The sequence below is a fragment of the Cupressus sempervirens genome, chromosome 2 (genome assembly GCF_028749045.1).
Source record: "Cupressus sempervirens isolate cs-2001-9-10 chromosome 2, ASM2874904v1, whole genome shotgun sequence".
NCBI lineage: Eukaryota > Viridiplantae > Streptophyta > Pinopsida > Cupressales > Cupressaceae > Cupressus > Cupressus sempervirens.
Window position 1 is genome coordinate 703,034,466 of NC_143119.1, and position 144,179 is coordinate 703,178,644.

General features: G+C 36.3%; 1 protein-coding gene and 1 long non-coding RNA gene across 7 annotated transcripts; one reads left to right on the forward strand and one right to left on the reverse strand.

Annotated features, from left to right (window-relative positions):
* Positions 1 to 10,865: 10,865 nt before the first annotated feature.
* On the forward strand, positions 10,866 to 99,989 carry LOC149575320 (putative receptor-like serine/threonine-protein kinase At5g57670). Of its 4 annotated transcripts, XR_016360150.1 has the most exons (13): positions 10,867 to 11,357; positions 12,675 to 12,784; positions 12,869 to 12,987; positions 15,102 to 15,241; positions 15,977 to 16,474; positions 16,613 to 16,867; positions 17,826 to 17,983; positions 18,794 to 18,873; positions 18,966 to 19,101; positions 69,513 to 69,662; positions 69,861 to 70,010; positions 70,566 to 70,686; positions 99,677 to 99,989. XR_016360150.1 is itself a non-coding variant. In XM_089815093.1 (12 exons), the coding sequence occupies exons 1-11, from the start codon at positions 11,237 to 11,239 to the stop codon at positions 70,005 to 70,007; spliced, it is 1,914 nt and encodes a 637-aa protein (XP_089671219.1). In that variant the 5' UTR covers positions 10,868 to 11,236; the 3' UTR covers positions 70,008 to 70,010; positions 99,677 to 99,989. The 4 variants fall into 4 exon arrangements, 2 of the variants coding, with proteins under 2 accessions (XP_089671219.1, XP_089671218.1); XM_089815093.1 differs by lacking the exon at positions 70,566 to 70,686 and having other exon boundaries at positions 10,868 to 11,357; XR_016360151.1 differs by lacking the exons at positions 70,566 to 70,686; positions 99,677 to 99,989 and having other exon boundaries at positions 10,866 to 11,357; positions 69,493 to 69,662; positions 69,861 to 70,384.
* LOC149575321 (uncharacterized) lies at positions 18,450 to 106,751 on the reverse strand. 3 transcript variants are annotated; one of them, XR_016360154.1, is made up of 5 exons: positions 106,240 to 106,751; positions 72,260 to 72,310; positions 71,602 to 72,146; positions 71,244 to 71,310; positions 18,450 to 19,154 (listed from the first exon to the last, which is right to left on the reverse strand). It is a non-coding gene; the product is annotated as an uncharacterized LOC149575321 (long non-coding RNA). The 3 variants fall into 3 exon arrangements; XR_016360153.1 differs by lacking the exon at positions 18,450 to 19,154 and adding an exon at positions 19,202 to 20,145; XR_016360152.1 differs by lacking the exon at positions 18,450 to 19,154 and having other exon boundaries at positions 71,078 to 71,310; positions 106,240 to 106,717.
* Positions 106,752 to 144,179: the final 37,428 nt, after the last annotated feature.

Sequence of the window (144,179 nt, forward strand, 5' to 3'; positions counted from 1 at the left end):
GTGCATGTTTTAGAAGTGCCACCAAACATACATCTAGAAGAATGTATATGCAAGAGACTGCACAACAGAAACAACTAGACAATATAGAGGATATTATGGGAGTGGCACTAGATAGAATCCAAGAAGGTGTTGTGGTAGGTACTATGACATTGGAATCACTTGAACGTGTCTTTGAGAATTTACAGTCCAAATATCGGGAGGACTAAAAGTTCTGCAATTTGTCATGTATTGCATCTGCATTTGCTTATAAGAGCATTTCAAGTATTGGCACAGTCTCCCTACGATGATCCCAAGAATCATTGCTTATAAGAGTGTTTCAGGGTTGGGAACCACTTCAACATCCTTTGCATGGTTTAGAGGTAATGTCATTGTGGCAGAGGCTTTTGCAAGGGAATGAGCCTTGTGATTATGGCATTTACACAGAAGCATAAATTTCTTCTTCAACTCCTTAAAATCAACTCTTCACTGAAGTTATTCTTCTAGCAATGAGAATAGCTGCTACAAATTCCTGAGAGTCAAAGGACCTTGAACCTATGCTACGCTTTCTAGAGACACGAGATAAGTTACTACCAACTTCAGTACTTCATAACATTTTGGATCATATAGTGATGCCCAAACTAACAGTAACAATAGATACTTGGGATCCTCCCAGGGAGACTATGCCAATACATGCACGGTTACATCCTTGGTTTCAATTGTTGGGCCAATCTATGGAGCTTGTGTATCCAACCATTGTGGAATATGTATGCAACAAGGGCAGAGCTAGGGCAAGGGCGCAAAGATCACAAGGGCATGGCATGACAACACAATCACAGACCTAGGACACGACCATTGGTTGACTCTAGACATTATTACAATACAATCAAGCTCATTTGATGCCATGGACAACAAAAAAATATTTTATTAAGTTTAAGATCTCATATAGGGAGGAAGATATTCAAAGTACCACGACAACAAAATACAAAGAAAGGGCAACATAACACGATAAGATGTGCATTATAAGAAAAATACCACAACAAAATGCAGAGAAAGGGCAAGAAAATATAGAGCAAGGGCATGACTAGGCAATCATAGATCTCCACACTCCACACTCCACACTCTTTTGTAACTTTTGTATACCCTTGTTTGGAGCTCTCCACGATCTTTCGCGCGTAGCTCTTCACAATCGATCAAAACAAATGCGGAATGATTTGTCATTATATATATATATATATATATATATATATATATATATATATATATATATATATATATATATATATATATATATATATATATATATATATATATATATATATTATACTCACGCGAACGTTGCAATTATGATGGCAACATCGGAATTGCGATGACATTGGGGACAATTGCAAAAAGAAGAATAAAATCACCACAAATTACATGGCCGTCGCAAATTGTTGTCACAATTTGACCCCAAACGTTGTAGTGGCACTATCTACCACCCCTAGACAAATGGTAAATGTAGTGCCTGCCCCTAGTTTACATTCAGTTATTATTGTCAAACTCTTTTAGGCCAATTTACGTTTATGCTTGATGATTAGTAGCAGTGTTTTCCAGATTATTGGATATTGTTTTCATACTCAATTGATTATATGATGAGACTACTTGGTACTAGTTACTTCATGTATGCATGATTATACCTTTATGATGATTATTTATAATGATTTCAGTTATTTGATGATGTTAGTTAGATGGATTATTTATATGTATTTTCTATGGATACTTATCCCATACTACATGTGTATGGTGTGTGTGTATGTTTTCTTTATGTGTGACGTTTCTGATGTGGTTAAGGGAGTTGTAGTCACCTGCTAGTCGAGATCTACGCGATGCACCACTTCCGACCATTGTTTGCTTAGTTTAGAATATATGTGTTTGTACATGCATGAATTTTATGCAGATTGCAGGTACCGGGTATCAACTTCCCTGAATTGCTAAGATGAGCGTACCCTATCGCAATATCTCAATGGTAAGAGCAGGGAGATAAATTATTGAGTCCAAATCCTAACCTTTAAATCAATTGTCCTAGAAAATTAGGACAAGTATCTAAGATGATTACCCTTCTGAATTTGTCATATGACGTAAATTTGTGACTATAACCCTTGACTTTGATCTTGTATGTGGTATTTTATGATGGGTTTTCATATTTCATCTTGGAGGTCTTTGGTGATTTTTCTGTTAATTAAGTCAAATTAAAAAATTAATTAATGATTTAATTTAATGGAAAATTATTAAGATAATTTCAACATTTAATTGTATTTAACTAATTGAAAAATCAATTAAATAAAAATAAAAAATTAAAGAGAAATTTATAGTATAATTTTAGAGCGTAATAATATTTATTTAATTTAATAATAATATATTTAGGAAATCATTTTTAAATAAATGCCAAATATTATTATTACTTAAGTTAATAAATATTTTATCAAAAAACACTTCGAAAATTAAATAAAGAGTGAAAGAGAAATTAATTTATTAAAAATATTTAAAATTGCATAAAGTGTGCATGAATATCCAAAAGTTAAAAAGATTATGATCAATGAGTCCCCTCGCGTAATCGCACAATTAGTACCCCGATTTTAGGAGAGAACTCCATATCAGAGATTGAGAGTTCTTTTCACAGGGACTGGAATTTTTCAGAGAGAAGGTTTTGAGAGAAGAGAATTCTCTCACAATCTTCGGGTGGTTACAAATTAGCATCAGAACCAGGTAGAGCCTCGTGTTTTATTCACCCAATGAATTACGTTTCTTCAAACTTCCTATCTTCATCGTGCTTGTTGAATTATTTTTCCAAATTTCATTGTGACGAACCTTTCAATATTCCATTTTGAATTTATTAGTATTCATATCGATTTCTTCTGTATATGTAAGGATTGGAAAATTAGTAAAACCCTCGTTCTATAGATTTAATAAAGGTTGTTAATTTAATAGGGAAGGGTTTTGAAAATAAATGAAAATTTTTAATTGAAAATTTGATTAGTTTTTCATATTTTCCCTATCAGAGTATTGTTAGTACTTATATATATATATATATATATATATATATATATATATATATATATATATATATATATATATATATATATATATATATATATATATATATATATATATATATATATATATATATATGGGTGGGATTGTTTTAAAAATAATTTATATTGAAATAAATAAATAATTTTTTTATAATATATGAATTAGGGAAGGAGGCGAGGCCACCAAACCCCCAACTCCCTTTCCCCCATCACGATGGTGGCCTTTTAAAAGAGTTGCACGATAGGCACTGCTGCCATGCCAGCAAAGGTACTACCGTGGCAATACTATGTTGTCACAACAGCAGAGCTATCGCGAAACTACCTGTGATTTATATTAATAGTCACAGGTGCGGTTTTAATGAAGGTTGTTTTTTTTCTTTTTCTAATTGTTATTAAAAAATTTATTTTAATGAAATTTTAATTATTAATTATTAATAATTTTAATAATTTTATTATTAATTATTAATAATTTTAATAATTTTATTATTAATTATTAATTAAGTAATGTTCAAATAAATTTTAATATAGTTTGTTATAAATAATTTTTAATTTAATATAATTAATTTTAGTTTAATTAAGTTACTAATTAATAATGAAATATTATTTAATAATATTTAAGTTATTATTTTTATATAATTATTTAATAATTTTGATTGGCAATAAAATCATAGTGATTTTTATTAATGGTCAATTATAATAATAATAATTTATTGAAGATAAATATTTTAAAATTATCTTATGATATTTAATTATGAACTTTAAAATTTCATAAGATAAGAGTAATTGTGCACTTTGTTCAAATACAAGAAATGGTTTAAACAGTAAGTGTTAAAATGTAAATCTTATGTACTCGAAAACTTACATTAAAACGAAAACTTGACCTTACTATTGACTCAAACTATGTGTTTTCAAAATGAAACCAAACTATGAAACTATATTGTTATCTATATGTTGTCTTATGTTTTGGGTTTGGGTTGACTAGGGTGTTGACCAATCTTAGGACGTTTACCAAAGGCTCGAGAGTTTTTTTTATGTGATATTATGATGATTTGATCTTGATTTTTTTAACTCAACCATGGTAATGTGTTCGGTATGCTTTATGATGAGTTTGGATCTATTGTTCATTATTGCTTTCAGTGTTCTTGTGTGATAACGAGATGAATGGTAAGACATATTTGACTTAACCTTTGAGTCTTTGATCGATTATTTTTGGGATGCTTTCCAGTTGCTTGTAAAGAACTGTTGTGTTATTGTGAGTTGTTTTTTGATGCTTTCCAATCACTTGTGTAAGACTGAGGTGAAAACTATGATTCTTTGATTTGTACTTTTATGAGCTTAGAGTAGGTTATCTATATGTAATGTCAGGAAGTGGCTTGCAATGGAGGTCGGAGCCCAAAGTGTCTGTCAGGGTAACCCATTTTAGGTTATTTAATAAGTGAAAACACTACACTAAATGAGAGTAAAATGAACCTAATAAGAATCTTTGTCTTTCCTCACCCATGCCTCAAGTGCTAGTACAAACTAGGATGTGAGTAGAGAGGATGTTTGGTTGCAACCATGCATCGTTAATATGCCCTGTCAGTACGAAAGGATATTAGTGCCGCATAAAGTCACTAGGGGGCCGGGGTCAAGTTAGATTGCCAAGGTAACTCTAGAGTCAATTCGTGCGATGACGATTGCCCGCTTGTATAGTAGATTCTATACGTGTATTTATTTGCCTTTGGGTTTAGATGTCAATTTATCTTGGAACCTTTGAGTTAGATTACTTTTAGGGTTTTCCTTGACCTAGATATTACTTTTGATTTTGGGATTGATATCATGTTTGGGACTTGAGACTATCTCCTCAATGCAGTGGGAGTGGACCTTTTTGGGTTACCATGAGGTCGAGTGGTAGTGCTTTTTACTTTTACCATTGAGATCCGTTTGTAGATGTCATGGTTGGAGTTCCTTGTTTTGCATTTCCTTTCATTCTATCTTTGTGTATTATGGTGGATGGTTGTATCTATTTGATGGATGATTTTACTTATTGTTGTGTATCTTGTTTCATGGATCCGAAAGGGATGATGTAATCTATTTTATAAATGTATATTCTTTCAGCCTTTCATACCCTGTGACATGTACAGTGGATGATTGTGCATTTCGAATTTATTGCCAAGTGGCATTCGGAACAAATGTATATTATTCAAACGAACTTGAACTTGTAGTTATTCTTTTATGTGGATGGGTTATTTATTGGACTTAGTATTATTTAAATTTTAGACGTGACTCAACGTCTTGGGATCCTTAAGGAATGTAATCTGTTATGTTTGCTTATGTATGATTGCATGTTATTGCTTCTGCTACTTTATGATTGTTGTTATATGTTCTCTTAAAAAAAAGTGTTTGGCAAACTTAATAAAACTTTAGGTTAGTTCTTTTGGATCCCTTAGAGGGGCGTTACAGTAAATTGGAGGTTCTCAATAAATGGGTGGAGGGATACCTTTGGAACTACATATTGGGGTAGAAAAAGACATGGGTTAGGTGGTTGTATATGAGCAAATATTGCTAGAACATGACCTAATGCATATCCATCCAGATGTCATCATTTATAAAATTATACAGATATAATGCACCTAGCTTTTAGATTTGTTTTTTAGTGATAGTAGAGTGCCTGATGTTAAGGAACTCTTGTAGGACAACCTAGATTCATGAGGGCCTTGAAGGAGAACATACAAAAAGCTCAAAACCAACACAAATAGTATGTTGATCAGCACAAGTTTGATTGGACGTTCATTTGAGCGGGTCAAGAAGCTTAAGCCACAGTATTATGGATCATTATGTGTCATCATAAATATCGGTGAGGTGGCATATGAGTTGGAATTACCAATTGACATCCAAAAACATAATGTATTCCATGTGTCTTGCCTTTAGACAATGATTGTACATAATGTGATACCTTTTGCAATACTACACCATCCTGATGAGGAGGGGGGAATGATTTTGGTCTCTTAAGGCTATTGTTGATACACCTGAGAAGAGATTAAGGATGATAGTTATCAGAGAATGTATGGTTAAGTGAAATAATTTTCCATTAGAGGATCTTGCATGGGAGTGTGAGCACATATTACAACACCTAGGATTGAAGTTGCTTGAAGACAAGAAATCTCTAGGGGGCAGAATGGAATGTTCCTTCCTTAGGTAGGTCAATTACCCTTGTATGCCAGGAGATTTTGTAGGGAACCCATTCAAGGGTTTATGGAGATATATTAGGGCTTTGTGATCTAATTTGATCAGTTTCGAACAATCTTGCAGATTTTAAAAGGAATCCTTATTTTTAGGGATTGACTTGAGTTGACTAGGATGCATAGGGAGACCTAGATCAATCTGGAGTCTTTTGGCATAGTTCCTAAGTTTTAAGAGAGATCCTAAATTTTAGGAGGATATTGTCAGTTAACTCATAAAGGTCAAATAACATAAGTGGACATGTGTCGTCAGACATAATGCATATTGGGGTCCAAATGGGTGATTTATGAATAAATTGGAAATAACTTAAATTATGTCCTAAGTTGGATATTAATAAAAGTTATTGTAATCACTTCATAATATATCATAATGGTAGGAGACTTGCAAGCGTAAGAGACCGTCTAGGGGTATGAATTTGCATATATCGTCTTGGTACTTTAATTTGCATCATGAAACTTGAAGTAATTTATTAGACCAAATTCATAAAGGGATAAGTTATTCACCTTAGTTGAAGATTTGTGATTCTAAAGTAAGAATTTATCTGAATAAGGGTACATAGTTGTACCACTCTAGGAATCATCATTTCAAACTCAACTTAGTTGTCGATAAAGGAAATATTTGATCATACTTGTTCAGGTGATTTGGGGCAGAAGAAGTCAATTACCAAGTTTATACAACTTAGCAATTAACAAATAATTTGACATTGAAAATTCCAACCATACAACACACCACAATCATTATGTTGATGGCATTTCATGGCATCAACATAATAGTATATTAGAACATCAAAACTTTTGCTCGATAACAACACATGGGCATTGGAGAATTATAAGTTGTTGAAACAAAATATTTTCGCACACAAATATCAAATTATTTTTCTAGTGTGAACTCATTTGCAATTTGGAAAAATAATAAAATTATATTTAAGTACATTAGATTTCCACAATCCATATTAGTTGATAATTTTCTCTTCTGGGATCGATTGTGTGATAGTTTTTAGTAGTAATGTTTCGAATCATACTACATGATCCATCATCAGAGCTCAAATCTTGATGCTATAAACTATCACACAATCGATTCCAGAAGAGAAAATTATCAAAATAATATTTTTTGGCAATTTTTGCATCAAGTTGTTTGTATTGGCCATCTTCAGAGTATGTTCGTTTCATTGCAATTATTTTATTTTATTTTATTAAAAAAATACAACAATCCCCATAGAAAATGGAAAAACACAAAAAAAATATTAAAAATAAATATAGTGAAATTCAATTCAAGGGTGTACACTACAATTGAGCAGCTCCTAAGACTTGACCCAAGTGTGACAGAGGACAAATTAATTATTAAGCCTCTACCATATTTGAACTTCAGCTTGGAAGCAACAAGGCATAGTTTGATGCTCCTTTAACAAGGTTAGATCGAAGAAATCACCTTCTTCATGGTTGGGGGTTTTAGATGATCACTATACAGTTCAGAAAGTACCCACGAATGTGGATGAGTCAAATAGCTCTGCTGATATTGATCTCACTTTGGCTAAGGATTCTGTTGTTGTTTCTGATAATTTGAATGTTGTCCCTATGATGGATTTGAATCATAATGTTGTTTTTGACTCGTCAACTCCTGTTGTTTATGTTGATTTGTTTGTTGTCCCTTTGGCAACTTTGGATTAGAATTTTGATGTTGTCCCTTTTTCTGCTGTTGACTCTGTCCAGAACACTCTTATAGGTGCTTCTCCTATTGCGGGTGTTTTGGGGGTTAGTGGGGATTGGCAAAAGGTTGTTGTGAAGGTGGAGGATGGTTGGACATCAGTTAAAGGAAAAAAAGGCAAATCCTTTAAACCTTCATTTGATATGTCTTTACGTTCTCAAAAGACTGGACCACAATGTAAATCTTGATGGTATGTAGCTTCTTGGGTTGTTTCTCCTCTTGTTGGGAACTTTGGTGTGTCCCTCTAGTTTGTCAAGTGGTTTTCCACAATTGTTTTAAGATCCTCATTGTTATATCTGTAAAAGGTTTTGGGTCCTTTCAAAACTTGTTTTTACATAATCAAAACAAGGTGTAGTTTGATGAGGTGATATTCAAGACTTTTAACTCCATTGTGATAACTTAAAGGAATAATGGGTTCCTTTATAGTACACCCTCCTAAAGCTAAAATTTGTTTGTCATTTCCCATTTTCTTCATGTTGGTAAGAACCGATTTTTTTGGTTTATGATCTTTACAAGCAAAGATTTCCCAAGAGTTATTAGATTTGTAGACTTTCTACAATTTTTCCTAGGATTACATCATTCCATGTCATTTGATGTCAAGGCAAGTATTCATTTATTTGCAAATTCTAAAAGATGGTCAAGGAAACACCTTGGTTGACACATGACAATGAGGCAACCTTATTAATTCTCATAGTTCATTCCAAACAATGGAGCTAGGTGTCATGACCACTTGTGTAATACACGTCCAAGGTCCTGTCTAAGAAAAAGAACCCCCATAAATAGTTGGGTGAACATCATGGCATTGCAAGAGTTGTTATCTCTACATGTTCAAAGCGTCTATCCTAACATATTGACATGCTCCTATGCAATTGTAAGGTCCTTTTCAATTTCAAACATCATAATGATATTTTGGTGTGCCTACATGTATTCATGGGGATGTAGAATATTTTTTGGTTGGGAATTAGTTCTAAATAAGGAAAGGGGGTTTTACTTTTGAAGGTTTTTGAATTTCAAAAGAAAGACTGTACTACTTTCAATATTATGTTAAGACTATGATTTGCTCAAACTTGATATTGTATAAAGTTCATGTAATTTTAAGACACAATTATGCTTGATTTTGAGTCATTCTAATATTAAGTTGATAATGAATATATCAAATTTCTATGTCAAGTGAGTAGTTATTGTTGTCTTAATCTTATAACTCTAGTTATGAAGTTTCTTAAATTGAATCACGTTTGAGACTTTCAATTAAAGAATAGTCGAATACTTTGAATTATACTATGTTTGTGTTGATACTAGGAGCAAATAGATGATCAAGGACTATAGAAGAATGTTAGCATTATCTTGTGAGCTTATATGAATCCACCCAAGGAATGATCTAAATATTGTGATATGCATCTAGTATCTTATTTCTTTGTTCTTATTCCAACAATGAAGGGATTGTAGCACACTATGCTCATTTGCAAGATAATGTTTCCATTCTAATTTATGTTATTAGATATGGACTTCTTAAACATCATTATTTATCAAAGTTCTTGCTGTGTTGCGTTAATATTAGATTTCAATTTAATATTTCTTTAGTTTCCCTAAACTAAGTACATGAAGAGTCGACCTCTCAATCTTGAAGATTGTTTAATGGTCTGCATTATGTCCCATAACTATTAAACTTCCCATAAGAATTGTTACTTTTATAAATTGGATAACATAGGATCAATAAAACATATGCATATTTTCTCAATCAATTATCAACAATGAGAAAACAAGGATGAATAGCAAGCCATAGAAGTAATGCATCATTAAATTGAAGGCATCATTATAATCCATATCCCATGTTTGTAGGATTTAAATGCTTGATGTTTGCATAAATCGGTTGAGATGAAATTGTAAATATGAATATCAACTTATAAATTGATCTCTTTGTATGGAGATTGTATGGCCAATTTTATAAAAGATTGTGTTGTTGAAATTCCTCCATGTACAAAAAGTTGATCACTATTAAAGCATTGCAATTCAAAGTGTTGTAACTCGTCTCAAGAAATATTTTGGGGGTGCTTAAAATTTGCTACACTTTCCTTACTAGGGTTTCCTATGGTATATCTTGAGTTGCCTATATTCCTCCCGGAGATTTATTTATTGCATGTTATTACTCTACTAAGATTGTCACATTTCTTTTGTATCTACGTTGTTTTCTTTAGACTTTAAATATGAAGTAATTGCATTTCCTTTCAAATAACTCTATTCAATGATTTAAAATACACATTTACGTACAAGTAAAAAACTTTTGATAAAATTATAGAAACGTTTGAAGACAAGGATAATTTTAAAATTGCTTTTTACTCTATATATAACCTACAGATAAAACAGGGGGATATCAAATAAATAACAATGATAAGGCAAGGCTTAACACATATATTCTTTACAATTAGTTTGCCATCTTTATTCATGATGAAATTAAGACTTCCTTGAGAGAGGAAATAACAATATTTGATCTCTGATGGGCTCTTTTTGAGCCATTCAACTTCACCAGTAGATCAAGGGCCTTTTGACAACACATTTTCACATGGAAACATATTGTTTAAATCGTTGTATAATTTGTAACAATTTATATCATTGGTAGATTAACACTCAATGTAGCTAAATAATATATATTTTTAAAGATAATAATTAAAATTTCCAACTTGAGTTCAGATCTTCGTGTTATATAATATCAGGCACCTGTGCATCTCATAGCAAAGCAGATAAGCTTTTTAAAAAGCTCCCAGATATGAAATAAAGGCTTGACTTGCCCATTACACAATTAACTATAATCACATACGAATTTAGATACACCCGGGACAACTACAATGATAGCAGTAAGGATTATAACCAATTGGTGGCTTTGCCATTGCTTTGACATAAAGAGAAATGATGGAGTTTTTATCATTCCACTCCACGCTTTGCTTCCATTTTCCGCGCCATATCAACAAATCCTCAAACTAAAAGATTCTCATTTTATCTAAAAGAATCAAATTGTCTCTTCACTTGAACTCGAAGTTGACGGAAAGGGAATGCTACAAAATTCCGGGTGCAATTATAAGCCAAAATTAGAATCACGAGATTGTGTTGCACTGAAATGTACGTTCCAGTGGCACTGTAATGAGATGGGTTATTTATTATGTCTTGGAGACAAATTTAGCGGTAGTGGGCGACTTCAAATTATGGCAGATTGTAATATTTGACAGGGGTTGGTAAAGAGAAGGAAAGGTTGTTTGAAATACAAGATGGAGAAAATAGTAGTGGGAATATCTATGTTGGAGGAAGAAGAAAGCAGAGAGCTGTTATCATGGGCTATCAATGTAGCGGCTCGACCAGGGGATACTGTGCTTGCTCTTCATGTCCTTGGTAAAATCCCACATTCTTTAATGAATTTAAAATATTGAGGTTTGGAATTCTTTAACGACTTGAAATATTGAGGTTTAGCATTCTTTAATGGCATACGCATGCATAGTTTATTTAAAGAGGATAAGATAAGGCAGACTACCAGTTTGAGTATGAAAAGTCAGAACAGGAAATCGGAGTAGGAAAAGAACATGGAATTAGTTTAAGAGAAGAAATCGTAGTAGGAAAAGAACATGGAATTAGTTATGAGATTTTAGGCCGTAGTTCCATAAGCCGTTGGTCTTGTGGAGGATATCATTAAAATCATTCATTCGTATCAGTGTTTTTAGATTCTGTAAGCAGATTTTAATTAAAATAGCTATTATTTCAGAAAATATGATCTGGGAAGCTTTTCAACTGTCCATATTGTAGTTGAAAGATAACTTCCAGAATCAATTGCATATGTTTTTCCTGGAATCAAATGTCTGTTGTTTTTTATTGATATTTTAGATTTTTTCTGCTCCGATGATACATAGATTGCTAATAAAACAATATAAATAGTTGATTCCAGAAACAAGCTTTCAAACATGATACTTTTAAAACATAAATTTGGGAATGAAATAAGCATTAATGTACCAATGCACCATAATTTACTACAATATCAAAACGATGGTAGCTTTACATGTCAAGTCTACAGAGAATTAAAGCTTGTCAACTCCTCAAGATTTACACGCCTAGATTATTTATTTGGTTGGATTCTATGAAATACAAGCCGATAACAGGCAAATGATCTGTGTATTGCACCCCTTAGTTCGATAGAGCATCTTTTGCATTTCCCGCCATACCCTCTATGTTTGAAATCACCATTACATCATTATGACTAGTGGTAGCAATATAATAGTGCATCAGAAACTACCCTGGGAAGCGCTAATATGTGATTTGCCCTGTTTAGTGTTACCCCTGCATTTGAAGACTCTACTTAGTACTATTGATTGCATTTGCTTACAATCAACAGCAATAAGTTTGTTTAGCTATCATTAACTTTCATCCTTACCAAATCCAGCTTGGATTTTTTTTTTCTCTATAGCCTGTCCATAGCTGTAGGAGGGTATATTACAACTATTTTACTCTGAATACTTTCAGACGATGTGTGACTTTGGAGATGGAGAACATGAATTTGCTACCACTCCAAGAATAATGGGTTTATTACAATAGACAGAACTCGGTCTATACAAAGTGCAATCTTCGCTATCATTTTTTGTGTACCTATCATAAGAGAAATCGTAGTTCGACATTATTTATGCGTTCCTTTCAGGACTGATTGTTTTAGCAAATGTGCAGTTCTGAAGGATGACAAGAAGCTTGACTCAACACAGAACAAGATAGACAGGGCAAATGCATTTACTATAAATTTGTTAGGGGTATTCACAGACCTCTGTCAGGCCAAACAGGTAAATAGCTAATCACCTTCTTTCTAAATTAAACTTTTTCACAGTATCACATTTACAGTTTTCCCTACGACAATTTGATGGCAGGTGAAGGTTGAAGCAAAGGTCCTGGTTCACTCTAGTGTGGAGAAAGGTTTGGTTGATGAGGCAGATGCTTTGAAGGCTTCGTTTCTCATTCTTGGAGCTGCAACAGATCAAACGAAGAGGTATACTTTGCATAAGACTTGACTAAAGTCCTCTCCTCTGTTTTTGGTTAAGTGTATTTGCAGTGAGTGTTCTCAACTGCCCAAACTAAGAGCATCTCGCAAAAACCAGAAGCTCAAAAAATGAGAATTGGGATAACAAAATAAAATCATTAAGGTGGATATTAACTTTGCTTGTAAGAATTGACTAGATTCCTCTCCTAGGTTTTTGGTTTTGTGTATTTTGCGTAATAGTGGGTCTATTGCAGTTTAATGTAGTAGTGGATCTTGCAGTTAGAGGAGGATGGTAAAGTGGGTGTTCTAAGCTACGCAAAGAGTCTTTCAAAAACGTGAGTATGGTAAAAAAATAAAAAGAATTGAGTTGCAGTGTCATAAAGTCTTTCAAATAAACATTAACTTTAAATGCAAACCAAGTCTCTAATCTATTTAATATTAAGCCATGTTCTACTGAGCTTCCAGAAAAGGGATGGTAGGGGACAGCAAGACAGGGATATTTTGGGGCCATTCTTTTGGGACGACAGGTAACGGTTGTTTAAAAATAGGGAAATATAGAGAAATTTCAAATATGCATATCATAACATTGATAAAGCATTTGTCATGGATACCCTAGCAGCTTGATAAATTTAGAAGGATTTGGAAATTATACAAACTTTCATTGCTAATGTGCATACATATTATATTCAAATTATAACAAAAATTTAACCTAAAAATATTTAATAATATTCACTGACCATAATCAACAGATGTAGATCTAAGACTCTAAAGCAAGTAGATTTGATGCCCTAACCTCCTTTTCTAACAGCTGTTCACTCTTGCAACTCTTCTCCTTTGCAATGTGAACATGATGTTTTTCCTTCATTTTTATTATTTTTTGCTTAGATCAGGGTTTGGTATTGTTTAATGTAGTTTGGGTGTACTTTTTGGGACAACCAGCCTTTTTTTTTCAAATAAAAATGTGTTTTTATTAAACTGGGCCTACCAAAAGTGGCCTAGGCCATAGGGGACAGCCAAGGGACACACCTAGCAGTCCCCCAGCCGTCCCCTTTGTCCTCAACCAATCTCATAGATGTCTTGGAAATGTTACTAGAATTCTGGACAAATTAGAGATGTGCACAGTACCTTAAAATACCATCCCCCTACTATCCCTGGTACAGGAACGGAGATAAAACAACACAGGGGCATCCCCGTGGAGCATAGATATTAAAAAGTTCCTCGTGAAACAAGTTGTTTCAACTTTCCACAACTATTATTGTGATTATTGCAAATCTAAATATGGTGATTACTCTGTTGTCAGGCAACATAATTTTTCCTGTACCCTTAGAAGTATTCAACAGATCAAATGAACAGGTATATGGTGGATTATGCCCTCTTTTTTTGGTTTTTGTATCCTTCTTAATTAACTCACAGTTAAGATGGTAAGTGAATGATGTAAGCTTCGCAAAGTAAAAGTGTCTCACATAAACCTGGTTCTAAATTATGTTAAATAAAATTGGATTGGAGACCAACACAAGAATCCTTCAGAACTTATAAGTGGGTAGTTTGTATCTTTAAAAGCAAGCTGAATAACTGAGCTTCTGTTTGTGTTTGATATGATGTATTTTTATTTTTTAAATCTTCATGAAATAAGCTGGTTTGGACAAAATTTATATTTTAACTATCACAAATCTATATTTGATGGTTAGATAGGGTCACCCTGTTGTCAGGTAACATAAGTTTTCTTAAATCCTTCGCAATGTTGTCCTCAATCACAACCTAATTTGCTACATTGATGCATTTGAAATTTGGACTAACTGTCAAGTCATCAAGTTTTCTCTTAATGTTGAATTGCCTGTTTTGTAATTTTTAAGTAATTTTACAATAAGCATTTAAACAGACATACAACTGCAGTAAAGTTAATAAAACTGATAAATAGCATGGTAAACTTGGATCAGACTGGTGAACTCAGTCTATAAGACTGGAATATTGACTTCATAGTTCATATCCCCATAAGAGCTGACATGAAATTTGGATTTTCTGTAGTATACAAACTCATACTTCTTATTGGATCTAAATGTTTGCTTCGATATAAAGCCCATCCAGTATTTTGCAATCGTTCAATAATAATTCTTGTTAAGCAGGCCTACACTTGGAGTGACAAAGTATTGCCTTCAGCATGCTCCAGCAAGATGTTCTGTGATTACAGTGAAAAGCAGAAGAATTCCAAACCAGACAGAAAACTTTCCAAGAATCTATGACAATTTAGATATTCTTGATGAGGGTATGTGAACTTTGCATCTTATTGTTGTCTCATTATATTTTTGCAGGTTATGTGGTGTTTTTGGATCTTTTGTTTTACATGTTCATTACTGATGTTCTGTAAGCATATTTATCAATACTTTTCATTCATTCTTATGCATGTCCTATTTATGATTTTTTTCTAGAAGCAGGCGATGACAAGAATTAGATTTTCCAATACTTCTTTTCATAAGCTGTAAACTATTGTGGTAGAATATAGTACATTGGAAACTAGTCATATATAACTTCAAATTTCATAGCTACTAAATGAAAATGACATAAGCAGGACCCTCTGTAGAATGCACTTTAAGTCCGTCATCATGTAGTAACAAAGTTTTAGAAGTGAGGAATAAAGGTTTAATTCTCAAGAGTCACTGTATTACATGGCTATATACTATATAGATATAGAAGCTGTGACTAATACAGATTAACGGATTGTTAATTATTGAATCATACTATTGAAAACACACTAGTAACTCTTAGAGTCATGTATAAAATACTAATGTGTTATAAGCCTCCAAACAAACGAAAAAGGTTGAAATTTCAGAGATGAAATTTACTAGAAAACCCATAATCTCTATATCCTAAATGATTGTCTGCTAGAAATGCATATACATACAAATATGTGTATGTGTGTGTGTGTGTGGAAGTGATGGCAAAATTTAATTCTTCAACCATTGATGGATTTGCATTCTCATTTGATTTATATTACTAGCAGGAATTCACAAGTTGAACCTCAAATGGCCTCACATGGATCTTAGCAAAACACTTGTGTCTCTACAGAAACGTCTTCTCTCAAAGATCGCTTCTGGAAACACAGAAGTCACATTTGCCCACAAAAGGTCTAACAATTTTCTCCAGTCAAAGGAAAAGATCTCACCAAAACAAGCTTCAGAACAGGAGCATGAGGTGTCCTCTCATTCAACATCCAAAACAAGCATTTTTCATCAAGCATCAGATTGTGATGAAGAATTTGTATCTGGATTGAATCAGCAGAATTGCTTGAACATTCTGAGGAATGTCAATTTGACGTTTCCACCACTTTTCCCTTCATCATTTGGCCGTCATTCAGTGAAGGACAATGAGAAATATAGCTCAGAAACCTATCATCCACATGGAAAAATGGGAAGAAGTGCCACACCTAGCATACCAAAACCATCCTGGAGGTGCTTTACATATGAAGAGATTGCTCTGGCAACCAACAATTTCAATCCTGGTACACCTGATGTGTAATACTTAATCTAACAACTTGAGAATCGTCATATTTGTAAATGGATTTCTTATTGTACAAATTCCAACACATTTCCAAATGTTTCATTGACAATTTATCATTCTGAAGCTCATTTTATGGCAGATAATATTGTTGGCAGAGGTGGGTATGCAGAGGTTTACAGAGGAGAACTCCAATATGGGCAGATGATAGCAGTGAAGAGATTGGCTAATGGAAGCACAGATGAGCAAAAGGAGAAAGATTTTCTCACAGAATTGGGTATAATTGGTCATGTCTGCCACCCAAATACTGCTTCATTAATTGGATGCTGCATTGAGAATGGCCTACATCTCATCTTTGACTTTTCGCCCTACGGCAGCTTGTCTTCTGCTTTGCATGGTAAGCTATAATGCATAATGAATTCTGTGTTTTTAGAATTTTGTTTGAGTCATTCCAATTTGAACAAAAGAAACCTTATTGTAGAATTATAATTTGTACACCGACCACATTGAGAAATGAAGCAGAACTTTAACTTAAAAGCTGTAGCCTGATTGTCTTGGGATAAACTGGCACCTATCATGCAATGTAATATTTTAACGCAATTTATGTGGTAGCTCCATAAAATTTTAAGAACTTTGTATTATCTCTCTAATGATAAAGCTAAAAAGTTATTGGTACTAAGCATATGTGCATATGCATAGGCATATATTTTTTCAAGACCATGCCTTCTCTACCAATCAAAAATGTGCAAGATCCAAGTATCAATTCCCAACAATATAATTTTCTCAGATAGCCGGTTTTCTTCTCTTTATAAATTGAAAATTGAAAATTTTCTTTTCTACTAAGATGAATTTCATTTAAAAAATCACAAATATGTTGAATTGCATGAACACAGCAGAGAATAAGAAGATATTTTATCCTGGTACCCTAGCCTATAACCTTGACTTTGAAATTCAAGCATTGAATTAATTTTTAACTCTCAGATGCAGACCTCAAAGGCTAGGCAAAAGTAACTTCTCATTTTTCCGTAAATTCCTTTCAAAAGCTCTTCTTATGTGCAACTTGAACAATTCACATTTCCTAACATTCTAGCACCTGATCTGCAATTGATTGGGAGCAAAGTTTCAGGATGTTGTCAAAAGACTTTAAAGCAGTTAATCTTAATACACAGCAATGACAATACAAAATTAAATTTGGTGGAGATGCAAAGGATAATATATGTTTAAAGTATACAATATAATTAGAGGTTCATCTTCGTATATTTTCTTTGCTGAAATATTTTTGTGTTCTGAATACTACCTTGGAATCTCGATATTGAAACAAGAGTATCAAGATTTCTAACTAAAAGTTTTATTAGGACCAAATACCCAACTTCTGGAGTGGCCAATCAGATACAAGGTGGCAATTGGCACAGCAAGAGGGCTTCATTATCTTCACAAATGCTGCCAGCGTCGGATCATTCACAGAGATATCAAGGCATCAAATGTTTTGCTTGGTCCAGATTTTGAGCCACAGGTATGCAAGCAGGGGCCTCAAATGCTGATAATATGATGCTTTTGCATGTAATGAACAATTCATGAGGGACTTTGTCAATACTCTGCTTGGCCCAGAATTTAAGCCACAGGTTAGCATGTCCATGTCATTAATGCTTGATAATATTTTGCTTCTGTGTAGGCTAAACATTTTACATGGACCTAGCTTTTTCAAAAGTTCACGATTTTGCTCCGATGGGTTTCAACCTTCAGAAATATTATTTCTCAAACTGCATCATTTTATCAATTTAGAGTTCCACAATTTCTTCTCATTTAGTTAGAAAACAGTACTTCTAAACGCTGAAACTCTGAAGATCAGATTTTGGCCTATTCTAAGGTTTGGAGCTCAAAATTGTCTGAAATGCACTCATAATAATTCCATTCTTCTACATAGATGTTGTATAGGTTGAGATGGCTATGCCATGATAAAATAGAAGTTTGACCGCATATTTGCAACCAGTTCCTATCTTGGCTCTCCAATATTTGCATTGCATAATGTAGCTGTTTTTAATGAATACATATTGTATCTAGTTGGAACAGAAACACTAATGCTCTTTCAGGACTGTCTAAATCAGACCAGTCACCAAATGGCATTACCATGTTTTGTTATAATAAAACGTTTTCTTGAAAGATAACTTTATCAATGTGAAATACGGTCTGGATTCTTACAAAATTTGTCTAAATGTTATTGATTGATCCAATCATTGTGAAAAGAATACAAATTTAGCATTTGCCAAACCACGTGAGATACTCTGTTTCTGTTTTCACATATTACCTGATTTGCCTGTTGCAGATATCAGACTTTGGACTGGCCAAATGGCTTCCAAGGCAATGGACACATCACTCTATAACACCAATTGAAGGAACTTTTGGGTAAATAATATGTATTGACATCTTTCAATTTTCTGGGTATGCAGTGTCACCAATTTTCCCATAAACTACTAAACCTAGATTATCTTATGCAGGTATTTGGCACCTGAGTATTTTCTGCATGGAATAGTTGACGAGAAAACAGATGTGTATGCCTTTGGAGTGCTCTTGTTAGAGATCATTACTGGCAGGAAGCCTTCTGATATCTCAGATCAGAACTTTGTATTCTGGGTAAGCACACCACAGCATGAAGAGATATTATCTGATAAACCCATGTAGGAGAACTACAAAAACAATGCTAAAAAATATAAATGCAATAGAAAGAAAATGATAGTACTCATAACATGCTTATTTAACTTATGAAAATCTTGCACAAAAAAATACTAGCAGAAGTAAAATCAGCTGTATTAACCCAACCGTTCACAATATAATATACTTCTTGCTCATGCCGAACCGTACTCCATGTGTAGCTATTTACAGGCACATCAGTATAGGAAACTGCAAAGCAGTATTTTAAAAACAATGGATATAAGCCATGGGCCAAAAACCTATAACAGCCCATTCTTTTCCAAATAATCCCCCAACCAGGCTACAGTCTGAGGGCCCACTGGATATGGTGGGTTATTGAACATGCAAATATAGAACAGATATCCAACAATTCGCCCATTTGTTGAGAACTTTATGTAAGAAACACATATACAAAAATCATATACAGTAATTCTAAGGCCAGATATCTCATTGATTTCCTACACCAAGAAAACTAAGTACTGATGGACTTCATCAATGAGTTTACAACATTCTCCACGGTATCAACATTCTCCATCAATACCTTTTTCTTGTTGACTCTTTAACCATGTCTCTAAAAGAAAGATATTGTACATCAATATGCAATACTCAAGCATGATAAATAGAGTTTTTTGCTAATCTAATTGTACTTTGACAATCACAACATACCTGCAAAACTTTATTTAAAACCAATATTTGAATGCCTCTCTAGTTATACAGCTTCCTTCCATTCATGAATGGCTGCCATGTTTCAATTTCAGGCATCTAACTGAAAGAAAGAAAACATTTAACCATTTGTAGATCGTCAGTTATCAATGTCTCTTGCCCGATCAACATCAACAAATCCTTGTGCATCTTATTTGTGTATCTCAAGTCTTCCTTCATAGCAGATTGCATAATCAAAAGTGCTATGCAAATATCTGAAGACCCTCTTTACTGTAGTCCTATGTTCTATCTATGGGTTTGACACGTATCTGCTCAAAACTCTCACTGTATGGACATTAATCAATTGATAGAGGAATACTCCTTAAGTAAGCAATTGCAAGAAACTCTTTCCTGACAGAAAGAATCAATAACTAAAGACAAAATATAAAGTACTTAGCTAACTAAACAATACCACATGCTATGCAAAAGAAACAGTGGTAACAAAATAACTCAATTGTTTACTAAAAACAATACTCCCTTATCGTCTTCACTCAAACTTTAACGATAATAATAGGATGTTTCCCACTCCAACTTAACCCTAATCCATGTACAAGTATTCATAAGCACTTACTAAAGGGAATTGCAAAGCAACAATATTACCGAACAATGCATTTAAGCCATGGGCCAAACAACATTTGCAATGGCCCCAAAATTTTCTCAGCGTGATCGTACTCCCTAGTCGAGGCACAATGCTAGATCCCACTTGGTATGGTAAGGTGAAAAACATATAAAATAAGCAACAACACCCAACACATTGAACAATCACATATGTTGCTGGATTAAAGCAACCTATGCAAAAAAACAGTCACAAATGCTTGTTTATAACTAAATTGGATTTGACAAAAGGGAAGTTTTAATTTGTATTAAGTTATCTATTAACACCTTCGAATAATTAGAAAATTTTCAGATGTGGTTGAAAGTGGTGATAACCACAATTGCTGTAAATGCTTTAGGATTTCCATGTTGCAGCTCCTTTTCTAATCAGCCAATAGCTATCCAAGATTGGCTCAAGTTCCACAATGACCAGTTCAACATAGGAAGGCCTAATTTTTGGCAACTTACATAATGAAGACTTCTTTAGTTGTAGATATTACATTAAAATTTAAGGTTGGGTTTTCTTCTTATAATGACTTGAGGGAGTCTACATCAATTGATATTAGCATAAGATTGATTTGTAGGGTTGAGGCTCCAATAACCCTTGCTTGTGGTAGATTAACTATTGTTGTTCATGCAATATGATCTGATGGGAAAGTGAATAGGAATTATGATCATTAAGGGAATTCTACTTCATTGGGTACCACAATGGGTAGGTTAAAGTTGTCTAAAAGTCTACTAAGAAGTTTGAGGCTATTAGTCGAAAATGACCTCAGTGATCATATTTCCACAATCCATAATTTAATTGGCATTGCTTCTATATTAGATTGCGTGAATTATGTATCTAAAACTCACAAAGTATAATCCAAAAGCAACAATAAAAAATGACCTCACTTGTTTCCTTGCTCTACGATTCTGCCATTGCTACCCTTAGGTTGATGTTTTGCAAGAAAAGCCAAAATATTCCAGTATGGGTTTAATATGCAAGTTTAATAATCTTTGGCCCAATTCACCATATTCCCATTCATAGACTTCTATGTTGTACAAGCCCTTTATTACACACAGGGCTTTTTGTTCTTTTTTGCACACTTGCGGATAATGGGGCAAGTGTTTTAGAGAAAGGTAAATGTTTTGACAAAAAGGTTGTTCTGCTTCTTATGCCTTGAAATTTGGCATTCAATCCTCTCACAAAATCCTTCTTAATGTTCCTTGTATGGGTTAGGTTTCTTTATCTTTTATTATAAATTAAGGTTTATTCATACTTTTAGGGGATCAAAATATCTAAGAACCCTCTTGGTTCTATTTCAATATATAGACCTATTGTGACCTTTTCACATCATCGCCTCATTGCAAATGGGACCGTCTTTTGTTAAAGCGTGTAGCTTCGGTCTGACAATAACTATGATATGCACAGTTGAAACCGATGATCATATTCACACACACACATATATATATTCTGAGATCATTTAAGGCATGATCGAAACTTATTTTGATTCCTTTGATATTTAGATCACTTTCGATCTATACTTTATATCGGGCTGCAGATCATAATGATTGGTAATACATTTTAGACTTGTGTTAAGTCTGTAACAAATCGGGCATGATTAGTTAACACCAAATAGGTGTGAGGATGAATGTTCATGTCTCCATTTGGAGAAATGATCATTTGCCCCCACATCCTTCCACATGATATGTATAATCTGCCCGAATAAACAAGGCATCAAAATCAATTAATGCAAGCACATCAAAGGATCGAAGTACATTACCAGTTCAAGAACATTATATTATCTCTATTATTTTTGTACTAACATATATAAATTCTAAAGAAAATCTATTCGTTGTCAACAGTGTTCATACCTGTAATAACATGATATGTATACTTAATCCGCCTGAATAAACAAGGCATAGAAATCAATTAGTGCAAGCACATCAAAGGATAGAAGTACATTGCAAGTTCAAGAACGTTATATTATCTCTGTTATTTCTATACTAACATATACGGATTCTACAACAAATCTATTCTTTGTCAACAGTGTTCATACCTGCAGTAAAATTGTGCATCAACAAGTCACGAATTTGAAATCTGGTAATAAACTTTACATGGTATCAGAGCCTTGTTAAGGAGAGATCTCATTAAGTTTAAGAGATCAGATTTCACATTAAATTGCAGTCTCTCATTTCTCTTCAAGATGACAAATGTGAGCATTTGAATCAGATAGAGAAAGTAAGAGTAAATAAGAAAAGTTGCCAAGGTGGAAAAATAATCACTGTTGCAAAGATCGCTGAGAAATACATGGATCATAACAGGCATGTCAGATCCCAACATCTGCCTCACAAGATTGTTATTTATAATGCTTGGTTTCTAGGCCAATGTGTGAGACATATGTATAGAATGTTTTCTTCTATATCCAAACTTGGGCTTTGGCGGAAGTAAAATAAGAGATGTCCTTTGGTCTTGGTGCACACATTGGAGCAATCAGATCAAAAGCACATTGCTTTGAATGTTGCACTAGTAATACTATAGTTTCAGTGTCTCATTAGAGGATATTGCAACCATAGAAAAGCAAGAAGTATCGACAAGCGCACAGGCCCATCTTCATCACTAAAGAATACCTCCTTTTCTAGAGCTGGTGATTTGCAAAATTAAGGTCGTACAAAAAGACAATGAGGATTGTGTAACAAGTGGATTTGACTGTAACAATCAATATAGCGAAAATATTAGTAGTTTTGTCTTCGCACTGAACTGCTTAAATTGCGGAAGATCAAACATTCTATATGATAAATATGAATCAATAAGTTGACTGATCCAATAAAATGGATTGAATTGGGGGTGACTACGATATCTCCCTATGCAAATGAAATATAGGTATTATGATTGCCCCATGTTGACAAGTAGAAGTCGAGGAAGATGTCTAAGTTGGCAATGACAACTGAAGGTTTAACACACGGTCCCCAGATCCCATAGTTATGGTGATTGGATTAAGTATCGATAAATGATGTGGAAGATAAGTACTATATGTGCGTCGATCAAGAGGAAGCCATGTGAAGTAGTTTGAACACCCCACAACCATTTTGTTGATTGGTTAACGCATATTATATGTCTAAATTTGCTTCTTCTACAAACTGATGTTTAACCGCGTCATGAAAAGGCCAAGATTTATCATTTTTGTTGATCCATAATTGAAGAGTAGCTCATCAGTATTGAAGGATCCTGAAGCGATTACCTTGAAATTCAACAAGCTTTGATGTCGCAGAAGATAAGGTCCATAGTACCTTGTGAAGCTATGTTGGTTGGCTTCCTATTTGAAATAAACAACATCTTCATGAGTCATAACTCTTGTTGGTGGGAATGGAAGGAAGTGTCTTCACTGTGGAGTTACACCATGTTCAAATCTATGACAACCTAGATAAACTAAGTGAACTGCCCCACATGAGTAGGAGCTCGGGATCTATTGGCCCTATGCACACCACTTGCTGGGAGCATTGTTATATGTATGCCGAAAAGGGTGATTGGGAGAGAGCCTCACTAAGAATCTCGGTTGTGGCAGTATGGCAATAGAAATCAAATCTGATCGCGTAAGATGCTTTATGTGTGCTGATTGAAATCCTCGTGCACTATGCGACAAGGATTTAGTTGCGTTGGAACAAAATAAGCAAGGTCGTAAAATCAAGATGTCTCTTGTTGATTCCAAAGTGAGATGTTCTCTGAAAGGAAATCATCTCCATGTTCAACATCGAGTCAAAGCGCTAAATATTCATGAAGGATGAAAATTGATTCATGCGTTATATTTCCGATATGGGCTCACCTTATGACAGGAAATATTTGAAACACAAGGACAAAAGCATATGGAATTCAGATTTCAGAGGGAGTCTGGCATCTTCTAAAAGCTCAAAATGTCGATGAACTCAAGCTTCAGAGGGAGCAAATGGGTTCAATCAACTTGTGACAATCTCGATCATAGTGATTGAGAGGGAGTTTTACTGTTGAAGGTGAAACACTTATGAGGTAAACTTGATTGATTATTATACTAATGAGATCATTTTAATGCCTTATGGGCCCTGTGTAAATCATGAGGAAGTGACGACTTCCAAATGATTATCACTTATATTTGTTGATGTTATTGGAAGATGACAATCTTACAATAACTTAATCTTCTATCATGATAGACATTGTGTGATGGCTGGAACAAATTAGGATAGATGATTTCTAGCATGGTGGATTCAGTTTCTTAAACATACCATGACCTTCTAAATTGTGATAGACATCGTATGATGGCTGAAACTGATCACATTAGATTATGCATGTTCCTATGTTAAGTACACATTACCTTTGAACAATTTTGAGTTATGGTGAATATCATGAGACATGATATTCTTGATCAGACCATATCTCTAATATCATATTGAGATGATATCTAAAACTGGGTATCACGTGTTACGTGATTCCTCATATCACAGTGATATGTAAAACTAGGTATCAAGTGTTAGGTGATTCCTCATATCACAGTGTTAGGTGATATGTAAACATAAGTATCACATGTTAGGTGATACAGAAAACTAGGTATCACGTGTTAGGTGATATGTAAAACTATCACCTGTTAGTTTATTCCTCGTATCACGGTGTTAGGTGATATGTAAAACTAGGTATTATATATTAGATGATACTTCATATCATGTGTTATGTGATCACAAAATATGTAATATGGATATACCATGATCCCTTATGGTGGATATCATGAGACTTGATATATGTGTACACACCATAACTGGAAAGACTATCATGAGACTTGATTTTCTTAAATATATCTAGATGATATTATTTTTAAATAAGGAGAGCTTATATATATGCACTTTGTATTCCCTAGCTAAGAGGGATTGTTAAAGCATGTAGCTTCGGTTTGACAATAACTGTGATATGCACAGTTGAAACCGATGATCATATATATATTCTGAGATCATTTAAGGCATGATCGAAACTTATTCTGATTCCTTTGATATTTAGATCACTATCGATCTATATTTTATATCGGGCTGCAGATCATTAAGATTGGTAATACATTTTAGACTTGTGTTAAGTTTGTAATAAATCGGGCATGATTAGTTAACACCAAATAGGTGTGAAGATGACTGTTCATGTCTCCATTCGAAGACATGACCATTCACCCCCACAACCTTCCACATGATATGTATACTTGACCCGCTTGAATAAACAAGGCATCGAAATCAATTAATGCAAGCACATCAAAGGATCGAAGTACATTACAAGTTCAAGAACATTATATTATCTCTATTATTTTTGTACTAACATATACAGATTCTAGAGCAAATCTATTCTTTGTCAACATGTTCATACTTGCAATAAAATTGTGCATCAGCAAGTCACGAATTTGAAATCTGGTGAAAAACTTTACACCCTCTTTTTGCTTGTAGTCATTAGGTTTCGGCAGTTGGGGTGATAATTCAAAGCTTTAAGAGATTGAGAACTGATTGAGAAATCATGTTGTCAGATCGTAAGAGATTGGAATGTTCAGATTGGGGTTTTGTCAGACCAAGTTGTAATGGGTTGGAGTAAAAATTCTAAGTGAATTTAAATTTTGGATAATCAAATAGTCCAATATATATTATAATAACATATTTTATGGATAAGGACCTTAAATTCCTAATAAAAATTTATTTTCCATACCTAAAATGTGAAAAATCCTAATAAAATCAAATTTTCTCGATAAAAAATGCATAAAATCAGGCTGGAAATATAAATTCCCCATTTAAAATTGATGAAAATCAGAATGGAAATTGAATTTCCCCACTTAAAATGATGAAAAGCTAGGTAGAGGTAGAATTTTCCCACTTAAAATGATGAAAATTCGGATGGAAGTAGAATTTCCCCATTTTAAAGAGAGATTGTGATGAAAAAAAACTATGTATTAGAATGAAGTGAAGAGTCCACATGCAGAGTGATTTTCCCCTTGAACTTCAATTTGTTTTAAGGCAATTACTTTGTTCAAATGGGTATGGATTTTCCCCTTTGTCACAATGAAGATGATTTTTCCCCTTTTTCAACACTTCGAAATTCTTTGAGCTCCAAAGTTAGGAAATCTATATGGAGTATGAAATTTCCCTTTGTCAAGATGGTGGTCAATTTCCCCCTTAAAGGCAACTAAAGTGAAAATTTGTGGAAAAATCAAGATAAATTGGCTCAGTATAGAATTGGAAATTTATACCTATGGGGATTGAATTTCCCCTCTTGGGACAAAGCAAAAGAAACAAGGATGAACCCTAATGATATTCAAGTTTCCACCTTGGCAGATGGTAAAGGGTGACTATAAAAAATAATGCAATCCTTTTTAAGGTTGATTTCCCTTACTGAAATACAATGGAAATTAATAAAATAAAGGGAAATAAATAAAATAATGTTTGCATGAGTTTCTAGGTGACTTGTTTGAATCCATCATTGCGTGGGTGTGTGAACCTCAAATTGAAAGCCATTTTGAAAGATCGTGCATTAGCAATGAGGGAATAAAGGAGGTGAAACCAAAAGCTAGAAGGCTAAAAAGAAATGACCCAGCTATAAGGAGGCTGAAAATTGATCTAAGGAAATGAGGCATCAACCATTGCCGTGAAATATATCTGACTGCTGATGTAAAATCTGAGATTTATCTTAGCCACCAAGGAAGAAATCTACAAGGTGGGATGACAAAAAGCAGGTGTTTTCAGATTTTACTTTTTAATCTAAAGATTTTCTCCATGAAGGCCGATTTTTGCAAATGTCCTTGGAAATTTTTCATTCTTTATACTGTATCAAATCTGATTGCAGAATCTGGGATTTCAACACCATTTAGTGGCATCGAAGAGCTGCAAGTGTGTGTGTGTTCAGAACAAAATCTGAACATTTCTCCATATGGGGCGATATTTTTGGTAAAATAATAGAAAAATACCTAAGTTGCCGGATCGGGTTCAGTTCCAAGATCGAAGTTTGAAAACCAGTTCGCAAGTTCGTCAAAATTTTGGAAAGGATTTTGGGTTTGTTTGGATTCGTTAGTACAAAAACATGTAAAAATTCTCTCTCTCTCTCTCTCTCTCTCTCTCTCTCTCTCTCTCTCTCTCTCTCTCTCTCTCTCTCTATATATATATATATATATATGAAGCATGAGTTAAAATTAGAATGTAGCATAGTAGCATAAACACATTTAAACAACAAAAACACCATAAATAGTTAAACTTGTAATCATAGTGATCATACCATCATATAGTTCAATCAACTTCAACATCAAAGATTCAAAACATTTGACAAAATACCCTGTTTGGAAACATAAAATGACAATGAGAGGCCACCAAAAGCAATTCATAACAACTTTTAGGGTTGTGGACTCCAAAAAAAGTTATATTTTTTGCCCAAAAAAGCACTTTCCAGCTGTCTGCAGGGCCCAATTCGCTGCGGGTTCGAACTTTTTGGTGCTAATTCGCTTGGGTTCGAACCCAATTTGAACCTGATCGAACCCACGGGGCAAAAACAATACCTTGGTCGAACCAAGTCCAAACCGGACCAGAACTGCAAACCGGTTTGAACTTTTCCTGGTGCGGAGGTGGGGAGGGAGAGGTACCCATGCAACTTAGAAATATACCATGCTCTTAAACCATTCCAAACTTGGATGTAGATTGATTGCAAATTTAAAGCTAATTTTTCGGACTGATTTGAGGTGTCAAAGGGACTGAAACTTGTGAGTTTTCAAACTCTCTAAAAATTTCACCTTGAGATTCGATGTTTTTTGAAAAAATCGGAGTTCATTCTTGTTGGTAAACAGATTTGTCACAGAAGAATTGCCCAATGGAGTGTGTGGCAAACCGTTCACAACAGTTGGATAGGCCCTTGGTAGGCGGCCTTCCTCTGCGTTTAGAGGGGCAGCTCCCTCGTATGATTTACTTTTTAAAGGATTTTCAAATAAAGATTTAAAACTTCAAAGTTCAAGAGAAAGTCATCCAAGACGAATGCACCACACGCCCTCACGACCTTCTTTGGTAAACAGGATGATAGAAGATGCTTCAAAACTTATAACTGGAGTGAAAGAGATATATGGGAAAACCATCACACAGATACAGGAAATTTCTAAGGAGCTGGAAAATAGCAAGGAACATAAATCCAACTGGCAAAAAGTAGCTGATGAATTAAAAGAAATGGCCAAGTTAGATACGAGCACCCTACTTCTTGAGAAAATTATTGCTGATCCAAGTGACAACCAAACACGCATCTGGAGTAAAAGTGTTGGTTGGAAGGTGGTAAACATCAGCAAAGGGATCACCGAGTTCGAAAAGCTAATAGCTTCTTTGGAGCAACTGAAAACAAAAAGTACAGATGAATTAATCTCTACTATCACAGGTGGAGTGCCAGTAAGTGATCTTCAGCATGTTGATTGTCAATTTCTCCTTGATTCCTTCAGTGTTCAAGTTCATTCAGAAATAGAGAACCGTGTATCGAATGCTGAAACTATGATGAAGCTTAGCCTGGTTGCAGTCACGCTGGGAGATTGTAACATTTCAGCCTACCGACAGGAGTCAGAAGAAATTCAAGATAGATACTTCACAGCCAAACTCAGGATGGAAAATGTGTTCATTCCAAACTATGAATCAATGATGATCATCCTAGATGCTTACAGGGCTTTCCGAGATAGATCAATTGTGTCCGGGTAGATAGAGTTAGTAGCTAGAAGAATCAATGATTGTATATGCAAACATCTTTAGGAACTCTAGCTAAAAATTTTGTTTTTGCAAGTTTCCTCGTATAGGTTAATTTTCTTGAGGTTAATTAACCTTCCAAAATTGCGTATTTTGGAGGTGGTTATTAACCATGAAGAGGTAGTTGTTAACCTCTATGTCTATATAAGGACACCTATTGGCTTTGTAAAGGGACTTTTTGGTTGGAAAAATAAGGGAACACTATGCTGAAATTTTGATCTAGGGATAAATTTTGGAAGGTATGTACACTTTTTATCTCTGAATTGAAAAATCTCTATTGCTTTTCTTGGTGCAAGGAAATGAAATGAGATCTGCTTTGGGTTTCTTATTTTAAAATCCAAATTGTTATACGTTGTAGTAGACATTCTCATGGTGCTATGCGAGTGTTTACGGATGATAATGAATGTGCTTAATAATACAGGTTGCTTTCAAGCGTAGTTCTTGAGCACCTCTGTTATCAATCCTGTTTACCAAAGAAGGTTGTGAGGGCGTGTGGTGCATTCGTCTTGGATGACTTTCTCTTGAACTTTGAAGTTTTAAATCTTTATTTGAAAATCTTTTAAAAAGTACATCATACGAGGGAGCTGCCCCTCTAAACGCAGAGGAAGGCCGCATACCAAGGGCCTATCCAACTGTTGTGAACGGTTTGCCACACACTCCGTTGGGCAATTCTTCTGTGACAAATCTGTTTACCAACAGATTTTGGCGACTCTGCTAGGGAGACTGAATAGAAAGATTGACAGTCGCCTGTGATGAAGTACAATGGTGCTTCCGCATGAGAACATTTTTCCTGTTCTCCAACCAAACCTCGGCTTTCAAGACACCCAGGAAGATATCATCTCAGACTTGAACACTCTAGCCTGGAGGTGTAGACGAAGTGTACAGGAATATCATCAAGTTAATCAAGTTCTTGAAGAAGAAGAAGAGTTCGGAGAAATCTTGCGAAGAGCCCCTATTGGTCAGGACGTTGTAGTTATTGAAAGAATAGTGGTCATTCCAAGAAGAAACAGACAGAATCTTGGTCATATTCAAGGGCAAATAAATAATAACCATTAAGCTGGCTGATAAACCATACATGCGGGTTGATAGACAAAAGGGTTTGGTAGATGAAGATTTTGAAGCCCTTCGAAAGTTAGATTTTAAGCCAGTTACTCCTAAAAAGAAGAAAAAGGTCAAGTCTGTTAGTAGGTCTTCTTCACCAACCAAGGCTACTGTTTCTCCTGCGGCCTTTCAAGCTTTGATTCTGCTAGGTACTCTTGTACCTTTAGCTATAAATTTGCAGCCCTTGAATATCATTCTTCCGACTATGGAACATCAAGCACCGCAGCCACCAGTCCCATGGGGAGCTGCTATTGGTCCTCTAGATTTAGGGAACCAATTACATGACATGCCCGTTGGTTCTCGAAAAATTCTTCCCAAGTTTTCTGGTGACGGAAAAGTCACTACTGATCAGCATATAAGTGCATTCTTTACAGCAAGCGGTGTTCTTGCAATCCAGCATGAAGATGTTTCTGTTCGTCTTTTTGTTGAAACACTCACCAAAGCCACAGCTGAATGGTTTGGACAGCTACCAGCTGGATCAATTACTTCGTGGGTAACTTTGATTCAAACTTTTGAGAGGAGATTTAAGACTGCTGAAGATGAACATTTGCTCCTTTCCCAGTTGACTTCAATGAAGAAGGAAATTCATGAGCCAATGCGAGAATTCATTGCTCGTTTTAATCAGATGGTGAATCGAATTCCTGTCAACAAAAGACCCACTGAAGAAAATCAAATGACTTTCTTCATTAGTGCTCAACCTTCTGACGTAAGCTTTCAAATACGAAGGACAAGACCAGTTAATCTAGCGGCCGCGCAAACACTGGCTATCGAGGTGGAAGATGACTTGCTTAGTTTGGGAAAATGTAGTCGTGATCTACAAAAGGGAAAAGGTCAACAAGATCCTGTCACTACCACTGATCCTTTATATCAAAAATTGGCTAATGATCTGTTACAACTCAAAAAGCAATTGCCTTCTAATCCTCCACCTTTGTATCAAGATATTCCAAGGAGGAATTATATGCCATATCAACAAAATAGACAGACTAAGTGGCTACCCCAATCAACACCAAGATTGGCCATCGAACATCCCTCATCATTTGGTAAACAGGCTGCTATGTGTGATTTTCACCTAACAACAGATCATGATGGTGCGAGCTGTCCTGAGATGGCTAGATTCATGCAAATGCATTTGACTGCAGAGAAGATAGAAGAATATGTGGCTCCTGAAGATGTAACAGAACCCACTGTTGGCACCTCTTCTATTAACTTTCTGGAATATGAATCTGATGATGACCAAACTGAAGATATCAACAATCATTCTTGCAGTGCGGCTACACCAAGTTGGAGACAAAGATTAGAAGAAAAGTGGAGTAAACAAGCAAAAGAAAAAGCTTCTGATGAGACTGCTAAGAGGATTCTATCTCGTAAGCATACTCCAGAAGAGCCTTCACAAGCAAAAGAGACAGATAAGGGTAAAACTCCTCCCATCATTGAAGACTCTTTTGATTTTATTGATCATTGTAAGAAGACCAAAGTGCAAATTTCTCAATTGGATTACCTAAAAGCCAACCCTCATCAATTAGAAAGGTTAATCCAATGTGTTGGTAAAGGGAAACGTTCACCTGAGATCACTATCAACCATGAATCAGGAGTTTCTCTAGAAGTGGAAGATAATTTGGAAGGGCCCATGACTAAGAAAGAATCTTTTGTTGCAGCATCTTTGTCAAACAAACCTAAGCCTTTCTATGTTTCTCTTTATATAGCTGGATGCAAGTTAAGTAATTGTATCATTGATTTTGGTGCATCCGATAATGTTATGCCTTCAAAGGTAGCACATGCTTTGGGTCTTTCTCTGAATAAACCTTCTGGAAAAGTGTATTCTATGGAGGCAAAACAAGTCCCGCTAGTTGGCCAGTTGAAAGATGCTCAAGTAGCACTTGCAGCACATCCTGAGAAGAAGTTAAAACTAAATATCTTGGTTGTTGATATTCCTACTAGTTATGGGATGCTTTTGAGCAGAAGTTTTTGCAAAGATCTTGGTGGTGAAATCAAGATGGACATGTCTCATGCTCTTATCCCGATTGGAAATAAGAAAGTTAAGCTTGACCCTAAACCCAAAGCTAAATATACAGTGTTGAAATCAGATGATCCCAGAGCTGAAATATTATATGTTGATACTGGGCATGGAACGTACATGATGATGTCCACTGAAGAAGATGTAACTGAGCCTCTCGTGCTCGATATAACCAATGAATTATGGTCAATGGAGTTTGATGGAAGTTCTTCTTCTTTTGGTTCAGGTGCTGGGATAGTGTTGATATCACCGAAAGGAGAGAAATTTCCAAAGGCGTATAAGTTAGCTTTTGAGACCACCAATAATACCGTGGAATATGAAGCTCTTCTACTTGGTCTCGAGTATGCAAAAGAAAAGGGAATCAAGCAACTCAAGGTATCAGGAGATGCAGAATTAATTGTCAACCAGGTGCGGAGACAATACCAAACAAAGAATGCCAAACTGAAAGCATATAGAAATAGAGTGTGGGATGAGATTGAGTATTTTGATGCTTTTTCTTTATATGCTATCCCTCGTGAGAAAAATTCTGAAGTAGATTGTCTTGCAGTCTCTGCATCTCTACTTATTCCTCATCCTGAGTTCAACAGAGATGTTTATACAGTAGAGATGATTCATAGACCCAGTGTGCCTGATAATGATCAACACTAGCAAGTTTTTGATGATGATGGCCAAATAATTGCATTTCTCGAGGGAAGGCCTCCATTTTCAGACTTGAAATTTGAAGGATCATGTAATCATAAAGGAACACCAAGAGATGATCCTGAAGTTATTCAATTGGAAGGTAATGTTATCCCGAGAGGATTAGTCACCCTAGAGAGTCTTTTTGATAAAGAAGACAAAAGGAAAGAGAAAGTTGAAGACACTAAGCCTTCTAATTGTTCGCGTTATGAGAAAGTAAATATTGGTTCTGAGGAAAATCCCAAGATGATCCTGATAGGGAAAGATTTGACATCAGAGGAGAAAGAAGAATTCATGAAGTTGTTGAAAGCCTACCAAGACGTTTTCGCTTGGGGTTATGAAGATCTAAAGGAATTCATGAATGGTAAATTTAAACATCTGATTCCCTTGAAACCTGGTTCAACTCCCTTTCGGCAAAAGCAAAGACAATTCAATCCCAAGGTAGCTGACGCTATTTTCAATGAGGTTGATAAGATGCTTAAAACAAAGATTATCTATCCCATTCACCACTCAACATGGGTAGCTAATATTGTTCCTGTCAGGAAGAAGAATGGTGAGATAAGAATGTGTTAACTTCCGCAATTTGAATCAGGCGTCACTTAAGGATAATTATGGACTCCCAGTCATGGATCATATTCTACAATTGGTATCGGGCTCAAAACTCATGTCAATGCTAGATGGCTTCTCCAGTTATAACCAGGTCATTGTCGCGCCAGAAGATCAACACAAAACAGCTTTTACCACTCCATGGGGTACGTTTGCCTACAATTGTATGCCTTTTGGTTTGATAAATGCTGGGGCCACCTTTCAAAGGGCCATGGATCATTCATTCGAGGATTTCAAGAATAAGATCATTGTGATGTATCTTGTTGATCTTACAGTGTTTTCAAAACAAAGAAGAGATCATGTGCATCATCTCGAAGCTATCTTGCATCGATGTCAAACTCAAGGCATCTCACTAAATCCTAAGAAGTCTATATTTGGGGTGACAGAAGGTAAATTACTGGGGCATATTGTCTCTAAAGAGGGTATTCGAATAGATCCTGAACGGGTGAAAGCTATCCAACAGTTGTCACTTCCCATGAGTAAACCAGGAGTCAGGTCTTTCTTTGGGCAGATAAACTTTATAAGGAGGTTCATACCAGACTTCTCTGAGATAACAAAGTCGATTGTGGATATGATGAAAGGAAATACTAATTTTAAGTGGACAAAAGAAGGTAAGGCTTCTTTTGAACAAATCAAGACTGAGATTGCTAATGCTCCTACCCTTTCTTATCCAGATTTCTCTAAAGATTTTCATTTGTATTGTTATGCATCTGAGAACACTTTATCTGCTATACTTACACAACCTGATAAAGACCATACCGAGGCCCCAATAGCATTCATGAGTATCCCTCTTAAGAAACATGAATTGAAATACTCTTTGATCGAGAAGAATGCATATGCTTTGGTCAGAGCAGTGAAACAATTCAGGTTTTACATCCTGAACTCTCACTCCAAGGTGTTTGTTCCTGATTCAGCAATGAAGACTATTCTGACACAACAAGAAATTGGTGTGAACAAAAGGGCCTCCTGGATAGCTAAAGTACAAGAATATGATCTCGATATCAAACCTATAAAGCTTGTCAGGGGAAAAGGTTTGTGTAAGGCAATTGCAGAAGGATCTTCTCAAGGGGAAGAAGAGACAGAGGAAGAAATGCCTTTAGTTTTATTCATTAGTAATGTTGATGACTGGTTTTCAAATATTGCCTATTTTCTGACATATGGAGAATGTCCTACTTTATCACCTAAAGAGAAGAGGACCTTAAAATTGAAATCTGCAAAATACATTCTCTGGGGTGATGCTTTATACAAGAAAGGGATAGATGGTACTTTTCTGAGATGTGTTGATTCTGAACAAAGAAAGGAGTTGCTTCAGTTATTTCATAATGAAGCATGTGGAGGTCATTACTCCGCATCAGTAACGGCTTACAAAATCTTGAGAAATTGTTTTTATTGGCTCGGGATGTTCAAGGATGCAGAAGAATGGGTGAAGAAGTGTGATTCTTGTCAATACTTCAAAGGAAAAGTCCAATTAGCAGCACTGCCCTTGAAGCCAGTGGTAATCGACGAACCCTTTCAACAATGGGGTTTGGATTTCATTGGCCCTATTCATCCTTCATCCACTGCTGGACACACTCACATTTTGATGGCAACTGACTATTTTATCAAGTGGGTGGAAGCGATCCCAGTCAAGCAAACTACTTTAGAAGTGGTGTGCAATTTTATCAAACAAAACATTCTGGTTAGGTTTGGTATCCCGAACAAAATTGTTACTGACAATGCTACCAACTTCTCTTCCCAAGAGATATCATCCTTTTGCTATCAATATGGGATTATTCTCTTTCATTCCTCTGATTATTTTGCACAAGGGAATGATCAGGCAAAATCAAGTAATAAAAACATTATGACCATTGTGCAGAAAGTGATAGATGTCAATCAGAGATCTTGGCATAAACATCTGTATGATGCACTTTGGGCAGATCAAACCACTAAGAAGAGAGCAACAGGATTATCTCCCTTTGAGATACTATATGGAACTGAACCAGCCCTTCCTCTTCCTTTGGAACTATCCACCTTGAAATTACAGAATGCTATTGAGAATCATGAATTCAAAGATGCTCTTGAAAAACGAATGTTGTATTTGACAAAGTTGGAAGAAGAAAGAGAGATGGTTGTAGATAGAATTCAAGAACATCAATCCCGTGTTAAGAAGTTATTTGATAAAAAGGCTAAACAGAGGGTGTTTCAAGAAGGTGATCTTGTCTTACTTTGGGATAAGCGCAGAGAGCCGAAAGGATTACATGGAAAATTTGACTCCTTATGGAGAGGCCCGTTCCAGATCAAAGAGGTATGCGGAAAGAACTCTTTTATTTTATCATACCTGAGTGGTACCAAGTTGCCCTTACCTTATAATGGGCAACACCTAAAGCATTATCATCAGTAGAAGGTGTTTGTACACCATTTTGTATATAGGTTGTCCCATTTTTGGTGTGCTCCTGTCAGTTTGTGTTGTTTTGGGCTTTCTTTCTGTTGTCCTGTTTTTGGTGTTCGTTCCCTCTTTTGTAAATTGGTCCCTCAAATGACTCTATTTTACAGCCCAATGGATAAGGCACTACTTTATTCATTCCGGATTCGAGCTTCGTCCTTGTTAGTCCTTGTCCCCAGTTAGAGCCAGCTGTTGCCCGGCTATAAAATTTGTTTCAATTTTATGAGCCATGGTTAATATTTAAAACTTAAATTGGCCATTCTATCTTTGAATTTTCTGAGTCTCTAAGCCTCCATGTCTCCTGCTCGCTAGCAGCTCCGCACAGCACTTGAAATCACTAAAAACCAACTTCTGAGCCTCAAGTTATTAAAGGTTAATGATCGCCACCCAAAACGTGTTTTTCTTAACCTCTCCAATAGGTTAATGATAGCATTCAAAAATACGTTTTTCTTAACCTCTCCAATAGGTTAATGATAGCGTTCAAAAATACGTTTTTCCTAAACTCTCCAATAGGTTAATGATAGTGATCAAAAACATGTATTTCTTAACCTCTTTGAGACGGTTATTAACCTGTTTGAAAATTCCCAAATTGTATAAACCATGTGTAAATTCCTTTGGCTCGAATATAGTGGGATAATGTTATTGAAGCACTTATTACAGTCGATATTTTACATTTGCTGGAGTTTCAACCTATGGCTGTATGCATCCACAGAACTTGGTTTTTCAGAATATTGCTGCATATACAAATCAATGCATATTATTGTCCACATGAGCAAGGGAAAGTCTTGTGGTTTATTTAACATATACATCACCTTGCTCACCTTATTTCCAACTCAAACGCATGGTCTTCCCAGGTGAATAGTGGGTGTGATACTGAGGTTTGAATACCTTCCGTCAACTATGGGAGTCCAGATTTATGAAGGAAGTAGGTTGAAACATATCTGATCACGTGCAGACCGCCCTCTTCACCAAGTGCAGGATAAAGACATTTTTAAAGAAGCAATTAAACCTCATACCATGCTTGCCAATTACTTGATACTCAACCGGCGGTTTTCTCCCATAATGGAAAACGTTTTCAAGAGCTGGAAGCGATAAAGATGCAGAAGAATTTTCAAGAGTTGGAAGACATAAAGCCGCCAACATTTGTGTGGGTAAAATGCGATATTTTTATATCAATTTGCTAACATTAAAGAAAATATCACATAACAGTCATATTGCATTGGGTGAACCTAAACGTTTTCCAATTCTCCTTTAATCGTTGTACACTTATTATCGCTGCACACTCATTGATAACGAGACTGCATATAACATATCCACAATGTATTCTCAAATTATCGCAGCATGCACTATAGAGTGCATTATCGTTTTTGAGCTAGCGGGGGCGGAGATAGTCTAAAGCAAAGCAAACTGAGCCTACGGTTTCTTAAAGTATTTGTGTTACCTGTTCATTCTATCACCAGATCTCAACCTTGAAGGTGCTGACAGGAAAGGCTTCTTTAAGAGCTTTCATGGCGGAATGTTTGCAATACTTGAGATTGCTCTTAACTTGTTTGACGTAATGCCCAAATTAAAAAAAGGTAGTGAGCATGAATTGAACATATAGAGTGCTAGGGAAGCATGCAAAATGCTTGACGAAATGAAATGTCCGTTCCTAACCTGTAGCCATGGAAGCTTCACTGATTACGTCACTCAAATTCAGCTAGAAATAAAGAGTGCAGTGCGGGGTTGAAGACATTCACCATATTTGAAAGAAAGATTGGAAATCAAACCATGAAGTACAAGTATCAAAGGCCGGATTATGCTCCTGTTTTAAGAAGTACGCTTCCAAATATCGGTGATAGCATTTTAGGAAGTGTCTACCTTCAAGACTTCTGGTCATCTCTTGTAAATGAAGAAAAGACTCCATTAGCTGAAAAGATATTGGAAAGTGGCTTGGCTCAAGCAGGGGGACATCCCATTTCAGTACAGTGCCCAGATTTAGTATTGGAGTGCATAAAGGCTTATCACTCCAACACTAGAGAAGTTATTTCACTGAACAGTGAAGTAATTGTTCGTCTAGACCCCGCCTCTATTGCTACTATTTTCCGATTGCCCACTAGGATGCAATTTGCCAGCATTACTCTGAGAACTGCCAAGGAATATTTTACTGCCAATCAAACTCAATGTTTAAATACTGTGGCAAGATCATGGTTCTTCCAACCAAGAAGAGGTAAATCTCAATTAGGCAAATCCATTCACAGATCATCACTGAAAGAAGATGTGGCAAACATGGTAACTTTGTTGAGCAGGATCGTTGGTCTTCGAGATTCACACGAGTTCGAAGGTTGGATGTTTCTATTCATTAATATGGTCTGTGAAGGAAAACAATACATTGATTGGGCTGAAATTATCAGCGACTCACTGCATAGACAGCTCATGGGACTTCAAGAAAATGACTACTTTTATATGACTTCATATCTTTTCTATGCTATTGCAAGTACCAAAAGTTGGCCAGGACTTAACCGGCAGGGCGTTTATGATGACACAACCATCATTTATAATCATCTTCCTCAAATTCAATATGATAATAGTCTACACCATTTCAGAAGAGTGAATGATGCGTTCACCATGCTAACTGTAAGGGAAATTCAGGGGAACATTGGACTCAGGATTTCACCAGAAGCAGCGATGAAAGTACAAAAATATGGAAGTGTTTTCATACAATTCCCGAAGTTCACTTATATCCGGCTAGCTGCCTATGATGGATGTTCGCTGATGTTACCTAGATTTGTTGATGATAAACTAATCTTAATTGAAATGTGCAGGCAAATTAGTCAAATCAATAAACTTTGCCGAAACAGGAGGATAGATGAAATAGCTTTTCCTATCAGCATCGGATATTATAGTTGTGATACTGCATCAGATGTCAGGAACATTGAAAGATCTATTGCCACAATAAATTTGCATCCCTACACGATGCGTTTCCCTTATGACAGTAAGGGCTATGCAGTGAATAAATTAAAGTTAAATCCCAGTCTTGGTCACTTCCCGGCTCTAGAAGACTTTTGGGAGGATTGTGAAATGACTTCGAAGTCAGGAAGAGAGATTGGATGCGGCTTACAGTACGACAAGTAATAGACTTCAAGTTGGACATTGATGTGACAGGTGTAGATGACGATGAAGTTTCTTTGGTCGATCCTTACTATTATGAGAAAATTGAATTGCTAGAGCTCCCTCCTATTGATTGGTCAATTCCTAAATTAAAAAGCTTGAAGGAGAGGTCTTCCTATGTTCTTAAAAGAACAAGAGACTGGATCAGTAAAGTCAAAGCCGAAAAAGCAACTGGTGGATCTCAAAATAAAGAGAGGAGAAATAATATAGGGGAATCGTCTCGGATGGCGACTGAGGCAACTTCTAGTGAGAAGATACAACAATTGGATACAGGTGCTCAAGATCGGGATGAAGATCTGAATCAGCCGGATAAGTTTACAGTCAAAAGAAAAAGGACAAGAATGAAAGGTAGAATGAATCAAGAATGGAATGAATCCAGTGAAAAAGATCAAAGAACTCCTCGAATTGCTGAATCGCATGTCCCTGTTACATCCCCTCATGATACAGTGATTCCTCATTTGAATCTCCCTCCTCCTGATATGCCAATAATAGACATCACACAGATAACCCATTATCCAATTCAGAAGACTTAATGATGGTTGCTGAAAATGAAACAGGTGACGTACAAGCTTCAAAAATTACACATTCGTGGTTCCAGGATAGTCTTTAGAAGAGGAAGAAAGTTGTTCAAATGGTCCCACCTCCATTTGATATGATCTCTAGTATTCTTCAAAAGCCTCCTAAAGTGAAAAAGACCAAGGTGATGTCCAGGTTAGCTATTGATAAAACTTCAAGCAATTTGTGTGTGGAATTAGCCAAGCCTATAGTTGAAAAGAGTGTTGATGAAGCATCCGAATCAGACTTCATTCTCGAAAAGGTTGATCTTGGTCCTTCTAATGCAAAAAGAGAGTTCCAGAATTTTGAAGTGATTGCTACTCAGATGTTGCAAAGGGTAAAGGAAGAGAAAAGAGCTAAGGAGCAACTCAAGGAACAAGTTCAGATGATGGCGGCTTATATTAATTCAATCAGCAATCCTTCTAATACCCAAGTCGTGGTCACTCTGTCGGTTCTAACAGGTCTTGATGGTATTTTAGATCATACTGTTGTTCAAAGAATCGACCAACAAAAGTCACATAGTATGATGATCGAGGCTTGGATAAACAGGATGATAGAAGATGCTTCAAAACTTATAACTGGAGTGAAAGAGATATATGGGAAAGCCATCACACAGATACAGGAAATTTCTAAGGAGCTGGAAAATAGCAAGGAACATAAATCCAACTGGCAAAAAGTAGCTGATGAATTAAAAGAAATGGCCAAGTTAGATACGAGCACCCTACTTCTTGAGAAAATTATTACTAATCCAAGTGACAACCAAACACGCATCTAGAGTAAAAGTGTTGGTTGGAAGGTGGTAAACATCAGCAAAGGGATCACCGAGTTTGAAAAGCTAATAGCTTCTTTGGAGCAACTGAAAACAAAAAGTACAGATGAATTAATCTCTACTATCACAAGTGGAGTGCCAATAAGTGATCTTCAGCATGTTGATTGTCAGTTTCTCCTTGATTCCTTCAGTGTTCAAGTTCATTCAGAAATAGAGGCCCGTGTATCGGATGCTGAAACTATGATGAAGCTTAGCCTGGTTGCAGTCACGCTGGGAGATTGTAACATTTCAGCCTACCGACAGGAGTAAGAAGAAATTCAAGATAGATACTTCACAGCCAAACTCAGGATGGAAAATGTGTTCATTCCAAACTATGAATCAATGATGATCATCCTAGATGCTTACAGGGCTTTTCGAGATAGATCAATTGTGTCCGGGTAGATAGAGTTAGTAGCTAGAAGAATCAATGATTGTATATGCAAACATCTCTAGGAACTCTAACTAAAAATTTTGTTTTTGCAAGTTTCCTCGTATAGGTTAATTTTCTTGAGGTTAATTAACCTTCCAAAATTGCGTATTTTGGAGGTGGTTATTAACCACGAAGAGGTAGTTGTTAACCTCTATGTCTATATAAGGACACCTATTGGCTTTGTAAAGGGACTTTTTGGTTGGAAAAATAAGGGAACACTATGCTGAAATTTTGATCTAGGGATAAATTTTGGAAAGTATGTACACTTTTTATCTCTGAATTGAAAAATCTCTATTGCTTTTCTTGGTGCAAGGAAATGAAATGAGATTTGCTTTGGGTTTCTTATTTTAAAATCCAAATTGTTATACGTTGTAGTAAACATTCTCATGGTGCTATGCGAGTGTTTACGGATGATAATGAATGTGCTTAATAATATAGGTTGCTTTCAAGCGTAGTTCTTGAGCACCTCTGTTATCAATCCTGTTTACCAAAGAAAGTCGTGAGGGCGTGTGGTGCATTCGTCTTGGATGACTTTCTCTTGAACTTTGAAGTTTTAAATCTTTATTTGAAAATCCTTTAAAAAGTACATCATACGAGGGAGCTGCCCCTCTAAACGCAGAGGAAGGCTGCATACCAAGGGCCTATCCAACTGTTGTGAACGGTTTTCCACACACTCCGTTGGGCAATTCTTCTGTGACAAATCTGTTTACCAACAATTCTTTGTTCTCATGTCCAATGGATCTTTATTGTAGACTTGTTGTAGAGTTTTAAAGCCCATTCCAAGACCAAGAAGGGTCTGAAAGAACATTTGTCTTCAGACTAATGCCTGAAAACATCTAGATGGGCGATATTTAGAAAAAATCCCCATAATTCTTGAACTTGCCAAATCATTATAAGGGTTTTTGCTGAGTGTTTGAGGGATATTCTTGCACAAAAGGCACCAAGTTTTGTTAAAGATCCCAGATTATTGATCTGCTGTAACTTGTAATGGCACTTATAGATTTCCTGTGTTTTCCAAATTACTTTCTCAATGCATATGTATATATATTAAGAGACATGTATGTTTAACTCTCATTAGTTATCAATAGCATTTGCTCATTATGTCTAAGAACTTCATAGTATCGGATAAAACTTTATGTATGTGTGTGTGTAGCCATGAGCCCTAATTAGTGTTTACAATAATATTTAAATACACCCACATTATTTAAATATCTTATTGAAATAGTTAATTAATAAATATAATATTTATCATGGTGATATTACTAAATAATTTATTAAATTAACTATATTATAACAAGATATAATATAAATCATATTACACTTATTCTAAATTAATAAATTATTAAAATATTAAATGAGATATACAATCTCTATTAAATAATATTACATATTATTATATAATATAATAATATTAAATAACATTCTCATATATAATAATATATATAATATTAATATTAATTACTAATCTTATGTCCTTTAAAATCTAAAGGATGTGACCCTTTAGGATATATGATATATAATGCCCATCGTAGGAATGCACTGAGGGGGGATTATCACAAAAGCTTTATAAAACAAACCAAAAAAAAAAAAACAATTCGAAGAGGTAGCCAAAAGGAAGGATCATCACAATGGTATCAGAGCGTGATCCTGCCATCTTGTGGGATAGAAGAATATAAACCAAAAATAATTTGCAATGAAAGATTTATAAAAATGATAGAAATTATGGAATATTCAGAATGGAGACAAATTGAGCTTGTTCAGTGGGTCATAAAGGTAACAGATAGAGAAACACTTGTCAAGACAATAAGTTTAGAAATTGTCTGAAAATTGTTATGCAGTATAAGCCACTAAGGAAGGAAGATGAGTGAACGACGTCAAATACTGAAGATATATGTCAGTTATCAAAGAATAGGGAGGATGTATAATGGAACATGACAGACACACGAAACAAATAAGAGGGCAACCAAATCCAGTAAAACAATGTTCAACATACAGATGATCAGCAAATTAGCTATAGGTTAGTGTCTATGAACTAGAAGAATGTCTATTAAATAAAATCAGAAGACAGTAAGATTGTGCCTATTTACTAGTATCGATTATCCTTTGTCACATCATGATTTCATGTAAACTCTAAGAGAACATCGAAGATTACTCAATTTTTACAAGAAGACAGCATTTGGGAAAGGTCACACAAAGGTTAAAGCACATGCAACTCTGGCATGCGGACATCTATTACAACGATCTTTTCAAGGTCATTGAGAAGATTACAAGAAACAAAGAGTATTGATTGACAGCTCATCCAGAGATACTGTCGTTCTTGTACACCAAGTCATCATCATATGAAAGGTCACATTCTTTAAATACTTGTCCTCAACATTAGTAATAAAAGGGACATTCGAATACAATGATATCGTAACCTGTGTTAAGTAGGCCTATGCTATGGAGCCTTACTATTTTGGGGAGTTAAAGAATCTCCCTACATGTGTAATCACACTACAAATAATAGGCATCATAAGGAAGTTTTGGTACCACCCAAGAATGCATGAATACGAGTCGACCAAATAGAGAAGGTGATCTATATCAGACTTTTGGAAGAGAGAAATTATTTGACGGTATTCAACTAAGAAGATGATTAAGACTAGTATAAGGCAAACTAGTGTTTCATACTTGCCTACTAGAGTAGCCTACTCAGCATCCAATTAGACATTGCATAAACCAGGAGCAAATAATTTAGACTAGGAGATTGGCAAAAATGACAAGCTTAATTATCATATGCCTCATCATATAAGATATTGTTTTTTTTGTATCTCCCGACCACATACACATCAGCTAATTGGTGCGAGAGTGGATCGCATGTAAAAAAGAATAAGAAATATACGTGCAATAAGGATTAAGAACATTCTTAAACCATTTTTTCCTTGAACAATCAATGGCTATTATCAGACAATCATTTTTTTCCCATACTTACCAAGCGGAACCTAGACAAGTGAATAATGGTGTTATCGTTTATTCTAGTTATAAGGGTCAGTATTACAAGAAAATATGATCAATGGTTGAAGAACAGTGATCCTTCAAACAAATACTGACGTAGTGCAAGGCAAGAGAATCCCCAAAGGAGATGTCTTAGCCTCTAGCTATATAACCACACATCAGAAACACAACAACAAGAAGCAACAATGCAAGATCTGATACCAACTCACAATAATTTGTTCATAAAATATAACTGATTACATGCAATATACTCGGCTGTAAGACCTTCTGAGTTAGGGCCAAATACAAACAACAATTACAAAATCAATTTTGCAAGATCCAACAAGATCCAACTTACAAACCAATCTCAGCTAGTCCAGATACACAACATAACAACAATCTGGAAGAAACCACCAAGGAAATCTAAACTTGTGCTCGCAAGCCCACCAAGCAATCTCCTTGTTTTCTAGCCACAGCCCTAGCTTTGCTCCAACTTTATCCAATATCCAAGTGTAAACTGCCTCACATTCAGCACTCTGTCCACACACTCACAACTCCATCATAATCCTACTGTAAACTACCTCAAATTCAGTGCTCTATCTACAGACTCAGGAAAAACTCGCCCTTCAGCTACCTCCTCTTCTCCAAGATGGATGTCTAATCCCCAAAAGACTTCACCACAACCCCTACTTATACCAATCTAAGCAACAAGTCGGCCTCCAACAGCAATTAAATCTCCAGAAATCGATATCCGAGCAAAATCGCGATATCTCCTAGCTCCAATTGAATTAGAACTCGTGCTTCAAACCGAAGGTAGAACTTTAGGTCCTCTACAACCCCTTGAAAGCGCAAAGGCTGATTCACCAAGGATAAGTGCACATCGATCCCAAAAGTCAAGCATAGAAAACTGTCGCGCAAAACTACCAGAAATCAACACTCCAGGAGAATTGTCATATCTCCCAACTTATGAGGAATTAGAACTTGCGCCTTTAACCAGAGATAGTACTCTAGGCCCTCTTCAATCCCTGAAAAATGCACCCTCTCATTCATTGTGAAAAATTAATTACATAACCTGCAACAGGCACCCAAAAACCAGAAAAACATAGTTCCAGCAGCAAGATAAAAACAACAAACTTTAACTCAATCCATCCAATCTCTATGCAATCATGAGGAAAGGTTCTCCAATGTGTTTCCAACAGATCCCTAACCATGAAAAGCATTAATCCACCAAAATCCAAGCTCGATGCTCCAGCATCAAACTCCCCAGGTAAATAGAAAAGTATGTCCCATTCTTTGATGCCCAATGAAAGATCTGCAACCAACTTCATCTTTACCGAAGGCTTCCACTTCATCAAAGTCAATAGAACAAATTTGAAAATCCACCATCTATGCTTCATCCACTGAAACATCAGAATCAAATACATATCAGCAACACAATCAGCATGCTCACACCCAAGAACAAACTGAACATAATGCTTCACTAGCAAATCCTCATCCACATCAGCAACTAGTGAATCCACACCAGCAACAAATATCATATCAGTAGCAACATGTGGATCTGCATCAACACATGCCAAACTCTCAACACCAACCATCTCATTGCTCACAACAAGATGCTCTGCAACACACAACTCATCACCAACAACAACTGGATCATCCATGACCAAGTGCTCTGCAATTTCCATGTCAAACCCAACCAACTGATCGTGAAAAATCAACCTCTGTCCCAACATCAACAAGGATAGGAATATCTTTAGCAATAACCTAAAGTTTCTTTGTAGGTTCTGTATCAGACTCCACAAACTGATCAACAAAACCAACCTCTTCCACCTCGACCTTGTCATGCCATCTTCTCTCACGAACAAGTCTCTTAATCGGCCAAACAACTCTCTTCCGGATCGGTAGATTCCAACTCCACAAACATCTATGAAATGCTTTCCTCATCCTGTCCTTATCTCGATCAGCTGAACTAGTTTCAAATAGAGCAACCACCTCCTTAGCTCGATCAGCCAAACTAGCTTCAAACCAAGCAAACATCTTAGAAAAATTCCTCTCCACCACATCACGAAGATTCACAATCATCTCAAGGTCCAATCATCTTAGAGCCATCTCCCAAGATCTTCGCAAACCCTCTGCAACAAATCCTTCCTACGCTCCTTGTGACAACCTCGAATTGTTTGCAAGTCAGATCACAACCTGTCACCTCGCATGAACAATCAAGAACCAAATCACAAGTCTAGGACCATAGATCTACAATCCACAAGCTCTCTACGATCATGCCTCAACAAGAGCAATCTTCCATCTTTGTATCCATTGATCCATCTGTAAGCCCTCTACAATTGCAAGTCAGAACCACAATCTACCACCTCGAAACCAAGAGATCTAGGACTCCAAAAAAATCCACCACCAGATCAAGATCAACTCAAATCTACTTCTCCAACCCAAGTCCTGGTGCAAACTGCCACAACTTTGGCGATCTGTCTACACACTCAGGAACAACCTTTGCTCTGACACCATCTGACGTAGTGCAGGGCAGGGGAATTCCCAAAAGAGATATCCTAGCCTCTAGCTATATAACCACACAGCGGAAACACAACAACAAGATTTGATACCAGCTCACAATAATTTGTTCATAAAATATAACTAATTACATGCAATATGCCTGACTGTAAGGTCTTCCGGGTTAGGGCCAAATACAAACAACAATTACAAAATCAATTCTACAAGATCCAACAAGATCCAACTTACAAACCAATCTCAACTAGTCCAAATACACAACATAACAACAATCTGGAAGAAAACACCAAGGAAATCTAAACTTGTACTTGCAAGCCCATCAAGCAATCTCCTTGTTTTCCAGCCACAGCCCTAGCTTTGCTCCAACTTTATCCAAGATCCAAGTGTAAATTGCCTCACATTCGGCGCTCTGTCCACACACTCACAACTCCATCATAATCCTACTGTAAACTGCCTCACATTCAGTGCTCTGTCCACAGACTCAGGAAAAACTTGCCCTTTAGCTACCTCCTCTTCTACAAGATGGATGCCTAATCCCCAAAATACTTCACCACAACCCTTACTTATACCAATCTATGCCACAAGTCGGCCTCCAACAACAATTAAATGTCCAGAAATCAATATCCGAGCAAAATCGATATCTGAGCGATATCTCCTAGCTCCGATTGAATTAGAACTCGTGCTTCGAACCGAGGGTAGAACATTAGGTCCTCTACAACCGAAATGCGCAAAGACTGATTCACCAAGGATAAGTGGGCATCCATACCAAAAGTTGAGCACAGAAAATTGTCGCACAAAACTGCTAGAAATTGACACTCCGAGAGAATTGTCATATCTCCCAACTTATGAGGAATTAGAACTTGCGCCTTTAACGAAAGATAGTACTCTAGGCCCTCTTCAATCCCTAAAAAGCATGTCCTCTCATTCATTGTGAAAAATTAGTTACACAGCCTGCAACAAGCACCCAGAAACCAAAAAACCACAGTTCCAGCAGCAAGGTAAAAATGACACAAACTTTAACTCAATCCATCCAATCTCTATGCAATCATGAGGAAAGGTTCTCCAATGTGTTTCCAACACATCCCTAACCATTAAAAACATTAATCCACCAAAATCCAAGCTCGATGCTCCTACATCAAATACATATGCCAATCACACGTAACTCACCAAAAGAGTATTACATATACATACTTATAGTGGCAAGCCACATTAACAATCAAATATGAAAGATTTGTATATAACATATACAAGCATATAAGTTATGAATTTAGATTGGATGCATTATGATTTCATGAAAGTCTCAGTAGATTATAAAAGGGAATAATTACATAAAGGATTCAATTAAGATATTATGACACGCGAGGTACTTGGATTGGGGTAGAATTATAAAGCAATAGACTCGTAAATTTAGAAAGGCTATTCAACAAAACCAAAAATGGCATCTCGAGAATATTGTATAAGCACAAAGAACAAATTTGAAAGACACCAATACATAAATTCAGATTGACCATTACTAAAGGTATTATTTTAATCAGAAACTGGGTTATGCATACGCAAATAGATGAACATTAGAAAAGTCAATCTTGTCAATCTTTATATAGAATATTTCTTGGAATTCATAGCTAAATATATTGAAGACCAACATACCTTTTCTCTTGCTGAGATTTTAATAACATAAGCAGCTCCTCTATGGTTACAATGCAGTATCTATGGTAGTTGTAACTAGCTTGCACATATCATCTTAAATTTTATGGGTACAAGGTTCTTATAGATGATATGGGTTGATCAAAGACAGTCTCCATCATATAGTAATGTCCTCTTTAGCAAGAGAGTCATTTCATACTTATTGTTTGACAGTAAAATTCCTACAGATTGATCTTTATTAATATGAAGGTAACAAACATTTACATTGATCAAATTTCCATTTGTCCAACTAACCAAACTAAGGGTGTTGATACCCCACAACTTTGTACATCATATTTAATACATATATTCATAAACAAAAGAACTATATGCAAGTTCTAGAAGAAGTCTCTTACAAGTGAAATTATAGAAATTTGTACCAAATGCCTAATAAGGATTCTAGAAGGGACATTTAAAGAAGAATATATTCATTCTTAGTGAAGACATTAAGAGGGATTTTCCAACATGCATCGTCAAAAAGGGACTCATGGGAAGAATGTTGCATTAAGGAAACACTCATCAAATACTTTCAACTTAAATCAAGGTTAAAGAAAGATCTCAAGTGAGTCAAATACAAAGAAAATAAGTGTTAGGGAAAAAAATATTTGGAATGAATGGTCATAAGTTGCGACCTCGAGGAACAAACTTAGATTAAAATTTAGAATTATAAAGAAAGTTAAGTGAGGTCTCAGAAGGGGTCATTATTCAAAATTCTTTGTGCTTAAATTCATGATGGATAGGGAGTTTGCACAAGGGAACAAATAATCCAATGACACTGAGGCAATCAAGTCTCAATATGGGTGAGAACCATGAGGGAGCCTTGGGTAGATTGTTTCTTTCCTCAAGCAGCAGTAATTCTACCATACATTATGTAATTAAACACATAAGGGAAAAATAAAAGACAATCAAAAGGAACATAACAAACATGAGTGTAACCAAAACAAGAATTGAGAAGTATTATTTTTAAGTCCAAAGTGGATAAGGGAAGGTGTAATTCGATTACGTTGGGGCAAAGGAATCCCAATATGCATATAAATTTGAGGGAGTCCCAAGTAGATTGTTTCCAAACTCGAGGATCAATAATTCTACCATGCATTACATAATTAGTGGGTAGAGAGTTTGCACAGGGGGAGGAGTAATTCGATCACATTGGGGCAAGGGAATCCCAATATTGTAAATCTGAGGAAGTCCCAAGTAGATCGTTTCCAAACTCGAGCAGCAGTAATTCTACCATCCACTATAGAGTCAAAGACACGAGAAAGTCTACAATTAAGAGAGACCTCTATTGTGGTGTTGGCTAAGAGAAAGTTGCTAAAATACACATTTTAAAGAAATTTAATTTCCGAACAGAAGGAAGGAGCACGACATTTATAGTCAAAATTGGTACCACATTTCTTTAACCTTTATCTATTTCAAAATATGAAAAGGAATCTAATAAGTTTTAACATTTATACTCTATGTCTACATCGTGTCTTCTTCATGTCTTCATCCATTCATGTGTCCACCTCGGGTTTCCATTGTGTCTTCATGCATTAATGTGTCTACTTTGTGTCTTCATTCATAGGCCATCATATACTAACGTGTACTTTGCAAGTATTTCAACACATATGCAAGGAAACTAATGAATCTGAGCTATGAACCACATCAATAGCTTAAGGACAAGCAAATTTGAGAGAGGTGGACTTGTCATGAGCTCTAATTATTGATTACAATAATATTCAAATACACACATTATTTAAATATCTCATTGAAATAGTTAATTAATAAATATAAAATTTATCATGGTAATATTACTATTAAATATTAAATAACAATTTATTAAATTAATTATACTATAACAAGATATAATATAAATCATATTACATTTATTCTAAATTAATAAATTATTAAAATATTAAATGAGATATATAATCTCTATTAATATTATTATATAATAAAATAATATTAAATAACATCCTCATATATAATAAAATAAATAATATTAATTACTATTCTTACGTCTTTTAAAATCTAAAGGATGCGACCCTTTAGGATTATATGATATATAATGCCCATCGTAGGAAAGCATTGAGGGGGGGTTATTACAAAAACTTTATAAAACAAATAAAAATATTCAAAGAAGTAGCAGAAAGGAAGTATCATCACACACACACACACAAAGTTTTATCCAACTGAAACTACACTAACACTCTCACTTAGTTAGGGAGCATAAACACAAGAACATATATTACCTCAACATAGTATCAAGAATGGTAGTTTTAAGGATATCTTTGATTTGAAAATATCCACCATTTAGATTTCATCTCATGATATTAAGAGTAATGGCCTCCTAAATGTCAAGTCACATGACATTTACCACGTACTCTTTGAGTAATGGCCTCCTGAATGTCAAGTTGCAAGCCACCAAGTACTCTGAGTAATGCCCTCTTGAACATCAAGTCGCATGATATTCATCAATTACTCTTGGTAATGGCCTCCTAAACATCAAGTTGCATAACATTCACCAAGTTCCCAAAATGTTCATAAGGTATGTGCACACATATCCTCAATGATATTACCATTGGAAAATTCATGGTGTATTTAAGGAACTTAATCCATCCACCATGCAAGATATAATCTATTATGATTTGTTTCAAACATCATAAAATGTCTATCACAATAGAAGGCCATGGTCTATTCAAGGAACTTAATCCACCATGCAAGTTATAATCTTTTATGATCTGTTTCAGACATCATAAAATGTCTATCACAATAGAAAAATAAATTATTGAAAGATCGTCACCTTTCAATAACTTCTACAAATACAAGTGAATCATTTGGAAGTCGTCATTTCCTCATGATGTACACAGGGATAGGCCCATTAGAATCATGCAATGACACACAACACACATGACATCAAAAGTTTACATGAAGTCAAACTCCCTCTGAATCTGATATCAAATGTTTTGACCTCCTCGTACAAAGTTGACTTTGAAGAGGTGTCAAACTCCCTTCGAATCTATCAATCTTTTTCTTCTTGTAGGAACATCTCCGAAGAGAGAAAAAGATCAAGAAAAATAGCTATTATAGTACGCATAGAAATACAAATAAGAGATTATGTTACAAAAATATAAATAAACATAGTTCTCGAGATATAATACTCAAAAAATACTTATCTATTGTAGTTAAAGGATGGTGCTAGAATGATGAATCTTCTTAGAATTTGAGACTGATACGAGAGTTCGTCCTCTTCAAGACTTTACTTCACATACTTGTTTTACTTTTCAACATAGGACATGCTCCATGTACTTGACAACCCACATATCCTGCACAAGTATTTTATGTACTCTGCGCACAAGATAGTCCATGTACCCTATACCTTATCCATTGATAAATCTCTTATTTTTTTGATAGGTGAAGTATATATTTGAACAATTATGGAGTGGTCAAATCCCATATGTTCGCTGTGGTGTTATGTGTTAAGTAACATGGATCGTGTTTGCAAATGTACTAACATTGTCAATATGATTGATGTCTTCCAAATGCAGATTTGAAGACTCATAAATATGAGAGGAGGCATGTCTCATGAAGAGACATGTCTCTATAATTAATCATAATTAGTTAATATAAATAACCATATGTATAACTCATTTTTAAGCATATATGTAATATATTATTATATAATAATATATAGTGTCTTACATATATAATATATATTATATATATATAAGATATTTATCTTAAAGATGATTTACCATCAACAAAGTAACTTGTGATAAAATCAATCCGACAGAAGCTACAACCTTAACACTCTCTCTTAGCTAGGGAGGATTTATAGAACCCATTATGCTTTCAAGAATAAGAAGAGATATGATCTTGGTATGATATTCAATTCACACTGAGACTAAATTTCTCACCTTTCATAACACACAATTGAAGTAATTTCAATTACTTTTTAAAAACACCACCTTAAGTGTGGTCTATAGTAGCAACTATGGTGTCCGGCAAGATCCAGCCCAAAGAACCATAACAAGTTCGTTAAAATTCTCCCTTTGAACAATGATCCTCGAAGTTAGGTCCTCTAGTTACTCCAATAGAAACTCTCTTCAACCAAGGATGCCTTTCGAATTCCCTCTAAATCTGATATCAATCTTCTGACTTTCTGGTGGTAAGTCATTACTTCCTCATGATACACTTCCTCATGATATACATAGGAGTAGGCCCGTCAAAATCATGCAATCACACACATGTATTTTTAGACTCCCTCTGAGTATCAATCTTTTAAGCTCATGCATTGCCTTCGAAGAAGTGTCATACTCCCCCTTAATGTGGAAGGATACTCATAATCTCAATCATTAAAGATATTTACTTCAAGATCCTCACTTTATCCTGACCATCAAATGACTAATGAATTCTCGTCTAGACAATATTTGATAGCATGTGTAAGGTACCAACCTTCTTTTCCCGCAAGAACATCCTTAGACAAGTACTTATCTGCCCATGAGGGTCATGGAACATCTCCTTACTAAAGATGGTTCAAGTGGGATGAAACATTGGTTATTATTCCCCCACAATGTAAAATTCTCACTCTTACATCTTTAAACACTTTTGTATCACATAAAGTTTGACAACTTCTTTCTAAGTTCCAACTTGCTCTTTTCATCCATAGAAGCTCCAAACATTCATTAAGCTTAATAGTGGAAGCAAACATGTCCTTACATTTTTTTAAACTCATCCATGATTCCTAATCTCCCTCTTTTTCTTGCAAGAACATTCTCAGAAGAAAGATTTAAGGCAAAATAACTCTTATAGGACATAAAAACTACATATAATAATTATTCTGAATATTATTATTACAAGAACATTAGAAATTTGATTCTACTCAATGTTCTTAAATAATATTAATATTTAACACAAATAAATTTTAATCTTATTTTATATGCCTTTTCACCTCTTATAGTATAAATGTATATTAAATATTAAATGAACACTGATTTATCAAATTGAAAAGAAACAAATTCTAAACATTGGATAATATATCTCATAGCTATGGTTCGGGCCCTCTTCACCTTTGTTGGTGACCTTACTCATTGCTAGTCTTTCCTCTATTTATAACTCATGTTTCTTCCCTTTATAACATTAGAATATAGAAGAACATTAAACATGCATTTAATTTCTTAATCATACCTTAATTCAATGGGTGCCTTCACTCCTAATTCGCTCACTTGTCCCGTCTTTCTCTGTAGCAACATCTAATTTATGTGTGCAATTTATGAAAGGATTGAGTGGGCCAAATGTCTTATAGTATGGAAGACTGACTGACTGTGCATGTAGGCCCAATTACATTATTGTAGTCCATCCTCTCCCGTGAGACTTTCAATGTCGATTATGTACATATTTACTCTTTAACTCCACTCTACCTTGATTTTGACACTTTTAACCATTACGCTTAAACATAATATTGAGAGTCAATTGAATTCGTAGAGTTGACTGTATAGGATTAGTTAAAGCACGAAAAAAATGGTAGGATTAGTAGAACGCATACTTCTAACAAAAGAACTGAACCCTTCCCATCCCATTGATCATGATCAAAATAAAATGCACAATCTATGTTGCCTTCATATAATCATATATTTCCTTTTTAAAATGTTGATGTTTAATGCCTTTGCCATGTCATTAGATTTCCTTGAATTCTGATTTGTTTATATGCATTTTTTCATGTTGGTTTTCTCGGATTGGTTGCAAATGTAGGAACACTATCCTAATGTCGAATATGTTATTTAGATCATGAGAAATATCTGATATCATGTTAAGTAACATGGATCGTGTCTGTCAATGTGATTGATGTCTTCCAAATGCAGATTTGAAGACTCATAAATATGAGAGGAGACATGTCTCTATAGTTAATCATTGTTAATTAATATAAATAACCATATGTATAGCTCATCTTTAAACATATATGTAATATATTATTATATTATTATATTATTATATATTATATTATATTTTATATATATATATATATATCCAACAGATGATTTACCATCAACAAGGTAACTCATGATAAAATCAATCCGACAGAAGCTACAACCTTAACATTATGTTCAACTTGGTATGTGTTATTCCCTTTTGTTTAAACATGTGATTCACCTCCTTCATATTTTGTGGTATTCATAGTCTTAAGTTATCCATAATTTGGTATGTGATGTGGATCGTAAGAATGAACATATCCTGAAAACAATATAATACACGATGGAAAATTCATATCCTCCATGTCATTTTCATATGTCATCCTTCTTAATTATCTCCTTCGTTAGCGGTGGGTCCACTTGTATTGTCCTTTTCTTTATTAATCGCCACTCTCTTAATAATTGCTTTTTCTTTTCATGGTTTTCTCCAACAATGCCCTTCTAGTTCATTGCTTTAAAATATGTCCTTTCATATATATTTCTCATTATTTGAACAGGGAGCCTGCTAGAATAAGTCAGGGTCAAGATCAACAAATCACTCAATTCTATTGGCTATAGATAGGCTTCCTCTTCCATGGGAATTCCTCAACTCATGGAATCCACATTAAATCAGAATTTGGGTTTCCTATCTTTGGGCTTTGAGTGGATAGTCTCTTGCTGGAAATAGACGCTCTGCAGTCTATTGCTAACACTCTCTTCTCCAATGTTGTTTCATGCCACCTAGTGAGATTGTACCTAGTCTATTTGGAGATGCACCCCCTACTACTTTCTATGTCAATGATAAACTTTGTTTGTCAGATGAACGCACTACTAGGCACAAAAATCACCTTCATATAACAATTGGCCCTGCAATCTATAAACTTTGTAGTGTGTGTTATGTCAAGCCAGCTTCGATCTTTCCAGGCAATATCCGTAGCACAAAGACTATGACATGCAAGTGCCCCAACTTATGACGACAAACATAATCTCCACTATTGGTGTGAAATCCTTTATCCGCGACAATGGAGACATAATACGAATGCATATTCATAACTCATTTCTTGCATCTTATTTTTCCTTTTACACACTAAATGTTCATGACGCTATTGTCTTTGTAATGTTACATCACGCATCCTTAGCTTCCAATGGTTATTCAACTACATGCGGTTGCGTGCACAAATCATGTTTGACATTTTTCAGTTGTGTTGATTTAAATTCATAATTCGCTTCGCTCACTAGTCAGCGATTGGATTGTACTCCATGTCCTTCAAAATTCAAGCCAAGGAAAATTCATTTACTGCAGCACATTGGAAGATGGAAAACATGTTCAAAGGACTTATACTGCAAGGATCTGCATTATTATCGACAGTAATGAAGAAAGGATCACGGAATGTGTTTATTAATAAACCTGACTTTGAACCATGTTAAAGATCTCAGATTATTGATCTGCTGTAACTTGTAACAACACTTATAGATTTTCTGTGTTTTCCAAATTACCTTCTCAATGCATATGTATATGATATTAAGAGGCATTGTAGAGACATGCCTATTTAACTCTCATTAGTTATCAATAACATTTGCTTATTATGATTAAGAATGTGATAATAACTTTTATATATATATAATAAGTTTTATTCGACTGAAACTACACTAACATTAACAAGTTTGCGGGTCAAAATCATCAAAGAGAGGCGAGTATCAGAGGTGGTCTTCAAATGTAATAACCCTCGAAGGTTGCAGCTTATTCAGACATCAATTTCTTCCACAATTCAATGGTAAATGAAATAACTCTTTGACAATAACTTACAATACCTTATCCACTGAAAATATACTTTGCAATGTTTAAGCCAATTAAATATATTCACTAACTCTAAACTTATAACAGTCATACAGAATCCCTTACAAATTCAATTGGACATCCTAACAATTATATCTCTAAGAACCCGATAATGTCATCCAAATGCAAGTTGTTGTAGTTACATGAGTTGCCTTCCCAGGCTGTTATCATGAGTCGTAGGCCTCCCCCAAAGACTGGTGCAGCCTGATAATCTGAAATACGACCAGAATGAAGACTCCAATGATGATTGCAGCCCCAGATTCAAGCCACAACTTTGTAAATTACTTTATTGCCACACAAAATATGAAATGCTGGCTCTCTAGACGAGACACAGCCCTCCAAGAGAGATCACAAGTCTCTCCCAACCAATCACAGGTCTCAGAATATTAACAGCAGGCCTCTAATTATGGCCACATGCCCTGAAATAAGCAATCGCAGGCCTCACATATTCGAACATCAGGTCTGGAGCAAAATACAGACGTCTTCAGCACTAGCCACACGAGGCAAATAAAAGGTAAGCGTTGGTGTAAACGGGAAATCCAACTCCAAACAACAACTCCATCCTCCAACTCTTGCAATTGCCTAATTATGAATTCACCCACCAATTCGATAGCCAACAAAGTCTTTCAGCCACAATAAGTACAACTTTGAAAGACTGATAAATCTCAAAAGTCCACTACCTCAGCTGTGTATTTGAAATAAGCTTCTTAGTCCGAACCCTTTTACCTCAGCAACCGCATTAAAATTCAAAACTTCGGAAATATCACAAGTCACAAAAACAAGAAGATAATCGGACACCTTTCTCATCAAATGGGCTCATAATTATAATCCTCTAATGGCACAAGTTTCCCAACGAAACTCCACTTAAGAAGCTTCCTTAACACAACATCATTTTATAACATTTACATATAATAATGTGAACTTTAATAATGAATTAATAAATAGGAGCCCATGCAATAAATAACCCAATCCACTGCACATGATGACCGATTGCAAGCACCACCATTTGCACTACCCGAATTAGACTTACTAAAAATATTAAGTCCACCACTAAGACCGCCAAATCACCTTAACTCACAAGGGTTGCTATAATGAACTAACTCAATCATCTGCAATCCCAAAAATGGGGACATTACAATCCTTCCTCCCTAAGATTGCTTGTCCCCAAGAAATCCCAAAGCAAATTTGTACACCATAGTCCGTCTAGATCCCAAGGGTGAAATTGTACATCTTTTTCGCAAATAACTGGCCCTTGTAGCACCAGTACCCAGATGACAAATATTAATAATAGAATCATCTGAAAACTGATTCAAAGCATTGATGGAGGTAACAACTCACGACTCAATCCAACTAAAAGACTAACTCTACCAACACTCGAGTCCCCATCTGACTGACACTCACACCCAACGGTGCTGAGAAGATGGTAACAACCATAGGTAGCTGAAACACTACCACCAAATCCAACCTCTGCTAAATTGTCCTGGGTGTGTTGATACTGCAAGTGATCTAACTTGCAGTTGTCGATCCCATCAACAAAAGATGGTGCTAACCCATCCAATAATCAACGGTACAAAAAATGGAGCCAATCGACACCTGTGCAATACCAAATCCTCAACCTGTGGGTCAAAAGTGAAATGATGAGCACTCTTCAATATGTAATGCCGCTAAAATGCCTCAATCTTGTTGGCAATTTGGCTAGGGTAGATAGTATGAGGTTGTGATTTATGGCAACATATACTCAATATGAAGTGTGCAAAGTATGACGCTGAAGTTTTTAGTAAGAAGACTAGGAAAATTGTCTAAGTATTATACAGTTTATCTTGCAATACAGTTAGAGTTTTGATTGTCGTGGTTTACAAAGACATTATTTGCACATGCTCAATTACCTGATGATAGTAAAGCATGTCAGGATACCCTACCTAAGAGTGCAAGGCAGTACAGACAAAGTTATTGTAGTTTTTTGAGTTGCGATAATGAGCCGACTGAATAAGACAAAGTTAAGGAATGGTATATTTTATGTTAAGGAACCAAAATAATTACTTGACTAATTAGGGACGACATCCTAGATGTTAACCGTAAGTGGGCAAGGTATAGTTTTGCATTTTGGGAAACCTGTGAAAGAACGAAGGCCGACAAGATGAAAAAGAAGGTATAAAGGAAAGATTTTTTAAAGCCATGTTGTGTGTAATAAGTGTGATATCTATGCTATTGTTTTGTGATGCGAAAGGAAGAGTATGTGAAGTTGGCACAACGAGCTGTAAAGTCTATATCAGCAGTTGTAAAGAGGTTTATGTATCTATACTTTTTGTATATTGAATATCATTGTATATTGCATGTTTGAGCAGTGGGCTCATCTTGCATACATTCTGTAATTGTAATGACAACTCCTAACGGGGTTGAGGCTTCTAACAAGGCCTAGTCCTCTAACAAGGACTGAGACACTATACGGATATAATAGACTCCTACCAAGGTCAATATCTTTCACAAGATTTGATTAGTAGATCATTTTGTGAGTACCATCCCCACCAGGGTTTTCTTAGTTAACAAAATATGGTGTTATGTGTTACATTACTTTATGGTTGTGACTGCTATACAGCTTAATCAGTTTATTTAATTATGCAAGCTATAAGATTGTAAATGATATCCATAGTTGGGAAAAAGTTTGTGGAATACTGATTCACCACCCCCCCCCCCCCCCCCCCCCCCTCAGTATTTCCTATTTCTAACAACTAGTATTAGAGCACAGTTACTCAGAGAAGGCCTAACAACTTGAGTAAGGTCTCTATGGATATGGATCAGTTAAAGACGAACCTAGAAGAAGCTATTGAACATCTTGATGTACTTACAGATGAAAGATATACTCTGAAGGATAAGTATGAAGATGCAAAAGACTACATTGAGAAGTTGAAGGACAAGATAGAACATATCAGATCCAAGAAAGAGTCTAAAGATCAGATCAAGGATTGCAATGAAGTTTCAAGGCTTAAGAAAGAAAATGAGATTCTAAAGCATGAGCTAAAGATTACAAATCTGAAGTTGAGTCTGAAGGACGATGACAAAGAAACTAAATCAAATCTAAGATCAGAGAATGCAGATTTCAAATCAAAACTTGCAAAAGCATCAAAGTTACAATATGCAAAACTTGAGAAGTACAATGCGATTGTGAAAGGAGAGCTTACACAATCTAAGCAACAACTTGAAAGGTTGTATTCAAGTACTAAAAAGCTTGATGAGCAGATTTTTGCACAAAGACATCCTTATGATAAGATTGGTCTTGGATACTTTGGAGGAGAATCTTCAAATAGATCTAAAGTTGCTAAGGAACCAGATCTTGTGATCCAACAGCCTAAACCACAGCAAGAAGATCAGAACATGGTTGAATCAAGTCAATCTAAAGATGTACCTAAACAAGTGGAACCAACTAAAGAAGTAAGAAGGCAATTTTGAGAAGAACCTCCTTATAGCAATATCGTGAGAATGCTCGAAATAACAGAATACAAAGTGATAGCAGAACTCAGAATGAATCTACTGATCGCAGGCCACTTCGAGGGGGTAACCTCCTTTGAGCAAGCTCAATACAATAAATTCGTCCGTGCCCATCAAGGGCCTCAACCTATTCTTATATACTGGGTACGATCTAGAAAAGTAATACTACCTATGCATGTGGGATAATAAAATATACTCACGGGACGACTTACAAAGCATATGCGTCCAACAACACTACTCTAACAAAATAAACAGAAGGAACACACAGGTTCCTAACATCCCCTCTCCCTTAGAAAAAAGCTTTGTCCTCAAAGCTTAAGGTGTGGAAATTGTTTTTGAATCTGAAGAAGGGGTTCCCAGGTAGCATCCTCTGGTTGCATGCCATGCCACTGAATCAAGACCTTAGAGATGGAGCGAGAGCGAAGCTGGCGAGTGCGCTGGTCAATGATTGCCACCGGCTCCAGGATAATGGATCCTTCCGTATCCATTTCAGGGAGAGTAGTTTGTGCTCTGACAGTGGTACCCAGAACTTTCTTTAGACAAGAAACATGAAAGACTGGATGAATGCGGGAAGAAGGAGGAAGTTCCAGTTTATAAGCAACTGAACCAATCTTCTGCAGAACCTTATAAGGCCCATAAAATTTTGGGGCCAGCTTATGACGCCCTTTCAGCTTTAGGGAGGATTGTTTGTATGGCTGTAGACGAAGAAAAACCATATCCCCAACTTGAAATGAGCGCTCAGAACGGTGTTGATCTGCTTGCTGTTTCATCCGATTACGGGCCATGTGAAGATTATCCTGTAAGGTACGAAGAATCTGATCCCTGCTGTGGAGAACTATGTCAACTGCCTGGACTGGTGAGCTGTTGGGAGTGTAGGGAAGGAGCACTGGAGGTGCCTGACCATAGACTGCTTCATATGGAGTCATTTTAGAGGCAGTGTGGTAAGAGGTATTGTACCACCATTCAGCTAAAGGGAGCCACTTGGCCCACTGATGTTGCTGTTCGGAAGTGAAGCAACGAAGATAAGTTTCCAAGCATTTATTGACAATTTCAATTTGACCATCAGTTTGTGGGTGATAGCCCGAACTCATCTTCAGTTTGGTGCCAGTTTTCTGAAACAGTTCAGTCCAAAAATGACTGGTAAAAGTTGCATCACGATCAGAGACAATGGAAGAAGGGAGTCCATGAAGACGAAATATCTGGTCCATGAAGATTTGTGCAACAGAGGAGGCAGTATAGGGGTGGCTGAGGGCACAAAAATGACTATATTTCGAGAGACGATCAACCACAACCAAGATCACTGTCTTGCCACCGGATTTAGGAAGCCCTTCAATGAAATCCATAGAAATATCAGTCCAAATCCGTGTAGGGATGGGCAATGGTTCGAGCAAGCCAGGAAGGAGGGTCGTTTCACCCTTGTGGCGTTGGCAAGTATCACATTCAGCCACCATCTGTTGAATCGTCTGTTTCATCCCTTTCCAAAAGAAGTTTCTCCTTGCTCGCTCATAAGTTTTGAGGAAGCCTGAGTGCCCTGCTGAAGGAGAAGCATGGAGTTCATAAAAAATAGCCTGATGTAGAGCTGGGTTCTGAGGAAGCACTAGCCGACCCTTGTATCGAAGAGAAGCACCATCCCAAGAGTAATGTGGTATAGCAGAAGGATTATTGGCTAGCTGGTGAATGATTTGAGATAAAGAAGAGTCACTGTCATAGCCCTGCTGAACAGACGCTAACCAATTGGGAATGGGCATAGAAATAGCAGAAAGGGAAGCTTGATTATCAAATGTGCGAGAAAGAGCATCTGCCACAATATTCTCCTTACCCTTCTTGTAGGTGATCTCATAATCATACCCCATGAGTTTGCTGACCCATTTCTGTTGTGTAGGAGAGGATACCCGTTGTTCCAGGAAGTATTTCAGACTTTGGTGATCGGTTCTGATGCAAAAATGACTCCCTAAGAGGTATGGCCGCCACTTCTGTACAGCATGCAAAATAGCCATCATTTCTTTTTCATAAGTAGAGAGGGCTAGATTCTTACCAGAGAGGGCTTTGCTAGTGAACGCAATAGGATGGTCATCTTGCAGGAGAACAGCACCCAATCCATTGCCGCAAGCATCACTCTCAATAGTGAAGGGTTTGGAAAAATCTGGCATCGCGAGAACAGGTGTACTGCACATAGCCTGTTTCAGTTGTTCAAATGCAGTCTCAGCAACAGGGGTCCAGGAGAAGGCATCCTTTTTTAACAGAGCTGTCAATGGTGCTGCAATTTTTCCGTAATCTTTGACAAACTTGCGGTAGTAGCCAGTCAACCCCAAAAAACCCCGAAGGCTCTTGAGAGTTTTAGGATGCGGCCAAGTTTTCATGGCATCTATTTTTGTAGGATCCACCCGCACTCCATGGTGTGCAACAATATGCCCGAGATACTCCACTTCCTCCTGGCCAAACACACATTTAGATAGTTTTGCACAAAGTTGATGATCAGAGAGAAGTTGCAAGACAAGCTCCAGATGATGGAGATGCTCAGCCCAAGTTTTGCTATATATGAGGATATCATCAAAGAAGACCAGAATGAATTTCCGGAGGTATGGTCGAAATATGTTATTCATCACTGCCTAAAATGTTGAAGGAGCATTCGTGAGGCCAAAGGGCATGACTAAAAATTCATAGTGACCATCATGTGTGCGGAAGGCAGTTTTAGGTATATCCTCCTCATTAACCCGAATTTGATGATACCCAGAACGAAGATCTAACTTGGAGAAAAAATGAGCCCCATGAAGTTCATCAAGAAGTTCATCAACAACTGGAATGGGAAACTTGTCCTTTATAGTGAGATGATTAAGTGCTCGAAAATCAATGCAGAGTCGCCATGACCCATCTTTTTTGCGAACAAGCAGAACTGGAGAAGAAAAGGAACTGGTACTAGGGCGAATAATACCTTGCTTCAGTAAGTCACAGACAAGTATCTCGATTTCGGTCTTCTGATGGAATGGGTAGCGGTAGGGCCTGATGTTGGGCGGAACACTGCCAGGAAGGAGCTGAATACGGTGGTCCTCTGGACGAGAAGGAGGTAATCCCACAGGTTCAGCAAATATACCAGAATACTTGTCCAAAATGTGTTGGAGATCGGCAGGAGTGCTAGAGACTGCTGATGGCTGCATCTGAATGGAATGGAGCTGAGCGATGACACCATGTGAATTCTTCTTAAGAAGTTTTTCCATACGGTGTGAACTGATGATGCTGAGAGACCCTGGTTGTAAGCCTTTCAAAGTGTGTTGGTGCCCCTCGGCTGAAAACTGCATCCAAAGTTCAGCAAAATCCTAGAGAATGGGGCCAAGAGTGCGTAACCATTGGGCACCCAAAACCACATCACAGCCACCTAAGGGTAAGGCAAACATGTCAGAGCGCATGTTATAATCTCCAATAGAGAGACGCACATTGCGACATTTCCCTTTACAAGGTAAAGTGCCCCCATTCGCAATCATGACTTCAAAGCTAGAGCAGGGATGGATAAAGCAATCAGCCTGTTTGGCTATTCGTGGATCAATGAAGTTATGAGTGCTACCAGAATCAATGAGTATAATAAGAGGGATCTTCTTGAAGAAACCCTGGACCCGCATGGTTTGTGGAGTAGTGACTCCTGCCAAAGCATGGACAGATATCTCTGGTGGAGCTTCTGGTGAAGGAGGTTCAGGCTGGTGAGGCTCAACCTCATCATCCACTGTTTCCTGAGCATCTACATATTCTTCCAGTTCCGGTGGAGAATCCACATCCAAGAGATAGAGCTTTTGCTGAACACATCTATGGCCCCGAGACCATTTCTCATCACAATTATAACAAAGCCCTTTGTCTCGCCTGACTCGCATCTCTGTTTCAGACAAGTGCTTGATCGGAGTAGTTCTAGGAGCTGGTATGACGGGAGGGTTGTGAGAACCTGTATTTCTGAATGGAACAAAATTAGATCTGGAGCTTGTAGAGCACTAATCTTGTCTTCCGCTAACTTAGCCAACCCAAGGGCTTCCATCATTGTAGTAGGTCGAAACATTTTGACTTCTGAGCGAAGTGCATCCTTCAGACCACTGACAAAACAACTACGGAAGAATTCATCAGACAAGCCCTCTGTGTAATTAGCTAATTTTTCAAACTCTGTCTGGTATTCTCTTACAGTGCCTGTTTGACGCAGTTTAGTGAGTGCTCCTGTGAAATCATCAAAGGAACTAGGGTCAAAGCGCTCCAAAATGAGGGTGCACAATTCGCTCCACGTTGGGCCTACATTAGCCTTGATGTACCAACGGAACCATTGAAGAGCTTCATGTTCCAAATGAAAAGATGCAAGGGAGACTTTGTGGTTATCCAAAGTATTATGCAAGCTGAAATACTGCTCTGCCCTATAGATCCATCCAGTCGGATCAGAACCATCGAAGCGTGGAAAATCAAGCTTTGGTCCACGGAAATTGCCAGAAGAGGACCCAATATCTCCTGAATGGTTTCGGCTCATGGCTGACTGCTGAAAGTTAAGACCCAGAATTTTGTCATCCAGATCTTGAAGTTTGGTTTTGAGGGATGCAATTTCCTCTTCCATGATTTTTGCTCCTGTACGCGTAACAACCATAAAACAAGGTTTTTTTTTTTTTTTTTTTTTTTTTTTTTTTTTTTTTTTTTTTTTTTTTGAAATGGGTAGAAGATGAGAAACAAAAACTTTTTTAGTTACGGCAAACTTGGATTTGGGTAAAACTCATATAGGAAATGGGTGTTCGACGGGTGGTGGGAGACTATCTGGGGACAAGGGAAAAAGAAAAATGAGGGTTTCAAGGGTAGGGAGGCGAAATGAGGCGAACAGTCCAAGAGGGATAAGGGAGCAAAATGAGGAATTGAATCTTGTGGCTCAGTTTGGTGGCGATTGGATGAGAGGTGAAAAAGATAGGGCAAACCCTAAAATTAGATAAATGAGGGATTTAGGGCTTTGATATGTAAAATTTGGGGTTGGGTCGCCAAGGAAGGAAGTATGCGAAATGATATTGCAGACGTTCTGCGGAAGTATGAGCAGAAACAGAAAGCAAACAAGGAAGCTACGACTAAAAAACAGAAAAAAATTTAGTCTTTTTTTTTTTTTTTTTTGAACAGTCGACTTAGAAAAATTCACTCACAGACAGAACCACTGAAAAGAGTTATTGCAATAACAAGAGATATTAGAAGTGAGAGGAACCTGAAGGCCACGACAGAAAAAAAAATTTGATGTAATTTCCACCCAGCGAGCCCAAGAGAGTGCTCTGATACCAGATGAGAAGAACCTCCTTATAGCAATATCGTGAGAATGCTCGAAATAACAGAATACAAAGTGATAGCAGAACTCAGAATGAATCTACTGATCGCAGGCCACTTCGAGGGGGTAACCTCCTTTGAGCAAGCTCAATACAATAAATTCGTCCGTGCCCATCAAGGGCCTCAACCTATTCTTATATACTGGGTACGATCTAGAAAAGTAATACTACCTATGCATGTGGGATAATAAAATATACTCACGGGACGACTTACAAAGCATATGCGTCCAACAACACTACTCTAACAAAATAAACAGAAGGAACACACAGGTTCCTAACAAATTTAGCGGAAAGTGTTATGCATGCAATGAAGTTAGTTATAGAAAGGACTGTACAGATAAGTATACTAACCCTATTCCTAGTCATTGTTATAACTGTTATGGTTTTGGACATAAAGCTAGTGAATGTAGGAAACCTAGATTGAACAATAATAATGGCAAAATGTTTAGAGGTACTAAACCTGCAAATAATAGACCTATTGGAGGAACCAATGTTTAACTAATTAACTCATCTCATCTAGTCTATTTAACAAATTCATTGCTTCTATTTTCCCCCTAAACATTCCCTTATGACGTATGCATTAAGAAGGCACAAGGCACAACTTAAAGATCACTCGGCAAATGCTTTGGATGACTTTGAAATTAGAAAGAGAATGTTATCAGTGCATATAATTAGGTTTTGCCAAATATTCCCTATTCCAGAGGAAGTTGAAGATGGTGAGAATGATGTTCAGAGTCACTATGAAGAAGAAAAGAGTAATTTTCTTCCCTCTCCTAATTGGTTTGAAGTGGAAGTGGCAAATTTGAATCAGTTATGGCATATACTTAAAGATGGGTGGATCACCAAGTCAACAAATTGAAGGAAAGAAATGTCACTTTGACCAATGAATTGGAGGACTTAAAATCACAATCTTTCGAAGATGAAATGTCCAAAAAACAACAAGAAAACAGTATTGAGGAAAAATGAGAAAGGCAACAAGAAAAGCATAGTTACAAATAGGACATCACGAGCTAAGAAGACAAAAAGAAAGGAAGTTTCAAGTGAGGAGCCAGCACATAAGAGGAAAAAGTCAGAGTTGACTCATTTATCAACCAACACTTGCAAAAAAAAATTATTGCAGAGAACGAATCGCCAAAGCAAGTGGGAATAGATCCAAGTGTTCTGGAAGATCGAAATGCAAATAAATCCTTTGGGTGCACTCAACAACCAAGCTAAGAAAGGAATCCCTCTTTAGATGTAGAAATCCTTCCTAACAATAATTTGATGGAACAAGAAGCAATACCAATTGAAAAAGTATTAGAGGATGTAAACAAGAGTCCCAAATGAAAATATTCATGAAGGGATGATACGAGTGGTTCAAAGGCCTCAAGGACATGACGAGTTAGTTGAAGGTGTTGAGTAGATGGCTCTTAAATGGTTAAAAAATAGGTTGAAGAAATTTATAATAGTCAGCAATCTGATGAATGATCTAGAGAATTTTCTAGGGAGAATTGGAATGGCTATGGAGAAGAAGCCAATGAAGAAATCTAAAACCACAAAGGAGAGTTTTGGATCCCACACAATGTAAGTTGCAATTCCAAAAGTTGACAAGGCAAAACAAGATATTACCCTTGAGGACTATGTTGTGGTTGTTGGCTTAAGACCAGCAAAAAAAGAACAAGATGTCAAAAAATTGTATAAATCCGTGAAAACAATTAACGAAAGATTGGAAAAAGAAGAATTGGCTTAACGCAATAAATAAAGCATTGAAAGATGATATAGAACACTAGATGAATTCAATTCAATAAGCAATAACACTTTCAAGGGAATCAATTGAAGATTTAGAAGGTGATGCAAGAGCATCCTAGGTGTAAGGACAATCTTGCATCACCCAAAAATATTTCTATTTCTATTTTTGTCTTTTCAATAAGGGCTAGCAGAGTTGTTGTTTGTGGAAGCTTACTATTTTTAGTAAGTTGGTCATAAGAGCTCAAAATGTTCTAATTTCATAGGTGGATGTTCATCTCAAATATATCAGCCTGCAAGATGAGTGTCATTGCCATATCATATGTATTGGTGAAGTTATTGCAGATTTTCGGTATGCATTTTTGGTATAAAAACTTCGGGGTCAATTTTGAAGGCCTAAATGGCTCTAAAACGAGGTCAAACCTCAAACCAACAAATGCTTGCACAATCAACCGATGTAGAACAGATGTCATTTCAAAACAAGGGTTATAATAACCAATTGGGTCAACGGTTTATAAGTTATGGTCTCCAAAAGTTGGGCCATCCGAAAACGTAATTTGTAAATTATCTTGACCTGATTCTATGTAATAAAGTGTAATAAAATAATATAATTTGAGGTTAGTCAGCCTCAAGAGTTAGGGTTAAGTGTCTAGAACCTTCCCAAGCGATGGAAAATGCCTATATAAAGAAGGTTTGTAGATTGTCTAGGGTAGTTTTGGGTGTTGGTTCACAACGTTGTCTTGTTGAATATTGTAAGGAAGGCACCCATGTGGGTTTGCATATTGTATTTCTAAATTTTGTAATTCTACACTTGTAGAGGTAATAAGAAACCCATATTTTATTCACGCAAATTGTTGTTGTTTTTCTATTTTATGTTGTTTGTTTGTGGTATTAAAGGGAGAACCCTTCATGAGAAGGAATGAATATAACATGACAAGCAATTGAGAAGTGAATTAAAATTGTATTTGATAATACTAACGAATTCATTGAGGAGTTGATAGAAATATATGGGACAGTTATAGCCTTTCAATTCTAGATTCAAGTTCTACTTGCATTGTGTCAAGAGTTTTGTCCCATTCAGGAAAAGACTATCCCATGTTTGTGCTTATTAATAGGCATGTCCAATAAGACTTTGGTAGAAGGAGGTGTAACGGAAGCAAATCAAGCCTATGGTTTTCTCTGTTGGTATTATGCATTGATGTTGAGGAAGGAAATCCTCAAGAAGGTAGTGGAAGATTGTATTCAGTTGAGAGGAATGGCTCAAGATAGTCAAGGCGGGATCCTTGTTTCAATAGAGTTACAGAGATGGAAAATTAGATTTTTTGGCATCTGTGGATAGGGAATTCGATGTATATCCATGCCATATTGTATCTGATCGGATACAGATACAAATACAGGGATATGCATACCCAAGGAGGGGCAAAGGAGTTTTCAACTACTCTGGTTTGGACCTTTTTTTGTAATTGAAAGCTCTATATAAAGGCTTGCTCATTTCATTTTCAAAGACAAAGAAGAGAATCATTGTCAAAATTGTTGTTGAGGTACTACCAAAACAATTACAAATTCATTGAAGATTGGGAAATACTTGTGTTGTTTTAGGCATTAGCATGGTTTCCTACTTCTCAGTAAGCATAGATTCATTTACATCAAGATGAATAGTTGAATGGAAAACATTGTTGTTGATTTATGATGAAACCCTTATGTCCTTACCATTTGTAATTTGTTAATTGCAAGTTGCATTACATGGTTAGTATAAACTCGTTTCAAAAACTTAACTTCAATTTCTTCATGCTCATCAATTCACATGTTTTGTGGTGTTGATGTGTATAAGTAATCTGAAAATCATTTGCATTCCTTTGGGAGATTGTATCGCCTTTGCATCATTGTTTTCTCATGGGAAAGCAAAGCTTGGTTGGGTTTCACTAAGTCAGAGATAATTTCTTACATTGTTAGAATCAGATTAGATTCCTAAACTCGTCTCTTTTGCATTTTATTTAAAACCGCTTGTTAGGATTAGCTGATGTGTTCACATTGAAAAATCATTCATTGTTTGAGGGAAAGTTGATAAATTCAAAAGGAACAGTTTGTGTCCCTTACTGTGTTACTAGAATAGTACATCATTTAAACAGAGTTTATATCCAATGCAAAGTTACTAGTTCGCAGTTTAAGCCTTATGGTTACCTTATTTGATCACAAAAGTTTCATATTGTTTTGCATTTGAGGTTTCCTTGTCCACAAGAAGATTGAATACTCGATATTTTATTCTATGGTGAGAAGTGTCACAAAACACTCATCAACAGTACATACATAAGCTTTCCATATCTTCATGCCCTTTTGCTACTAGATGTTGGAATTTACCCAAAAGTGAATTATCATATGGTATTATGTAAATAAGTTTACTATAGAAGGTGTTGATGGTCAATATATGTAATAACCAGATTAATCTTATGGTTATAGAATGTGATCTTTTCATTGACTTTCTGCCAGGACTTAAACAACTTCATTTATCAAATCTATACTGACCAATGCTGTTTTAGCCCAATCCCTTCTTTTACTTATTCCATTAGCCAGTGTAGCATATCACCTCTCTCCATTTGTGGTCCAATTTGAGTTCATATACCTTAGTTTTGCCAGATATATCAAAATTTATAAACTGGCATAGAATTCCACTTTCAAAGATATCACCTAGCATCATCTGTGAGGAATTTGTCTTAATTCCCAGTTTTCCTTATAGAATACTTTTTGTCCCATTTCAACTTCCTCCCTTGAATCTTTTTGAAGGCCTGGTCTCCATGTTGAGGGCCATTCAAAATGACCATTTGCATTTGCATTTTTTTGAAGAGAAACTCCATCTTCTATCTCTAAAGCTGAAATAACCTACATTTATATTAGTTCCTTCTACCTAAAATACAAAGCAAATTGGAAACAACCAAATCATTTTCTCGCTATCTAGAGAACCTAGAAAACCTAATTCTTTCGTATCGCAATTTAAATTCACTTTTGCTTAGTTTTTTTTCAGCTTCAAAGAAAATAAATTAACTATTTTTCAGATAGATATCTCTAATACAACCATTCTGTCCTAAGCTGTGCTGGATTCGGTGTAGGTAAAGCCTCTCCTGGAGTCTGGAAACATTTCAGAGCTAGCAGATCCTCGACTTGGCGGTCAATATGATATCCATCAAATGCAAAGAATGGTTCTTACATCATCTCTTTGTATAAGGCAGTCTGCAATTTGGCGCCCGTCCATGAGTGAGGTGAGAAATGCAGAAAAAATCAGAATCATTTCTATTCCTTTTTAAGATTTTCAGTAGCCATTACAAGGCATATATCTTCCCAAGAATGGTTCTAAAGAACCTTCCCTGAGAGTCTTCAAAAGGGGAATGTGGCTTTATATTGTTTAAAGAAAATTTGTTTCTCTGGTCATCCTGGAATGATGTTTCCATTTCTCTCAGGTGCTGCAGCTGCTAACAGATGTGCAAAGCCCAGAGCTACTAGAAAGCTGGAGATTACCAGCTTCTAAGAGAGATGAAGTTGATGACTACACAGATTTTGATGAACAGGAGTACAGCCAAAGACTCCAAAGTAGTTGTCCCTCATAATAGGTGACCCGTCAATGTACCATCTCAAATTGGATATTGGTGATTAGTGTGCCCTGTTGTGCCTTGTTCTACACTCAGAGAGAGAACTTAATGCTTCAAAACAAACGATTCTCAATAGGAGTGTCCACCAAATAATCAAATGAAAACTACATTAAGAGATCATTTCTTGTCTGTGTAAAATAATTATAATTTATTCTATTCATATAAATGTAAGTTTAGGTACAGTTAGGGCAATATATATTAGAGGAAAAAAGACAGGTTACCTTTGATCATTAATGTAAATAGAATTTTGTATGAATTTTTATGACAATACTATGTGTTTTTTTGTATTGGACAATGGAAAGAAATATAGCAACAAAGTTTGCAATTATATAGAAGTTATTGATTTGTGTTCATAGGATATTAACCTAGAGGTATTCAACCATTCTACCTTTAGAAAAGGCATAAAGTAATATACCATTATTGGGCAACCTTAAATACTTTATAGTTCATCAACCTTTTCATCCAACACAACCAAGTTCCAACAAATTGTTGCTGTTCTTTTATTGAAATATCCAGGCAAGTTATCCAGATTACTGGACCTTGAACGAACTTCTAGTTGAAATTCGCCAAAAGTTGGGAAACTCTTGCTGTTGCCATTCATAGGTCCATAAACCTACACCAGAAGTTCTGAAATGAGGTATTCCTATATTAATTCTCTTACAAATTTATGTATGTTATTCATACTTATGTATAACCAGAAGGATGATAGTGATACAGTCATCAAAAACACATGAAAATTAACAAGCCACACTACTGTCACTAGTGGCTTTTATGAGCTGCCTACCAAGATGAGGTTAGTGAGAAGATAAGAAACCTAGAGTTCCCAAGCTTTGCAATGTTCCCCTTCCCATATATAATGTTAAACATCCTAGAGTTCCAAGCAAACACTAGTGCTCTCTTAACAATGCACAACCCATCCATACTAATTTCAAGCCAAATGGCTTATGTGCCTCTACTACCAACTGAAACATAGAAAACTTTATGCATTTATTTGTTACCACACACTCAGAAGTGAAAATGCTACTAGATCAGGTGAAATTATTGTTTATTAATAAATTCAATTGACAGTTGTAAGGGAGCTCCATAATGCACCCAGCCAGGAATAGATGCCAGCTTCAAATGGCTACCCATATGATGTATGAGATAACAATAGATATAAACAAAGAACTGGTGATCACACAAATAGAACTTTACCTTCACATTATCTTTCGCTCAAAATGTTGATATGATCACAATGTCCTCTTCCTCTCAGCATTCCATGCTATGTAAATAAAGGAAGTAGAAAAATGTAGTCAGAATGCCAAGCTGTTCAGCCATAATGGGCAAATGATAACAGACATACACAACATGTTATGTGTTCCGATGTTTATATATTTGGTAAGAGAGCAACCGTACAGATTCAATGAAACAAATAGCAAGTTTATCCAACATCAACAGCAGATCAAATAAATGGCAGACTTACATAATATCTGATACCAGATTAGATGAAGTATAGAAATCTGAAATCAGAAATGTAGATGAGCAGATGACAAATCATTGAATACTTACTTACGTATTGAATGAAAGAAGAGCTGCTTTGAAAGCCCAATCTCCCAAAAGCATTCTTGATGCCTGAAAATTAACTACCTAGTGCTTATATGTAGATGAATATTAGCCTGGAATGAAACTAGAGCCAATTATCCAAAAATCAAATAAATCTAAAAAGTATAATATGACTAGTCAATTATGTGAGCCAGATGTTGACTGCTCCATGTCTAGGCATTATGGCTCATGGATTGTCAAAGGCATTACTGTTTACATAATAAAATCAAAGCTAACATTATGCCTTTACAAAACAAGAAAATAAACTAGAGATCAACAAATAATCAGCATGTCAAGGGGATCTTCCTCCCCTTGAAGGTCGATAAGATGAGTGGTGCTAGTTATTTCCAATTTCATCTCCATTCCTCGCATGGCCTGGTACCAAATATTCCCTACATACACTCAGATCTCAATTGCCAGCATTAGTTGCAGCCTGCACACCAATCTGCCCATGGCAGCAAACCCCAGGGCCTTCTTGCTTGAAGGGCAAAAGGATCTGTATATCCGATGCTTGTCCTGCCAAGCAGATCACACAAACATATAGTTGCAACACCAAGAACACATGAAGATATCACACAATACTTGGAAGCTTCCATTATCACATTGCAAATACATAATCATGGCCTCACTTGCCCAAGTAGATCTTCACTCCTCCTGCATCCCAGCTCTCCTCAGACTCGCTACAAAAAAGAATCAATCCTCTAATCAACTCAAGTTTCAATTGAATAGAAGGCTTATTTATTTAGGGCATGCAAGCCCCTCCCTTATAACAAATATTAATTGAGCAACCATTAATTATCAATACAATTAACCAATTGCATTTTACAATACTCAATTATTTCCTGAATGCGAAATTATTTAATAATTGCTTAGAATTGTAAATGATCTTCTAATGGCTCAAATATGATGGCAACATTATCTCATGCAAATAATGTATTTGATCTTCAAAATCCTACAAGTACAGATGATTGGCTCTACAATGGTTGACAACATCAGTAAGCTCTCAGCCCTTCTCTCTGCAAAAGCTCCAACAGTAACAAGCAGACTTCAATTCATTACACATGTGCCTGCTATCTCTCATGTGTAGTACTTTCTTGCTTAACCATTCAAAATTCAAATAAACAAATGCAGAACAAATAGCATAAACCAAACCCAACTTTGGAAAACCTCGCACACCATAAAAATGAAAGCAACCAACACCAAACCACGAAATGCATTGTCTCATGCAAATCCTGAAACTAAAGGGAATCAAGAACTATATCCAAAAATGTGTAAATGGTTGGAGACATGCAATGTCCAAAAACAAAACATCTATACAATCGATGTTACTGGCACACTCCATTTCTATCCATGCAAGTTCCCAGCTGCCAGTTATAAAAGTGAGTTAACTAACCATGATCATTAAAATTCCATCATTCATCATACACCAAAATCCAAATCCTATCAAAACCACTCTAATATAGGTCACATGTGCACGTCCTAGAACAAATTGTGCACAACTACAATAACACTAAAAGCATTATTCACAATGCACATGCACCAGTGATCTATTGCTACAATGAAATCATCAACTTGGAGCAATGTTTCCATTGCTAATAAATAAATCTACATTAAGGCTCAAGCACAATAAACTATCTATAACTAAAATCCATGAGGTAAGAAAACAATACCAACATCGCACAAATGCAAAACAAATGCCTCAATGCAATAAGCGTTGTGCAACCCTTTCAAATGTGTGCACAAAATCCATGAATACCCAAATGTACTAAAACGTCAAAAAATAGAGCACAATGAGTGACATAAATATCCCACATATAATTATGACTACACACAACACACAATAATCATCCTCACATGCACTGTAAAAAGTTACTCTATCCCCAAGTCCACAAGAGCATAAACTATAAATGATCAATCTATCATTTACCTCCACAAACATCACATGGCATCAAAATCTCTCATAAATACCACTATAAATCTGGTGTGCCCTTAACATACCGTACTATGCGCTTCATTGCAACCTAAAGATCTTTAGTAGGAGCTATCATGAAGCAAGATATTGAACTCATTGCAAAGCTAAGGTCAAGTCGAGATAGATCAAATTGCTCACTGATTGCCTCAATACGGATTTATTCTCAACAAAGGAACCAGATTGGGCGGAAAACTTTAGACCAAACTCAATAGATATAGAAGTAGGTTTGCAGTCCTACATCTTTTATTTGGCAACCTAAATCCGAGAATACTTAGACTTAGAGACAAAGATCCCACGTAACTATTGTCAAACCTCGATACCTAGGCAGTAGTGTAGAAGCCCAAGTTCGGTCATGTCAAGAGATTGCCATTAATTATGTTTGATTTCTTGAATCAAAGATATTGAATTGTCAGTGATGATCAGATCAACATAAATAACTAGAAGAATGATGTCACTAACAATAGTCTTGACATATAGATTTGAGTTAAAAGGACTCCTTTGGAATCCCTGATCTGTGAGGTAATTACCAAATTTCATGTATCATGCCCGAGAAGCCTATTTGAGGCCATAGAGTGCTTTCACTAGTTTGAGTACCTGGTGTTCTTTACTGACAACCTTGAATCTAGGAGGTTGCGTCATGTACACTCCTTCCTATAAATCACCATTGAGGAAGGCACTTTTGACATCCATTTAATGTACCTTCTAGCCACATAGAGTTGTCATGGCTAGGACTAATTTGATGGTGCTCATGTTTGCTATCAGGGCAAATGTCTCCTCATAATCAATCCCTTCATGCTAAGAGAAGTCATTGGCAACAAGACGAGCCTTGTACTTATCTAAAGTACCATTGGCCTTGTATTTGACTTTAGAGACCCATTTGCATCGGATGGGTTTCTTTCCTAAAGGAAGATCTGACAAAACCAAAGTGTTATTTTTAAACAAACTAAGATGCTCAATTTTCATTACTTCTTCCTGTTAGAGTAATTATTCTTTTACACTTATAAATTAGATCGTCTTAATTTAATTAATTAAGTTGTTTATTACTCTAGTTACTTAAGCTCTCTTAGGTGCATATAATTAATATTTTATATTAATTATATTGCGCAACCTAGTTTTATTTCCCTTTAGGGTTTCGTTCACCTTTAAGGTTGAACTCTTGTATTTTTCGCTTTCATAACTTGGAATACAATTTCGCTCTCACATCGTTGAGATTTTCCAAGCTTTGTTTTTTCCTTTTCTGGTTTCTCTTCAATACAGGTTATTTTCCTGCAAGTGTTCTTGGAGATCTGTGAAATTGGTTTTCACAACTTCTACATGGTATCAGAGCGTCCTTGCTGCTTCTTGGTTTGAAGACTTTTGAAGCCACAATTTGGAGTCAGAAACCCCAGCTTTTTTGAAGTTTTTTCCTTTAATCAGGAGGAGGGCATTTTTTGGGCTCACTTTGGGCCAAAACGAACGCTACCATTGCGCTCAGAAGGCCCGTTACAGTTAGAATTTGTATAAAATTTTCAATTTTTGGCCACTGTAGCATCAAGCAAAAATTTGTTGGCCTCCCAAAGGGCCGTACGTACGATTTTTGCAATTTTTTTGGGTGGCCACAACAGCGGCTCCACCCAACGGCCACCGCAACACCACCCTGGTGCTGCCGCAGTACCTCCCGCGCTCGGCTTGGGCACTACCTCCACAGGCAGCGCAGCCGCAACCCGGCCACCACCGCACTACCGACCGCCACCCTCCTCCACGGCACCACCCCCCATCCACTGCCTTTGACCCCCCCTACACAGGCGTGACATCAGCTTCCTGGTAGTCCACGTCATTTTTCCAGCACCAATTTTTTACCCTAATAAGGTCATGTTCAGGCATGATGGCGTCATTTTCCGATTGCTGACATTAGCATTCCAACAGCAGGGTTTTTTCCCAGTGACGTCCAGTTGACAGCCGTACGGTTGTCAATTTTTTTGTTGTGACTGTATTTTCCAATTAGCTTTTTTTTGGAGCAGCAATTGGTTTTTTGGCCATAACGTGAGCACGTGGAGGTCTTTTTCCGATCTGAAAGAAGCGTCGAAAAACTAGTTTCGAGGTGGAGACAATGATGTTGGTTTCATTTCGTTCAGAGTCCGTTTGAGCTCCCATTTTTGGCGTTGAAGTAGAGGCTTCAATTTCCTCCCTCTCTACATTTGGCGTCCAAGTTTTTTTTCTCATTTTTTGTGCTTCCAATAGTTGTTTCTTTGGTTTTTGAGAGATATATTTATACGTTGTGGGGGGGAGCATTTTCTTTTCTGTAATTCATTTCAGAATCGACCCTTCTACGTCTGTCTTCTTCTCTCAATGGCGGACTCTTATGTCGCCTGCCTTACACCTCACAACTACCATACTTGGAAAGGACAGATGACCAGATTGCTTATGGCAAAGGGGTTATGGTCATGCCTCGATGCGGCTCAACCAGTTCTACAAAGGCCTTATGAGCTCCTTATGCAGCGCAATAAGACGGATGAGGCAATGGGCCTCATTGCAATGAATATTTTAAATGGGTTACTATTTCACCTGGATGGTTTGACTACACCCAGGGCTATGTGGGACAAGTTTTCCACCTTATTTCGCACAATGAATCAGTTCAAGATTCTACAAATAGATGTTGAGTTTACCTCCTTGGTTCCTGAATCATTCACCAGCATTGAGGACTTCTTGATGAAATTCAAGTCTCTTCAATCTATGTTCCAGGTTGTTGGAAAGACAAAGTCAGATGATAAGTGTATCTTTTGATACTCTCAAAACTTCGAGGTCCTTATCAAATTTTCACTTCTACCTTCTACTCCACTATGGATGCTCTAGGTGCACGACATGTTATGCCCTCTTTTGAGACATTCTGTGACAGGTTAACTCATGAGTAGTCCAAGCTCACTCAGATGGATTCACTTACAGGTTCACAGTCACAGGCATTGCTTGCCAAATCACCTCAAGATACACTGAAGCTGAAGCTGAAGCAGATATTAGATTCCTCTTCTCAACACTCTACTGGTTCATCATCTTTTTCTAAGGAGGAGAAAAAGAAAGACTGAGACTCCTACCTATTCCTATTGTCGGAAGGGACCTCATGATGAGTCACATTGTTTTCAGAAGAGATTTGATGGCTATGAGAAACAGATTGCAAATTTGCAAGCTCTTCTTCAGAAGAGCATTGTTTCATCTCCATCCTCTTCTACCTCACAAGGGTCTACCTTTCAGTCTTCTTCCATCTCTTCGACATCTACACTGGATTTTCGACAGGGTCATGCATTACGAGCATCCATTGCATTCCCTTCCCAGGTCCCTTGGATACTAGATTCAAGTGCTTCTCACCATATGGCATCTTCTCAAGGGGTCTTCTCCTCTATTGAGGCTTCTCCCATTCCTTATATTCTCATGGGAAATAACATTGCCCTAACAATCTGCGAGAAAGGTTCAGTTCGCATTCAGGATGGCACATTCAATGATGTATTGTATTTTCCATCTCTATCTGCAAACCTTCTCTCGATGTATCAAATTACACACAGTGGATCAGAGAAGACAGTTGAGTTCACTGCAGATTCAGTCTACATTCGGGATAGTGCAACAAGAGGCCTTATTGCTACAAGGACAGTTGATCATACCACCCTTCTCTACACCTTCTCACACTTTGGTCCACCATCTCCATTGTCGGAGCACAGCTCGTCTCTTTCGCGAGAGCATCATGTGGTGCAATCAAGACACTTGAACCTTTGTATTGTTCTCAAGACTTCCCATTTAGGTATCCCTTTCGCCTTTGTGTATATTTGAGGCTCATACACTATAAATGTTGGCCACTAGAGAAAACTTGACAGAGTCTGAAGGTTTGCTCTTCTTCCAAGTAGTTCTACCCTCAATAAGCTCATCATTATGAAGATCGTTAATCGTCTTAGCCCCCCATTAAGGCTAGAGAGTATAAGTGCCAACATCAGAAGCAAGTATAATGGGATCACCATCATCAAACAAAAGATAAGATGAATTGAGGAAAATTAGGTAGTGTGGTTGCATGTCTGGGTTAGTCTGCAAGAGAAGGAACTAGCAGAGAGGCAACAATAGGAACACGTGGAGCCTTATTAGCTAAAGCCCTCCCATTGGACGGACCTAATGGAAGACAAAACCCAAGTCTAAAGTTTTGATAAACTAATCATCTAAACCATAACTCGAGGAGAGAACTGAAATGGCACACATTCTCCATCAAAGACCACATGACAACCAAAGATGAGATTAATCTCTATGTCACCCAAGCGATAGGCTTTGTGATTATCACTGTAGCCAATTAGCATAAGTTGTTGGCTCTTGGCATCTAATTTGATGTATTTATCATCAAAAATCTAGACAAAGGCAATGGACCTAGAAACTTTCAGATGATTGATTTTGGGATTCCGGCCTGACTAGGTCTCTTCTGGGTATGCTTATTGACAACATTGTAGGAGAGCGAATGAGAAGACCGATGGTAGTATGGACAGCTTTAGCCCAAATTTTATTTGGAACACTCTTGTGTTCAGGCATTGACTAGGCCATTTCGTTGATTATGCAATTTCGATGCTCAACGACACCGTTTTGTTAAGGGTTATAGGGTTATGTTGATTGGCACATTATGCCACATTGTTCACAGAAGTGGGCGAAGGTAGAGGAACCGAATTCTCCCACATTATTAGTTCTAAGAGTAATAATATGTTGACCAGACTCTTTTTCTACAAATGCTTTGAATTGTTGAAACACAACAAACACCTCTTTTTTACAAAGGAAATACACCCACATTTTAAGATTGAAATCGTCAACAAAAAGTAAAAAATACTTGGACCTGGTGTGCTACAGGAGCGTCTTGGGGTAGTTGGCTATCCTGCATGATTAAGGGATTTTAGTGGAGTTGAGTGGACCTATTTGGGTCTTGGGTAATTAGTTTTGATGTATTTAATAAGTATTGTAAGCCTTTAAAGGCATTTGGTATTTAATTTCTACTAGAGGCCGACTTGTGGCTCTTCAAGTATTTTATGTAAGGGATCTTTAGTTTGTAGCTTACTCGATCAACTTGTGGTTTAGGTTGCTATAATTAGGGGTTGTGGTGAAGTCTTTAGTCATTATTCATCCATCTTGGAGAAGAGGAGGTGGTAGAAGAGTGAATTTTGAGAAGGGCCAGTAGCTAAGGCTTAGAAAATAAGGAGACTGCTTGGTGAGCTTGCGAGCACCAATTTTGATCTTCCTTGGAGGTTTCTACCAGAGTGTGGATTTGGACTAGCTAGGGTTAAGATGGGATCTTGAGGGATCTTGCAGAATAAATTATGGTGATTTGACTTCAAATCTTGCATTGTTGTTGAGTTTCCATTGTGTGGTTATTTGTTGGGGGCTAGGACATCTCCTTTGGGGATTCTCCTACCTTGCACTACATCAAGTGGTATTAGAGCGAAGGTTGTTCCTGAGGTTATGGATTTATTTCGGAGGGTTTGCAAAAATCTTGGAAGATGCCTCCAAGAAGATTGGACCCTAAGCCAATTGATGATCTTAGTGATGTTGTAGAGGAAAGGATCTCGGAAAAGATTAGAGCAAAATTCAAATCTGAGATTGCATTCATGAAGAGTGACATGATAACTGAAATTATGAGTGCTCTAGGTGGTGTACCTCAGCATAAGGGTACCTGAAGATGGTTATGAAGAAGTTGTTGAAGACTTTGCAGCTTCTAGATCGAATGGTGAGGACAAAATTGATCGTGTAGAGAGACCTATGGGAAATAGGGTTGGTCAATTTGCTAGACTTGGATCTCAGTTGAAGTTGAAGCATAAGATGGAGGTTACTAATTTCTCAGGTACCTTGAATCTTAACGACTTGATTGATTGGATTGGTGAATTGGAAGATTACTTTGAGCTTGAGAGTATTGAGGATCCGCTCAGAGTGAGGTTGGCACAACTAAGTTGAAGGGACATGCTACTCTTTGGTGGAAGGAACTGCAAAGAGACAAAGAAGAAGAAGGTGAAATGAAGATCACTAGATGGAGCTTGATGGTGACTAAATTGAAGGCTAAGTTCATTCCAATTGATTATGAACTTGAATTGTTTAAGAGGTTACAAAATTTGAAGCAAAAGGATATGACTGTGAAAGATTATACCAAGGAGTTCTACAATTTGACTATTTGGTCTAGGCATAGAGAATTGTCAAAGGAGAAGGTAGCTCGGTACATTAATGGTTTGAGATTCAATATTCAGGATGAGGTTGGTATGCTGAATATTTCTTCGATTGAGGATGCTTATCAGTATGCTTTGAGGTTGGTGACAAAAGAACAACTATTGTGAATGAGGTTGAAGACCATGAACCTAAACAAGGAGAGAGTTTATTGGCTTGGCGAGTATTAGTTGGTCAGAGGACACGGGAATCTTGTCAGAGAGTAATTTGTTCAGGACTAGTTGTAAGTCTCGTGGTAAAGTCTGCAATGTGATTGTGGATGGTGGTAGTAGTGATAAACTTATTGCTGAGGAGATGATTAAAAAACTTGGTTTGAAGAGAGTGAGACATCCTTATCCTTATAGGATTGGCTGGTTGCGAGGTTAACACACTTTGGAAGTGAGGGAGCAGTGCCTTGTTGATTTCTAGATTGGGCAGTATAAGGATCAAGTGTTGTGTAATATTGTGGACATGAACAATTGCCATGTGTTACTTGGTAGACCTTGATAGTATGATTGCAAGGCCGTGCATGACTGTGTCAAAAATGTGTTTACAATTGAGAAAGATGGCAGGAAGCATTCCTTGATTCCTTTGCAGAATGAAGAGGTCGATAGAACGAAACTAGGTATTGCTAGCCCAACTAAAGATTCTAAAAGGGTTAGAAATTTTTGAACTTAAAAATTTTAGGACTTCAAAAAATTTTGGAGTTCAAAATTTTAGGACTTAAACATTTTAGGACTCAAAAAATTTTGGAACATAAAAATTTTAGGACTTAAAATTTTTATGAGAATCACTAGCAGCAGAGGAACAAAAACATTAAAAAATATATATATATATAAACATAGAGAATTAGCAGAAAGCCATGAATTTTGTATTGAATTTGTTCAAAACTAGTTTTGCCTATTGAAGCCTCATCAATTGAACTCAAAGGAAAAATATACATGTGAAGGAGAATAAAAACACAAGTAGAAACTTCCAGAAAGTGTCATTACATGACCATTCGAAAGATGGTTGTTACATGACCGTTAGGATTCTACAAATCCGAGACCTAGAAAGGGCGCAAGATTATTTTCCAAAAAAGCTAAATCTGAAAAAATTAAAAAATTCAAATCTATCTGACATAGGGAATTCTAGAAAGATCAGACTTTGAGAGTCCGCTCCTTTCTAGAATCCCCCGAGACTTCCCAAGAGGTCACCCATCCTAGTGCTTCTCCAAGGTGAGCGTGCTTTACTTTCTTGTTTTGCATGCATTGGGTGTTGTAAGGGTCCCAATGTCAAGTTGAAAGTGACAACGGAGTAGATAGATAAGATTTAACCAGAAAAAAAAATTGCTTCAGAGAAGGAACCAAGTCGCCTCGGATTGCAGCAACAAATCTATGGTGCAAGAATGTGACAGAGCATGGGATCTTCTTGGCAAAGCCGATAAAGTGTAGGGTTTAGGGTGGCCCCCAAGTTCATCGTTTTAGTGGGGTCCTCTTTCTGATTTTTCGAGTGTGAACTCAATGCAGAAGCACTGACTTGTCCTTCGTGTGTATTTTGTTCAAGCATAGAAGTAGAAGTTTTTTAGGATAACCGCAAGCCAGGAGTCTTTGAAACAAGAGCTTCTTCAGACGGATGAAACCATAGGGAAAAGATTCTCTGATTAAGTATCATTGGAGCTCACTGATGACGAAGACTTTCTTCTGGTGAAAAGGGTGCCAAGTGGAGTAAGGAATGTATTGATAGGCATTCAATTTCTTCTGAAAACATTGAGAAGAAAGGATACCAATAGATTCAAAGAGAGTACCCTTGAAAAAAGTGATGTCCAAGATCACAGCCAAAGAGCCAAAGACACATGGAGTAATCTTGATTTCTAGAAAAAGACTATGATAAGCAGCAAAATACTCATGCAGAGAGGTCAGAGAGCCACACCAGATACCAAAAGCACAATCAATAAACTATTTGTAAAAGAACAAAGGAGAGATGTCTACAACTAAGACAACATGTTCTTCAAGATGCCACAGAAATAGGTAGGCATAAACCACAACAAAATTATTGCCCATAGCGGTTCCTCTGTTCTATCTGTAGAAAACACCATCAAACTCAAGGAAATGGTAGTGCAGAACCAAGTCGGCAAGCCTCATAATCTAGTCAATTAGTCGAGGGTCGAGATTGTGTACAAAGGAGAAAGCAGTAACCATAGATTTTAGGGCAAGAAGTCCTGCATAAGTGGGGATGCTAGGGTGCAAGGATTCTACATCAAAAGTGAAGAGAATGCAATCTCGGGGAAGACTGAGGATTTGAAAGTCTCGTAAAAGAGACAGAGAATCTTGAAGATGGTTTTTCTGGAAAAGAACAAAAGGAAGGAGGAAATGCAAAAGTTTAGAGGCTAGTTTGAGAAGACAACCAAACTAGGAACAGATTGGTCTGCCAACTAAGATAGGTTTGTGGATCTTAAGAAGCAGGTAAAAGGCACAAGGTCATACTTTAGAAATAGGAACCTGTAACAAAAACTTTGCAACATCCTTAAGAAGAAAGGTAAAATATTTAATGATCTAGGAAAGGATCGAATGTATTACCCTCCATGGAATGTCAGAGACAACAGCATGAACAACAAGATCAGAGAGCTGACGGAGACCTTCATCTTTGTACCAGGATTTGTTTAAGACAATGAGTCTCAAATTCTTATCAACAGACTTGATAATGATGAAGTGGTCTCGACGAAGATTCTTCAGAGCTTTGAGAAGTCGGACAAGAAGCAACGACCAAACCCCAAAGGATGAGGAATGAATCTGATCCAGCAAAATTTGTTCACCCTTGTGCAAAATTTCTTCGAGCTTGAAACTACAAAATGGAGGATTCTAGGAAGTATTCAAAGATTTGAAACTAAAAGGGAAAACACCAGAGAAGGGGAGAGTGTTGGAGGAAGTAGGGGTCTGTGTAACATGTTCAGGACCAAAAAAGGCATGAAGCCAAAATTTTCTAGCCAAATCACGACACTCATCTTTCAACAGGTCAACTGTCATCAGCAAAGGACGGAGGATGAATTTCAAACCTAGCCCGAGCACTTTTCTTTCATCATATGAAAGAGGTCTAGAGGAGAAATTGTGAATCGCCAAATTGGAGATTCTATTCTCAACTTCAAAGGTCATCTTTTAGGAAAAAAGGAAGAGAGAGAAGCGAGACGAGTCCGTGACAGGTCCCCAAAGGCCTAGGCAAAATCGTTGGCAAAAGCATTGTGATTCAAATTACTCTTCTTGGATTGCCTATGACCCCGTCGACGATTGTGGCCACATCCTGGATTTGAAGTGTCAGGAGTGGAAGAGATGAGCAATTCAGCAAATTGCATAGAGCGACTTCTTTTCTAGGCGGATGGGGATTTTGAGTATCATAGCCCAGAGGCATTCAAAGTGCTCATCTGGGAGTTGCTCCTGGAATGATCCCTGTTTTTGGTCAATTATGAACAGGCTATTTGGGCTAAGTGGGCTGTGTGGGAAACTTGGGTGGATTTTTTTGTGGAGCATTGGGTTGCTTCATCTTCTGGATGCTGGATTGATTCAGTTGAGAAGGGGTTTTTTGAGCTGGGGCCATTTGATTGCTGGGGGCTTTCTTTTTCTAAGAAGACTTGTCAGGAAAAAAAAGAGTGGAGTTCTTTAATCCCATTTTGGAGATTGTTGAACTTATGAGAGAGCTTGTCATTGATAACCTCGGCAATAGATTTCTCGACCGAAATAGAATCAACTTTGGCCATGGCAGTTTTGCGAGCATCTTGTCTGGAGGCGTTAGCAGCATCATGTGCATTCTTTTTAAGAACTTTCTCTAGTAAGAAATTATTGCATTTCGATTCAAAGAGATCCATGGTAGACGAAAGCCAAGAATTAGAAGAAATAGAAAAAGATCCAAGGAAGGGTTGTGCAGTGACCTGCTCGATAGCAGACTTCAGAGAGGTGGAGAAATTAGAAACAAGATTATCAATAGCCTTTGCATGATTTTGTAATTTCAAGCTCAAAGAAATTTTGCACAAGGGTGAACAAATTTTGTTGGATCAAATTCATTCCTCATCTTTTGAGGTTCGGTCGTTGCTTCCTGTCTGGCTTCTCAAAGCTCTAAAGAATCTTCGTCGAGACCACTCCATCATTATCAAGCCTGCTGATAAGAATCTAGGAATTGTTATCTTAAGCAAATCCTTGTGCAAAGATGAAGTTCTCCATCAGCTCTTTGATCCTGTTGTTTATGCTATTGTCTCTGACATTTCATGGAGGGTAATACATTCCATCCTTTTCAAGATCATTAAAGATTTTTTTTTTTCTTAAGTATGTTGCAAAGTTTTTGTTACAAGTTCCTATTTCTAAAGCATGACCTTGTGCTTTTTACCTACTTCCTAAGATCCACAAACCTATCTTAGTTGGCAAACCAATCTGTTCCTATTATGGTTATCTTCTCGAACCAGCCTTTAAACTTTTGCATTTCCTCCTTCCTATTCTACTTTTCCAAAAAAACCATCTTCAAGACTCCCTATCTCTTTTACAAGACCTTCAGACCCTCAGTCTTCCCCGAGATTGCATTCTCTTCAATTTTGATGTAGAATCTCTGCACCCTAGCATCCTCATTGATGCAAGACTTCATGCCCTAAAATCTATGGTTACTGCTTTCTTCTCTGTACACAATCTTGACCCTTGACTAATCGACCTAATTATGAGGCTTGCCAACTTGGTTCTGCACTACCATTTCCTTGAGTTTGATGTTGTTTTCTACAGATAGAACAAAGGAACCGCTATGGCAGTAATCTTGTTGTGGTTTATGTCTGCCTATTTCTGTGCCATCTTGAAGAACTTGTTGTCTCAATTGTAAACATCTCTCCTTTGTTCTTTTACAAGCAGTTTATTGACAATGCTTTTGGTATTTGGTGTGGCTCTCTGGCCTCTCTGTACAAGTATTTTGTTGCTTATCAGAGTCTTTTTCCAGAAATCAAGATTAATCCCTCTTTGGCTGTGATCCTAGACATCACTTTTTTCAAGGGTCCTTTCTTCGAATCTACTGGTATCCTTTCTTCTCAATGTTTTCAGAAGAAATTGAATGCCTGTCAGGACATCCCTTACTCCTCTTGGCACCCTTTTTACCAGAAGAAAGCCTTCGTCATCAGTGAGCTCCAACGATACTTAATCAAAGAATATTTTCCCTATGGTTTCATCCGTCTAAAGAAGCTCTTGTTTCAGAGACTTGTTGATGTCAGTTTTGTACCACTACATAACATATAGCAATTGAATACTTGATATGGAATATCAAACACTCAACCCTCTCTTGAAAAGTAAATACTCATGAAGAACATGAGAAAACTCCAAGGTTACTTACACTTGTGTATACTAACTCAGTTATATTAATGTGATTTGTTGGTTAATCACATAGGCAAGCTTATGTTATTCATTCGAAGATAACTTGGTGGTACTTCGCTTTGCTTGACTTGTTCCTTTTCTCCTTGATCACTTCACTTTCAACTACTCCTACCACTAATTGCTTACTGCTCTACTACTACTCCTATGAATGAAGAAATTAACAAATGGACGGGGATCCAACCAAATGAAAGCTTGGCAGCAGCGCTACCTCCATTGGTGCAATGATCCTAAGGGATACTCTTAGGATTTTCACACTACCACCTATCTTCCAACCCAACTTGAAGTACAAGCAGAAGGATGAAATGCAAGTAGAACTTGGGAGCGATTGGACTAGATTACCACACAAGGCTTCCTAACAAGCCGCTAGGATGCTAGTGGCCTAGTATATAGATCCCTATCAAACATTCATTAACATCATCATACAACTAGCCATCTACTTCTACTCTAACTACATGAAATGAAATCCTAATTTAATTTGAGAGATGAGAAAAAACATGCAAATGCACCAAAATGATCATATATATCCACCATGCAAGCCACAACAATAAATAAAGAACAATTTTGATAGTACTTTGGCAACAATTCTCCAACATAACTCTCATTTACAAATAAGAACAAAATGGCCTTATATAGAGGCTCAAAATTACGAGTGGCCAAGATTAAGAGGCAAAATCAAGGATCCAAATCAAATCCCAAAAACCCTAACTAGGGTTGCCACCCCATCGGCCAATAAGAAGACACCACCTCATGAATGAATCAATGAAAAAAGGAAAAGTGACAACCAATAAGAAGGCACCAAAATGGTAGCTAATCAGAATTAGACACCTATCCTACCCAAGAAGAGAGGAGAATTTGCCATTTGGGCTTACATCAAATGATCCCCTAATACAATTTTGCCCATTTATTTCATCTTCTTAGCCAAGGCAATGAACTTGGCTAGCCTGTCGTTGACTTCCTTCATGGGAGGGCAAGGCGTGTGCTTCATTTTGAGCTCAGCTGAATTCATCATGTTGCTTACTACTTGCAATGTCTTCTCATGATCCTTCTCATACTCTTTCGCATATCCGATAAAGGCATTGAGGGAGGCAAGGGTGCCCAAATGCTTCTTCCTGATGGTAGCCTTCCCCAACTCATCCAATCTTGATCCAAACTCTGTCTCATTGACGCACTCCTCATTGATACCCTCAAAATCAAGTGCAACCCCAACATCGCTCATCATGGTTGAAATGGAAGTGTCAACGCCTAGGTTGTGATGTGCAATCTCATTTTGTATCTCTTCGAGTATCATCAATCTAATGATCAAGGCAACATATCAAGACTCCACCGTACTCTTTCCTCCTTCATCCACCAACTTGGTTCTTTCCAAATATCTCTCTGGTAGCCCAATAACTGCCCATAGCGTGGGAATGGCTAAGTCCTTGACTGGAAGGAAATCCTCCCACTCCCCTTCAAATGTTTTGAATTTGTCTCTAATAGCCACCAATAACCTGAATATAGAGATAAAGGAAGGCAAGAAATTTCGCCAATCTTGAATTATATCATTGATCCAATCTTTGATTTCATGCAGTTGAGCCAATATCTCTTCTATGTTGTTCCCGATGTCTTGCAGAAGGGCTGCCTAATGCAACTATTGGATAGGCTGGCAATCTCTCTGATACTTGTTTTTGGCCTCCAACTTTACAATACTCTCGCTTGCCTTCCTCAACCTTTCTCTAATTGAAACCGTGCCTTCCTAGATCTCTTCACATTCCATGTCATTCGTGCTTCTTCCCAAGTAATGCTCTACTATCTCATACTCTTGGGCTACAATCTCATCCACTGCCTTGCTAACCTTTGGTATAGCAATCTGAACTTTTCGGTGACCATCATCATCGCTCCTAATTACCTTTGCCACCGTTTTTGCAATTTGTTTATGTTTCTCACTATCTTCCTTTTCCACTAACCCTTGAATATCTTCAACTACCACCCCACCTCTTGACATAAGCATTTGCCTTAACCATAATGGTGCAGTGCATCTCCCAAAATCTAGATTCGGTTCGACTAGCAAAGCATCACCAATAGCCTCAAGCGCCTGGCTTATTTCCTCAATATCAATTGGCCTATCCTCTTCTTCACTAGTGATTGTCATACCATCTCCATGTTGGTTCTTCGAGAGAGGAGAGCATTCGGTACTATCATTGTAACCACTTGATTCTGAATCAAGGCTCACCTCTACCGAGACCCTTTGTCCACTTATATTATCCTCTTGGCTCCTGGCCTCAATTATGCTCTCCCTTGACGGTGTTGCATTTTGTCTCTTTGTTGGAGGCTCCTGATGTTCTTTACTTTTCTCAACCTCCAAATATCTCTTCTTGCTCTCAACTACTCTTTGTTGCTGGCTACTGCCCCCACCTTTCAATCCGACTAACTCCGCTGGATCTTCCTCCTCCGGTTTCATCTTCTCATAAGTAAGGCGTACCTTCCGACTTTGTAATTGCCTTAACTTCTCATTGTACCATGACTCAATGTGTAGATCAATTGTCGTAACTGTCTCTAAAGAAGGATCCTAATGATCATCCCAATCCACTGGACCCAATTCTATTCTATCCATTGTATCATAATCTTCCCCTAGCACATTTTCATCATCGTCTAGCTAATTAGGAATATCAAGGCCTCTCATCTAATTGCCCGTATCATGCCCACTAACAACCTTGAGAAAGCTAGCTTCCTCACATGAAAGTCATCCTATGCATTGGCCCAAAAATCTTCTATAGTAGGAATATGTTAGAATGTGTTTTCGTTAGATGCCTTGATAAGACCATTAGGATCGAATCCCTGTCTTTCTCTATACCATCCTAGATGATACTTCTCTAACTCCTCCGCAGTTGCAAAGGCAACATGATTGGGGCAAGTATCATTGCCTATTCCAAATGAGAAGGTAATCCCTGTCTCACCTTTAAGTTAAATCATCTTGTCATAATGCTCAAGTTGCCTGGTCCACTCCATCAAAACTATTCTATCAGGTGGGTACCTTGGAAGTCTCTTGGGACAAACTATACTTCCTGCTACTCTAATATATGTGTATTGTGGAAATTGGATGAACCAACTCCAATACCTCTTAACTTTTTCTTTTGCTTCCAACGAGAGCCTCATAGCAGGTGTCCCTTGTAATATTCTTATTGTCTTCATAGTGAAGCTGTCATAAAACATCTTATAATCTTTGGTGCTGTGCAAATGAAGTTGTAGATAGCACTCATACATTGCCCTAGCCCATTGCCAACCACTCCTAAGGCCTTAAGTCCAAGATGTTCATATAGCCTCGCAATCAGATAGAAAAGGTATGACCCCGTGTAGAATTGCTTTTGAATTTGTATTGTCCTTAGTTGCAACTCTAAATTTTCACTTATAATTCTAGCCCAATCAAATTTTCTCTTTCCATTTTCAATTTCATCAATAAAATAGTACATCCAATTCTCAAATTGCATACCTTGAGCCACGCCCATAATTCAGCTGAGAAGCACAATAAGGTCGCCATACTCTGATTTGAAATCTGACTTGGTGAGCTTTGACGACTTGGTAACTCCCTTCTTGCTTTCGTGAAACCAATTTTGCTTTAGATGAATGAAGTAGGCATCCTAATTATCCTGAAAGAACTTGGTTGTTTGATCCATCATTACAATTGTCATGCTTTTATGTTGGGGAATATTGAATACTTCTTTGACCACTTGTTCGTTGATGTTGGCCAACACTCTCTTTCCTTCATCAAAAACAATGAACTTGGTCAAAATATCAAACCGGGATGCACACTCCATTACCAATTCCAAACAAGGCAAGGTACGAAGGAAAGCCGCCGCGTGCACAATTCCGCTCTTGTAGATCTTCTTCGCCATGGGAGATTGTCCTTCCTTCAATTTATCCTTCAATTGTACCATGTTCACAATATCGATATTGGTATCACTTATTTGCCTCACTTTCGAGAAGAAGGTGGTCTTAGGCATTATGTCTTCCTTGTCTTTTTTGGTATTCATTCCCTTTGGATTTTTGCTTGTACTAACATCCACCATCCTAAACACTTATTTCTGCCTCTTCGTTCTAAATGATATGGACTACACTTATCAATCTCCAAACTTCTTTCTATCGATGGAATCTAGCTTATTTATGCCTCTCCAAATCCTATCTCTACACTTATAATCGCCTTTCCAACCTAGGGGTGGGACTACCACTTATTTCTACCTCTTCGTTACCTTAGGATGGACTACACTTATATCTCCCAACTTCAGCGTATCAATGGAGATGACGAAGGGGTGGATGATTAGTGCAAGAAGAAGATAAGGTCGACGAACCAAGCAAGAACAAGGAATAAAATCTGCCTTTAAAACCAATCTTCACCTCTAAAAATGAATGAGAATCTTACCTTAAATCTGCCTTCTACCAACAATCGGGCCTCTTCAAGTTCAAATCTGATCTTAGAAAATTCAATCCTCACAAATAATGAATCTCTAGCGAAAATCAGAATTCACCAACCTTGTCTCTCTTGAAAATTCTCCAATATGCAAAATCAGATCTCATGCAAATTCTGCCCCCTTGTGAAATCTGCCCAGCTCTACAAAAATCAGACTTTCCACGACAACCTTGCTGCCCTTTAACTAGCTTCAGACCTTCAAAATTGCCCAACTAGGGCAAAAAAAATCATTGCCCTAAGGAGAAATCGCAATCCCCCCAAGCAAAAATCGCCAACCTCCAAAATTCTGCCCTCAAAATTGCACCTCTACTGAAAATTCGGGTCTGCACTTTAAAACTCTGCCATACTGCAAATTTCAACGAACTAGGGCAGAAAATTGCCCCCTAAAAATCAGAATTGCTGCCTCCAAAATTCGCCCAGGTAGGGCAGAAAATTACTCCTCTAAATCAGACCTTCTGCTGCAAGTGGCCTAAAAACAAATTCGCCCAGGGCAGAAAAAAAATCTGCTCCTCACAAAAAAAATGCCCCTCAAATGAAGAAAGTCACTACCCACAAGGAGGAAAATAGCTGCCAAAAATTGGAAAATCAGACCTCACAATCAACCATGCTCCCCTTCCAAACAAATTCACTGCTCCACAGAATGGAAGAAGTTGGAATGAGAAATGAAGAGGAGGAGCCTCCTCTTATACCAAACTTTTGCCTCCTTGAATAGGCCCTACCTACATTGGAGGGAAATAAAATTAAATAAGGGGTTTAAATTAGCCAAATCCGAAATTACCATAAGCCCTAAAATTGAAATTTTAAAAAAAAGTCATGTAGACCTCTAATATAGCTTTAAATCTTACCCATTGTGGACTCAATAATTTACCTTGAATTTCACACCTCTTAGGCCTTAAAATACACTAAATTTAACACACAACCGGGGCCAAATAAATTTCCAAATTACAAACACTCAGCCCAAAACTATGATTTTAATTTCAATTTCACTTGCTTTGAAAATTTTGAAATCCCTCTCTAGGCAATTTAATATCAACTTACTCAAATTTTGCACTTCAATCCAATTTCAATTTTTTGCTATACAATTTCAATTTGCAATTAAAATAAATCCTTATTTGGCAATTCAATTTCATTCAAAATTCAACTTCACCATCAAAAAAATTATTTTCACCATCAAAGCTTTTTTAAATTTCCAAAACATCTAAGTCCACAAATTCATTTTGAAAATGCTCAAGCTTGTACAATTATATCAAATTTTCAAAAATCCATCTAAGTCTAAAATTTGCAAATTTGTCCAGTGAGATATCATTTTAACCATCAAAAAAATGTTGTTGTTGAATTCTGTTTGGCCTAAGGACAAAATTACATGTTCCAGAAAATCAAGTTTAGCACTAGGTGAAAATAAACCGAACCCCTCCTAGAGATCAAGACGTCCAAGGTGTAAAATTACCAATTCGAAACCTCTAGACAACTCTGAAAATTCATTAAGGCAAACAAAGACTTACAACACTCGCAAAAATTGCCAAGCCCTGCCCGAAAAACGGGGGGTCCCCAAAGTTTTGGGGCAATGGTGTGAAAACCTCACAACAAGACTTTGGGCTCGCAATTATCCCAGAAAATTTCTACTTCTATGCTTCGACAAAGCACACACGAAGGACAAGTCAGCGCTTTTGCATCAAGTTCACACTCGAAAAATCAAAAAGAGGACCCCCCTTGTTTTCAAACTTGATTTTAGTCCTTCCACTAAAACGATGAACTTGGGGGCCACCCTAAACGCTACACTTCATCAGCTTTGCCAAGAAGATCTCGCGCTTTGTCACATTTCTGCACCACCAATTTGTTGGCGCAATCTGAGGCGAATTGGTTCCTTCTCCGAAGCAAATTTGTTTTTGGTTAATTCTTATCTATCTTCTCCGTTGTCACTTTCAACTTGACACTAGGACCCTCAAGGCACCCCACACACGCAAAACGAGAAAGTAAAGTGCGCTCACCCAAGAGTAGCACTGGGATGAGTGACCTCTCGGGAAGTCCCGAGGGATTCTAGAAAGGAGCAAACTCTCAGAGTCTGCTCTTTCTAGAGCTTTTTTGGAGAATAATCTTCCGACCTTTCCGAGTCCCGCATTTGTAGAATCCGAACGGTCGTGTAACGGCCATCTTTCAAACGGTCATGTAACAACCCTTTCCGGAAGTTTCTACTTGTCTATTTATTCTCCATCACATGTATCTTTTTTCTTTGAGTTCAACTGATGAGCCTTCAATAGGCGAAACTAGTTTTGAACAAACTCAATATAAGATTCATGTCTTTATGCTAATTCTGTATGTTTATATTTTTTCTTTTTACGTTTCTGTTCCTCTGCTGCCAATGATTCTCATAAAAAATTTAAGTCCTAAAATTTTTATGGACTTGATGATATTTCTATTAGAGGGAGTAGTCATCAACATGGACTAGTTGTTTTATCTTAGAAGCTCTCCAAGAGTCTCCATGTGAAAAAGGAGTGTGATGTTGCTTCCTAGCCTGACATGCTCCACAAACTCCAAGGTTTTGGATCTGAATCTCTAGCAGTCTAATGACAAGAGCTTCCCAAACAAGCTAAGAAAAATAGTGCACATTAAAGTGCCCATATTGTCAATGCTAGAGTGCACTAATAGAGGAGTATTCGGCTTCCTTAGCAAGCTCCTGAGAATCACTAGAGTCAACAAGTTGAAAAGGCCATGATCCTCAACACTTACGACAATTGTAGACTAATTTTCCCAATTAATAATACTACATTGATGTGAACTTAAAGTCACATCTAGCCATGGAGAATGTCTCAAATTTTGATTAAGAAAAGGTTGAGTTCCATTCTTGGAACATAGTACACATAGGTAAAATCAATCGACTATGGTGTATTGTTTTCCTCCTCCAAAAAATGATTGAATCTAAGAAAATCTAGAAGCAATCTCGATGATGAGTAAAGTGACAGAAGATACCTGAATCAATGTAGCAAGTAGAGGATTTAACATGGTCTACAAGTTTTTTTAGCCATGAAGGCATGAAAGGCAGACTCACCTTGCTCAATGTCCTCCACAACATGTGCTTTAGGCTATAGACCAAATTGCTTGGCTTGAGCAACTTAGTGTTTACAACACTCTAACTTCATATGACCAAACTTATCACAGTAATTGCAATAAATATTTTACTTTTGCTCGTCTTCTGATAACTGAGCAAAGGGGTCATGTTAAGAAGATTGAGCAAACTAATAGTTGCAATTGTCTGTATGAATGGAGTTAGCTGAGGAACCTTGTGTGTTTAAAGACGAGTTGTTCCACTGCCAAATTATTGTTTCCAATGATCTTGTTGTAGAAGCATTATCCAATGGGCTTCCAACTAATCTCGAATATGCTTGATTTTATTGAGATGATCTTGCAGAGGTACCTGGTCATCCATCATGCTCAAGAAGAGCATGTTTTTTAGGAAGAATGTATGGTTCTTATTCGAGGTTTCATGTAAATCATAGTTCAAAATATTGTTATCAGTAACTTATCATTGACTCTTACTCCAAAAAAGTGTTGGAGCTGATTTCTTTAATCTCTTCTGACTAATAGCTTTATGCAATGTCGTATTTAAAACTATTACCAAATTGATTGCTGCGAGACTTAAGCCTTGGCTCAAATCTTTAATCTCAGGAGAACAAGGAGGCTTTGTGGCTGGAAAACAGATTTTCGATGGTACTGTAGTTGCTACAAAAGTGGTTTACTCTATGGCTCTCTACAAAGAGAAATCAATGTGTTAGATGGATATTTTGCAACCAACAGTTTTGTGAAAATCTAGTCACGAAATAGGTAGACCAGCCACAGCGTATGAGATCAAGTCTCTCCTACATTAAAGGGAAGGCTCCCCTTCTCACTGTTCCTTGGATCAACTCAAGGTAAGCAAGAAGTTGAGAGATTTGTGAGGGATGTTACCAATATTCTTTCCTCTTAACTTTCAGGAAAGAATCCACTTACCTGCGGAGCGAGTAATGGGCAAGATGAAATCTCTAACTACACTTCTATCTAGTAGCTAGAAATGGTACCGTTAAACGAACACCAACTCAAAGGCTGATTGAAATCGTACTAGTTTGGCTTTAAGTCTTGTTTTAACCTATCCTATAAGAATGACCTCTCCATTGTGTCATAAAGACTTTTAAAAGTAGGGAATTCTAACTATTTTTCGTGAATTTGAGATATTAATACAAGCTACAGTTTAAACTCCTAGCCTATGTACCACCACAATTGCTCCCAATCAAAGCTTCGACTCTGATTGCTTCTTAACTCACTAAGCTCTTATTATTGAACACACAATAATAACATGAATCAAAGACAATAGGCACAAATTACAGCCAAAGCTTCTGATTTGCTCTATCACAATTGCTTTTAGTCAAAGTTTCGAATCCAATTGCTTCTTTTTTATTCACTTTTCTCCCAAATTCGTAATACACAATCAAAGTTATGCTTGCACAAGTGTGGCAGAGCTTTCTTGCATACAACAAAAGATGATTTCTACAATGAGAGGCAATTCCTTTATATAGGCAAAGGAGTTGAGAAAAAGATGGAGGGAAAAGTGAGAGCAACTCAACCAACTTTGACCCCATCTAACTAACAAGAGAAATTATTGGATTACATGTCTGAAGGGCATGTAGATTGAATTACATATAATTACACAGTTTCATACAATACATCCTCTCCAATCTACAAACATGAAAACTAAAGAAAGAAGAAGATGGAAGAGAATTGAAACAATCCTAAGGATTATTCTGAAGGGCCTTGTACTTGGCGATGCAATCTCGAATGATCACAAGATCGGGAGTTCCTATATTTTGTACCACTACATTCACCTTGATAACCATGGTGTTGTGTCTTTTGATAGCCTCAAACTCTCTTTGATGAGTTGTCCATTGTCATTTGAAAACTTGATGTGATCAAGCTTTTTCTCGTTCAAGTTGTCGTGAATTCTCCTTTGTAGATTGGCACATTCTGGAGTCTGACACTTTGAAAACCTTCTCGTGTTGTCTAAATGTAAACTCGGAGCAACTTTCTAAAAACACCTTTAACTTTCTTTTTCCTTTGAGGCAAAGAGCTTGTTACATTCCCATACGAACTCAGGTTCTCAGACAACCATTGGAAAAATGGAGACCAGATGAATTACCGCTTCTTGAGGATCAAAGCGCGCCTTCTTTATTGAAAGTCCTCATTCTTTATAGAAATTCTGGCATATCTTGACTTGCTGCAACATGAAAGTTTCAATGGGATTGAATCCATCATTAGAAGATATGGATTCTAACTCCATGAGAATATTGCAAAATGGATCTCTAAGGAATAGTATATTCAAAGTATTGATAAGATAGTGAAAAAACATATGCAATGAATTGGATGTGATATGGAAAGTACATGCGGAGGGCTAAGACGGGACCTAAGAAGATGGATGGCATGTAAATGCATATGGGAAAAGGATGAGTTCTTATAAAGATGCCTTGAAGAATGAAAGCTAGGCGCATGGGAATGCATGCAAATGATAACTTTTGACTTTAAAAGTGTGACCTTTAGTCAAAAACGGGTTCTCAAGATGCAATTACATGTAAAGTGATTTACATGTAATCATGGCTTGATGCAATCATGTAATTAGGTTCAAAGGATGAGATTACATGTAAGTGGGTTTGGAAAATAGGTTTATATGTAAATGCATATGAAGGATGGAATTACATGTAAATGCGGATGGAAGATAAAATTACATGTAATTGCATGTGGGGAATGAGATGCAATGTGTTATGGCATGTAATGATGGATGGAGGGTGAGTTTACATGTAATCGCATAGGGAGAATGAGATGCAATGTGCTATGACATGTAATGATGGATAGAGAGTGAGTTTACATGTAATCGCATATGGAGAATGAGATCCAATGTGCTATGACACTTAATGATGGAAGTGGAATGAAATGATGCACTTGCATGAAATGATGAAATGGTGAAGTGTAGTGAAACGTGCTCAAGTCCTTGGAAAAGAACTTGCAACTTCTTCCAAAAGAAGAGAAACAAGAAAGCAAGCAAACAAACAATGAAAACAAGCACAAAGAAAACACATACCTTTGGTCTTAAACTCAAACATGTCAACAAGCAAGTTGCTTTCAAGTGCAAATTCGAATTTGGAATTTGGGAAAAATCCAAAAGTGTGAAAATGAGAGTTTTCATCATATTTAAAAGCAAAATGCATTTTTCATAGCATATATATGGACAAGTGTGCAACTTCAAGCTAAAATACGTATGGAAATAGCAAGATAAACATGAATTAATGAGCAAGATGGAAAATGTCCACTTACTTGGAGATCAAAGAGCCAAAATAGCAAGAATCATAGACTTTAAAGACCAATTCTCCTCCAAATCTAGATTCTCAAACAATAATTTGACGTCTTCCTCACTTGCATTCAACGAATATTAATGAGCAATGAAGGGTCAAACTTGGCATGAGGATGGGAAAAACATGGTCAAAGATCATTTGTGCATACCACGTTTTTGTAAAAAAACGAGTGCTAGGACGTTCTTTGCAAAAATGTGGTCTCTTGCTGCCATGAAACAAGTCGTTTTTGCTATGGGAATGCAAAAACATGTTCATAGATGGCATACATATGGATTCCAACCCCAAAACGATCCATCTTGGTCAAACATGTGATTCATAACTCTCAAATTCTAGGTGTTTTTGTAAAAACGTGATTCATAGAGAGCATGATATGAAGCATTTTTGACATTTAAACGCAAAAATGTGTTAACCAACAGCAATGGCATGGATTGAAATGCCACAAGGATTCCTTTTTGACCAAAAATGCCCCAAATCTAGGTGTTTTTCACTAAAACGTGGCTCCAAAATGCCATGAAATGAACCATTTTTTGCATGAAATTCAACGCCTAGGGCATTATAATGCCAAGAGATGCAAAAACGACCCTCTTCTTGGGGATTTCAAGCCATATCATGGACAGATCTGGGCATTTTAGATGAAAATTGTGTTCTTGGAGGAAGAAAACATCAAATTTTTTGCCTTTGAATCTTCAATTTCGGGTTTAAAATTTGCAAATGCATGAAACATATGCAAAATGCATTCTCCAAGAGGGATTACATATTTTAAAAATATGTTTTTGCTCCCAAGATGCAAAACGCACTCAAGGAGGGTGATTGCACATTTTAAATAACATGTTTTAACGAAAAACTCATTCTTCAAGCCTCATTGCATATTTTAAAAACATGCAAAACTCACTCTAGGAGGGTCATTGCACATTTTATAAACTCAAATATACATTGCTCACAATAGGAGGGTGATTGTATATTTTAAGTTAAAGGCATTTACATGCTTTTAGTTCAAAAACTCATTCTCTAGGAGCACTTGAATATTTACATGCAAATGGGTTTGATGGACATGTTTGCACAACTTAAGTGATCAATTAAGCACATGTTTCTATAATTTTTTAAGAAATATCACTTAATTGGGTCATATTTACACTATATAGTTAAATTTATACTGTGCAAATATCATTCAAAAAGTAATATTTACTAAGATGTTTTGAATTAAAACTCAAAAATTAAATCAAACTATATAATTAATATAGTCACTTAAGTGAAAAATTAAAAAGTAACTCAACATGAAAATAGAACATAAAGTGCACTATAGCCACTTAAGTGATAACTTTAAGTGATAAAATAACTTAAAAACATAACATAAAGTGGATTTATGTTATATTTTTCAAAAAGTGAATGTCAACTTTAAAATATAACATGATATTTTAAATCGTGCACTTGCACCTGACGAGTCCACCTTTTGGGCACTAAAATGGTCATATCTTTTGACTACCAAGGCCGATTGAGCTCTAGTATAGACTAAATCAAAGGGAAAACCGTAGGTAATGATTTGAGCAAAACCAAAAGACCAAAAGCTAGCAAACACACACTCAAAAACAAACAAAAAGACAATGAAGGCTTCAAAAATCAAGCATAGGCTCAACAAACAGAAAAACTAAAAGGACTTGACAAAAGTCTTCAATAAAAAGATTCATTATATCAATTGGAGTTGATTGGTTGATCAATATTATTCAATTAAATAATGAACTAAACTTAGAGAAATGGGAAACTAAGTTGAAAAGTTTCGTACAATTATCCTACATTTGGTGGTGACAAAATACAAGACAACAAAATGCTTATAAAGTTGAACATGGGTAAAGCTTATGATAGCGTCAAATGGTCTTACTTGGTGAAGGTGCTGAGAACTTTTGGGTTTGGCAGTGAATGGATAAAGTGGGTCGTGAGTTGTGTTACTCCTTTTTGTGTCCTCGCAAATGGTGAGCCTTCTGTTCTTTTTAAGGCCTCTCGTGGTCTTTGACGGGGAGATCCCCTCTCTCATTACCTCTTCATTATAATTGCTTTGAGTGTAGGGAAATTTATCAAGGCTTGTGTGTAGCAAGGGAAGATTTAGGGCTAAAGTTGGAAAGAGAGATTCCCCCCCCACTCTCATCTGCAATTTGTTGATGACACTGTTCTTATGGGCTTAGCTAAAGTCATTGAGGCTAAGAACTTCAAAAGAGCTCTGAATATTAATATGGCAGATTTTAGGCAGAGAATCAATGAAGATAAGCCCCTTATCTTTTTCTTTAATATGCCTAGACCTATTCAAAATAGTATTGCCAGAATCTTGTGTTTTCAAGTCAGGGATTTTCCATTTGTTTATCTTGGTATTCTCGTTATTGTTGTTTCACTACCCAAAAGATTTTGGCAGGAAGTTCTAGATAAGTTCCGCAAAAAGGTCTCTCACTGGACTTACTATAAAATTCAGTTTTCCCAGGTCTTAATTAACATCTAACAACTCAAAGAATACGGTTATTACTTCGTTTCATAGGAAGACAATTATATCATTCATGTTCATGTGAATAAGATTTACTGTTAAAATCAATTAGACAAAATTTCTTAACTAAAAACTTGAAATACCATCAAATGAAATTACTACAGAAATTTGAAAACCACATAACTCGGAAAATTGAGATTGAAATCAAACTAGGGACGCTTCCACAACCACCCAAGTTAATCCACAAATACACTATAACAATTACACATGACGACTATCATCTAAAAACCGATATCAAAATCAAATAATGATCACAATTAAATACCACTATATTTAAAACTAGGGCATCATATACCACTGTAATAATTAGGGCATCGTTTACTATCGGTTCATTTAGGGCTTCTGATACCACTAATTCGAATTAGGGCTTCAGTTACCACGGTTTCAATTTAGGGCTTCCAATACCACTGATTCAAATTAGGGCTTCCGCTACCATGGATTCAATTAGGGCTTCAGATTCCTTTCCTTCTGATTATTTAACTGTGACAATAACTCAAGAGTAGAAAATATACTTATATTCGTTATACAAAATAAATGAAAAACAATCCATAAATCTATTTCTTGCATCAAGGTGTAAAATAACGGTAACAATGAGATAACTCAATTTAATCTTACCTCTTTCTAAATAAAAGTGATAATACCTATTTCTGATAAACAATTGAATGCATAGCTTATCTCTATCTGACGCACGACTGACATCTTAGGGAGAGGTGAAACATTGTCAGGGGCTTAACCACCCAACCTCGGACAAAATCTTATCCCCTCACGATCTCCAACGAGAAAGGCCCTCCCTACCCAGAACAGACAAGGGTCATCTTGTCATCCACTGGGCTTCCTGGTATTTTAACATGCAACTTGGCAGCAAGAGATCACAATTTATGTATGAGTTATTAATTTATTCATATAAAAAAATGATAATCATTGTTCGGTCATATCTGGTACTGATTCATGTTATTGATGATTCCTTTCTCTCATCTCATCCCCTTCTTCTTGGCTACACAGCTAGGTGAGTTCCAGGTATTTGGAATTTTTAGAGCAGACGACTCTCTATTATTCAAGAAGATTACATAGATCCATCATTTCACATTCTGTGATTACATAATTATGTTTTTTAAAGATTTCAAATTTGAATGTTTAATTAATTAAATTAATCATAACTGGTTCCTCTTCCGCATTCTGACAGGTTAACTTCACCTCTTCACCATTTCATGGCTTCTGCACCGGTGAATTCCTCGGCGTTACAAAAACTCTGAGTTTGTTCGGAAAATTGTGATAGCATGTGCATTGATGTTGATTTATAAAATCAATCAAGCATTTAAACATCTGCCAATTGAATTTGTAAAAGATGTATTCTCAAGGTTACTCAAATAATGATCTCTGATGCACTTCAGAAAACCAACAACTAGTATTATATATTTATCACAAACTACTATGCCTAGCTGGCTATGGATGAATACTAAATCAGAAAAGAAAAGAGATGGAACATTTTTAATTTATTCTCTAACCTAACATTATGTAGTGAGTTTAAATCCACTGCTTTTGCTTTACACCTCTTTACCTATTTTGGCAATACTGCCGATGAATTCCTCGGTGTTCAAATGTACATATTTTCAAATTCATCTCTGTGTGATATAACTGGTTATATTGAATTTTTTAGTTGAGTTATTTAATTACAAAGCATTGACATGCTTTCATGATTAAATAACAACAATATTTGATAGACTCCATATTCTAATATCTATACAATATTCCTTAAAACTCGGTCTGAAATTAAAGAGACATCAATGTTATGTTTTCAATGTGACAAGGCACAAGAATATAACTAGTGCGATACATGAATAAAAATACAAACACGTTTTCTTTAATATATATATGGTTTTTGAATATTATTTGCAACCCGACTAGCTTAGCAAAAGAAGAAATACAAAAGGAAATACTTGGTTCGATTGTATTCTTAATTGACACATCATTTATATTGGAATGAACTGAATCAGGAGTACGGACTCCACCACTGGCTCTGATTTCCACAAACAAAAATGTGAAGGAGAAGTTCGGTGAATAGTATTCTCAGGCGAAACGTATCTCAGTCAGGATGTATCTCAATCGGAAATGTATCTCAGTCGGATTTAATTCAGCTACTTAAAGAGTCACCGATGGCTAAGAGAAAGAATGAAAGGATTCCGTTGTGATACGATTATGAGACTATTTAAAAAGAAAGAGCTTGGCTCTTCGGCTACCAACACTTATAAAGAAAACCATTCAAATTCCCAAGATGACCATTCAAATACATCAAAAATTCAAAAAGATAAAATAAAAAGGTTGGAAAAAAAGATTGTAAAACAATTGGAATTGCCAAAATATTAATCGATTAATATGTTAATCAATTAAAAGCAAGAATATTAAAAAGAAGAAAGAGTAAAGTCGAAAGATTATAATTTGAATATTATTATTATAATCTTATATATTTATAAATGTACATGTAAACATCACTTTATTAAATTATTAAAATATAATGATGCCAAATCATTTTTATATTATATGCACGTATATAAATTATTATTAAAATAATATGATGAAAGATAAATTAAAATCCTTTGAGATATGTTTTATATTTTAACTCAATTATTTTAATTAAATTAATTATTTAAATAACTCATGCGGTTCGACAGTTGTATCCTGTTTCAAATCGCTAGGTCCTCTACCCGTCTGCCCAGTGATGGTGATGCCCTGCCTAATTCTTTTCTGACAATGCTTCCACCCAACTGACATACTCCCTACAAGGAAATTCTCCACCGTTAAATTATATTATCATCATAATAAATTATTTAAATAATCACAGCGGTTAACCATCTTCTTAATTCCATCAATTTGTGATTAACGATCAACTAACATGTCATCTTCACTTGAAATCACAACGACTAACTATCTTACCATTTTGCTAGATTATAACAAATTAAATTGCCAACTGACTACATGCAAATCCCAACGGCTATATTTCAAGTTAGGTCAAAAATTGGGATGTAACACTTACAGATGGTTATCTTCGGTTGGAAGAGTGACCCTCTTCAAATTGATTATCTAAGCCCTTCCTTTCTACCGATGCTTCGTGCAATAGGGCCCCTTCTAACTTTGTTTAGGAATTTGATTTTATGTCTAGACAATTTCTATGGGTGGGCAATTTATCCTCCACAAAATGGATTCTAATTAAGTAGGACTCAATATGTAGAACTAAGCAGGAAGGTGGTCTTGGTCTTAGGCAGACTCAAATGGTTGGTCAGGTCCTAGCTGCTAAGCTGTAGTGGAGGTGGTGTTGTCACCAAGATCAAGATTGGGCGAAGATTATTACTACAAAACACCTAGGAAAGGTTGAACATTGGGATGTCCCCGCTATAAGTTGAAAGGTAAAGGATCTATTATATGGAATACCCTCAAAAGAGGGACCAAATTGATCAAACAGGGGCTATTTTGGATTTGTCATAAAGGCTTTGAGGCTTTATTCTGGATGGATTCGTGGGATGGGTTTCCACCTCTCTTTTCTAAGTTTCCACATCTTTGCCCCCTGACTTGTATTTTTCTTGAAGCTAAATAGACTAAGGTGGAAGACTATAAAACTTCACGATAGTGGGACAAGTGGGCATTTTTAGTTGGAAAGAACCTCATGAATAGCCTCCTAGTGGATATGCGGAGGAATGACAGGAACTTGGGAGAATCCTTGCAGGTAGGGTGTCCTAATCTTCAGAGGAAAGGGATGTGTTCACATGGGGCCCCAAACCAAAAGATAAATTCACAATTACCTTTAGATACCGAGAATTGCTAAGGCAACTCTATGGGGATGGTGAGGTGCATTGGTGGAAACAAGTTAGAAGTCACTTTTCCTGGCCTAAGTGTAACTTCTTCATGTGGTTGGTGGTTCAAAATAGATGTCTCACTTGGGATAACTTATGCAAACAGAGATTTAAGGGTCCCTCTATGTGCCTTCTTTATAGAGGTAGTGATGAAACCTCCTCCCATATTTTCTTCTCTTGCCCATTCAAGAGAAATCTGGCATTGTTAGTGGGGGCTATGCAACAAACCCTGCTTTCATGTTTCTACATTGTTGGACTTCTAGGATTGGTTAGTACACCCCCTGCTTACGTTGCATTTCTGCATACAGCATGGAACATTGGAACCTCCTTTATTTTATGACAAATATGGTTGGAAAGGACTAGAAAGGTTTTTTAGGAAAAGAGTACGATGAGACACCAATTATGGATGTGAATCATCAATGGTTTGCAAGAAACTCAACTAGCCAAGTGTGATATTTCCAGTGGGGTGGAGCCTAGGGACTTGCCTATTATTCAAAGGCTGCCTACTATTCAAAGGCTCAATCTGGAGGGTTGCCAATCCCATTGTTCCTCATTGTTAAAATTTTGAGCCCAGATATTAAGATAAACAAAAATAAGGAATAGACAAAAATGGATACAAGAAACACACAAAATTACTTTGGGAAAACCCTTCCTCTTGAAGGGGAAAACCCATCCACACGAGTAAAATATCACTTTATTGATAATAAAATGTTTGAGTACAAAAACTTTTCACTTGATTGCTTACAATGAACTGAGCAATCACATAAATAGATTGAATTGAGACTCTTCAAAGGTCTCTTCAAATTTCTGGTACAAGAGCCTTCATATTTCCAAATATTCAACATTTCATATTTCCATACGCATGCCTCTCCGCATGACATATGACACATGTCTTTTTACATAATATTAACTAAAATAATACCACAAATGTCTTCTTCAGCTAAAGATGACCATAATCATCATAACATTCACATTTCCATTTTATAAAATCGGAGATAAAGATCTCTATCGCCGCTACAATCTTCAACATTCATCATGTATGGCTCGCCATGGGAGGAATGAGATTTTGATGGATGGGTGTTGGGAACCCCCCTATTGATATTTTGAAGATTAATACTAATGGATCTTCTAAAGGAAATCCTGGGTATGCTAGACTTGGAGGTGTTGGCAGAGACTCGTTTGGGGTGGTCTAGTTCTTCTTCTCTACTTATTAGGGCTAACACACAAGCAATTTTATGGAAGCCTTGGCTATTCTTTATGCTCTAAAGAGATGCTGTGCTTTGGGTTGGACGAGGGTCATATGCATATCTGACTCTCAAGTGGTTATTGACATGCTAAATAGAGGGGTAACAAAGGATAGTAACTAGGCATTTGGTTGGTGTGATCAAACACATTGCCAAGCTAACACTTTCTCTAGAGTATGTTACCTTATGCCATGTTCCTCGGGAAAGGAATAAGGTAGCAGACTATTTGGCTAGATGTGCCTCTAAATACAGAGGAATGTGGGATGTTAAGGACTGGAGTCAATTGTCTTGTGAATATTCTAATTTACTAGAGGACTTTGTTATGGAGCATATAAGGATTTATCTTGACTATTGGCTAAGTGTTTTGCTTCCTAGCTACTTTGTACTTTCTTTTGTGATTCAATAAGTTTTTACCCCTATTCTCAAAAAAAAGACACTCATTATATAGTTTACAAAGACAACGTTATTAGAAATATTCTAATAACAAAAGAATAAAAGAATATTAGAAACATTCTAATATTTATAAGATACACAATATTTACCATTAGAAGAATAATAAATAGATATTCCAAAATATTATTCTAAATACTCAAGAGGTGACTCAAACTCTAAATGGGGACAAGGGTTAAATCATGTAATTGAAATAAAATGAGTGATTAAAAAATGTTAGGAAAGTCATTGAAAATTTGATTAAACAAGCTGAAATGAATTTGACAATGGGTGGAAATTCACGAAAACAACCAAAAGTCAAATCTAGCATGTGATAGAAATTTAATGTCAAAGTGGTAGGGACATGATGGCAATAGTGACGTGTCCCTTGGACATGATGGCAATAGTAACATGTTCCCAATGTTTTTGTCAGAAACTTACACAAATTGTTTAACGGTACCTGTTATACCTAGATCCAATTCTATAGCTCAATAACATGTTCCTACACATAGAAAAATGGGGAATAAGGGTGAAACAAGGATTCGCCTCAACCAAACCCTTGTTTAGGAATCAACCTTAAATTGAAATAAAAGAAAGCATGATGTCGTGTAGCAAAGGCTAGATCTAGAAAATGAAGCATATCATACCTTGTAGATGCAAATACTTCTTTTAATGTGATCAAATGTGTTGATGCAATAGCTTTGACTAAACACATAAACCCAAAAGGAAATCATGAAAGACAAAACCTCATGGTATAGATATTGTGATTCGCTGCAATGTTTGATTAAGGAGAAAAGAGAGAAGACTTGAATGAAGATAGATGGATGTGAATCTCCTTCCTTGATAGAAAACTCCTTTGCTTGGCATCCAATGGCAGAAAGAAGCAAGATCTATGGAAGAAAATATCTTGATTGCTTGAAAAGAAAGAAGACTTGAGTGTTTGAACTTGATGTTTCTCAATTGCTTGATTTGCTTCCTTGCACATGAGAGCTTGACTTACACCAATGGCTGCAATTTTTGGAATCTTGAACATGGATGCTAACAATAGATAATGGATGCTTGATAGTAGATGGATCATGGATCAAAATGAGGAGAGATAGGGGGTTTACATACATCTCGCAGCATTTCAGTTTTAGGGGTCAAGAATTGAGAAGGCCAACCAAGTGACGAGATCTCCCTCCTAAATCATGGCATGGGCCTTTGGGCCAAATTTGGGCCCCATTCTCCTAGTTGTGAGCCCAAATTTGATCTAGGTGCCACGGATGTAAGGTGAGTGCAGGATTTCCAATAATAACTCATTCTAATGTCAAGTTAGGTCATGAAGGCCAAAAATAAGTATACAAAGCCTAGGTGAGGAATGAATTGTGGATTTAGATGAAAAATGAAGGAATGTGCCTAGAAATAAGGGTCAGTCTCGAGTTAAAGTTAGATTGGAAGGAATGGATGACCTATATTGAATGTATGTATCCTTTAAGTACCATATGAGATCCTTCCAAAGAAAATACAGTAAAGTAGGCACAAAATGGTCCTCAAATTGATCACATTAGTGCTTACAAGTTAGGACTATATATAAATAAAATAATATAAAACCCTTATTAGCACTTCATTAAAAAAATTAAAGAAAACTTTAAAAACTCTCCTCTACCCAGCAGCAAACTACCAATCCACCACCCACCCTCCATTTGACCAACTAGTTGTCCTCCTTGAGTCATTTATACTGTTCACTCAATGATAAAGTGAGATTCAGTCTCAATTGCTCCCAACTTGCAGAACATGCAAATCCTTTGTTTCCACTCCTCTTTGTGTCTTTTCCATCTACTCGTCTCACATCTGATTGAATAGAAATTGACTCTGACTCTAACAATGTTTAACCTTATAGCAGTAAATTCAATACCCCTTCATATTTTAACCCAAGAACACTCCAAGTTCCTACACCTGCCAAGGCCCAGATTATTATCCACCCGAACATCCCGGCCAGGTACAATTGTTCAAGGGCATGACGAGGATGTGCACTTAGTGTCCATGGCTAACACTAAAATGAACTAAAACCGACTTCTCGGAAACAACTTCGGCTAAATCTGATACAAGATGTTTGCCATACAGGGTAGCGTAGGAAAAGAGTTTTACAATAGAATTTCACAAGAAAATACTGACCACATTAAAAACGACATTCAGATGATTTTTCACAAGAGTTAACAAGTGTGAAGAAGAGGATAGAATCAACTGACCTCATTGTGTTTTCTTCATATTCCTCCCATTATAAATTCAATGCGGTTACCGCAAAGGAAGGATCCATCTGCTGCTGTGTTGAACGACCCATGGAAACATGCTTTTTAAGTTCATTTGTCGAAAACAATGATATCCTACCGCTCAAATCACAGGGCTGCGCAATCGTTCTCATTTACTACCAGCATACAAAGGGGAAAGCGGAAGGCGCGCATATTAGAGTTCAGAGTGAACCAGGACCCTAACGTACCGAAAGCTTTCAAACAATTCAAATCGGTTCACTTTCCCACAACAATAAACAAATATGGGTTAAACGATTATATATGTGCGCAGAAAATATATATTTCTCGTTGGTTCTGTATAGATTGTGATATGAATATCAGGATTTAACTGTGTGATTTTGAGTCAAACTCGATGACCCATATTTCATGAGTAGTGATTCAACATGAATCCATCTCTCATGAGAATAAATGGAACACTTAGCACTCATTGGATCTAGGTGATGCTCACAGGGGTGAAGCACCGGAACTTCTCGAGAGGTCACCCATCCCAGTACTACTCCAGCCTGAGCGCGCTTAACTACAGAGTTTCCTCCATAGTTAAACCCAAAGCTTGCAACCCCATTTGCAAAACCTTCACCAAGTGTTGTGCCTTATGAACCATTCATTAGAAAGCCCCTTAAGCTCATCAATTGATAAGTAGGAGATAATTTCCACAGCTAGTCAAATTGTGATATGAATATCAGGATTTAACTGTGTGATTTTGAGTCAAACTCAATGACCCATATTTCATGAGTAGTGATTCAACATGAATACATCTCTAGTGATTTGTATAGATTTTCAAAAAGTGTAAATATTTTTGAAAATATCGGTATAGAATTATTCTTTTAATTATAATTATGTATGTGTGTTTTTGTGTGTGGATATGTATATGTATATATATGTGTGTGTGTATTTTTATATATTTATATATTTGTTTGTTAGATGAGAACGGTTTATCTTTTTGTTAATTTGTAAGATCGAGTAGTTTACAAAGAAATTAAGATTGGATGGGTGAAGGTCATTTTTTATGGGGTCTCTAGGGGCAACCTTGGTCCAGGCAAGTTTGGATGTGTGGTGAGAGACCACAATGATAGAATTATTAGTGTGAAGTCAAAATATGTGGGTGAAGCAACAAATAACATAGTCAAGTTCTAAGTTGTTTTATTTTATGTTTTAAAAGCGATATGGACTTGAAAGTGGAACACAAGCACCTAGATGATGACTCTCTAATTGTAATCATTGTTGTTTGGAAAAACACAAACGCAAATTGGAAGCTTGATAGATGGTTAAAACCAATTAGTTCTAGATCTCAAATTAATTCATCAAAATTGTGATGGCAATATGCTAGTAGATGAACTACTAAAAAACTAACTATGTAAGCATTGATTGACTTGTCATATAATCTCTCATCGAGTTGGCATTATTCTCTAATGTTAGATGTGGACACTGGCGACACCAAGGTGTTAGGTGATTAAACCTTTCTGGCATATTTTGTAGAACCTAATTTCATTGGAATTGTGACATAGTCATGGTAAGAGATACCCCAATGGAGATGGTTTAATCCATGTAACTAGAGACAATACAATGGATTTGCAGTCTCATAAATAAAACAACAGAATGAGCAAACTAAAGTGATATTCTCATTATCATAGAACCAAGGATTTACATCAAGTATGCCTACAACATGTAGTTTGCATTCCCTCGGCACACATGCTTAATTACAATGGAAAGCTATCAATTAAAATCCTCCAACTCCTCCTATTCTTGAGACTACTCTCTAATAAGGAATTGCTACTACCATTATATACAAGATCACAAGCCACGAGTAGGCCAGACCAATTACATTCACCAAGAAAGTAGGAAACATATTGCACCATATAAGTTAGGATCCAAATCATATAGATCTCGTTACATAAATTAAGAAAGCCTTTGTGATTCAAGACATGAGTCCACATGTGATCTAACAACATTTAGATGTTTGCAAGATAGCACTACTGAGCGAGATTTAGCATCTCATTATCAAAACCACCAATTGTTTGCAAGAACGGGTAGAATAAGTAAGAATTGACCAATCTTAAGAAATCTCCATCGGGAATGAACTAATCTAGATGCAAACCCAAATATAGATTACATATGATGTCTAGAACAAGCTATCTGGATTGCACAAGATATAGAGACAACCACAAGAATCATGACAAAAAACACATAAACTAGCTAATAGGAACGTGAACAAAAAGGAAATATTTGTGGTTGACACGAGGTTGCCAATTTCCCAAGGATGTTCCTACATAATACACCCCAAATAAATAGAAGATGTTCTATAAAAGGAACTTATGAACATCTTGCAAGATTCATGACATAAATCCCATGTTCATTCTAGGCCCAAATATCCTCCTTATCTACAATAGTCACAGACTGTGAATGGTTGCTCCTATTATTGTCGTATCCAGACTTCACAATCCCAGTTATATACCTTTCCTCTCTAATACTTCTACCCATGTTTTGGTCACCAAACTCATGCAACTTGCTTTGCCACAAGTTTTCAATTAATAAACAAGCATTGCTTGTTGAAGTGGTTGGGGCACCATTTTGTTGTTATCAGTCACAAACACTTTCTCAGATTTAGATCTAAGCATAAGATCCTTCCTTAAATGCACAACCTCATAAGCACCCTGGGGCACATGTTGCACATCATTCTTCATCTGATCTAAAGTGTAAGTCTTCATCATGCTCAAGTTATTTTCTCTTCTTCCTTCTTCTTTCAAAGGAGTTAAAGTGAACTTCCTCCCATTCTTCAAAATGGTAACAACATTCCTTCTAACGAAACATGAAAATCCCTCAAGTTAACCACATCGCATTATACCTCATCCTTATAAGACCTAGTGTTGAAGTTAACCCAACATTTCTCTTTTACTTCGACCACATGATCATCTTGAAACCAACTTATTCCATAAGGTCAAGGGTATTTCAATCTTCTCCAGACAAGTTTTTGTATTGTCGCCTCTAATACAAGGTTATTTGTTTTACCACCATCCATAATAACCTTACAATATTTGCCTCCTGGTGTGAAAATACTCCTAATCAAGCTCCTCCTTTGCATAGGATCAGCTTCTTTCTTACTCAACATACTTTTCCTAAGCATGAGAGATTCTCCTATTTTAGGTACACCTATGAATTATTCAAGTTCATTGGTGGAATGTTCCTCATGTGCCACAAGATTTTTTTTTCCAATGCTCTTGTTAGAACATTGAAAAGATCTATGTCCTAAATTCTCACATTTGAAACAAGTACCTTTGAAATCTTTCCTACCACTACATCTCCTAAGAATTCTTTGATCAGACTCTTCTTCAACCACTAACTTCTCTACGCCTATGTTATCAATGTGTTTGTCCCTTCCTCTAGGGGTTTTTTTGGTCCCTTTTTCAACTTATCTTCAATCGAGGGGTCATATTATTAAGCATCTTCAAATGAATTGATCATGAACATGCTTAACTAATCCTGGCACATTTTCCTTAGATGACTCTAAGTGTCCATATCTAATTGTTATCTTGAAAAGCTCCTTTGTATACTCCACACTCAAATCCTTTTTCTCCAGGTTCTACAACTTCTTGAACAAGTCCAATCCACAGTCCTTCAATATGAATTTTGCCCTAAAGTCTAGAAACCATAACCCTCCATCTCGAGATCTCGGATTCACCATTATCTTCCCTACACTTTTGTAATAATTTCCACCATAAGGAAGGATGACCTTTGTATGATCTAACCTAAGCCTTTGTAGATCCTTAATATCTTCAAGCTCAAAGTAATCCTCCAATTCACCAATCCAGTCTATCAAATCCTCAAGATGTAATGAACCAAAGAAATAAGAAACACTCATTCTATGACTCTTATGCATTTGTGTTATAGCCTTAACAATCTTTCTTCTTCTACATGGATCTCAACTTCAATAGTTTCAAGATCTTCAACAGGTTCCTCATGTTCATCTGGAGTCTCAAGATTCTTCCTTAATCTAGTTAGAGCCTAATGCAGGAGCATCCTAGGGTTTATAGCAATCCTATATAATTGGAGGTATTTTCACTTTGGAGTTGTGGACTCGATCAACAAACAGTGGTGCTCAGTTAATGAAGGGTATTGTTGTGGCTGAGGTGCTCAGACGTTGAAGGGGTTTGGTCATTGTTGGAGCTTGACATCTTCTATGTGCTCAACATGTATTGGTTGCTCGACATGTGTTGGTTGCTTGACAGATATTGTGCTTAACATGCATTGGGTGCTTGACATGCACTGGGAGCTTGGCGTGCCCTAGGAGCTCGATAATGCTTGTGGTTTGGCTGATGCTCGGCTTGGTTTCTCTGATGTTGGGTCTAGTCTTAGTTCCTGTAGGTCTCAAGTTGTTTGTGAGCCAAATTTGGGTATTTAATTTGTGTTGTAGCCGACTTGTGGCTCAACATATATTTAAAGTACGGGTTTTAATTTAATTTGTAATGAACTAGGCTGACTTGTGGCTTAGTTGGGTATAAGTGGGGGTTCTTGTGGAGTCTTTATAAAAGTGTGATCCATCTCAGAGAAGAGGATGCAAACTTTGAAGGGCTGGTAGCTGTGTCTAGAAAACTAGGAGATTGCTTGGTGGGCTTGCGAGCACAAGTTAATATTTCCTTGGGGTTTTGTTCCAGAGTGCAGATCTAGACTAGCTAGGATTAGAGTTGGGATTGGATCTTTGAGGGATCTTTCATAATTATTTTGTAATTGTTGTTGTATTTGGCCCTAACCCAAAAGGCCTTACAGTCGGGCATATTGCATGTAATTAGTTAAATCTATGAATAAAGAGTTGTGATTTGGTATCAGATCTTGCATTCTTGTTGTGTTTCCATTGTGTGGTTATTTGCTAGGGGCTAGGACATATCCTTTGGGGATTCTCCTACCTTGTACTACATTAGGTAGTATTAGGGCAAAGGTGTTTATGAGTGTGTAGATAGATTTTCAAAGCTAAGGCAGTTTGCACTAGGACTTGGGTGAAGGCTGGAAGAGACGGTTGATCTAGTGGAGTTGATTGATCTTTTGGATTTGTGGATCTATTACTTAGGGTTTGTGAAAATCTTGGAAGATTCCTCCACAAATATTGGACCCTAGGGCAATTGATGATCTTAGTGATGTTGTAGAAGAAAGGATCTCAAAGAAGATTAAAGTGGAATTCAAATTTGAGATGGCATTGATGAAGAGTGACATGATTGCTGAAATTGTGAGTGCTTTAGGTGGTGTACCTAGGCATGTGGGTGCTGAAGATGTTTATGAGGAAGTTTCTGAAGACTTTGAAATTGTTGGATCCAAAGGTGAGGACATAACTGATTGTGTGGAGAGACCTATTGGAACTAGGGCTAGTCAGTTTACTAGACCTATGGAAACTGGAAAATTGTGAAGTTGAAAAAAATCTAACTCTGGAAAATTCTGAAGTTGAAAATAATTGTAACTTTGGAAAATTCTAAAGTTGAAAAAAATTGTAACTCTGGAAATTTTTGAAGTTGAAAAAAATTATAACTCTGGAAAATTCTGAAGTTGAAAAAAAAATCTAACTCTGGAAAATTGTGAAGTTGAAAAAAAATTCCAACTATGAAAAATTATGAAGTTGAAAAAAAATCTAACTTTGGAAAATTCTAAAGTTGAAAAAAACCTAACTTTGGAAAATTCTGAAGTTGAAAAAAATTCTAACTCTAGAAAATTATGAAGTTCAAAAAAAATCAAACTCTGGAAAATTTTGAAGTTGAAAAAAAAAATCTAACTTTGGAGAACTGTGAAGTTGAAAAAAAATTCTACCTTTGGAAAATTGACACTTAGAATTTTTTTGGATTTTTGGGTCTTGTCACCAAGGTGCGCAAGGTGCACTGCTCCAAAGGTGTGCTAATTTTTTTGAAGGAGTCAAAGGTGCGCTGACAATTAATTGCCAATTCTAAATTTAGAGCTTTTTATGCACCAAAAAAGCATTTTGATGATAGTTCAACTCTTAGAGACACCCAGAGAAGGCCAAGCTTCCATTTTTAGAGCTTCAAGTGTCTCAGATCCTCTTACAACTTCCTTCTTCTTATCTACGTCTTCTTTCATTGTTTTTAAGTCATGTAAAGGCTCATGCACCCATTAATTGATATAAACAAGGGTGGAGTCCTACATAGCATCATTTAGAGAGTCAGTCTGTATATAATTAGATTTTTTTTATTAATTTAGAAGCATATGTTTGCATTAATATATTTCTCACTCTCAACACAAATTGAGGAGATGATTTCTTATAAATTCAGCAATGTAACATGTATTGTAGGCCGTTATTTTGATGCAGTAGTATATGCTATTAGTGCTCTCATTCGGAGTGTAGTTATTCTTGCCTGAGTGTGTTATATTTTGTGAATGTATGTTCATGGAGTGTAATGGAGCCAATAGTTTTGTTGTATTATTTTGATTGAGCATTCTTTTAATTCTAGTGTTTTCCATATGTTTACCAATTCTATTGACATACTTAGTTGAAGAAGAGATCACTCTATTGTTCCTACATAGCTTTTTTGTCTCGCATGAGCACACTTTTCGTGGTCTTGCAATCTAATGAAAAGTAAAACATCTTATGATTACTAAATTCCCATTGACAATTGCATCAATGGAATTAAGGAAGCGTTGCTCCTATTTTTATTGGTTACCTATCAATCTTTTCAAAAGCTTAACTCACAGACGTGTTGTTTCCATGGCTTATGTCTGTTAGGGATTTACTTTTCAAGTAATTTTCTTAAACTTCTTGTTACCCTATCTTCGTTATTTGCTTTTACAAACACTTGGTTAATTTAGGAATTCATATAGTTGCATAGTTAAAACTGCATTCATCATAAACAAAAAAATACAAAAAATATATTTCTTTTTGTGTGGTTATTTTTTGAGATAGCAAAAAAATTCAATATTTTATCTAAAATTGGTCAGAACCAACAAAGACCTCCTTGTGAGCACTCACATTTATCTTCTACCGAGTGGATTCCGGTAGATCTCAAGATTGCCCGAAACCTTGGAGTTGATCCCAAATCAGCTTTTCAAGAGAGGAGTTCGAAAGGATTCCTACCATTAAGCATCGTGCAAAATGACAACTCAACATGTCCTAAGGTTGGTGATAGAAGAGTTGTTGTTGTGAATGAGATTGAAGTCCAAGATAGTCAACTTGAAAAAGGAGAGAATTTGTTTGCTCGACAAGTGCTGATTGGTCAGAGGAAAATGAAATCTTGTTAGAGGACTAATTTGTTCAAGACTTGTTGTAACATTGGTGGTAACATCTACAAGGTAATTATGGATGGTGGTAGTATTGATAACCTTGTTGCTAAGGAGATGGTTCAAAAACTTTGTTTGAAGAGAGTGAGACATCCTTATCCTTATGGGAGTGGTTAGTTGCAAGGTGAGCATGCTTGGAGGTGAGAGAGCAGTGCCTTGTTGATTTCCAGATTGGCAGTATAAGGATAAAGTGTTGTGTGATATTATGGACATAAATAGTTGTCATGTGTTGCTTGGTAGACCTTGGTAGTATGATTGTAGGGTTGTACATGACTGTGTCAAGAATATGTTTACAATTGTGAAAGGTTGCAAGAAGAATTCCTTGATTCCTTTGCAAAATGAAGAGCTCAATAGGAGGAACCTAAGTATTTGTAGCTAAGTTAAGTTTAAGTATTTTGAAAGGGTTGGAGATTAACATGGAAAACATACTTGTAGCACACCTAGGATGGATGTAAAGAAGCAGAATAAGAACAAGAGAAAGAGTGTACAAGTTGAAGACTTGGAGGATATGTATGTGAAGAACCAATTTGGAAATTATATGTTGAATCCCAGAGGATGTTCTTCTAGCTACTGAGAACATCTTTTCGAACTTGGGGTGTTTGATGCAAGAGAATTCTAGGGTTTTTAGCAATCCAACATGATTGGAGGTATTTTGGATTTAGAGTTGTAGACTCGGTCACCAAATAGTGGTGCTCATTCGCTAAAGGGTCTTGTTATGGCCGAAGTGCTCAGTCATTGAAGGGGCTCGATCATTATTGGAGCTTGGCATCTTCTGTGTGTTCAACATGTATTGGTTGTTCAACATGTGTTGGTTGCTCGACGAATACTGTGCTTGGCATGCACTAGGTTTCGACATGTACTAGGAGCTCGACAATGCTTGTGCTTTGGCTGATGCTTGACTTGGTTTCTCTGATGCTCGGTCTAGTCTTGATTCATGTAGGTGTTGAGTTGTCTATGAGCCAACTTTGGGTATTTAATTCATGTTGTAGCCAATTTTAGGTATTTAATTTGTGTTGTAGCCAACTTGTGGCTCAACATATATTTAATGTAGGCATTTTGATTTAATTTGTAATGAACTAGGCCAACTCATGGCTTAGTTGGTTATAAGTAGGGGGGTCTTGTGGAGTCTTTAGAAAAGTGTGATCCATCTTGGAGAAGAGGATGTGAACTTTGAATGCCTAATAGCTATGGCTAGAAAACTAGGAGATTTCTTGGTGGGCTTGTAAGAACAAGTCAAGATTCCTTGGGGTTTTCTTCCAGAGTGCAAATCTGAATAGTTGGGATTGGATCTTGAGGAATCTTGCAGAACTATTTTGTAATTGTTGTTGTATTTGACCTTAACCCAAAAAGCCTTACAACTAGGCATATTACATGTAATTACTTATATCTATGAATAAAGAGTTGTGATTTGGTATTAGATCTTGCATTGTTGTTGTGTTTCTACTACGTGGCTATTTGTTGGGGGCTAGGACATCTCCTTTGGGGATTGTCCTACCTTGTACTACATCAGAGCCTTATGAATCCCAATCCTCATCTCATCTCTAAATTCCTCCATGATTTGTTCTAGACCTCTAGGGTTCATCCTTCAATATAATTGCCTTAGTTTTGGTGAACTGATACAATGCTTCAATTGCCTCTCCTTTTGTGATATATTGAACACACTTGCAATCTACCTCGCACTCAATGATCTATTTACGTCTGAAATGTCCTAACAAATTCAAGCTCTACAAACAAGCCAATCAATCCTTATGTAATTCTCTTGAGTAAGTACTTTGCAGTTGCAAGTTAGGTTCATACTTTGTCACCTTACAACCAAAAGATCTAGGGCTTCATAAGGTCAAGAAATTTGAACGGTTACCATAGGATCATGAGTGATTATTTGGTACCTCTCAATGCAGTCATGGTAGGAGTTTCCATAATGGAGATGGTTCAAACAATATAGCTAGAGTAAACATAGCATGATTAACAATCTTAAAAATTAAAAAAACACAATAAACAAGATAAATCGATATTTCCATTATCATGAAACCAACGATTTAAATCAAGTATGCCTACAAAAATCAATTTACATTCCTTAGCACACATGCTTGATTAAAATGGAAAGATGTCATATCAACTTCACCAACTCTTAACCTTGAGACTACTCTCTATTAAGAAACTACTACTCTTATTATATACAACACCACAAGCCTCAAGTTAGATAGATTGATTGCCTTCACTAATAAAGAAGGAAATGTATTACATCATATAGGTCAAGACCTAAAGAATATAGATCTCATTACATATACCATGTAAACCTTAGTGATTCAAGACATAAGTCCATACATGATCCAAGAACATTAAGATGTGTGAAAACTGACACTTCCAAGCAAGATTTAGGATTGCATGATTGAAAACCACCAATTGCCCGCAATAATAGGAAGTACAAATGGGAACCAATCAAGCTTAAGATAACTTCACAAGAATGGCCCAATTGGGATGTGACCCAAACATGTATTTCATGTGATTTCTAGAACAAGCTATATGGATTACACTATCTTTAGTGCACTAAAGTAATCATAGTTGTATCGGGATATCTTTAGTACACATCTTTTGTTACTTCATCTTTTTTCACAAAATATAGGGTACTCAATTTATATTGATAGATCTTCAATTTTATGTTTTTTTTAATTTTTTTAATTTTTGTCTTGTTAGTTCTTTTTGAACGATAATTCTCATTTATTAAATACTTTCATTTTTTTTATTAGTCTAGTTAATGAGCATATATAAATGAATACTATGAGAAACAAATCTATATTCTGCATTTTGTTTTCTATTTCAAATAATTATAAAATTATCATTTGTCTTTTTTCTATTGACTCGCATCAGAAACAACCAATGCAAAAATCAAGTTTACAAAAATAAAATTATACGTTTAATGCATTGATTTCATTACACTATATTTCAACTATATAAATGTTTGAATTACATGAGCACTATCACAAACATCATGATAGTAATATTCTAATGCGAGGTAGCAAGGGAAATATATCTTAAAATAAATTTTGACCTTAATAAAATAATTGTTGTAAAAATAATTATTTAAATATCATTTTCTATTATTAGTCAATTTGTTATAAACAACAAAATTCACTTGCCTCACTACAATATTAACAAGACCACGATGCAATGCATCTATAGTTAAACTTTAGAACTATACATGATAATGCAACATTGACAAGACCATGATATAATGCATCTCTTGTTGATTTTGGAAGTATGAATTTGAAGACACAAAACCAACAAGGCCATGATACAATACTTCTCTTGTTCATTTTGGAACAATGGATAATAACACTACACCATCCAAGACCATGATAAAGTACATTCTTATTATATTTGGGAGTACTTCTGATAACTTGTAACTATATTTCAATGTTTGTGTTCTTCTTGGATTAATAAAAAGTTTCCAATAAAAACCAACTATAAAATAGGAAAGACAAAGATAGAAGAAAGGAACCCTAAAAGGGGAGATATCCTTGCATGGCTATGAAAGGGAACAATAGACCAACATATTGATATCCTCCTTGAAAAAATGATGAGATTCAATAGAACATGTGGTATCAATTTTGATCTTAATAAAATTATATTCTAATTTTAATTTTTTTTTTAATTCAAATGAAATTTCCAATGCTACTTAATTTTAAAAACAAAAATATTCACCACCCTTACTACTTCATTAACAATGTTAGAATGAAATGCACCTACTATTGAATGTTAGAACTATGCACGATAACACAACAATAATAAGACAATGACACAATACATATCTTGTACTAAGCATAATAATACTACAACATTGACAAGGTCACAATCCAATACATATCTTATTACCTTTGGAACTATGCATAATAATTTGGAACTATACTGAATCTTTGTATTCTCCATGGGCTAAATATAGAAAATTTCCAATAAAAATAGATACAAAATATGAAAGACGTCTAGATAGAAGAAAGGAACCAAAAAGCAGAGGACCCATGCCTGAGTAGGAAGTGGATCAATAGACCAACATATTAACATCCTTCATGGGAAAAGGGCATGATTCAATAGAACATGTGGCATCACATCTTTCCATGGTTGAAATAGTCTTGGATTCAAAATATCCTCTTTCATGGACCAAATGAACTACTGGACTCATCAATTTATTAAACACAACAAAATTCACTACACTCACAACAACATTGCCAAAACCATGATGTAATGCATCTATTGTTTGACTTTAGAACTATGCATCATAGCAGAACATTGATAATACCATGCTACAATAAATCTCAAGTATTAATTTTGGAACCATGTAAAATAATAGTAAAACATTGATAAAACCATGACATAATACTTCTCCCATTAATTTTGGAACTATGCATAATAACTTGTCATTATATTGCTATATTTGTATTCTTCCTAGGTTAAATATAGAATATTTCCAATAAAAACCAACCACAAAATAGGAAATAGGGAGATAAAGAAATAAACCCCCAAAATGGAAGGACTCTTGTATGCGTTGGGTTTTTTTTTCATAGATTGTCATTTATAGCAATATACATTTGTTGACGTAAGTTGTGTTTTCTCTAGAATTTTATAAATTTTTCTTCATGTTTTGGTTCACATTGCTCAGCAATTGCAAATATGGTTATACATTTATTATTACTAGATGCACCTATATTCACATTAGTACATGTTATGGCTTCACATAATGAGAGACATGTGATTTGAAAGTTTGACTTGTTTGTTGTCTTACTTTCCTCAAAGCATAATAACTTATCAAAATATCCACAAATCACTAGGTGATTATTTTTGGTCCTAAGATTTTGGGATCAAATTAAGAAATTATATGTATGTGTGATTTATTGATGGCACTGACTTTAATTATACTTTGGTTGACTTATTTGAGGAAATAAATGAAACATTTTTTTAAGGAAGTGTGTGAAGTATTTTGGAGTCAACCTATTGGTCTCATCCAAGAAGTGTATATCAATGATCTAAAGTATAACTAAGATCAATATGTATACATACACACATATACATGTGTATGTGCATACACACACACACACACACATACATGTGTATCTGTTATATATATATATATATATATATATACACACACACACACACACACACACACACACACACACACACACACACACACACACAGGTGGATATCTAGTGCATATCCAATTCTATCTAAATATCCCATAGTAGATTTTAGGTCCAGTGTCCATTGGGGAACAACCTACCAAATAAGTATTGGCAAGTTGGCCAATGTGAATGGATAAATGTTGTCATTTATGGAAACATTATTTTCAGATAAGGTCACTTATTTCAAGGATAATGTTTTGCTAAATTATGATGAATAAATTGTCTAATCATAACACAAAAAATTGTCAATAGTACAAACAATTTTAGTAAGCAAGCTTCACTGGAAGAAGATATATGGAAATACTTTTGGTATGTATAACAATGAGTATATATGATATATCTATGTTCTCTTATTTTAATATGTCATTTGGAGTAATTTTTGGGTGAATCACATGAACAGTCTGTTATCGGAAATTCAAAATATATGGTGAAAAATGGATAATTGGGCTAAGGAATTGAATTTTCTTGAAAATTTAAGAACTTATTTATGTAGGGTTGACATCCTAGATGTTTAGTCTCACTTAGAAGATTGTGATAATTTTTTTTGGATAAGTATTACATGTTTTTTTATTTAGGTCGACTGGACAAAGTAAAGCAAAATGGTATACCATAATTTTTTTTTATTATGCAAAGATACACATGATTATGCTATGTGAGCTTTTTATACATTGGTATGTGTATGATTTTATGATTAGAGTATAGCAGAGGCTACATGACCATGATCATATGTGAGGAACATCCAAGGACTAATTAGATATTAAAGGTATCAATATAGTCAGTTTTGACCTATAGTATCTATATCTCTTGTATAAATTGTATATTGTTCGAAGATTAAGGAGATCCTTTTTTAATACAACTCCTAACAGGGTTGAGGGATCTAACAAGTTCAAGTCAAATGTACTAAAATCTATGTAATAGAATCCTAACAGGGTCAACACTCCTTATAGGGGTTTTTTTATTAGTGCATCATTTTGTGGGTACCATCCCCACCAGGGTTTTCCCTTGGCTAGGGTTTCCTTAGTTAAAACAATACAGTGTTATGAGTTTCTTTGTGATATTCTCTTTACTTTTTAGTTTATTTGTTTATGCAAGTCTTGCCCCCCACCAATATTCCCCAATTCTAACAATCAATATCAAAATTTAGATACTCAGAAGAAGTCTAACAGTTTGAGGGAGATCACCATAGATTCAACACATTTGCATAGAAACTATGAAGCTACACTTGAGCAATTAGATCAAGCAAATTATTAGAAGAAAATATTGAAATTCAGGGTCAAGGATGTACAAGATTTTATCAAGAAGTTGAAAGATCAAATAGAACTTCAAGAGCTAGGAGGAAAGAGTTAGTTGAAAGACTAAGAATGCAATTTTGGTTACTAAATTGAAGAAGGAAAATCAAACACTTAAACATGAACTTGAAGTTAGATTAATCAAATTGATTAGGATTTCATATGAGAGCAAATTGAAGAAAGCGCAGCTTGAAGAAGATCTAAAAGGAAAGATTACTGAATGAAATGAATTGAACACTCAACTTACCAAGGTGAAATAAGAACTTGATGATTCAAAGATTAAGTATAAGGAACTTAAGAAATACAATAGTATTGTCAAAGGTGAACTTGTTCAAACCAAGCTACACCTCGATAAGTTATATTTAAATACTGACAAAAATGATGAGCAATTAATGACACTAAATCCTAAAGGAGACATGACATGTATTGGATATGTTGAAGGTGAATGTTCTAAAGATTTATAGATATAGATTGAGAAAGAACCTAAATAAAAATAAAACTAGTTTGAGCAACCTAGAGAAAAGAGGAAATCATTCAAAGGAAAATGTTATGCATGCAACAAATATGGATATATGAAGAAATATTACAAAGGTAACATGGATACAAAACCCTTTACTAGATATTGCTTTGAAATCTATTTCTTTATGGGAATAAGTATCATGAATGCAAGAAGCCTAATCAAAGATCTAGTGTGAGGAAAAATGAAAGACCTACCATGACATCAAGAAAAATTTTGGGAATGAAAAATGCTATCAAATGGAATAGCATGCTACAAACTTAATAATTTTGGACACATAGCCAAATATTGTAGACTACAGGTTAATTAGTTTAGACCAAGGTATGGGAATTTAGTTATTACATGTCATATTTACAACAAATTAGGGCATACAACTAGATTCGGTAGATGAAATGGGTCTGTGAACACAATGAGAACACCTAATGTCAATAGGAACAAATTTTTGTAAACTAAAATAGGAAAAATTATTATGTTGTCATTGATGTCAAACCTATTGGTAAGATAGAGTGGCAAACCTATTGGAGAGACATTTACTAACAATGTAGATTGTCACATCATTTGATTAACGAAGAGGATTTGAAAAGAAGAGATCATGAGATGACGTAGTAAAAGGTTGAGATGAGATGTGTTAAGTATCATGGAAATATAATGGGCACTTGATAAGTTAGTCCTTGACAAGATAATGTGTTGTTCAATCAATACATGAAGTGAAGAAGATAGTTAGATGAAGCTTAGAGTTGAAACAAGTTATAAGGATAAGCTTAACTAAGTATCAACATTGGTCGATCAATTAAGGAGCTGAAGCAAAATATTAAGGAACTTAAGTAGAAGTTGGATAAAATAGTTCAAGTCAAGTGTTAGTTATTTCCAAAAAATTGTATGAAGAAGTGTTAGTAGAAACCGAACATAGTAATGGTTAAGTGAGTCTGTTAATGAAGAGCAAGATAATATAGTGTGTGCCGAGATACATAGTGATGACTAAGCAGAAGAACACAACAACTATCGAGTGATATAAAAAGTTACAGTTTGAGAAAGAATTTATTTTGAGGCCAATATAGTTAAAATTTTGAGTTAGTCAAAGTGCATGGAAGATAAGGATTGATGAGCTATCATATTTAATGCATGAGGACATTTTGGTAAGTGATCAAAGGTAATGATTTGATCATAAGTTTCTAGAAGAAGGAGAACAAAAAGATGGAAAGATTTGATGGATCTGACCTAACCCTAAGATCAATAATGATGTTTAAGTGGAAAAAGATCAAAATTACCTATTTAACAAGGCATAATAGATAATTTCTAAGGTTGATTTGTGATTGATTGATGATCTTAAGGAGAAGCTATGAAGGGGATAAAATCAAAGTAGAAGTGTGAAGAGTTTGGTGAAGAGTGATTTCTTGAGGAGATGACAAGCGTAGCAGTGATGGAGATGTTAATGGAGGCTAGTCAGTGAACCAATAGATGAGTGAATGGAGATCTAAATTTTCAAAGTGAGTTGTACTTTATAGATCAAACCTTATGTTGCATTCTAACCATTATATCAATCAAAATCCTTCAATCAAGGTTGACCTAACTGGTGGAGCTCAATGTTTTATAAATATTTTCCACCTTTTATTTTGCCTTGATTAGAGTTGATCTCATTGATTTACTTTCATTTTGCAAATTATGTATCATTTCAAGGATTGTATTCATATCCTAAGTTGATTATATGATTATGATAAAATAAAAGATTCACTTACTGCATTTCTTTGTGTTTGCAGGGAATCATAATTTACCATTTAGACCATAGGTGCCTTCCCAAAATGCATTCCCAGGGCTTACTCATCACATGGAAATCCCTGTTAATGGATCCTAGTTTTGATTCTCTTGAAATTCTGTGAGATATGTGATTTTTTTAATATATTTTTATAGCTACAACAATGAAGCATCAAGTATCATTGTATGCTACAGTGATGGCAGCAGGGTCATTTTCAAAAGTTGAGTGAGATATCGCTATAACATATAGCGATCAAGTCTATCATTATGCAAAGAGAACACATTGTTAACATAAGGATGAACAATAAAAGAGATATATCTCTATGAAATTTAGCGATCATCGGGAACTGAAGAAATAAGGTATTGGTTTTAATGATTAGCGATGAGATTGGTTGATTGCTATGTTCTACAATGATAAAGTAGTATGATTGTCAACAGTGATCACTATTGCCTATAGCGATAGATTGAAGTTGATCGCAGATCACACATGGAGAAATATGAATATGGCGATAAGTGATGAGCATTTGTATATCACTATGTAATATAGAGATAATGTGAGGACCCACAATGAAGATTAAATCTTGTGATCGCTATACCCTATAGCGAGATCATCCATCATAGGTTGTAGATAAGGGATTTTCCATACCATGATGTGCGATAGAGGTAATGCCATTATTATAGTGATAAATTTGAAAAGTAGAACATAATTTCTATTTAGGGTTTGAGACATGGCGATCAAAGGTGTATGTATGTATTTCACCAGAAGCTTCAACGATCGAATATTTTAATATATTTTATAAGGTGGGAAAGTAATGATAGGGAATGATTACTGACACTCTATGTTGTATTGAAATGATCAAAACCTTTATGGCATTGATTCATGTGGGGAAATAAATGCACAAAAATATAAGGTGCATTGTCCAAAAAAGAATAATCATTTTGCATTCTAATTTCTAAGAATTTCATAGATCTATAAGGTTTTATGTTAGTGCACTGAGTTTACAGTGATCCATTTTAGAAAGAATTTTTAGAAAAACATGGAGAATTCTAGTATGAAATAGAAAGGGAAGGTTGAGAAAGTGAAGAAGGGTAAAGCTGAGAAGAAACGAAGAATGAAAGAAGAAATTTTGCCTAGAAAGCTAAATGAGGATTTGATTGAGTAGGTGGATTTTGTTGGGCCCAAATCAAGGAGTAAGTTTGCCTCTTCAGACAAATTAGAAGACAAATACATCAAGGTAGGAGATGTCTATACTAGAACAAGGGGTTATGAACTCTTCCTATACACCTATATTAGGATAAATCACAAAGCACCTATTTGTCATCCATGAGAAATGAATTTAAGGAAGCAGACTGTCTCCAATGTATTCGTGAATGTTGAATTGCTAAAGTTTATTAGTAGTAAGTATAATTTTGATGATAAGTGTATATATGACAATACAGGGGAGAAATTTATGGAGATTTTAATTGAATCCTTAAATGAGGTTTTTAGATTAGCAGATGGTCTCACAAAGAAATTGTCATTTACTAGGTTGAAAAATGAATACGAGAGATCATATATATCCTACATGTAGTGGAAGTTGATGTTGTATAAGGTTGTTAGGGAACCATTGGTTGTAGTAGGTGGACCTCCATTTAATGTTAACATGTTCAAGACATACCTCAACATGATGTATCAATCATGTGGGTAGGTAGGAGGAATGAGAGTTCCAGACCTAATGGAGATTGGACCAATGGTGCTAGCATCTGATATTCAAATGTTGGAACCTAGGCCCTATTATTATGATGAGTATGTTGTTGACAATATTCATTCTTCTTTTTTTAATTTTAATGATGTTGAATGCCCTACTTTTAAACATAATTCTTTTCTCATTCATATGGTGTTGTATTATGGTCAATCGAGAGGTCTATGGTATGAAAATTTGAAATTAAGTGTACAGGAAAAAAGTAGTGAGGAAAGGCCAATTCAAATTTGGACTTCATTATGGGATTATAGATATAGTTTGTCTTGTTATCTTACTTTTGAAGATCATTTTGTCTAGCCCTTGTATACTCTATTTGGGCACCAAGCTTTCCCTTCCATCAACCTTGACATAAAAGGGTTTTTGAGACCTAAGGATAATGGATTGGAAGAAACGATTAAGGACAATTGGGGTGATTTTTATGTATATGATTATTTCATATGTTCTAGAGTTTTTGGATTTGAGGGCAAACCATATAGACTGTCAGTTTCAATACCTAACATAATTTCTTATTTGGAAATTGCAAGGCAAATGTCAAAATCAAGCAAACAACATTTTGGAGGGAAGCAAAGGAAACAAACCATTCTCCTTGTCACTTTATCCTTTGGGGATTTTACAATTTGTGCCACCAAGTTATATAATAAAATTGTGGAAAATTTCTAAAATCAATATTGTATGTACACCATTGATTTATGGACCCATTATGATCCTTTAGGAAGTCACAAAAATTGGGGAATTATGTCCATTAGATCATTGAAGATGAAGAAAGTTTCAAGAATATGGAATGGTTGGAAGTTCAAAAGTAGTTGCAGGAATAGAACAAAGAGCTTGAAGAGAAGAGACATCAAGAATTGGAGCAATTTAAAAATGACATACAAAATTTGCTAGATTCCCCTATTCTAGTAACTAGATTTTTAGACAAGCCAACACTTCCAACAAGTTTGTGAGTGATGATGATTTTTTCAAATCAAAGGAATTTATTTCTATGTAGTACAATTATAGAGGAAAGATTTTGAGGTAGAGTATTCAACACATCACTCCAAAAAATAAAAAGGAGTTGATGGCCAGTTTGAAGGAGGCTATCAAGAAGGAAGTAGAGAGCATGACTCTAGCAAGAGGGAGACAATTTCTTAATGAAGTAGGAGTTATGGTTTTACTATGATGGGATTTGAGTGCATCCTATATCTTTGACAACCTGATCAAGTTTGGAAAGAAGGATATGAAATTGGATGTGTAGGGTGTGAAAGTTGTGATCATTGGTTCTAGATTTGTGGAAGATGAAAGGTCTATAATATTATGGGCCCTCTATCCTTTGCATAAGAGGCCATATATTATTGATATTGGTCAAGCTTTTGGATACCTAAGGACATTAAAAGTAGGGTTAACAGACCCTAATAAATCAATAACTTTGCAAGTAGACATGGCCTTGTTCAACCAGTCACAAATGAAACAAGTGACATTTAAGAGAGATAATTAGAAAGAAATGTATGAGAGGTTTATGAAATTAGGAAGGCCAACAACCCAATCTATGATTCAATCACATGATGATGCATTGAAAAGTGAATTGAAGAGATTGTAGGAATAAAATAAAAGGATATAGGATGTATCCTTGAGTAGAGGGGAAGTATCTAGCTCTATTTTAAAGAATCATTTTAGGATGTTGTTGATTAAATTTGGGTAGGTTTGGGATACATACAATGCATATAAGCCCTTGGCCCTCCAACATAATGAGATATATAGAAAGCTTGTCAAAGAAGAGGATGATCATGTAGAGGAGGAAGACATTCAAGAGGTAGATAAATTAATTAATGATCATAATGTATATGCACAAGAAACCAAGACTACTTTCAAGTTATTTGAAGATTTCATAACAGAGCATTGAGTTTTATCTTGGCATGATGCAGGTGGAAAGATTATTGATCGGGAAACATGGATGGGGATTTTCCATATGATGTAGGAACAAGCCCTAGGAGCATCAAGGAATGACGATTTGGAGATGACTAGAACTAGTGATCAGATTGAGAGGATGACCAAGATTGAGATTAAGGCTTGTGAAGTGATCAATGATGCATACTTGCTTAAGGATGATAAATACCAGGAGCATATAAGACAATTCAATGATTTTATTGAGAAATCAACTTTAGATTCATCTTAAAGCATCTTTTTTTCTTATAGACTTGTTTTTATCAATCAACACATGATAGTTAGTTATTAGTTGGTTGATTATGATAAATTTTGTAAACAAAGGGACACATCTTTTCATTTTCTAACCAAATTGTTATCTATAAATATAAGGATCATAAGGATCGGATCTAGAGATCATAACAATCATCATCACATTTTTCCATACATATATTTTATAGGTCAATCCTTTTTATTATGGATTATGTTATCTATATGCACTAGAAACACATGTATTTGTGGTGAAAGATTTCAAGTTCAATACAAGGGTTTCATGTGCTCGGTTGATCTTTTGGTGATATCATTTATGTCTCATACATTTTGTTTCCTTAGATCAAATTTTAAGTTTGCTTTAACTGAATGTTCAATTGATTGAATGCAGTAAGTTATTTCAATGTTTTTAAAATAGTAATATTGTATTGATTAGTTGATCGGTATTGTTATCTTGTTGGAATCTCGAGGAGAGTTAATTTCAATAAGACTTAGTATCAAAATTTACTTAAGTATTCAACAATTCATACATCATTAAAGAGATAGTAATTTTTCTTAAAGGGATTTATTGTCTATCTTTGAGGGTTACTTTAAATATTATGAACATGATTGATAGAATAATGATAAATACTCCATCAATCAAGGCATTGGTCTTTTGATTATTGTTTTGAGTTTTCATGTTGATTGCAGAAAGGACACATATCCAAGTAACGAAGATCATCGATCCATCATACATCTAAATATCATACCAACAAATATTTATCAACTTCTTAATTAAATTCCTAAACACACAAGTCCCCCAATTTATCTTCTCTAAAAAGCCTCTAGGGTGTGAGGTATAGGCCTACTAGCCTTGGTTTTGCAAAGACAAAATTGTAGAGGTTCACATTCATTTAGAGTGGAACCTATCAATTGGAAAATTGCTATTAGTAGTTCCCATGATTGGATCATTACTCCATAGGAAACCTAATCTACTAATTTGGGCACCAACAAATTGGCAACTCTACAGGGAATTTGTCTGGACAATCAAGGATTATGAAGTAACCTAGAAGTTAATTGTTCTACAAGATTAGAAATATAGAGCGAGGAGTTTTCTTCTTGGAGGATTCATATAAGTACTTAGTATTTTCTTATCTTACTTAATTACCCATAATTTTTTTAAATTATCACTTAATTAGAAACTTCTTCATGTATACTTCGTTAGGAACATGACTCAGGGTTACGAGAGAAGCCCCTCCACCGACCTACCCTATATACCCATGCTCATCACATGATAAGTGCTTGTAGGAAATGTAGTTTCCCAACCCAACTCTAATGATCATAACTCAACTAACAAGCAATTGGGAGCTTGGGTCTCCCAAGAACCTGACAAGTGCACACTCACATGCTCGTGTGTGGGCACACCAATTGCATGATGCTAAATAACAAGGGCTGGATGAGAAACATATAAAATACAAGTATAACAACTCACTCAACTAGCTTATATTTGGAAGTATAGAGTCATCATGAATCCCAATGCAATAAAAATACAAGGGTTAGAAAGATATCCCTACAGATAATCTGGATCCACGACCTATTGTAGTGCCAAGTAAACCTGAGAAAATTGGGCGACATTCAAATTGAGGCAAAAAGCAAAAATTCCCAAAAACTTTGAAATTAAAACTCCTTATGTCATTGGGTACAAAAGCCACAAATATCAAATAAATTTCGATTCAAAGTCCGTATGCAAAAAAGGCCAACATAATGGCCTGAAACCCCAAACCCTCAAGTCCAAAAAGGTACAAATGCTCGTACCCACCCAATCGGGTAGAGATAACTTGCATAAATGGAGGGGAACACTAGTTCTCTACCTCCAACCAATTTATTACCAGAAATATACTCCAAAATGGAGCAAAAACAATAAAATAGGAGAGCCCTACCTTGTAGCCAAAAGGGCTAAGCAAGAACACGCGTAATAAAATAATCGCCCTATGGTCCCGAACAATTTTTTTGGCAAACTAAGGTCTCCCCAAGCTGGATTTAGTGATCTCAATCTCGCAATGATCCCACGCACATAGCTCCTACAACAAACAGAATGATAAATCCTTCAAAGAGGATTTTGGAATTTTCTCTCCAAATTCCTATTTTGCAAGTCAAAAGCGAGGAAATAATTCCCTTTTGGGATATATATTCTCTTTTTAAAGTGGAATATAATATTAGGAAATTAACTAGCCCACTAAAACAACCCTTTTCAACCCAAACAAAATTGGGCAATTCTAATTAAATGGAATTCAACTACGACAAAGCTGCCAAGAATTAAAATAATTAAATCAAATATAAAATTCCCAAAAACTATAAAATCACAATATTTCTTAAAAATTTCACAATAATGCAAACCTCTACATGCATAGACACGCTCATGGGTCTAATCACATCATGAAAATGATTCCAGATTTATTAAATCACCAAAGGGTTCAATTAATCAATTAATTAGGATACATTGACCATATAGGGATGCCATTGGCTAGGTAGGAAAAACCAAATCACTAACTCCATGTGCCACTTTTGAGGATATAAATCCTGCACACTACATAACACAATCAAGTGAAATTGTATATAATAATATAGCTGAAGTAATAAATGCATTAAATCACATTAATAACCATTTATTTAATCACATTAAAAAATCTATTTAGATCACTCACTTTATCATAAAACATCTCAAAGCAAGAATGAAGTAAATAGTTGTAGCATCAAATCAAAGTATCCAAAATCCAATAAGTCCATCACATAATTATAAATAGAGTATATGTCTAAAATACAAAATAACCTAATATTATCATAAAGCATCATGTCACATCAATAAGCTTCATCATGCAGATATGATCAAATTGAACAACATAACATCTAACATCTATGATACTGATAAATCTAAATAAAGTATCTAACTATCAAGTCATCTCGAATGTCCTCAAACATGAGTATCAAAGTATCTCTCAAAACCAAAATATAACAAGGTCCGTAATGCAAACACAAGAGGCACTACAATGTGCTCGATTGATCTTTTGGTGATATCAATTCTGTCTCCTACATTTTGTTTCCTCAAATCAAATTTTAAGTTTTCTTTAATTGAATGTTCAATTGATTGAATGCAGTAAGTTGTTTCAATGTTTGTAAAATGATATGATTATATTTATTAGTTGATCGGTATTGCTATCTTGTTGGGCTCTTGAGGAGAGTTAAATTCAATAAGACTTATTATTGAAATTTACCTAAGTATTCATAAATTCATGCATCATTAAAGTGATAGCAATTTGTCTTGAAGGGATTTATTATATATCTCTGAGGGTTACTTTAAACATTGTGAATGATTGATAGAATAATGGTAAAGACTCCATCAGTTAAGGCACTGGTCTTTTGATTATTGTTTTTAGTTTTCATGCTAATTGCAGAAAGGACACATATCCAAGTAACAAAGATCATCAATCCATCATACATTCACATATCATACCAAAAAAATTATCAACTTCTTAATTAAATTCCTAAATGTTGAAGTCCCCTAAGTTATCTGTTCTAAAACGCCTAGGGTATGAGGTATAGGCCTACTAGCCTTGGTTTTGTACAGCCAAAATTATAGAGATTAGCATCATTTGGAGTGGAACCTATGAATTGGAAAATTGATATTAGGAGTTCCCATAATTAGATCATCACTCCATAGGAAACCTAATATGCTAATTTGGGCACCAACACTAACAATCATTTTGTAAATCCTTTAATCAAGGTGACATTCTAATGGAATGATCCAAAGTCCTATAACAAGGCCACTCCTAATAGGGTGATTAAATTCTTTAATAGGTTCACATTTAACAGTGTGTTGTATAACCTTTAATAGGGTTGGCTCTTAACTGAGCTCACTTTAGAAGAGTGAAAAATTGGTAGCATGTTACTTGGTGGTTTTTCCCAAAATGGGTTTCCACATTAAATCCTAGTGTCAAAGTGTTATTTTTGTTGGTGTAAATACATATTTACTATTTACATTTACTTAAGTTTACTTAGGTTAATGCATTATTTTATTAGTTTATTTTGTGAGACACTTAAGAGTTTGCGCACCTTTTTGAGTTGTCATGTTGACAACACAGAAGTACACAACTCTATTTTAGCACATGGTGTCTATAACACTGATTTGCATGTCACAACCTTGTAGGCTTATCCTCTCATCACCGCACTTACTTCTGTGCTTAATGGAGGATAACCCATATCTGGTGGACATGTGCCTGGTTGTATGACTTATCATGTAGCTGATTACGAGGTATTCTAGATGTATCTCAGAGGCCTTTATAAACAAGCACTCCTAGTGTACTCCAGTATGGCATATTGAATGAATATATCATCATTCTAATCATACTCTCTCTTTCTGGTCTACAATTGTGCTTGTGTTTGAGTTCTTAGTTCCTGGGTGAATTTTTCCCTTAGGCAAATTCTTACATGGTATCAAAGCTTAGAGATTTTCTCATCACATAGTTGTTTAAGACCATTGTTGCTTCAGCACCTCAGCCTAAATTTGGAGTACTACAAAAATTGGGAGCGTCTAGAGCCAGATTTGACCTTGTCATTGCATTCAAAACGCTGAATCGGTGAAGATCGACTATAAACTCGGCTACCTTGGCCCAAAGTCAACTGTAAGGAAATTTTTTTTGCAAATCAAAACTCGGAGGCCCCGATTTGCAGTTCAGGTATGGTCATTTGCAGATCTTATTAATTTATTTTTGGATCTGTATTTTTTTCTTTGCATTTTTTCATTAGAATTAGTCAAAATTATTTTTGCGCTCAGGCACCTAGCAGAGATTTTTTTTTTTTTTTTTTTTGCAAAACTAGGCTATCAGATCCCAGCTTTGCATAGGGTATATTGTGTGTTCGAAGGAGAAATTCATTTTAAATCCGTGGACATATTGGTCAATTCGGCGTAGAGGCGGTACACATCCAATGTAATGTTCCCGAATAGAAATAAATGTATTTAATTATTTTTGTGTAACGGGCCGATTGTTTAATTTAACTCAGACCCAAATTTAATTTTTGTCATAGTAGAGTGTGTTGCCATAGGCTATTTGTACACCCTCAGAAAGCTTTTTCTGATGGGTATTTAAGCACAGCTCGTAGTAGTTGATAGGTATATTTTTGGATTTCATTTCTCTATTCTGCGAATTCCTGTTGGAGTTCGGCATTGTTTGCCATTTCGGAAGTGAAAGACCTTCCCTATTGGTTTGCCCAATTTTGATGGGAATCAACCCTCACCCTATTCCGTTGGTGTTCATCTGGTTTGTATCCGACAATTGGAGTGCTCTCATTATTTGCAAATTCTCAACTAGTAAATATCTCTACATGCTTGTACAGGTATTATTTGGTGTTCCTGTGTTTACCATTGAATTAAATATTTTTAGTATTTGTGTGTCCGTGCACATTGATCAACCTTCCATACTCACTTCCTAACCGTACAACCCAAAATTCCCAGTCCTTGCTCTCACCGTACGGCTACACTGTACCATCGTACAGCTCCCCATTTGCCTCCCACTTCACCGTACAGACTCATAAGCAATAATATCGTACGACCTTTGTGAGATCCTCCCATACTCTACCATACGGACTCAAACCATGTACGAATTTCAACTTCATCTTTCGTACAACCTTCACATTTGATGTATGGACATTTTCTTATCCGTACGAACTCCCTTTGAGTTCCACCATACATATTTTAATCGGCAAGCTCTAGACTCCCACCATATGGCCATTTGTGCTCTGTCTTCACACCCCATTTGCTTTCTTCTAGTTGTTTCTCTGCATAAAACCGTACAGCTCCATTGTCTGGGCAATCTCTGGGTAACACAGTGACTCGAGAACATTACAGTGGTATCAGAGCAATTGATCCTGCCAGCCTATGATCAGTGAATGCGAGTTTATAGTCTAAAGCAAAGAAGGACACATTCTATTGATCGAATGGCTGAAGAACAAGAATGGGAATGAGAACCGACAGGTGTCGAACTCATTGCACTTCTGAGGGATCTTGCGCAGAACCAGGCACAGATCACTGATACTTAATAGCTTATGGAAGAAACTCTCAAAAAGTTGATAGAAAACAATTTATTTGGAGAACTGAATGGACATAGTGCAGATTCGGTGGTAGGCAGATCACACCCACACACTGCACACTATTGACCATCCATGCTGACTTTCCCACCACTGACTGAGACACATCACAGAGAGAGACTTCCAACCTTCGAGGAAATACGGGAGGATTGGCAGAATGCAAATCTTGAAGAAGACATCTCCTACAAGGATTATGTAGATCTAAGAATGAGATACGCAGGAGGTGGAAGCACAGGAGGATTTTTAACGATGACTTAAGGAGAAAATTGAGTAAGGTGAACCTGTCTCCATTTGATGGTTTAGGCTCCATTTTAGCACAAACATGGGTAATGAAAGCCAACACCTACTTCCAGCTAAATCCTATGCCCGAAGAAGAAGCAATTAAATTTGTCACATTACACTTGGAGGGCATTGTGCATGAATGGTGGCACCACAACACTATCACTCTTGGGCATGATCAAATAAAGACTTATGCTGAGTTCACGGAGAGACTAATTGAACGATTTGATGGAAAAGACCCCAAGCTCAATTTCAAAGATTTGGCACAACTGAGGCAAATGGGATCAGTAGATCAGTTCATCGCAGAGTTTCAGAGACTTTCTGTGTTGGTGACAGACATTTCTGAACGAAGGCAGGTCGTTCTCTTTATGGATGGACTGGCAGAACCACTAAAAGGTTGGGTGAAAGGATTCAACCTGTCAACCTTGATGGAAGCAATCAGTAAGACATGAAGCATGGCATCATCGTTAGCATCATCCTCATCCTCTCAGATTCATTCACATCTAAAACCATCGACATTCCCGAGGGACAAACCTCTACCCAAGAAGCCATCACTGGATGAAGCATCCCGACAAGAACTCCGAAGAAAGAAGTTATGTTTTAATTGCAAGGGGCGTTGGGAACCTGGCCACCGATGTCTCAAGAAAGGGAAAATTCATTACATCGAAGTGATGTCCGCTGAAGAAGATGAGCAGGATCAAGAGGAAACGCTAGTAGAAGACATCCAACCTAGCGGTGACATTAATATGGCCAACTTCAACCATATGGAGAGGATTTTTGCTTTAATAAAATGTGGAGGATCCATTGCCTTGGCTGGCAGTCTGAGGTGCACAGTTTTTCGCGTGCGAGGTACCCTTTAGGGACAAAGGACCATAGTGATGTTGGATAGCGGAGCTACATTGAATTTCATAAATTCATCTTTAGTACAACGAAGAAATCTTTTGATGGAAGCACACGTGGGCTTTCAAGTCAAAGTTTTCGAAGGGACTTTCCTACCTTGCACGTACCTAGTTCCTCAGCTGAGCATCACGATGGTAAATCACATGGTGACAGAGGACTTTTTCATAGTGGATCTAGCTGACATGGAGGTCATCCTCGGCATATAGTGGATGGAGATGCTTGATGAATACACTTAGAGTTTCAAGTGAATGGACTTCACTTTTGTGGCTGATGGGAAGAAGGTGGTCCTCCGAGGGATGGCAAATGAAGGACCAAAGGAAGTGTCTGCACATCAGATGGAGGCAATCCTACGACATGATGATGTTGCATGGGTTACACAATGTTTCATCTCGACAGAACCTATTAAGGGGCACTGAAAACCTCCACAAGATAAAGAGCTTCAGGATGTTTTAAGTAAGCATGAAAGGGTTTTCATAGATATTCCTCCTGGCATACCATCGCATCGAGGATTTGAACATACAATAGAGTTGGAACCAGGAGCGAAACCTATTATAACCACACCGTACCACCACTCGAAGAAGTTCAAAGATGAAATCAAACGGATAGTCCAAGAGTTACTTGATAAGGGATGGATCCATCCCAGTTCTAGCCCGTTCGCATCATCAATGGTGTTGGTCAAGAAGAAGGATGAAATGTTGCGTATGTGTGTGGACTATCGTGCACTGAACAAGAGAACAATAAAGAACAAGTACCCTATTCTGAGGATAGATGAGCTACTGGATGAACTATATGGTGCAGTATATTTCTCAAAAATAGATCTCCATTTTGGATACCATCAGATCTGAATGAGGGAAGAGGATGTGGAGAAAACAGCCTTCTGTTGCCATTATGGACACTATGAGTTCCTGTTCATGCCGTTCGAGCTGACCAATGCACCTGCTACAGTCTATTCATGCATGAACCACATCTTTAACAAGTAGTTGCGTAAGTATTTTTTGGTGTTCTTTGATGATCTTCTCATTTATAGCAGGACGTAGGAGGAGCACCTAAAACTTTTGAACGAGGTTCTGAGTATCATGGAAGAACAATCCTTGTTCGCCAAATAATCCAAATGTGAGTTCAAAATGATAGAGATATTATACTTGGGGCATGTTGTCAGTCAATATGGGGTTCAAGTGCATCAGGAGAAGATCTAGGCTATCTTTGATTGGCCTCCCCCGAAATCACTCACGGATCTGCAAGGTTCTTCGGATTGTGCAGCTACTATAGGAGATTTGTCAAGGGTTTTTCTCAGCTCAGCACACCTTTAACAGATCTAATGAAGAAACGGGCTTTCCAGTGGAATGAAGAAGCTCAACTCACATTTGATAGGTTAAAAGAGGCCATGAGCACTTGTTTGGTGTTGGCATTGCTCGACTTCACTCGACCATTCATTTTGAAATGCAACGCATCAGGGGAAGGCATTGGAGCAGTTTTGATGTAGGACAAACACCCCATCGCCTATGAGAGTAGGAAGCTTACACCAGCCAAGCACCTGTATTCCATCTATGATAAAGAAATGTTGGCCATTATTCACGCACTGACCAAGTTTTGGCAGTACCTGGTTAGTGCCAAGTTTGTTGTCCGTACGGATCACAATAGTCTAAAATATTTCTTGGAGCAGCAGGATCTGAACGAACGACAACAAAAATGGGTAAGCAAGGTTCAATCTTTTGATTTTGATATTGAATATGTAAAGGGGAAAAATAATGTTGTTGTAGATGCCTTGTCTCGAAGACTCACCATCTGCTCACTAGAGCAGATCTCAGCCGACTGGAAGGCATAATTGCTGGTGGAATATTCTAAGAATACTTTTTCTTGTGAGATAATGGATGGTCACATCCACGATGATCTTTATAAGGTGGTGAATGATATCATTTATTATAAGGACCAGATCTACCTAGTGCCTGAATCAAAGTTGAAGAAAAAGATCCTGAAGCACGTGCATGACTCCCCTTTGGCTGGTCATCCTAACTTCCTAAAAACTTATAGAAGTATGAGGGAGAGGTTCTCATGGAAGGGATTGAAAGGGGATGTATTACAGCATGTCAGAGCATTTACTATTTTCCAATAGAACAAATCTGAACACACTCTTCCTGCTAGACTGCTACAGCCTCTGCTAATTCCCAAACATAAGTGGGAAAGTATATCCATGAATTTCATAACAGGTCTTCCCAAGGTGAACGGAAGGGATTGCATCTTCATGGTAGTTGACCAATTGACAAAGTACACTCACTTCTTCACCATCCCTTCGGACCTTTAGGCTACATAGATCGTCGATCTATTTTTCAGAGAAGTCTTCTGCCTACACGGGTTACCCCTAAACATCGTTAGCGACTGGGATAGATGCTTCATCAGTATCTTCTGGACAAAATTGTTTCGGATGGCAAGAACTGAACTATCATCGAGCACAAGTTACTACCCACAGACAGATGGCCAAACTAAAATTGTGAATAAATGGCTCGAAGGTTATCTACGAAACTACGTCTCGGCACAACAATGCATGTGGGTGAAATGGATCCACCTCAGAGAATACTGCTACAATACCACTTATCACATGTCAATCAGAATGATGCCGTTTAAGGCTCTATATAGGCATGGACCACTCTCCTTCCTCGATACAGTGTTGAGCGACAATCGCGCTCCAAATGTGAAGGATTGGCTTCAGGAAGGACAGGACATTCTAAAGAGTTTGAAAGAAAACCTACAGTAGGCACAAAACCGACAAAAGGTATATGGCAACATACATTGATTAGAGAGGAGTTTTGAAGTGGGGGATTTGGTCTATCTCTGACTACAGCCTTATCGACAATCCTCACTGAAGGGAACAGGGAAGGAGAAACTAAAGCCCCGATTTTATGGTCCCTACTGCGTGATCCGTCGCATTGGTGAGATAGCGTACGAACTAGAGCTTCCCGAAGGTAGTCGCATTCATAATGTCTTCCACATTTCTTGTCTAAAGAAGGCTATTGGGCAAAACATCTCCATCACTACAGATCTTCCACCACTCAATGAGGAGGGGAAACTCATCTTGGAACTTGCTGAGATTCTCAAAGTACGTGAAAAAGTCTTGTGTAACCGAACGGTGAGAGAATACCTGGTATGTTGGAAACATCTATCGCTGGACAATGCAACATGGGAAGGTGAACACATCCTTCAGCATCCGACACTGCATTTTCTTGAGGACAAGCAAATTTCAAGACGGAAGGACTGTAATGTTACTGAACAGAAATAAATGTATTTAATTATTTTTGTGTAACGGGACGATTGTTTAGTTTAACTCAGACCCAAATTTAATTTTTGTCATAGTAGAGTGTGTCGCCGTTGACTATTTGTACACCCTCAAAAAGCTTTTTTTGATGGGTATTTAAGCACGACTCGTAGTAGTCGATAGGTATGTTTTTGGATTTCATTTCTCTGTTCTATGGATTCCTGTTGGAGTTCGGCATTGTTCGCCATTTCAGAAGTGAAAGACCTTCCCTATTTGGCTTTCCCAGTTTCAGTGGGAATCAACCCTCACCCTATTCCATTGGTGTTCATCTGGTTTGTATCCGACAATTGGAGTGCTCTCATTATTTGCAAATTCTCAACTGGTAAATATCTCTACATGCTTGTACATGTATTATTTGGTGTTCCTGTGTTTACCATTGAATTAAATATTTTTAGTATTTGTGTGTCCGTGCACATTGATCAACCTTCCATACTCACTTCCTAACCGTACAACCCAAAATTCCCAGTCCCTGCTCTCACCGTACGACTGCACTGTACCATAGTACGGCTCCCCATTTGCCTCCCACTTCACTGTATGGACTCATAAGCAATAATACTATACGGCCTTTGTGAGATCCTCCCATACTCTACCGTACGGACTCAAGCCATGTACGAATTTATACTTCATCTTCCGTATGACCTTCACATTTGATGTACGGACATTTTCTTATCTGTACGAACTCCCTTTGAGTTCCACCGTATAGATTTTAATTGGCAGGCTCTAGACTCCCACCATATAGCCATTTGTGCTTTGTCTCCGCACCCCATTTGCTTTCTTCTACTTGTTTCTTTGCATAAAATCGTATGGGTACGGCTGCATTGTCTGGGCAATCTCTGGGTAACATAGTGACTTGGGAACATTACATCCAAACACTAACATTTATTTTGCAGTAGACAACTAAATTTGATGGATCAAGCTCAGCATATACCCCACACCACCGAGCAGGCAACAACTTCCACCAGTGACAAGCATCCACCGATGACCTTTTTTATTTTACTCCTCGTGGGAGTTTGTTTTTAAAAAGCGCATAGTGCTTACCCACATTGCATGTGGGATTTTTCATAGTTGCACCCACCTGCCATAGAATATTTTTGGCCTTTGTAAATTTTAAAGCTGACACCTTTCCTAGCTTGAGGTTTGTCCTTCTCCGGCAACTGCAACAACAGTTAAACTAGCCCACAAAGTTGTAGACACTAGCATAGTCTCCGACCTGTTTCACTGGTTTACTGATGATCACTGCGGTGCAATTTTTTTGAAATTGGGTAGAATTTCCTAAATTTTCTAGTGGTGGTGTTGTTTTCTAGTTTTGGTGCAAGGATTTTGTAGTAATTACATTTTTTTGGTGATTGTACCTACATAATCCATAATCCTACGTTTTGCAATTTCAAACACTCTGTACAAGCACATATGGTCACTTTTTCAGGGTCTATTTTTTTTGAAAGTGCGTATTTTTTTGTCTACTTTCTAGATCTGTAGTTAGATTCTAGGGTTGTGTGGACTAAAATATCACTTTCAGAATTAGGCATTTTTTTACATTGTAAAGCTTTGATTCTTTTTTAGAATTTTTGTATATCTAAGCTACAATGCTTAGTGACAGATTTGGGCCTCATAAGGTAGTTGTAAAAGCAAAATCAGAAAGTTCACTTTGTTCATTTTGACAAGTGGCCCATTGTACATGCACTACTTATAAAGTGCCAAAAGCATCTTTTTTTTTGGGGGGGGGGGGGGCGGGGGTGGGGGTCTCTTTTGGTTGAGTGAAAAGGGGGTGTGTGTACTATTTTCTTGTGTCTCTTTATTTTCTACATCATGGGTTTTAAATGTCCTCCTCTAACTTCATGCAACTATTCTACATGGAAAGATATTGCATGGAGTAGATTAATGGAAAAAGGATATAGTCTTTATGTTGATGGTAAAATTCCTAAACCTACTGATGCTGAAGAACTCATTGAATGGCAAAGACAAGACCAACAGGCTTTAGAAGTTATCAGGAGTTGTGTACATATGCATCTCCTCTTTCACATTACCAATTTTTCAGAATCTAAAGAAGCTTGGGATAAACTTGAATCATTGTATGGTAAGGTGGATGAAGAAAAGGGATTTCAGATTGAGGATGATCTACTTCTCTTAGATACAAAGAATTTTGATACAATTTAGGATTATATCATCAAAGCCAATGAGTATAGGGAACTTCTTAAAGATAGTGGAAATCCCATAAAGGATGACAAGTTGATTCATCACATCCTAAAGAGGCTATCTTTAGAGTATGCTTCATTTGTTTTGAGTTTCAATACTCACAAGTTGACCATGGTATCTGCTTACTAGAAGCCTTCATTTGATGCATTCACAGAGATGTTGATTGTTGAACAATCTCACTTGATGGATTTAGGACTTCTCAAGTCATCAAAGACCAAAGCCTTGGTTGCTAGTGATGAGCACCAATCAAGTCAAGGAGGAAAAAACAAGAAGAAGAAGTGGAAGCAGAAATCACAATCCGAGACACAATAATCCTCCTCTCAACAAGGCAATTCTTATTATGCATCTTCACGCTAGTTTTCATAAGCTTAAGGGCATTTCCCTAAGTTACACTTAAGGGGGGGGGGGGGGTGTTGGTGTAAATACATATTTACTATTCACACTTACTTATGTTTACTTAGGTTTATGCATTATTTTATTAGTTTATTTTGTGAGACACTTAGGAGTTTGCACACTTTTTTTGAGTTTTCATGTTGACAACATAGAAGTACGCATCTCTATTTTAGCACATGGTGTCTACAACACTAATTTGCGTGTCACACCCTTGTAGACTTATCCTCTCATCACCACACTTACTTTTGTGCTTAATGGAGGATAACCCATATCTGGTGGACATGTGCCTAGTTGTATGACTTATCATGTAGCTAATTACGAGGAATTCTAGATGTATCTCAAAGGCCTTTATATATAGGCACTCCTAGTGTACTCTAGTATGGCATATTAAATGAATATATTGTCATTATGATCATACTCTCTCTTTCTGGTCTACAGATGTGCTTGTGTTTGAGTTCTTAGTTCTTGGATGAATTTTTCCTTTAGGCAAATTCTTACAATTTTCATGTATGGATGTTTTTGTTATGCATGCTATATTTTATAGTAGTTTATTTACTAGTAGTCGACACATATAAAGACATAGAGTGAAGATATTGCATGAAAATATACTTTGTTGATGATATTCTATATAGACCAAGGGGGTATATGAGATTGATTAAGTTATTTAAAGTTAGCAGAAGTTGAATTGGTACTTTTGGACCTAAGTATAATTGATTCCCCCCCCCCATATTAAAGCTTTGGTTCTTGCAAGGAAGGTTTGAACGGACTCAAGCCAAAGATCAAGATATACAAGATAAAGATACCTAAGATGAACAAGGAGAAATTCCTAGCATGGAAAAGGCTAATGAGATTGCACTTATCTAGTATTGGAGATTGCACATTGGTTCGCCTCACGATAAGTGTATAATAATCATGCCTAAGGCCTTATTGAGGAATAGTTTATTCAATCTAAGGACTATTTTTTTCCCACCATGAGGTGTATTTAATTTTGTCAACTCAGGGATGTATACTTGAAATGGTTGGCACATTATGTGCACTAGGTTTCTTATTGAGTCATTATGCTTATGCTGTAGGAAAGTAAAATGCAAGAAAAGAACCTACACTAGTGCTGTAGGAAACTAACACACTTAACTCTTTACTGAAGCAAATACTAGAAATGCAATTAAATACTAATATATATTCTAATTTAGTTCATCTACTATAATTGTTCTTACAGATGCTACAGGAACACTCACAAAGTATGATGCTACAAGAAGGAACTTACAACTTCTACCTGCAATACTGAAGATGCTTGAAAACAAATCTACACTTTCTAATCTAATCCACCTCCCAAGTGGGACTTGGTTGGCTTCTGCTAATCTACTAACATAGAATGTAAACTAGGAGCTATTTCATTATGTTCCAAAAATTACTTACATGAGAATGATACATAAAACTGTAAAAACAACTCATTGCAAGAGTCAATAGTTTCTTATCATAAACTTTGGTCTAACTTCTAACACTATTGGTCTGATCCCTGTAAATAGAAGATCAACACTTATTTTGAAATAGAAAAGAAAAACAAACTAACTACAAATCTGCTAGAGAAAAAGAAGGAAAGATAACAGCTCACAGAATGAATAATAAAGTCTGGACAACCGCTTTGACACAATAATAAATGTAGAGAAAATATAGAAATTCTTCATAGCTCCTCCATATTAGCAGCTGTGTCCCTTGGTACCGTTATGAATTTTTCCACCATGGCTAAACCTTAATGTCTTTTCTCCTTGAATGTTGTTGGCTATCTTCAACATTTCCCTTTGAATGCTTCCGACCATCTTCAGCTTCCTTTTCTAACAGGTTAGTTATTATGTAGAGATATTTGCAAATAAGCATTATCAAATTAAATTCAAATATTAGAACACATATTCTGATGGTTATGTGAAATACTACATTATATATATAATATTGGCAAAATATGACATACTATCTACCCATAGGTTAATCATCAGTTCAAGCAAACATAAGTTCACAAATGTCTTGATGAAAGTAAAATAGAGTGTTTAAAATTATCATAAAATAGAGGCAGAAAACTAACACACTTAACTCTTTACTGAAATGAATACTAGAAATGCAATTAAATACTAATATATATTCCAACTTAGTTCATCTACTATAACTATTCTTACAGATGCTGTAGGAACACTCACAAAGTATGATGCTACAGGAAGGACCTTACAACTTCTACCTGCAATACTAAAGATTCTTGAAAACAAATCTACACTATTCTAATCTAATTCACCTCCCAAGTGGGCCCCCTTGGTTAGCTTCTACTAATCTACTAACATAGAATGTAAGCTAGGAGCTATTTCATTATGTTCCAAAAATTCCTTACATGAGAATGATACATAAAATTGTAAAAACAACTCATTGCAAGAGTCAATAGTTTCTTGTCATAAAATTTCTTCTAACTTCTAACACTATTGGTCTGATCCCTATAAATAGAATATCGACACTTATTCTGAAATAGAAAAGCAAAACTAACTAACTACAAATCCACCAGAGAAAAAGAAGGAAAAATAACAACTCACAGAATGAATAATAAAGTTTGGACAACCATTTTGATACAATAATAAATGTAGAGAAAATATAGCAATTCTTCATAGCTCCTGCATATTAGCAGTCATGTCCCTTGGTACCGTTATGACTTTTTCCATTGTGGCTAAACCTTAAACATCTTTTTTCCTTGAATGCTGTTGGCTATCTTCAATGTTTCCCTTTGAATACTTCTAACCATCTTCAACTTCCTTTGCTAACAGGTTAATTATTATGCAGAGATATTTGTAAATAAGCATTATCAAATTAAATTCAAATATTAGAACACACATTCTGATGGTTATATGAAATACTGCATTATATATATATATATATATATATATATATATATATATATATATATATATATATATATATATATATATATATATATATATATATATATATATATATATATATATATATATATATATATATAATATTGGCAAAATATGACATACTATCTACCCATAGGTTAATCATCAGTTCAAGTAAACATAAGTTCAAAAATGTCTTGGTGGGAGTAAAATAGAGTGTTTAAAATCATCATAAAATAGAGGCAATAATTAGCCTCATCATTTGCCCCCCTAGTAAACTGATGCTTGTCCTCAAGCATTGCATTTTCTAGTTAGTGATCCGAATTCTCCAACTTCAATCCTTCCTCTCCTGCTACTTTTGAAGGTGTAGTAGAATCCTCATGTTCTCTCCCAAACTTCCCTTCTATGGTTCTCCTGGAACTTGTCAAGTCTATTAGCATTAATATCATACAGGGGCCACATGAGCATTGGAGGTTGCATAGTGAGTGGGTACCATAGTTTTGGCCTAGCTTGTTTGCCTAACTCTATATACTTTGGAACTCATTGAAGGGCAGCATCTAGATTGATAGGAGTATGTGGCTCTGATCTTTTAAGTGTCTCAGGTAATCTACCCCACCTACTTTTAACACCGACCGTGTCTCTTTGAAAGGAAAAGTAAGGTAGGTTCTCATAGTCTGCATAGACCTTGGTTCTAGCAACGAAGATCTTGTCCCTTGCTCCCTTTTTCTTATCCCCATAAGTCAATCTAAACCAGTCCCTAAGAATTTCTTTTGGTTCACTGCTCTTAGCTCTCAATGACAAGGGCTCTGTTCTTTCCTCATCTCTGTAATTATTCAATTGTCTATCATAATTAGCTTCATTATGCATCTAGGACATCAAAGCCCTCAGATGTATATCCCCTATATAGAGTAAAGGATTCCATTGAGTTTCTGCTGGAATGATAAAATTGTGCACATATAACTCATAGGGCAAGTTCTGCTGCCAGGATGATAGCTAATTTGAATTTTGCATTTATGTTCTTGAGGGTTAGCATAAGTTGGAATAAAAGGAATTTTCCCTTTAACATAGCATAAATTTGAGGTGGTGGTCTGCAAGAAAGTGCTTGATCAACCAATTTGAGGGCATGATCCATCCTTTGTTTTTGGTTTTGCCAATTACTCTTTCAAATATGTAATTTCCTTACCTAGGGACACTATGACTTTCTTCATTTATTTCCTCTCCACTTCCCATAGAGCTGCATCAAGCATATGTTTTCCAAACAACTAGAAAAGAAGTTTTTGTAGGGTAATGGAACCACTATCTTCTTCATAGTTATTTTTCCTCTTCCTCTGTTCCCTCCATAATTGCTCTACAAAATCTGTAAGCCATGTTGGCTTATAGGGAACTAGGCCAGTGTTTGAATAAACTAACTCATTCATTATGGGAACTATTTGTTGGCCTATTGGAGAATCATTTTAATTTTCATTTACTACAATCCTAGATTCCTCATTAGGGTTTTTAGGAACGTTTGTAGTTTCAGGGTGAGGAGGAGAGTTATCGGGAATAATTTGTACTGGGGATTCTTTAGTGGATGGTTTGGATGAAGTAGACTGATCTTCTACTGTCACTTTAGAAATTTGTCCCCTCATTCTAGGACTTCTTCTCACAGGGGTCTCCTCTGGTATCACAACCTCCTTCCTACTTCTTCCTTTCGGTGTCTTTGCTGTAGGAGTAACTATTGTAGGACCTGTCTTAGTTTTCTTTTTCTTTGTGACTATAGGGTTTGGCTTTTCTACTACCAGAGCTGAGGTCTCTTCTTGTAATTTCCATTTTCTTTTTGCTTAGGCAGAGATAGGTTTTTTAGTCTCTTAAACAGGTATGGACACATTTTCTTACACATTCTCT

Bases quoted from the DNA above. Each gene is read 5' to 3' on its own strand.
- LOC149575320 (XM_089815093.1), top strand. From the start codon at position 11,237: ATGGAGAAAATAGTAGTGGGAATATCTATGTTGGAGGAAGAAGAAAGC. The intron at 15,242-15,976 runs GTATGTGAACTT...TATTACTAGCAG, and splicing joins TTTAGATATTCTTGATGAGG to GAATTCACAAGTTGAACCTC. The intron at 19,102-69,512 runs GTAAGCACACCA...GATTCGGTGTAG, and splicing joins ATCAGAACTTTGTATTCTGG to GTAAAGCCTCTCCTGGAGTC.